We start from the raw sequence: 130,046 nt of genomic DNA on the forward strand, positions 1-130,046 counted from the left end.
ACCGTCAAATGTCAATTCTGTGACAATGTAACTTTAGGTAGTTGCCTAAACTAAACCATATTTACCACATACAAATACAGTATGAGTAATAAATGGAGAAACACAAACTAACAGTGATTGTTCAAAAATATTTATTATATTTATTTATATAATCCAGTATTTAGCAGAAAACACAAGTGTTTCCAAGAGCCATAGTAGCAGGTCATGTTGTGTGCAGAATTACAACAGCCTTGGTGGTAAAGCTCCCCCCCTTGCCCGCCTGAACTTGTGCCAACCCTAGTATCCTATCGCAGCACGGCTAGCATGGCTATTAGCTGCAGGGCAGGTGAAAAGAGGGTTTGGCACCCATTCCTGAGCCTGCTGCCTCAAGGGACGTGAGACATAAGGTTTAATTAGAGTGGATAGTCTTGGATTTTGGACGAGTAGAGGAAACTTTAATTGATGTCAAAAGTGTCTTACTTCGTGTCACCCACACTACACTGCTTTGATTTCAGTGGGAGGGAAAGTTGAGGGAGGTAGTGGGAGACTGTGCACAACCTCTGTCTGATTGCTTGGGTTTTATGTAAAGATAGAATCAGCTAGTTTGTACTCATGAGAGCTAAAAAGTCAACGTCTGACAGGTAAGAAGAGCAAGTGAGAAAACAGTAATCAAAACAAAGAAGAAGAAACGCGGCACTGACATTGACATGATCTTTTTCTAAATTCACACACCCTTCTGTGGCTGTTAGTGTTACCTGCTGTAATCAGCAGATGGGTGAGTATTGTGGCGTGACTTAATTTGAGTGACGAACATTGTTTTCATTTAGTTCCATTATCCTTCCGGCAATCATGGCAGCTTCCTAAACAGTATATTACTGATGTTTTTTCTTGGAGCCCTTGCTTAGCATAATTCAGTTTGTAAACAGGATTGTGGTTGATAATCATGCATTCAAACTAGCTTATTATAAGTAAAGCTTGCTTGTTGTCTCACATCCATTTTTATATTGGCAAATTGCTTATTGGCAAACAGAGAAAAAAAACTGATTGACATTTTCACTGTGTAAATTATTCAGTTTTGACATTGCTGGTTATACCTGCTGACTGCTATGGAAGGTAAATAAACACATGTGATGTCTCTTCTTAGCTCTGCGATCAAAACACTGCAGACATTTTTCATCCAAAGCTACCTGTAAAAGTCTTGTAAATAGGTAGATGTGAAGCTGTGATCTGTTTCTAAAAAAGTCTTATTGAGAACAAGCAGAAAAAGGACAGAGATATGATAGATTGGGTTTCTTCTGCAGACACAGTTTCCAACAGGGAGGGAATGACGACATCTTATCTCTCTGGTGAGGGCGTTTAAATATAGACTTCTGCTACTTTATCTGTTTCTGCAGCTTCTGTTCTCACACTTGCTTTTATGTTTTTATCCCCTCAACTTCAGCGTCAGTGGCATCAACTTTTTTGTCAATCTTTTCTATACGCCATCAACATTATAACTTCTGTTTACTGCAGCCATTAAGGCATTGACTTGAATATGAATTATTACTGAGCCCACGCACTTCAAAAAGACACAACACCCCGGCGAACTCTCTGCAGAAGCACAAGTATGGAAAAAAAAAGATTTTTCCTATTTCCCCATATTTCCTTCAGCCTTTCATTGGTGCAATATGGTGTAATCTAGCCTCCCTGACTGAGCAGTGGAATACACACCTCCGACTCTGCAGATATTTAATACAGGGCTGCTCTATACATTATAAATGGCCCTCTGCAATATACCATCCTTCTAAAATGAAGCCCCTGCGCAAATAGAGAAAATAGAAATGACCTGCCCTTGAAATACCACTGAGGTTTGGAAGTTCTATTCTGGTGCCTTTCCTTTCCGTACACAAATATGTGACATGAAAATGCGGGCAATCCTAACAGACTTAAATAAATGGATGACCCTGTTCTTAGGTCAAAGAGATCATCCTGCGCAGTAAGGAGCTCCAGAAAAAGCGACTTAAACGAAGACAACAGACACAAACTATCAATTTTTGATACATGGATTTTATGAGGGATTTGACTAGAGAAGTGCAAAGATCACAGATTTGATCAAATAATATCCAACATTGCTGTGGGCTGGTATGCTTCTTTGTGTCTGTGTGCGTGCATGCATGTGCATGTGTGAGGGAGACAAGCAGAGAGGGCAGAGTGCTGCTGAGAGTGACGAGATGCGATGAGACACAGTTTGAGTGAGTGCATACTAGCAGGAGGGAGAGAGAGGTAGAGTGTGTGAAAGTGGATGAGAGAGCGAGAGAACAAGAGAAGGAAGATGGACATAAATGGCTATGAGTTAGCATAACGTAGAATTTTTTTTTTTTTTTCTGTGGCAAATTGAGGCCACTAACGCAGCAGTTAGGCTGCTTTTCAGGTCACTCAAAAGCTGTGCTAAAAGGGTAGCTAGACCTAAATTCATTGTTAATTTGATGGAATGAAAGACACTGCAACCTACTAAAAAGGATCTGGGCATGTTGTAGTACATCAAGCAATTACAAGTTGTTTCATGTCATCTATATAGTAAAGCCACACTGAGGTTAATGTGATTAAACTGTTGGAAAAAACACTATTGATTTATCTTGATTTGATGATCCCTGGCTCCACACAGCTGGACCAGTTAATGGTGTGGCTTTCTTTAAAGTGCCTTATCTTATTATTATTTATGATACTCTGGTTACAGTTTGCCACAGTTTTTACTCTGAAAACATCTCCTCTATCCTCAATATTCTGAACTGGACCACTCAACTGTGAGTGGCCAGAGCTGGATAGGTGATTCATTTGAGTTTGTGGAGTAAGTGACCTTGTAAATATGGGACGGGAAGTCTGAGCTAAATCATCATCTCTGGAAGCTGGCTAGGATGCTCCAGTGGCCATAAGGCAGCCATTTGTCATTTTTTAAGCACTTGAAACACCCTGTATTTATCAAATTTGCAGAAAACTAATCTTTCACTAAATATGACATTTTTCATCTACCATTAAAACAGATGGTGGTTCTAGTTGTCAAAATTCTTAGTGCGCAGTAAAGAAAACCCTGCTTGATTCATGGCTCTTCAGGGAATGTTGGCTGGAGCTCTTTTAACCAATAAAATGATCCTTCTTGATGTTAAGCACTGAACAGGGACAGTCATAACAAGTCTCTCCACTTTCCTTCAGTTCCACCTGACACAGTGTGAAGCGGAAGCTGCTATTTCTTTAGTCTTGCACACATTACTTTGACATAGGCTACAACTTTGAGTCAAATGTCATGAACTACTGCTTGGAGGGTCTCTTATTGTATCCTCAATTTACAGCTACCCAATGAAAATGACTATAGGCCTATATGAGTTAAAACAATTATAAAGGAAATATCAGAAAGTGATCGATATGAAGTCTGGTAATACCATGTGTCAAAAAATAAACTATATATGACATCACAGCACCAACACTGCATATGTGTCTGTAGAAATGCAGTGGATTTTTAAAAGGACAATTTTGTGCCACAGAAGCTTTATAAGTCAAATTGAATTACTCTGTTGCTGAATGCTCTCCTTGTGATTTGCATGCACTGAGCTGTGCTACCCATGCAGTAATTGATTAACACGAAAACACGTTTGTGTCACTAATGTCAGCTGGCCCGTCACCACCCAAGACTGCTCATCTCCATTACGCATTGCTATACCTACATCAAAAATCATATTGCTGGAAAAACCGCGGAGGAGGAGATGCATCATTTCAGACAGACAACATCACAACATCATACACACACGTCGCCCACTGTTGTTTGTTTAACCACACAGACAAGCCGTCCTCTTATAAGAGTGCCCGTGAAATTTCCAGGAGATAGCCTATAGCTTGTCTTCTGAACCCAGCAAAGGCGCAGTGTAAATAATGACTCCAAACCAGATTTTTACAGCGTTTCAGTCAGCATGAGTCACCTTCCCACCCACTTTGGACGAAATATTCACTCCTGCCTGACATTTTTTACTTATTACATAAAAACCAAACTACATTTAGCGGGCGATATTTACAAATATGAACGAGGGAATCAACAGTTTTGGTCTCCGTGGAGACGTTTTACCTTCGGTGTAGAGCGCCTCTTTAATATTGGAGAAGACGACTTGGAGGATGTATCCGTGTATTGTCCGTAACTTCCCGAACTGGGCATCTGTTTTTCAAGACGTGTTGATAGAAAAGAGGAGAAAGACTGCTCTGTGGTAAACAGCAGCGGCGGCGTTTTCCGTTGAAAGCCGGTATTTGTCCTTTGACGCCTTATTTGTCCGGTGAGTTTGTGTGTCTCCTGCGGGGGGAGAAGCAAAAGCCCCGGTCCACGGCCCCGGTCTCCATTACCGAGCTCTATAATTCACCTCTGCGTTTAGAGGCGACAGACAGACACATAAACAGACAGACAGATATGTAGGTAGATGGAGAGGAAGGCTGCCTCTGTCTGTCAGGCTGTCAGGCGAGCCGGGCTAGATAGAAAAATACTGCTGCAACCAACCTACCAACAAACTCCACACACAGGGAGAGAGAGAAAGAGAGAGCGAGAGAGAGAGAGAGAGAGAGAGAGAGATGGCAAAGCAAAGGCTTCAATGTATTCAGGCTATCAGTCATTAATTGTTAGCTATTTTGTGTACTTGTCTTGAGATGATTTTAACCCACGTATTGCAAGTTGTCACATCATTATGCTTACTGTTGTTGTGTCACACATATCTGGATGCATTTTGTAAATCAATTACTCATAAATCAGTTAGAAGACTCTTGAAACTTGGATTAGTTGTATAAACCTCAGTAGTCTGCATTACTCTGATCCAGCATTCTGACTTTTGGTCCCAAGTAGCTCCAAAACCACTGGATCTTACATTTTCTCTACTTGTCATGAGGAGGAAACTGACCTTCATGTGTAAAATCATGAAGTAATCCTTTTAGTAAAAGTTGTAATAATGAGGCAAGTGCGTGCAAGCTTCTCAAATCAGTATGCACTCAAAATGCTTTACCACACAATAATAATGTGTCAAAAATGAATGTAGTCTTGTCTGTGATGTATAGCATGAGCAATTTCCAATTAGTCTCTGCTGAAATAGTTCAATACCATCTGAAAATGAGTGAACAATGGCTGCCAGGAAGTGTGGTAAAGGTACACCAAAAAATGGGTATACATGATACTGAAACAGTGGATCGAAGTTGTAAACACAGTGATACCCATCAAAGACAATGGGCCTAAACCCTTTAAAGGTGAGCATGTTATGTAAATGTTTTTCATTCTAGCTCACTTTTATCATCACTGCTTAGTCAACCGTAACTTTAATTCCTGTATATTCAATAAGGCATACAGTATAGTGAAATTCACTCAGAGAGAGAAAAATATATGTATTGAGTCCATTGTTTTTCCTGAAGGATGTACTGATCGTTGTCTCACATTAAGGGAATACGGCCAGCAGTGCTGAATACAGAATAACACTGTAGATCTGCCCATCTGTTCTTATCAGATTGCTCTTTCTGTGCAGGGAACGTAATACTTTTTGACACCCTCTGCTTTAGCGCTGTATGCAGTCTGCATGTCATGCCAATAACACACAGACCGAGATGAACTGAAAGAGAGTAAAAGATGGTGATATATGAATTGATTTCAGGACCATGGACAGCTCTCTGTGTGTCCTAACTAGGCCAGCTACTTTGCTCTTGTTCTCATTGTCACAGTTTTGAATCACGTCAGTCAATCTAAATTCAGCTCGGAACAGACTAAAGATATGCCGCAATCAGCGTCAATGTACTACAAAATGATTACATCCACAGACTATTAGGAAAACATACACCATGGCTTATAGATTGAAAAAGACAGGAAGACAGATGTGTGAAGTATGGTGAGACATCAAACGAGATTTAGTCAAGCTAATGCAGCTGGGGGACCACCGGGTTATTGCTTTATTATAGGCCTGTTTCCACCTGTCACATTTGATCGCTCTCGTCCCTGGGAGGTGAAGGCCAGGGAGAAAATACAAGTATTTCTCCAAAGGTCGACATTTACTTTGATGTACTATAAAGCTAGGGACACACAAGTACTCTCTCTCTCTCTCTCTCTATCTCACACACACACACACACAAATTGGAACTGAAACAAGCCATGTTTTTAATTCTCATTAGAAGTTGCAAATTTGATTTTCTGTGATCTTAGACTTACAGTATAGGCCCTGCAGTAAAATAAGATTTTAGAATGGCAAGAGAAGGCTGCTACCGGAGTATGTTGTGGATCTATTCCAACCCATTGCTCTCCTTCTCTCAATCAATTGCTACAGTACTGTAATCACTTTTCTCCAAAACAGGGCAGTGTTGTTGCTCATTGATCACTCTTCTATCAGACTTCCCTTCAAGTACTTTTGGGCAAAATCTTATGAACTGAACCTGTAATGAAGTGACAGTTCACTTGACACTGTCTCCAGGAGAGATGGAAGAACCCATGCATTTATGCGAATGTGCAAGAAGTGACTAGCTTTGTGACTTAGCATTTTACAGTTTTTTTTCTGGTATCTCTGTTGTTTTGAGCTATGCAGTCAGAGGATTGGCTGAAAGGTACTAAAGGAGACTGTCTGATTACAAAAGCTCCATGCATCTTAGCTTGCATTCTGATCATGTCTGCTGCAACATGAATCCTGCAGATAAGCGCAGCTCAAGTGCATTTGAATCAAAGCAGCTCTCTCCCTCACGTCTTTCAGCAGCATCTGTGGTGTATGAATGGGGAATCTAAGGGAGGATTACCTGCTTAATTAGAAGGGGAGGTGAATTTTGTATTTGTGTGTGTGTGTGCTGTGTACATATGGTTATATTCCTAATTAATCAAACACCTTAATAGGCATCTATTTTATCTTTCCCACAGCATTTGCTTTACAATATAATGATTAACTGTGGTGTCAATTACACCATATGACAACATATATTTCTTTAAAACAACAACTAAAAAACGTGTGTGTGTTTAAGCACATTTAGAACAAATCAGCCAAGAGCACATTTATATTCCACATCAGTGCTGAAGGTAAATATGCATTAATCTTCAATTCATTAATGGATTGCAATGGAGAGCAAAGAATGGCTGTGGCAGAGCAGTACTGTAAATCATGTGATGGTCCAGCTGATAGACAGATGGTCTCTCTCTACCTCTCCATCTCTCTCTCTCTCTCTCAGACACACATACACATACCACACACTCACAAAATTGAGGGTTTAAACTGCATGTCAGAATTAGTAGGGGCATTTCACAGAAAGGAAGGGACCTTTCACTCTCTTCCATGAATACTGGTATGACTGCGGCCTGGGCTAATTAAGGAAATAGTCCTGTTTATGCATAATGTGTGCACCTGATCATCAGCACCCCTGACAACATGGATTAATTGCATGTGGTGTAAAAGCAGGCTTGGCAGCTCATTAACTGTAGAAACAAACAGTGAAGGCCAGCCGTTGGAGCAATGCTACAGATTTAACTCCTGAGGTGAAACTGCACTACAAAGCTGCACAATTTACCTCACACCTTTTCTTAACAGGTTGAGGTCCACTCATTTCTTTTGCTGGACAGAGGAAACAAAGAATGGACCACTGGTAGCCTACAGTATGTATCATCCAAACACTACACAAGACAAGACCCTCTTTGATTTGGTATGTCTGGATTGCTATTAGTATGGGTTGGATATTTACCACAGAACAACAAACTGAATGAGGGCTGCAACCAGTTATTATTTTAATTATTGATTTATGTATTATAATCAATGAATTAAGATTTTCAATTTACTATCATATAAGACTAAAAAACCTAGAAAATACTCACATTTGAGAAGCTGGAAAGATTATCAAACTAGTTGTAGATTCACTTAATTTTGTTCAGTATGTTATATTAAATCACACATTTTCTCCCTTCTTATTATAATTAGACCAACACATGGGCATTTACTATTAGGGCTATTAAAATAATCAATTAACAAACTAGATATGAAGAAATAAACCAATGCAATACAGATTGATTCCACATACCTTCAGACCTTTGAACACAATCAGTTTAATTAAACACAAAAGCTCGCATATGGAGTATCTCTCAATAGGAATGCTGAGAACGTAAACAATGGTGCATCCGTCCACCTCTAAATTTGCCCTACCAGCCTGCACTCTGATTATGTTATGACCAACCACTTTCAAACATCTATCCCTGCCAAACACCTGTCCTCCTGTCAGATCACTCATTTCAACACAGTCACTGCTGAATGCCTAATAAAAGTCAACAGAAAGAGAGCACTGCCAATTTACAAGTCAAACATACATAAACACACATGCACACACACATGCACACACACACACACACACACACACACACAAATGCACCTGTCCGCCTCTGCTAAATGTTACCATCTGAATAAGCTGTCAGCTGGTGTCAGTTGCAAGGCTTTTTGCCTCGGTGGGTAATTGGATTTCAAATTTAGAGCTTCCCTTACTGTGGAGAGGACATAGTCAAATAATCAACGCACACTTGGACCAACTTGGAGTGACACCATCTTTGATTTATTTTATGAATGGTGAAGCTGAGAAATTATACTGAGGAAGATGTTGATGTCAGTGCTATGAATGCTATGGAATGCAAAACTATTTATGTTGAACGGTAACAAAAACAATTTCAACACCTTATCCGTTGATTGCACATTGAGTGCATTGTAAGGTATAATTTTCTACTGTAAAACATACCAGTTCAATTGCACCATCTTTATTCCATAATGACTCCACGTGGGATTCAGCTTACAATATAAAGCACATGAAAGACATCTAAATCACTCCCCTACTCCACTCTAACCAAACAGCCTTTGAGAAAATTTACATTAGAGTATTTCCCAGTGCATATAATAAGCACTCACTGCATGTAATAAGCACAATTTCACAGCATGTGTAAGGTGCAGGTCTCACAGTATGTGTGATTTCAGCCAAGTGGAATGTCATTGCTATATTGCCCTGTCTCTCTGCTAATTTGATGTATTATCACCTTCAGTGCTACAATTCTAAAATATGGAAAATTAGACTATTTTGGGTTGTGCAGCTCATACTTGATATTTGAAGCTAGGAAATATCCAGGATTGCATGTATGTGTGTGTTTAGTGTTACTTGAAGGATTATCTATATTTTGGCCGAGACCCGCCATAGCTGCAAATAAAAGTAACGCTGCAAACAAAAAGAAACGCTGCTGCAAACAAAAAGAAACGCTGCTGCAAATAAAAAGAAACGCTGCTGCATATAAAAGAAACGCTGCAAATAAAAAGACACACTGCAGCAAACAAAAAAAACGCTGCAAATAAAAACAAACGCCGCTGCAAATAAAAGAAACACCGCAGCAAACAAAAAAAAAAACACCGCAGCATATAATAAAAAAAAACGATGCAAATAAAAAAAGCCACAACGGAAGTGGATTACCGGGGACTGTTTTTGCCGAAACACCGGAAGAAGAATCAACAACAACAGGACCACATATCTACATACCAAACAACTATCATAAAGTCATACAATTACTGTTGAATTAAAAATGACGTTTGCATAGCCACGACTGTCAACACACCACGGCCAAATTAACTTGTGACCACTGTTATTGCAATGATAACACTTTAGCACCTTACAGGTCCAGCTTGTTGCACCTCTGAAAAACATTTCACGATTTGGTAAAGATGGTCGAGGAAAAGCACGCATTTGATGTTTTGGACACGTTTACGTCCGTGTGTTGTAATTCATGTTGGAGCAACATTGTGTAAAATAAAACAAACCAGTTAACGTGAAAACCAGTTGATTTGTAACACCGGCAACGTGAGGAACATCCTCAAAGCCACATAAACATTAGGGATGACTAACTGCAAACCAAACATCAATATGGTTTTCAGCATGCTTTAGGGTGACTTGTCTGTTTCAGCCAACAAGGGGATGAGGATCGGAACTGCAGACACTTAAAACACGCTGTTCCGCCTACGGGACGGGTCGGAGGTTGGGAGGTAGCCACAAGTCCTTCTGAATGTTTTAAACACCAACCCTTAAACATATATATTCATGCTGTACATTGTTAGAAAGCATAGGTTGCCCTGATTCATTCAAGACCACTCACGACTTATATTGGTTGCTCACAGCCGTAATAGTATTAGCGATTGGCTCGGCTAGCCACTCAGCTAAAGTAAAAACAGCTATAATCTCTACATACCTTCAAAGTCTTCCCTTTATCCACAACGATCATCTTATGACTCAGGACTTTCTGTACAGCTCGCCAAGTATCCATTCTTGTGAAATATGAAATCCGTTTCCATAACATCGAAATACTTTCCTCAATATGTCCATGAATTTAGTCCAACACGTAACGTAATAACACAAATAACAAACCATATACGGTCCCTTTTACGTCTTTTCCTGACCTACACGTACAAGCAACAACAACAACGACAGTAATAAGCTGCCGGAACTATGTAGCCGTCAGTTGTTTCCACTCTCGTTAGTGGTCTCCCCGTGTTAGCCGAAGCTAACAATACACCGGCATTCTCCAGTTCAACTTCAAACCTGGGGCTACATCGCCTGACCAAATAACACATTAAAAAGTACATGTAGCGACATTAAACACTACCATTTTCACTTACTTTCTAGTTCGTTTTCCAATTCGTAGTCCTGTTGTTGTTGTTTCTTCTTCCGGTGTTTCGGCAAAAACAGTCCCCGGTAATCCACTTCCGTTGTGGCTTATTTATTTGCATCGTTTTTTTTATTATATGCTGTGGTGTTTTTTTTTGTTTGCTGCGGTGTTTCTTTTATTTGCAGCGGCGTTTGTTTTGTTTGCTGCGGTGTTTCTTTTATTTGCAGCGGCGTTTGTTTTGTTTGCTGCGGTGTGTCTTTTTATTTGCAGCAGCGTTTCTTTTTATTTGCAGCAGCGTTTCTTTTTGTTTGCAGCGTTACTTTTATTTGCAGCTATGGCGGGTCTCGGCCACCGTACAAATATCATGTGCAGAGCCAAACACACACACAAACAATGGTCATGGTAGACTGTTTAGAAACCATCAGTAATAATAGTAAAATGTATACAAATTTGCCAGCCGTATCCTTTAATTTAGGTGTCACATCCTAGCTGTAGTTTCTGCTGTGTTTCAGTTCCTGTCTTATTTTCTCCTTGTGTGTGGTTATTTTTACTTCCCCACCTTAGTTGATTTACTCATGTGTTTCACCTGTGTCTTGTTTCATTCACATGTGTCCTGTTTGTAATCACCACTTGTGTATTTAGGTTTTGGTTTTTGGTTCAGTTGCTGTTCAATCCTCTGTGTTGGTTTGCATCTGTTAATTCTCATCCTGTTTGATTTGCACATGTTTAGGTTCTGGTTTATTTCTGCCTGTTTTAGTCTTATTTATTTTTGCCTGTACACTAGCCTTTATTAAAAAAACTATTTTCTCCAGTTTCGCTCAGCCCTGTTGCCTTCTCTGCCTTTGGGTCCACCTGCTCCACTTCCGATTCGTGACATTAGGTGTAGTCATAGTTTGACATGAGACAGAGGAGCAGAGCCATCAAAAAGCTATATTGCGTGTTTCACTGTATAAGTACAGTAAACCTAAGTTATAAGAATAGTAAGTCATATTTTATTTTCCTATTGCATGTTCATATTACCCGTTATAACCTCCACTATCAGAGAATTTTTTTGTTTTATCCTCTGAGGACCGATTGCCTCATGCAGTGCTGTAGCTGCTGATTCCCACGCATAAGAGCTGTGAAACATCTTTAGACTTTGGACTCAGGCTTGTAAGAATGAAATTAAAATAAACACAACAGACTGATGACCGGACATTTATCTTAATCTGCAGTCAATCAGTATGTGAGATTTCATGTTGAACTATATTGTTCCCTAGTTGTAGAAAAATAAAAAAAAACATCCATTACAAGGATACAAAGCTGTTTTTGCCTTCTTGGCCTTGAAAAAACAATAGAATTCTGTTTTGCAGGTTTCTGTACCTGCAAAAATAAACAGTGTGATTAATGACTGAATGAGGATGAGTGAAACCAGCATGAAGAGTATTTAAGAGAAGAAAGAAATCTCTTCATGGTCATCAGGTGATGAGTGCTGTGCCTTTGTAGAGAACTATTTAACCTCCTGTGCCAAAGTCGGAGCTGTTCAAACTGTGCAGCTCAAATTCACTGTTCAAATCTAGCCAGTCAAATGTTAGGCAATTTCTACAGCAAACGTGAAATACAATACAGTAGATGAATTCAACATTTGTTTTACAGATAGTTATATACTTGTCATTTTTCAAAACCCTTACTTATAGAATGGCTAAGCTTTTCAGAGCAGCACTCCCTGCTTTGTGCAGGACAGATCTGTGTTTTTACCAGGCTTTTTCCATGGGTCCTTGGAGTCAATGCCTACAAATGCAACTTGAACCCAATGATAGAATCTCAGGGGAATTCACAAACTGCTGGTAGAAACCATTGGCTGATGATGCCCAGTGGAGGCCTCTAGTCAGCAATCAGAACTGCATTGTACTGCATGTTTTTACATGTAAGTTATCCTTGTGCAATCAGATAAAAATGCTCTGGGAATCATTATATTAGATATTCAAAAATAACCCATGTGAGATTTGCTCTAGATATAATGGTAATGAAACAGTATATCATTATAATGAATTATTATTTGTGTCCTTTATCCCATACAGATTAAGAATTACATGAATTAATCCCATCAGCCTCTATAGATCAGCCACAGTAAGCCATTTCCCCTTTGAATCAGAACAAATAGAAACAAACAGCAGATCACTTGATAAATATAGTTTTATTACAGCAGGCGCTAAACCAATTTCACTGCAGCCAACATATAAATAGAAATTCCACACAATCTTTAACGCAGCCCATTTTGCTTGTGGAGATAACACTTTTCAATGCCCTCTTCTAGTTTTTACACATTGCACATTGCAAATTCATTTTCCATAATCATTTGTAAATCTATAAATTACTTTTCACACCTCCACAATTAGCAAATGTCCTTCTCCTTTGGAAATGAAACCATAGACGTGTTGTGCTGACAAGGACAATTATAATCCAATTCTGAACACAGTTCTAATAGCTTGTATTGTGAACCCCTTACGCTTTCACCTACTGCTCAGACATACAACCTACCTACAACATCCTCTGACCTTTGCTTCAGTCTGGCTGTAACAAGACGGCTCTGACACAAAAAACACAGATAATTGATCTGTGTGAGACTCCCAGAGGTTGCACCAATTATTTCCTGTGTAAAAGTCACGGAAGGGAAGAGTTTTGTTTTTAAATTTCTTCTCTTCCCTTGTATTCTCTTTTTTCTTCTGGAAATGTCATCAGAAGAAATGTCAAAAAAGTGCAGCCTCTCAGTCACCAAACCATGCTGGTTTATTTCTCCTTTATGGTTCTCAAGCTTTGAACCATCATCTGACTTACTACATCAACATCTGCCTAGTTACATGATTCACATGAAGGAGGGGTTGTTGCTGTTCAAGTTTTTTCAAAGCGCTGTGTGAAATGCAAGAAAGTGAGAGAGTCACTTTAAGGCAAGCAGAGTTTCAGAAACTCCCACTGCCAAAACCAAGATTTATATGTTCACAAAATCACAAATACATGTCTATTAACCTATTGCTTTTGTGCTATTTTATTATTATTTTTCTTCAGAAATGTTTGTACACATTTCTGTGACATGATAAATGTTAAAGACATGACATTTTTCCCATTGACTGTAGGTTGTGTACTGTGCTGCCCAAGTAATATGAACCCAATCAGCCTGATGGTGGCCTTATAACCTTGTAAGTTGCACAAACAAAATTAGTTTTTCCTGTATTCTATCCATCTATCTTTTCTGTATGAAATGGAATCTTATTAAATGTAATATTTTACAGTGACAAAATTCAAGTATGTGGGGGCTGTACAGTGAGTTAGTGTTTAGCACTGTTGCCTCAGCAGGAATCTCTCCATGTCTTTGTGTGTTTCCTTTAGTTGTTCTCCATGCATTGTGCACTGTTGAAGGAATTTCAGTGATCTGTGTATTGAAAGGTTGTGGCACTAATACAGACTTGTTGCAGAATCTGTAGCCAGTCTGATATATGAGTTATGAGTGAAGGCTTCTGAATGCAGCTCTCTTATTTTACATCACAGTCACTGAAGAGCCAGCTACATACATCACCAGTTTACTGTGTACACATGTAGATTTGGACACACACACAGACACTTTTCATTACATCATCAGGACCCTGAAGTGGCAGTAATTGGGAATAAAACTGTAGGGCACACCAACTCTGTACAGGCCAGAGATGTGTTGTGTTGTTCTCCAAACGGTTAGAGATTCAAATCCACCCTGACATGGAAATCTGACATATTGCCCTTTTCAAAGTTTTTGGTGATGCATGTAATTGAGGATTAAAGATATAGGGCACACCAACTCTATACAGGCCAGAGATGTCTCTGTGATGCACTAGGTTAAAGTGTTGTGTTGTTAACCAAAAGGTTGGTGGTTCCAGCCCACCTAGGGTCGTAGTGAGTAACATTTTCTACCATATACCCCTCTTTGAATTTTTCTGTTATGCATGTAAACAGGGATTCAAAATATATGGCACACCAACTCTATACAGTCCAAAAATGACTCCGTGGTGCAATGGGTCGGAGCGTTGTGTCGACCAAAAGGTTAGTGGTTCAACTACCACTACGGTACACACAGATTAGTGAAAAACAGCTCCATGGGGAGTTTTGTCAAGAAAACTGCACCAGGCATATCAGCAGACTGTTTTCAATGCAATACTCATGCCCATGGGAACCAGGACTTGATCCCCACAGCATGAGTGATATATCACCTTATGGACCCCACCAGGATAGAAAAACAAGAACAGACACACACACACACACACATAGCCTGACCATGCTCCATTTGAGTCTGTCTCTTCTGTTGCTTCTATTTAAAAACCAGAGCCTTGAGCCAGTGGCCAATGAAACACAGCCACAGATGGTTCCTTAATGCTAGCATGGACATTAAGAGATGGTGAAAAAATAAAATCAGCCAAATGAAAGCAGAAGCTGCTTTGCGACGAAGATAGAGACTGAGGGATTAGCATGACTGCTAAAATGTAAGACTAACAAAGCCTGAAGGCTTTTTTGTCCCTAATATAAAGAAAGTGACAAGAATGGTAACTTCTTTCACAATGGTGACAACTGATGTCATTGTTCGAAGATGGTGGCCAGGCAAATGTAGGATCAACTCCGATTTAAGGGAAGATTTTTGACTCACAGTAATGGCATATCTTACATTGAAGATCATGTGTAAAGAACATAAATATCTAGTGTCCAAGCAGGGAATTGTTATTTAGCTGTTTGTGGTCTGATTTAAAAAAAAAAAATATATATATATATATATATATATATATATATCTGGTCCAAACAGAGACTGACCTTCTCTGAAAATCAAATTTGAGATTTAAGAAACAACATCAAATACTCACAAAATTAAACCATTGAGAAGCCTAACTTAAAAATACTTTATTTAGAATAAGACCACACAATACTACAGGATGTGTATTTTGTGGAAATACTACATTCAAACACTTTGAAGTGTTAATGTACAGAAAAGCTACAGAACATTTAGGTGTTGATGACATGTATTTTCTATTTGTCTTCACTCCCCTTTTGCACTGTATGTCTTTTATCTTGTATGCCAGTGTTTATACCTAATAGCAATAATTCATCAACCACACTATAAACACAGGGTGGTTTCAATATGTGATTCTTTTTATGTCAACATTATATTTATTTATTTATTTATTGGCATGAACAACAGTCAGAAGATGCTGCCAGAGCTCAGCAACAATGGCATGACACCTATATCAGTGTTGACATAACATGCTGTTTACCATGTCACTGACATGCATGCATGACCTTGTATGTTTTGATATGCCATGATCAGCAATGTGCAATGACACACACACATGTTGTGCATTTGAGAACATTGAACTGACTCACACTCTCTCGCTGCAGGCGGTTACAGGTGATTCTAGGTTCGGTGGTCAAATTCCCATCACCGCTTGGCCACTGAACCCTGAAAAGGTGTAGATGTGAAAAATGTTGCTTAAGATAACAGTGTCTGCCAACTACATATAATGTATTGCTTATTTTGACCATAACTGCTACATGCCTTACCCTCACCTTTAAGTGTAGTTTAACATTTTTTATCAGTCTTTAATACAAAATGACCTCTTTGTGTTCCCACCGACTGTGGTCCATTGCTGTGCTGCAGTAGAAGCATAGTAACATCTTGAAGGAATTGCATTCTAAAAACACTGTAACTTTGTAACTCCTTTGTGTTTTGGTTGTAACTGGTAGTGGCGCTTTTTATGTTATGTTGTTTCTGAGAGAGAAAAAACACAAATTTACTGTAACATATGGAAGTCCTGTGAACTAGGAAGTAATATGAGAGGCCATGTTACTATAACAGGATAACGTCAAAGAGCTCCTGTGATCTGCTTGTTATTCCAAAGGAAATGAGACAATGAAAGACGGTTAATTTGATGACATTCATCAGTGATATGTAAGTTTGGTTAGATTGTTTAATTGATCATGTGTGATGTTTTGACCTTGTGTTTGATTATGTTCAGAGGTTTGTGCTTTTCTGTTTGTGCCAATGTGGTGTCCTTTAATGTTAGTGTAAAGCAGAAATATCGGCAAGCCTGTGATAAGTGCTTCTGAGTATATACAGGATGTGTATTTGCATGTATGTGTGTTTGTGAAGCTTCTTGTGTCTTTATCTTTCCATCTCTCCTCAGGCATCCTTTCCTTTGTTTTCACAAGCTTCTGAAGACTGCTGGTTCCCTTAGGGATTTTCAACTGTGCATCTAATGTATATGAGCCAAATCCAGTTACTGCTAAGTGGATAAGAGCGTTACGAGTCAAAATTCAAATTCTAAAGACACAAAGACTTCTATTGCTTCATGCTCTAACAACTTCTGTAGTTACACTTAAAATACTAAAGCCTGTGATAAAATGCATACTATGTTGCAGGGTTATGCTTGTTTCTGCTGTCTAATGTAAACAATGGATAATGCATATTCCTGTTATTTCATCATTTTTGTGAAACGGTGCTATTGTTATTTCAACCTTGCAGTTTTGGGCTGGACCAAATGTCTGTACAGTATGTTACTGACTGACTGACCCACTGAGTTTCACCATTGATTGTCGTCAGGGATCAAGCAGTAAGGCAATGAGGACACAGGAATATAAATTCAAAAGAATAAGGTTTTATTTACCCAAAAATGAAATCTTGCACAAAAACCAAGGCAAACTATAAAAGAGGTCAACAAAAGATAACTATACTCAATGTAGCAACAAAGAACAGAACAGACAGAAACGACATAAGGAAGCACATATATAGTGGCTCAGCCAAACCAAATAATACACAAGGGGAAACCAAAATGGACGCCAACTACAACTAAATACAAAGCAACCTAACTAAACCCAAATCCCCCCCATGGCACAGCAGGAAGTGGTCCAGCCTGATGAGCTTGGCCCAAGATTTAAGAGCGCTCCACCTCTTGGTCCACCAGGAAGAGACCTCCCACAACCACGGTAACTCAAAACAAAGAAATAAATGATTAATACAACAGAAAATGATACAGAACCCTACATTGCTTAAACGTGTGCATTCTGACAATGCAAGGTTCAAAGTAAATAAACAACTTCTAAATCAAACAAACTGTGTGGCATGAAATTGTGTAATTTTAATATTTTGGTGTGGCTGGCTGCAAATTAGAATAACCTGTGTTGAAAATCAAACTAAAGTGGAGAGTGAGTGGGCTAGATTTTACTATGTGTGGCTGTGGCCATCACACACACACACCCCTTCATGATTCTTCCTGGAACAGCGAGAGAGGTAGTCAGCTGTTAGGTTGTCCCTGCCTGGGATGTGTTGGATGCTGAAGCGGAACGGCTGCAGGGCAAGGTACCACTGTGTGAGCCTCCCATTGGTATCCTTCATCCTTTCCATCCACTGAAGTGCTCTATGATCAGTCTCCAGGGTGAATTCTCTACCCAGTGGGTAGTATCGGAAAGAGTCAAGGGCCCACTTGATTGCCAGTGCCATCTTCTCCACTGTTGAATAATGGACCTCCCTGGGGAACAGTTTCCTGCTGATGTAGGCCAGTGGTTCCCAACCTTTTTCTTGAGGGACCCATATTTTTACCATTGTAAACTTTGGTGACCCCCCCAGCAGTGGCATGGACCAATTAAGTAATGAACCTAACCTGCAGCTGCTAATATCTGCAGGATTCCTGTGTAAAATTAGTAATATATAAACTTCCAAACTGATTATTTTCTTATCATTATTAGCACAGTTTCATATATATGTGTGTGTTCTATGATGCTGAAAAGGATTGACATGATTATTTTCTTAGCTTACATGTTAATGAAATGCTTAGCAACATTAAATATGAGTCAAAACATATGTTGGATAAACTGCCTATTTTTAAATCCTATTATATTATATATATTATGTTATATCTGTTACACAATTAGAAATCAAAGGAACAGCATTATAAGAGGGAGGAAGCCATTTGCAAGCCTACTTAGTGAACTTAGGAGTGGCAGTTTTCTCAGTTACTGGCTCTTGTGCTGAGATCAGTGGCCATTCTCATTCTCATTTTTCTGTTTCCTATTATCATTAATTTTATTGTTGCACAAATCACACTCAATAATTTTCATAATTTTGAGTCTGCCCATATTTTGCGTGTATTCACTTAATCAATTAATGACTCTTCTTGGCTTTTTACTCGAGAAGCTCTTATTGCACTTACAGCAACGTAACGAGTTTACTTGCTGTGTCAATTCTCCACCGCTGTTTGTCTCTCTGCTGTGCTGCACACACAAGGAGGACTGCGCAGACTTGCAATCTCTTCTCCCTGACGCTTCCCATTCCTCCATCAGCTCTCTGTTTACGTTGCTAGCTAATGTATACTGCAGGAGGGATGTTCACATTACACACGCCCTTATCCTCGCGATAGATTTAACTTATTAAAACAGCCCATTATTACACCCTTAAATTCAAGAGGGCTTCGCCCCCCCGGTTAGTAATCACTGATGTAGGAAACCGGATGGCGGTCACCTGGTGGTCCTTGGAGGAGCACAGCCCCTAGATCCCTGTCAGAAGCATCTGTTTGGAGGATAAAATCTTATTCAAAATTTGGACTGTATAGAACAGGTTTCGTACTCAATGACTGTTGGGTGTCGTGGAAAGCTGCCATTGCCATTGTCTGTGAGTAGAGCTGCCCTGGCTGAGAATTGTGGTATAAAGTGGTGATAGAAACCCACTATGCCCAGGAAGGACCGAAGTTGCCACCCGCAGAGTCAATATGTGCTGCATTTGGACGTTATAATTGAGGATGTAAGCTTTTTATTTTTCTGATGTTTTAACATCACAAATGATAAACAACAGCATTGAACACCTCTTGCCACTCACATAGCTGTTATTTCAGCTTGGTATGGGACAGCTGCTCTGCAGGTGTGCTTGGTTTTACTATAACGACCTGTGGTAATTCGGCGGAGATGGGCCTCCTAACATTACACCTAAAATGCTTTCTTATATAATTTCCACTATAGTCACCACCCTGGAGAGAGGCAGAAAAAGGTGTATTGAGCCTCAAAGGAAACTCATGAATTTCATGGCAATCTTAAATGTAACCTGAATTAGTTTTCAAATTCAACCAAAATTAGCTATGAAAAAGTTCCCAGTTCCCTTTCCCAGTAGGTTTAGCAAAGCAAGCAACACTGTGAAGGCGAAATATCATCCATGCCACATTGCGTATGAAGCCGTTGAGTCCTCTGTGGAGTTTTAACCTGAAGGCGGGAACTTCTGTGATGAGGTAGGAGAGACATGGGGTAACCACATTGAAATCTTCCCTACCAGTGTGTATGTGGGTATGTACAGTAGGACGTGCCAGCCAACTTCACTATCTCCAGCGACAATATACAGCTTGATGTGCTGTACGAAGATGAGCTTTCCCTCGCTGCTTCAGAGACTTCTCAACAGAGAACGGCTTGATTCCACCGCATGCGCCACATTTGGCTCTGACACAGCCTCCGGAGCTGATTTCTGCCACTCTAGTGAATGATTTGGATCCCACCAGGTGCACCACAGCGTTTTAAAAAAACAAAAACACTCCATGCAGACTCTTGATCATATTTTACTAAAAAACATGATTAAAACAAACAAATAAAGAATCAATTTCTCTACATTGGCCACTGACCCACAGCAATCAAGGAAAATGACCAGGTAAACAAAATCAGGCCATTCCGTTGTGCTGCTACTGCAAAAATTATGTGTTGATTTGATTGGGTTAGCGTAATTACTGTATTAACAGTTCAACATCGTTTAAAAGGTGGATGGCTTTCCCAGAGTCGATACACTGCACTTCTGAAATGCTCCCAGTGGGGTAGTACACTGTGCAGAGAAACGGGCAAAACTGTGGTAATTTGGAGGTGCAGAAGATGAAGAGGAGCTTCCCAGGTCCTTGGTGCCAGTGATCTTCCAACAGACTGGCAGCACCACCCCAGCCTTGATTGACTTCTGCCACTGTGTGGCCAAGTGTCTATAAAGGGCTGTTCCTGCACCATAATATATCCTCAAATAGTGTAAATGAATCAGGAAGTAGCCTGTCATCTGCTCCCAAACTCAGCCTCTCTGACATCAATCAATCAATCTTTATTTACTGTATATAGAGCCAAATCACAACAAGTCATCTCAAGGCACTTTTCACATAGAGCAGGTCTAGACCATACTCTTAAATTTATTTCAAAGAGACCCAACATTCCCCCATGAGCAAGCACTTGGTGACAGCAGCAAGGAAAACCTCCCCTTTACAAAAGAAGAAACCTCAGGCTTTAGGTGGGTGGCCATCTGCCTTGATTGGTTGGGGTTGAGGGAGAAAGAGAGAGAGGGAAAGAAGAAGAAGAGGGAGAAAGGAGAAATAAAGAGGAGAGGGAGAGAGGAGAGAGAGGCACAGTGACAATCAATCAACATTGGATATATTAGGAGTGTTGACAGCAGTCGGACATCAGCACATCCACGAGTTCCTAGACGTCGACGCCCCTAGGCTACCTGTGAGACAAGAGAGCACAGAGAATTAATGGAAATGGATAGAGAGAGGCAGTAGGAGAGAGGAGCTCAGTGCATCATCCGAAGTCCATCTGCAATTTAAGCCAATAGCAGCATAAACTTGGGGCTGGACCAAGACAAGCCTGGCTGGCCCTAACTATAAGCTTTATCAAAGTTGTCTGCCTCCCGGATCGTATCAGTAAGATGGCTCACAGGAGAGGAGGACGCTGCAGTACCATGAATGCTCTGCAGAATAGCAACGAGAGAAACGTTTAGGCAGGCATGCAGAGCATTACAGTAGAATATCAAGTCGATATCCACACATCCCAGCTGGTGAGTCACCTACAGTCTCTAGGATATGAAAAAGAGATATTTCACTTGCTTCCAGAAAAGTTTCTTTCTCTGCCTGGATTTGGATTCTATGAACAATCAAGATTGGTTATCATCCCTGAGACTGACCACTTTCAACCCATCTCTGTCTCTGTTCCAGCACCATCATGTTGTGCATCTCTGGTAGTGCCAGCACCTGCTGAGACTGATGGCCTCTATGATTCCAGTGGTGCTTCTGGGCTTGTTGATGAGAAGATTTCAGTGTTGGGTGCAGGCCAGACAGCTGTTCTCCTCTCGTGGGAGAGAGGAGAGGATGCACGTCACATCATTGTGCCTGAGGTCTCTGCTCCCATGGAGAGACCTAGTGCATTTGACCATTGAGTTCTCTCACGCATTCTGGTCACCACAGATGGGGTTGGCCTATCAATCTTCTGGAACTCCATACTGTGTATTTGTCACTAAGACAGTTTTACAGTTAAGGTCGACTTTTGTATTCACCTACAGTGCCATCAGGGATTTAAACCTATCAAGAAAAAAATAATAATGTTCCCTAATATTGAAAACATATTTCTCAAAGGTCTCAAAGTCAATAGCAGAAAGAGCAACCATTCTATTTCAGCATTTCTGACATAAAAAAGAAAACCTGCTAAGCTCCAGTTCCATTAGTGCATAGAGCAAATCTAAGCTCTTTCGGCATTGACAACAGACAAAAAACAAAAAAAACCCATCAGCAACTTAAAATTAGATTGTGCATATTGTTCGTATAAATGTGTTGTCAGTGTAACCACAGAAAACGTGGCCACAGAAAACTCTTGTGTGTGCCATCCACCTGAATACCCTCTCTGCAAAAGCTTGAGAAGTTGACATATCCAATAAATCTAATGCAAATGGCTTCAAGGTGTGATAAAAAGTGTCCCTACTTTCAAGCCAAAACTCTATTCAGGACAGGAAGTCAAGCACAAATACAAAATAAAAAATATCTGTTTTTTCAAATAAAATACACCATGTTCACGGCGGATCATATTTCCCAGCACTATACCTTGAAAACGACAAGGCAGATCAACAGGTCAGCATGGTGGAATTCTGATCTGCTGCCTCACACCACATCCTGACATACAGCAACATGAGTGAGAAAAAGTGATTAAAATGCATGAGTTTTCAATCAGCCTTTCCTGACATGCCGCGAGCGACATCGCCCTGTCCTCGCTCTGTCTCTATCTGGACGAAATTTTGCGGCCGTGTCCCGCCCCTAAACACTGAAATGTACACGCTGCTAGGCAAGACTGGCTGCTTTGATGGGGATGGTACTGCTTCTGGTTCCTTTGGTTCTTTCCTATTCTCATTTCCATCATCTTCATACTGGTTGTCGTGTTGCGAGTTTGACTGAGTGTATTGGACCACACACCCCTCTCCGCTACATCAGCAAGGGTTTCACACAGAGTAGGGCTTACAAAGCAGGCAGCTGCTACAAGTGTTGAGAACTTTTCATTGGTTGAATCCAAGATGCAAGGAAAACGCTGGGTCATATTCCCTTTGATTTTCTGCCCAAGAGTGGCACGGCCTTAGTAGCTAGTGTTCTCTTCTAAGTCAGCAAGGTGGCCCAAAGAGGGCAGGCACCACCAGGGACATGATGTCACTCTGAGGAGTTTGTGTATATACTGTATATGGCAGCAGTAATTCATGCAATGACATCAGATTTGGTCACTAGCATGTGTTGCAGTCTTTTACAACAAGAAGGCCACACTTGTCCAATAGCCTTTATGTTGCAATGGAGGACTTGCAAATGTATCTATCATGTGGACGACAAGCTATAAGGTCTGTGCCACACATGGCATCCATTCCATTATGGTATCTAACAAGAGGAACACACTGTCCTTTTCTTGTTTATAGTGTTTTTATTTTCTCTTGCTTATATCTTACTTGTTTCCTTATTATATCATTTTTGCTGTTCTGATTTACTGCTGTAAGATCACAAAATTCCATGTTGTGGGATTAATAAATTATCTCATTTTATGAATTTATTATATTTTAGCTGTTTACAAATACAGTGGGGAAAAGAGATACAACACAAGAGCACACAGTACATTCCTGAATTCCAGTCTCATATTTATGCAATCATTGAATGTCATGTAAAGCTAATTTAAAAAAAGACTCACTACAGGTCATCAGTTTCAGGCTCAGAGTCACTTTTCAATCACAGGGGAATCTTCCAAAACCTCAGAGGTGGTTTCTTCTCCCTCTGGTGTGTTTAAATGCTGCTACCATATTACTCCCATTGTCTGTTATTACTGAAATGATATTCTCATTTGATATGCCCCACTCCTGCATACGTTTGTCCACACATGCTTTGATCAAGGGCCAACAATATGTGTTCTGGTTTATTTTGTTCTACACAAAAGTAGTATGCACTTAATGGCAGGAATTAAGTTGTCAGTCCTTTTTTGTCCACAAGTCAGTGCCAATAGACACCCTGCAGGCAACAGCCAATCTCTTTCTGCATTTTTGTATTTCACCCACCTACATTGTCTTTGTCTATCAGATTGCTTATTTTAGCTTTCTTTGGAACAGTCAGCTTCCCATCTACTGTCTCCATTATAACAACAAAGTCCCCATCTTCAGTTGTTGTGACTGATAATCCTGTGCACCCAATCCATTTAGCTATAGCCTTCCTTGGTCTGTTGTTCTTTAGAGTAACTTTTGTACTTTGAAGCACCTAGAAGAGCTGCTGCAATACTCCGCTGGGAGGCTTTTATTTTCTTATCACTCGGTGGCCCACTGTTGTTATCTGAGGTCTTCTGTATCTGTGACATGAATAAGATAATAAATATCAAGCTTATTTTTGTTGTAATAAGTACTACGTTTCTTAAAATGTGTTGGTCATTTTTTTATTTGCATCTCAGATTAATGTGTAGATATCTATGGCAGAAACACACCAGTAGCTCATGAAATAACAGGGAGCGTATCAATTTTCCCACAGTCCTATGTTCCCACAGCCTACAGTATGTTCCCTCAGTTTAATAAGACAGCGTCTTGTTTTTCTTGTCATTAAATGTGAAATGTGTCCATATGTCTGCTCTTCCCTTTCTCTCAGCTGTTGACATTGTGTTGCGTTTTTATGAGATGCAAAAAGCATGGCTGCTATTGCTGGATGCACCGTGTCACTGCCCGATTTCCGTAGCTGCCCGATTTGATGAGCCACCATCTTGTACAGTAACGCCACTTGGACAAACTTCATTCCGTCTCTACCCGAAAAGGACCTTATACTGCAGTTATAACATATAGTATATACAACAATAAAATTAAAAAGGAAAAGGAAAAAAGGACCTTCTTTGCACCAGAGCAATAGCAGGGACTCTAATTAATAATATTTAATAATTAATGTTACATTTTGTGTACATATTTCCTGTATTTCTATGATGGTTGTGACCTACGTCTTAGGTCACAGCTAGGGTATGGCAAAAATATATCAAAATTATTTCAGGCAGGATCACGATTCATGATCTTATGATTATTTTTTGTGTTAAAGATTTTTACAGTACAACCCATATTGTATGCATAAAAGCATGTGCCACTGAAATTCCATACATAAACTAGAGGAGGTGTGCAAAGCTGCATTAAAAAGTAGTGACAGTCTGTTTGCTTGTTTAAAATGGATATTGCACTAAAACGGTAAAAACTAACTAATTTCACAGCTGAAACCAAACAGTTGATGTTGTGTGGAGGCATTGATAGTGTCCCCAACAAAGCACACCAGAGCTGCCATCACACTACCTAGCACCATGACAGAAGTTAGTGCTACCAATTAGTGGGTGAGCTAACAGCTAAAAGGTGGTGTTTAACTGAAGCCCAGCTGTCAGATAAATATGATGTGCAGCAGGTGAGCTTCCTAGCAGGACACTAAAACTGCTATAGATTTCACCACCAAACTGGAGAAGTGGTGTTATCCATGAAGCCTCCTGTTTGCAAACTGGGCTGCGTCACGGAGCTGAACTGATACAATGTGGACTGTAGAAAGATGCTAATACTCTCTCTGTTAAAGCAGATCTTGGACAGGTTTTAATCATTCATAATCTAATATCGTCATATTGCACACAACTATTCACAGCCAAGACATTCATTCATTGTCATGTTAACCCAAGTTACATTAATGGACAACCTGATCAGTACGGAGTAAAACTCGACTCTACCTTTCCATGATGTGCATAATCAGGGTTTTACCCTGTCGCCTTGCATTGTTAAGATGACAGGAGATTTTTAAGCATCTAAGAATATCTTGAAACACTCATACAGTATGTGCATGATTAATTGTGCATGTGTGTGGTGAGTCCTAATGAATAATGTACTCTAAATTAAAGCAAGATTTTGGATAAGCACGAATAATACACAGTGATTTGACAGACATAGGATCGGAAATTCGCTCATGGGTTTCATAATGTTTCCTCCTTATGAGACACGTCTTCCTCACACCGTTCCTTGAGATGCAGGTGTGTGTATGTGTCATCTCTGATAATTAGCTTGTGATCATCTCTGGTAGTGTCTAATTAAGAGACAAAGATATTGATGACATGGTGTCTGTATTTAGCCCCTTGCTAACACAGGGACTCAATTATTCATGTCATTCTATCTGTTTTTTCTTCTCATTAGGTCAGCCTCAGTTCATCATTTGAAAATCACATACAGTGATTATATCTGAATTAAAGTGAAATTACGTACCCCATCATAAATCTGTGCAATCTGGTGATTGGATCAGAGAGAAATGGCATTCATCTAGACCCACAGTGGGTGTGTTATTACAAAACCTTTTTTGCCCTGTTTGACTATGACCAGATACGATGAACATGAATCACTTCCCTGACACGCCATTAGAATTCTGCTCACCTTTACTTAAACCAGAAAGCCCTCATACACGTTCATGATTTACCAGGTCTGTTAACAATATGTCTCTGTATTGCATTGTAATTTTTTTTTTTTTTTTTTTTTTTTACATTTTGATGGAGCAATGTCCCTGCACAAACCTTCTCTCTACTTGGGATTCAGAAATGGCAACCAAAACCCCAACTAACCATATTTTTAATATACTGTATATTCTATACCTAGAATAAGATCCAGATCTGGTGAGAGTGCTTTTAGTTTCTGGAAATAATTTTAGAATTGTATCCTCACTCAGAAGAAAACAAACAACTTTCTTAAATCTGGTTAGTTTATGTATGGGTTTGTGTGTATGTGGTTTATGTAGGGTGAACATGGGTGTTCTTTTTTGTCTATGAGTGGGTGGGTGCTCTTGCTATTGTTGTATTGCCTTACATTTTCTTAATGCAAGTAATAAAAATGATTTGCCTGTGCTTGCCCTATACCTGCTTTTCCTTTCTGTTTCCCCCTTTCACCTGTCTTGAGACAGATTGAATAAAAGATGAAAAAAGCAGCAGACATGTGATTGAAGTAAAATCTTAGGGCATCATTCATCCCTCCACACAGCACCGCAGCTGGCAGAGATGATTCAATACTCTCTGCAGTCTCTGCTGAGGGGTGTAATGATCAAACACACATTCGCTCGTGTGACATACTCTACTTAAACACGTTAAAGCTTATTAGCATATTGAAAGTTGTCTGCTTTCTGACATATACATGTGTTAATGCCTGGGACAGCACTTAACACTCTCTTTGAGCAGGCTTCACAGAAAGCAAGAGCCAGGCAACATTTATGTTCTGACGCTGTGTAGGCATGACACTGCTGCTCCTCTCTAGGATACTGTGCAACAACAGTACTACACTACGCTACCATCATTCAACGACATTCTCCTTTTGATGAGTGTGCATGGAAATCATATTCATTCAAATTTATTCAGACACACACTGCAAGACAAGCGCAATACACCCACTTCTCTCTCGCTCACACACACATACACACACACACACACGCACACAGAGTGTCTTTGCTTGCAGCCACATTTCTGTGTTAAACAACTTTCTGAGCTCTGCAGGCACACTCCCACACCTTTACAGAATGTGCAGACTTCACAATAAAATTGATGTCTGAACACCCCCATATACACACACACACACACTCTCACTCCCTCTCTCTCTAGCTCTCTCTCTGCCTCTCTTACTCACTCACATACACACTCCAACAGTCTCTCAATTACAGGTTTTGTGGCCATCCACCTGCCTAAACCTTGTGATCCACTAGGGGTTGCTATTGCTCATGTATTATACATCTTTACAATGTTTGTCCTAGATTTCCCTCACATAGCATCCTCCCTGTGATTTACCCAGCATCTGTCTGTGTACAGTTCTAATGGCCAAACAATTATATGAGTTTGATATTCCTTTAAAAATATTCAATATTTAAGCACTTTGTTACATAAGGCAAAGCATCCTGTTCCATGAAACAGGAACCATGTTTAGCTAAAATAACTGAGAGCCAGGCAGTCTTACACTGCTGGAAAAAAACAGGCTTCCATTTAAAAATGTCCTGTTATTGTTTGGGTAATCGTTATGAAGTGATGCATATACTGTACAGACAGAGAGGGTCATTCACAGTTACATCAGAGTTTGTGTGGGAAGGGTATTGAGTGCGAATGTGTGTGTTTGTTCACTTTTTAGAAGCTTGGGATCAACTGTTTCAAATTGCAATGAGAGCACTTATGTGTAACTGAGTAATGAAGTTTGCTCTATTCGTATAGCAAAGCCATACCAGTTTTTCAATTATCATTACTCACCCAAATGATGAAAATGAAATTATGTTAAAGCTAAGACCCTTCATTTGATAATGTATTTAATAACTTCACATTGAAACTATAAACTAAGTTATGAGCAATCAGAAAAATGTTCTCATAATAATTGATTTTAAATAGCTCTTTGATGGAAATCTGTGATTTTGGGTTATATAAATTAAACTGACTTGACAAGTAAAAAGTGATCCATGTCCAGAGGCATTATGTTGCACGGATAACGCATTTGGGACCAAAATACCCCCATCAAATTTTGAGTCTTGTCATTTTGGTGAACACCTATAAGTGATGGAAAGAGAGACTGACATTTTCATTTTTTTTATTATTCCAGCTTGGCTGCAGGGTACTGCTCCTGATGTGGTTGATTTGCAAGGCAATTTCACAGGAAGATTAATTTATATTTCACATTTTCCTTCAACTGAAATTGTTTGCGGAAGTGCTGAATTGTATTAGATGATTAAATTAAGTTCTGAATCATACATTTTACAACATCAAATTGTTAAACATGATCAAATAAATCAGTTGTTTTATCAGTTAGTTAACTTGAACATGTTTAGCATCAGGAGATCAGTGAGCTGACTGGCCTGATTGATCTTTCAGCTCTTCATATACACCACATCTTATCCTCAGTAATAGCACAGTGCACAGCAGGGCATTCTCCATTGATTGGGCCTGTGGTGAGGCTTTTAATAACATCTAAGATGGGGATGAAGTCAAACTCCATGCAAACACATATATCTCTCTTGAGACGCTGCTTAAAGGTTAAGCTCAAGGATTGCAGACATATACTAACACTAAACTGAAGCTAGTTTTTTAAACCATGAGCAGGTGTTTTGGTCTTGCAGCAAATTATAACATGATATGGTTCTTTCCCAGTCTGCCTCTATGTCCTTTCAACAGTCCACCAGATGCTCTTAGGCCGGAGTTAAAATTGACCTGAATCTGATTTGTTCGCTCAAATGTGACCCATATCTGATTTGTTTCTGACAATGTGAACAGCACAAGTCACGTTGAATCTGACATTTCCAAATCCAATTCAGGCCACTTTCAAATGTGGTACTGAATCTGATACATATCAGATTTTTTTTTGAATGCGACTGCAATCTGAACAGTAAGGTCTCATTTAATGTGACTTATGCTCCGCATAAAGACATCATTAAAGTAATAATTTTCTTTCTCCTCTTCCTCCTTTTTAACATCACTAACTCACAAATTTTCCGGCTGCCGCCACACACTGTTTTTGACATTGGACCATAAATGAGGCTACCAGTAACTGGTTGTTACTGTTGCTGTTGCCATGTTCGCTTCCATAAACACCGTTATGTGCATGACATCATTAATGATCAACTGAGCACTTCAGGAGGCCACATTTAAGTGTAATATGAACAGCCAAACCAAAAAAATCAGATTTGAGCTATAAATCGGAATTGAGCATTGACGCCTGCGGTGTGAACGTAGCCTTAGACATTTTACCTCCTGTCTGTTAAGTCTGGATATTGGATACTGTTGCTTGCTTCATTGACCCTCATAAGTGCAAAAGTGAACTGAAACTCAGAGCAACAGTTTGTGTATGTTGTTCCATGCAGCCTTAATATGCAGGCCTCTCTGCTTGACAGATGTACTGGTTCATGTTTATGTCAACAACAATTTATGTTTCTAGTCCTTATGGTAAAGGTTTGTAGGTTGATTGTGTAATGCTAAAGCTTATTTGCTGTGTCTGTACATTTTTACATTTATGTAATTCTGAGACAGGTTAATAAATGATGAGTTTATGTATGTTGGTTAATCATTAAGAGTCTTTTTGGATCCGTTGTATTGTTCAGATTTCCTCTATTCTGTTCTGTTTTGTTTTGTTCCATTTTGCTGTCCCTGCACACCATTATTAAATAGACATTGTTCAGTTCATTCTGGCTATTTTGTCCTGCATTTGGGTCCATCTCCTGCTACTCCCCTGACAGGAACATGATGTCAACTAATGATTTGGTGGATGAACAGTATGACTTTATTGTATGCAGACCAATCATTAATTGGATTACCTCTACAAAGCAGGGCCTGTCATTATTTTTAATTTATATAATAATATAAACATGCCTGTTTGAATGTTTGTCCCTGTGTTGACAGAAGGAAATTAGTCATATTTGCCAAAAATCTTTCAAGTCAGAGTTAGCCTAAGGACGAGTAGTATTTCCACGGATGGGTGCAGCTATGTGTGGGTACACCACATATCTCATCAATAAGATCTGAAAGCAACACAATCAAATGCGGAATTTCACATTTTTTCTTTGGTCTTAGACCTGCAGTTCCTACAGCAGATCAAAACCCAACCAATTAGGGTTTCTGTTTTTGCTACCTGCAGTTTGAATCAATGTGCTTACTTCCAGCACTGCATATCAAGTGCTTTCATTAGTTTTGCTGGAAATCTCTGCATGCCTGGAGCAAGTTTTCTCACATCTGGGAGCAAACATTTAGCTGTGAACACTGAATTGTCAGATTAACAGCCAACTGCTTGCCACTACAGTATATGCTTAATGTTATCATTAAACTAAAAGCACAAGTTCATGTGAAACACACAATTAACAAATTCAGTATTTAATAAAACTTGCAAAAATAAATAGTGTTTTCTTTGTAATGAGAATTCTCAGCCACATCACAATAAAGCATTGTGTTAAGAAAGAAAATTATACATTAAAGCTGCAAGCAGCAATGACTGGGCCCTTGCTACCTTGCCCTGCCTCAAAACACCAAAATTTGCCGTAATGCCACATCCGTCAGGTATAACCCGAGTTTTCATTTCCAATTTCTTGTAGCTATGTGTATATGACGCTGAGTAAATTTGAAGTCGGTCAGATTAAATCTTTAAATCGGAACAAATGGCAGCAAAATCAAAAAGTCGAATGGCTGAAATGGCTGACTTCCTGTTGGAGTTAACCCGAATAGCCGGCTTCGGTTGGTGATTAGAGCCGTTTGTGACAAGCTGATAGGGCTCTCCTATCTCGCACTGCATGTTTTATGGAGAACCTGGTGCTAAATCACTTGCAGACGACCTGATTCTGGATCAGGGTTTCGCAGCACCCTCGCTGTTATCTATTGAAGGTCAGCCCTTGTTCAAAGCTTTTGCGGCAGAGGGCGCGGGCTTCAGCAAGTAGCATCATCAAGTTCTTACATTTTATCTGAGTCAATTTCAGCAGTATCTGCCTGACTTAATAGGAGTAATTAGTCAAAGAATGATGTTTATTACTTCCTGTTGCCAGTAGGTGGAAATATCAGAATTTGCTGCATTGCCACACCCACCATCTATTACATAGGCAAAAGATTTTGATAACTTTTCATCTCCAAGGACTTTAGATGATACAGACATAATTTGAAGTCGGTGGGGTCAAATATCTAGGAAGAGTTCATTAAAGTAAGAGGGCTGAAAATGGCAAAAATATCACCACAATTGCATCTTTGAATCAAAATGGCTGACAACCTGTCCCCCCCCCCCAACTATTTTGTGCATGATACATTTGCATACCAAATTTCGTTCTCCTACATGAATCTGGAGAGAAGAAATTCACATTTTTTAAGGTGTCCCAGGGGGCGCCATAGAGCCATTTAGCCACGGCCATTTCTGGGACCCATAAGATATCAAATTTTTCACCAGATCTCACATGTGCAGTTTTCGTGCATATTTAGGCCAAAAATGCATTTGTTTTGGAAGAAACAATAGAGTTTTTCCTACAGATACAATAGGACCTGTGCTCGGGCCCTAATAAAATGTTATAATTTTAAGAATCCTGTTAAAAATTAAATACTTTCCTCATTATGCTTGTGTGCTTTGCTACTGTGCAGTTCTTGGTTGACTATAATAATTCTACAGCTGCTACTTAAATTTACTCTGTTTATGTGACACCCATTGCATCACTCCTTCTGAGGTTTCTGCTTGTCCAAATCAGTGTTGTATGTCATACAGATTGTAAAATCCTGGGGTTATATAAACTCGACTTGAAAATGAGAAAGAAACATTCTTTTTTAATAGGATTTTGTTTACTGTTAGAATTCTCTAAAAATGCCATAAAGTCACATTTATTTGTCATGTTTTTGTCTTTTATTATGTCTGATTTTCAGCAATGTCTGAATCTCGCTATCATAATGGGTATTTCTAAGTCTCACAATTAGTATTTTGTTATGACATATGTTCTGATGGTGTACAATCTCCTGTTACATACAACTAGACTTTTCCAATTGTGGTAGATCTGTGTTTCCTTCCTTGTCCACTGTCACATCCTACAGGTTAAAAAGACATCAGGTCTGTGGCCCTTCTCTGAACCACTGTCAGTAATTAAACTGGCCTACATCTCAGCATGAACCATACAACAGGGTGCTGGTGATAACATCTTCTCTATAGGAGGAGGCCTATAGCCATGCTGAGTCTTGGGTATGGAAGGCACAGCATGCTGTATATTGTATACTGTATACAGTGTTGTGTTATATAGTATATTTTAAGTTAATCCACATTTTGATTGTATCCGCGATCTTGTTCTTCCGGTCACTACCCAAAGCTCATGACCATAGGTGAGGGTAGGAACGAAGATCGACTGGTAAATCGAGAGATTCGCCTGAAGCTCTCTCTTCACCACGACTGATCTGTGCAGAGTCCGCATTACTGCAGACGCCACACAGGCAAAACTGGAAAGTAATTATTTGTTGCAAACATCATTGTTTAGTGATTTAAGATTCATGTGAAGGCAGATTGTCTAACAATTGCCATGCTGTGTTGAAATGCACTCTCTTTGTCAGGTGCAGCTCATGCTTTGAATGATCTCCATCATTGAACTACTCTTCCACTCTAAGTCTACACTTGACTTGTGCTTTATACAGAGTTTGGTAAAGTTGATATCAAAGTACATGAGCAAAGAGGTAAACAAAAGGAGCTTATGATGCTAAATGTTGTGGCACACATACTATAACTAACACATACTGCAATGATGCTGCAGCCTGAACGACACAGCCTTGCAACTCCTGGGGCTGCTTGACCCAAATTTAGAGCTCCATTTTGTGTAACGGGTGGAAGGCAGGCACACTGGGCTCAGTGAAAACAGGATTGGGCTGCACATGAGATAGTACACAGCTATATTTATTCAAAAGAGGTTATCTCCAGCAACCTCCAATCACCAGATGATCTGTTAAGAAGGCCAATGTGTTCTCTATGGAGTCCTCAAAGAGGGCAGAGTTACTTTGTTTCTAGAGATTAAAGTTTGTTTGAATATTTTCTTTATTTCATCATTCCAGAGGCATCTGTTTTACATGCTCTATGACAATGATGCAATGAAAACAAAGCAGGATGTCAAGATGGCTTATTCCCCAAACAAATGTAGACACATCCAACTGTATCTGCATCTATCTTAATCAAAAAGTTGTGAATTAGGACATAAAGTCATTTTTGGGAACCTGTATTTTTATAACATTCAAGACTACAGTTAACCCTCAACCCCCTACAAGCTCTAATCATCAATTTTCTTCAAGATTTGAGTGAAACTGGTGTACATACATAAAACAATTATATTATCTGAAACAACAAATTGGAAACAAATTTAATCTGTTTTTCTGAATTATCATCATAGCCCTGAGACAGCCTAGTGCAAGTAGTTAATGATATTAGGATAGATCTAGATGCCAATAAATCTTCAGTATTTGTACTCCTTGGTTTGAGAGCTTCTAGTGACACAGATGATCAGAAAAGTATTTTAAATAGTGATCACATTGTCCTCTTATCTTTCTGGCAGATAGTTCTTTGTTGCAATTTGATGATAACTTCTCCAAAACCCCAAAATAAACTGTGGGGTTACCAAGGATCAATTTTAAGGCCACTTCCTTTTAATCTATATATGTTACTCCTCAACGATGTCATCAGAAGACACAGCATCTCTTTTCATTGTTATGCCATGTCTCCTGATGACACACAACCAATTAATTATCTTTTTGAATGTAGTTTAGATATTAATATGTGGATGTTACAAAACTTTTTACAGCTCAAAATTAAAAAATTGTCATAAGTTGCAAAATTCAGAGAGAGAAACTAAATGAAATTCCCCTTGGACTTACCCTGAGCCAGCAAGCAAGAACTCTTGCTGTGGACTCAAAACTGAACTTCAAGGCCCATGTGGGATTTGTCTAGTCTGGGTATACCCATGCTCTCATTCCAGCGAGATTCTACTTTGCTCAGAAAGTTACTGTAGCATGGCCACCAAGACTAAATTACTACGGAGGTGCAGCAAGTTTGAAGCAGCAGTAGATTGTGTGCTAAATAAATTGGAAGACAAGTTCACTTTGAAAATAGAACAAAACATTGTGCTACATGATTTTTCCTTCATATAAAGGATGTGTTTGCACACGTCATTGTCTATCGTTGATAGCGTACAGAAGCATTTGATCGACATTCGTTGATCCCGCCTCAAATACGAGGAAATGAACGGCTCACCAGACCAACCTCACATGAGATTGAGGTAGGGTCTGGTGTTAGCCAGGCTAAGATTTGTCACTGAATTAGCTTTTTTATCACCTCAAACATATTTCTGAAGTGTGACACAGACAGACTAATGCATGCTTTTGAGCAGCAGTGCATAAATGGTCAAATAAGTTTAAAAACATAAAACAAAATAAAATAAGCAAACATTTAAAAGCTGTTTTAAAGAACGACAGAAGGGTGATGCTCATTCCAGCTGTATAACTGGAATGAACGGAGCATATTCATTGGACCAATTTTAATCCAACAGCTGTTAAATATTTGCAAGCATAGACGGAAAATATTATGTAAGCACCTCAAATTACAATTAGGCAAAATAAAGATTCATATAAATAGAATACACGCCTGCTTGGTGCAAACACAGAATGGTGTTTAAGACAGCACTAGTTCTGTCTTATTATTGGCTTGTCAGTCATCTGTGAAGCACTTTCAATTGCACTAACCTGTATGAAAGGTCTAAATACAGTTTGACTGATTGATTGATTGATTGATTGATTGATTGATTGATAGTGACAACAGCTGTGCTTTATGTCAAAGTATATTTACATTTAGACATACAAAAAAGCCACTGAAGAAAAGATAATAAATAATTGGATTGTGAAATAGATTTGCTGTAGCATAATTACATGTTCTCATCAAAGCATGTATTGCCTCCGCCCCAAATAAACTCTAGCCCTCCTTCTTCCTCTTCCTCCACCCTTCCTCTAAGGCTACACCTGTTGCATGGCATTTTCTTACAGCTCCAATGTTCTGCCTGAAAATAGACAGATTTCAAACAGCACAAGAAGAAGATCCTCCTTTGTTAGTTGGACACACAAGTGGAAAACAGCATTACAAGGTATGTTTAAATATTTGTTTCTCTTTGTTGCTCATTGTTAATTAAATTGTGTGTGTCAAATGTGTAGCTATAATGCTGAAATGAGTGGAGAACAGAGACTGTGGCAATTTTGGATTTCCCCAATAGTCGAGATAATCTGGTAGAAGTTTATTTTGGCCTCCAGGTGTGTACAGGAACATTGTGGAGGAGTATAGTCTGCCTCCAGGCCTGTGTTTTAAGTCCTGAGGGGGATGTTAATATTTGAAACAGTAGTACGGTGTCAAAATTAATTTGCAAATTGCTATCAGCAAGCATATGAACAGACTTCCAAGAACGTCAGCTCATTTTGACAGCTATTCAAAGCAATAAACTGTATTATCTTGAGATCAAGAGGAAAAGGGGAGTGAGAGGTGGTGGAAATGGATATTTACTCTAACCTGAACCCACCACATTACAAATATGTTTTTAGTTTTTCTCTTTACCTGACCTAAAGGCTTTCCAACTTTTCAAAATATCATTATCTAATTTTGGCAGTCTTTAGTTTTTCCATCTTTTTGTTGAGACTGGATCAACACAACAACCCAAAAACCACTGTATTTTCTATGGCTTCAAAGGTAGCTTGTGACACTAACTTTGCTTTGATACCAGTCTCAGCTTGCATGTCTGTGTGCAGGTATCAGATGATCCATTGTTCTGTGGATGAAATACAGCAAGCATGTTTTTTTCTTTTCTTTTTTTCACTGTTCTTTATGTGTTGTGATCTTTAAAAGTCCACTGATGAAAAAACAAACAGACAAATGTTATTTAAAGCACCACAAAATGTGTCAGAAATAATGTGGTAGAAAGGTGATACAAATGTTTTAGAGGCCTAACCATAAAATGGGACACAGAGCTGTTTTTGGATATTTAGAGAAAAGGCAATTGGACAAAGTAGGTCGAGGTGTTTGTCCAATGCATTAAAAGCCATTCATTTGATCCCGTCGGTCACATTTCCTACCTTCAGGCTTGTCAGCCTACACAAAAACAGTAGTTTCAGTGTCTTTCCTGTTCAGGAGTCTGTCTTCCATCAAGAAATCCCACCTGTTGGCCAATGACATTGACGTGTGTGTGTGTGTGTGCATGTAAAACATGTATCTGTTGTTTTTCTCTCTAGACTTTCAGGATATGTTGAGTCGTCAAGACTAAAGGTCATGACCCGTTAATGGCATCCTGAAGCCTGACTGAGGGTCAGCTGCCTCTGTCCTCCACAGAGATTCTTGTGCCTTTATTTGAGTACTTTTGTAATGAGCTGAACTGTCATTACACGTTTAGCTTAATGACAGTGTCACTTTTCTACATGAGCTTTCGCTGTTTTGTGCCCTTGAATTCATGCTTTTAAACTTAACAGATACATGTAATTTTCTTGGAAATAGTCTCCCTTTTTATTCTTATACACATGTGTGCAGCATGGAGTCTAAAGTATAGAGTATATAAAATATATACATTGATGATAATTAATTTAGATTTTAACAAATACAAAAAAAGAGAAAACAATAATATAAAAATCATGAATGCCTGTCCCTTGGATGAATATGACCTATTAAAATATTACAATGTTTGACCTTGCTCTTGATACAGTATATTAATCCAGGCTTTCTATTTTTTCATTTCCAGCAGAGTCATTTTTCCCACGTAAAAGCTTTTAATGTTTCCTAGAACGGAAGGCTTTAAAATCCTGAGCAAACACAGGCACAGAGAGACAGAGAGGTGTGTCACTAAGCCCATCAAATATATGAGCAGTGGTTTGAAAGTAGTTGTTTGAAAAAATGAAAAAAAAAACCCAGACCAAAACAAAACCATGTTTTAGATAACCATGAAAAATGCAAAACTAGAAATGCAACAAACACATGCAGTTGTTGAAATCTTTACGCCTTGTTGTCTTTTCCACCCACATTCCATCAATCATGCACTGGATTGGCTAGTATTTGTTCTTAGTTGGTTAGGTTTAGGCTTTTAAACAGTCTATGGTTTAGGCATGAGGAGTGAGATGGTTAGTGTTAGGGTTAAAATATCAGAGATATCTGGGTTGGGTGGGTCTTCAGATAATGCAGCTGGGAAAAAACAACAACACTTTCTTGTCATTCTGAGAACTGAACTTTAAATCGTTAAATTAAAAGACCCTTCAAACTACTGTGCTTTGTATGTTGCATGGCTTATTAAGAGTACATCCTATGTGTATGTGTGAGTGTGTGTGTTTACACAAAGGTAAACATGCACTTACAGACTGGGCTTTGCTGCTAATGTCCTTTTCAGGTCAGTTGCTTACACAGCTGCAGACTTGAGTACACACATACAACAACTCTCTTTCTCTCTCTCTCTCCCTCGGTCACTCACACACACACACACACAGACACACACACACACACACACACACACACACACACACACACACACACACACACACACACACACAGATTGTTTTGTTTTGACACTATTCATTTATAGATAATACATTCATCACACTATATTATGACCTAATGTTATCTAAAACAGGAGATCAAAACAGCCAAAATTATTTGCAACCACAACCATTAAAACCATCCATCAACACTGCCTGCAAACCACATGCCCCCCCCTTCCCATCAATTGTACACAATCAGCTCTGCATTGAGTTTATTTGTCATAAAGCAAAACAACAAACTGCTTTGCAAATTTCAAACCAATAAAACTGAAAAACAGTCCTTTTTTGTTGTCCATAAGTTGCATCTTTCTCAATTGTGTCCCTTAGTGGCAGAATGATGTATACCAACTGCACAAAAATAATTAATTAATAAAATAAATAAAATAATTGTATATTCTGGACTACTTTAGGAAAAGTCGCTTAAGGAAAGTCATTTAGGGTGTTTTTATTGCTTTCAAATATCACAGTGGGTTCATGTTGACCCTGAACAGTATGTAAGGCTTAACAATATTACTATTACTATTATTATTATTATTATTATTATTATTATTATTACTTTTGCTGACTTATATCCGAGAAGTTGGAGCAAATTCAAATTTAAAGCATCATCTTATCTAAGTAGGAAAATCATTCTGTAAAGACAGATGTGAAAACTTTGAAGTGTACTCATGTATGTGAACTCTGCATCACACAGCTCTGCCAGCCAGATGTTTTTCTGGTCTTGTGATAATAATACCCTACAAGGAGGCAGGTGAGGAGAGGGTCATAATGCTGTTAATGTTGAGTCCACATGCCATCTGGATCAATTTATCCTGCTAGTGGAAATGACTGCCTTCACCTGGCAGTGGGAGGAAACACTTATCATTAGTGCTTGTTTGGTTCAGGCTTGTTTTAGTGGATCATCCTATCCTTTTTAGGAGAGGCTGCTTTTGGACTTAAAGGATACGTCTTGTTCATTTCAGATGCTTTGAAGTCAAGGGATGATATGTGGATGCAAAACAGAGTGCTCTGAGTATATAAGCCTTGTCTTTTAGTGATTCTGTTCAGAGGGGAGAGGCTTTACATCTGTGCTTCTCAAATTACAATCTGTGTCTGTTGATAAAATACGATACCTAGTGGTGTAATATATATACTGCAAGTGAAAAGTGAGACCCATGTTAGGCACAAACTGTGAACCAGTTGAGAACCAATTTGCTTTTCTGCGGCTCGAGGTGGTTAGGGAGGCACGTCATTACATCACCGTATACGTCAATTACGTTGCTGATTTCCCATAAAGACTCGTATTTGTGCTGCTTGTCAGGATTGAGATGGCTGTTAGCCTTTGTTGTAAGCTAACGTTAGCCGGCAGAGCACAGCTAACTCACAACGCAAATGTGTATCATCAGTCAAATGTTCAAGGGATAATTCACTCCTTATCTATTCACCACAGCGGTCTTGTTTGTTGTGTTTGGTCTCAATAACCCCGCCCCCTGCCCTCTAACGTAAGCGGTTCTTTCTTCTAGTCCAGCAAAAAAACTGGTGCCACTCTGGGACCAGTTTTTCTGGCTGGGAGCCGCTTCTTTGTTGGTTGAAACAGGAAAACAGGAAAAATTAAGCCCTGGCCCAGAACCAGCACCGGAACTGCTTTGGTGGAAAAGGGACAGACTTGCTGGTGTTTAATATGGTTCAGTATGTAGGTCTATATTTTCACCATATTTTATACATATTGTTTCTGCACTTTAAAGACGGCATCTCAATTTCGTTGTGCTTTGTACAATGACAATAAAGACTTTCTATATTCTATATATAGTTTTTATAGTTTTAATGTTGATCACAGTAGAACCATTGTGTTTTTTCTGTCTCACTTTAAGCACTGTATGAAAATGATTACGCTTGTTTCACTTAACTTTCAGGATTAATGATTTCTTTGAACCCTTCTCTAGACATAGCCCCCACCCCCCAATAATGACACACACACTCACACTTGCATAGATACTTGATATTAGAGATTGCTCTTGGATCAGGTTTTTACACACAATGGACATGAAAAATAGCCATTTAAAAACTAATACTGTGAATAAGACTCAGTGTTATGGCTGCTGGTTCACAGTGACTTAATGATCAAGACTTAATTATTTTAATCCCCACGTGGCTCATGTGGCTATGTGACTGGCACAGATAACAAACTTTAAATGATAGGAATATTATAAGAATGATCAGGCTGGAGGACCAGTCGAATGTCTAACCATGCATATTATGAAAAATACATACTATACTATACTATAGACAGCTATGCTATAACAGATATTACAAGGCAAGGCAAGGCAGTTTTATTTATATAGCGCATTTCATACACAATGGCAACTCAATGTGCTTTACATAAAACAGAAAAACATGCAATTTGAGAAACATTAAAACATACAATTAACCCCCCATCCCCCCACCCCCACACTAATAATAAAAACATAGAAAGAGAGAAATAAAATGCTAGAATAGAGCATTAAATATAAGATTGCAGCATAAAATAATGATTTGCTTTAAAATCATTAAAAGGACATAGAGTGCAAATGAAAGATACAACTCAAATGACATCAGACAAACTTCCAAATCTCTAGCTCTGCTATTCCAAAACTGACAGGCTAGCCAGATCATTCAGTCTCCCCTCTGTTTTATATTGTTTTAACTTTGAAAAGGAAAATGACAGGTCCCATCATGGACAATAGCAGGCCAGAGCACTGAATGTACATATGACTGACCAGTGATCCACCGTTAAGCATCTTTGCAAATTGGGAGACTCTGTGTCCCTGGGAGCTCTGATGACAATGAACTGCTGCTAGTGCATACTGACATGCTAATGCTACTAGGACCGGGTGTAACAGGCATGTTCACCGGTGGGTGACTATCTTTTAAAAGGTCTTCAGATTTTGTTAGCATGGCAACCTTATCCTCCCACTATTTTTTCTCCTTTCTCCTCTGAAAACTGCTCTTGTGTTGTGAAGGCATCTTTGGCTCTGTGCTGTTTGCTGCACTTTTAGTGAGCCAGAAATTACGTTTCCTGGTCAAAAGCAAACAAGTGTCTAGTGATAAAATAGGTGCAACAATTCATAGGCTAATAAATTACTATAATAAATTCATTATAATAAATTGCTAAATATACATAAAATACTACAGACATCAGAACTTGTGATTACACTTCCGTATAAACTTGGAAATGTGATAACAACCATGACAGACACAAGCTAAGCTCCATTGGAGGTATACTGCTGTGGTTCCAGGCTCATTGTTTTAGTGACATTTCTACACAAAGTAATTGTGCATGCATTGAAACTGACTTCATCTTATATATTAATCGTATGTGTTTGAGTGGTGCTTGGCTGGGCTCCATCAGCCCTCGTTGTAGTGCCTGCATTGCCTGCATTGCCTGTATTTATACCACTGGGTTGGTGATTCAGACTGTTAAACCACCACTGTGTGGTGTGGCTTTCTGGTTAGCCAAAACATCTGCTACACTCACAACACCCCAAAGAAAGCGAGGGATCCAGGCACAGCAAAGACTTTGAGAAACCCAAGACAACTACTGTCAACACAGTTTTGCGTAAGCAGACACACCTCGACATAATTAGTATCAAAGCGGGTAAGAGAGACTGAAAACTGAAAGAATGTGATTGTCTGATCCAGGGAAATAAATTGTTTGGGAGCTCACAACTGAAATGGTAAAAAAAGAGAGGATGGGATACAGACAGAAAAGCAGACACAAAGATACTGAGACTGGGAGAGACACAGGAAAGGTGCACATACTGTACAGTATAAGCATTTCTCATGCTCAGTGTATCAGTAAAGGATTATCAACTTGGCCTAGTTGAAGTTCCACTTACTAAGTATTAAATCAGACAGATTAGCTCCGGTCAGAGGCCACCAGCTCCCAACAGCTGCTCCTGGACTGTTTACTGTAAGAAAAAAAAAGCAAGAGGGAGGACTTGAGGGTGAAAAAACGTGATCCAAAATAGCTGGGAAAAAAAGAAAAGAAAAAACTGAGTTCAGCAGCACGAAATAAGCAGAGGGTGAGAATAAACAAGAGGAGAGTGACAGTAGAAAATAATGAAACAAGACAAGAGACTTTTCGGGAAACTTGTAGAAAATTGAGGGGAAAAAAGGAAATAGCTGACATAAAAGAGCACTGAGAGATCAGTGTCAGAAAGGGTAAAGCAGTTAGAGGCAGTCAGGGAGAAATTATCCCAGGAGACACTGAGAAGACAGTTGATGAGACAGATACTGAGTTGGGGAGGGGAAAAGAAGGGCGGGATTGTTGACAAATTTACAGCCTTGTGGTGACTCACTGGTATTTTAATAAAACTCATATTACTCTTGTATATCTCTGGCTTTCCCAACAAAATGAACACTCCTGTTAACTCACATAACAACATATGTGAATCATGAATCTATCTGTCTCCTATTAGCCATTTTACTTTGTTTATCAGTGGATCCAATGAGAACCAAATTAAACTCTCAGTGTACTACTCTGCTACTTTCACCCTGGATTGGTCATGTGTGTGGTGGACGATAGAACGACGATAGAAGAAGCAAGATATCTTCTCTTTTCTGTTCTTTTCCCACACACACACCTGTTGTCCTCTGCTTCACCTGAAACAACATTGTCTGTGTGTCAGTCTATCTCTGACTCAGCTGCATACTTGGGTCTCCCTGTTTCCCATGGCCTGGCAGCAGGCGTTGTTTTCATATACCACTCTCCCAAAACACCATTGTGTCAACAGCTTTGCTTACACAAGCAAATAGAGTTGAGAGTTAATCATTAAATACTGTCTTGGTGTTGTCTTCTTGGGTGTCCTAATGACTACTTCAGTCCAATGTCTCAAAAGAAGCTGCACTGTGTATTGATATGAAAGTCCGGAAAGCTTATGGGATTATCACAGAAGAATGAGTCATTTCCTCATTTCCTAGCATTTAATTAAATAGTGTGTTTTGTGTGCTCCTGGTTACTTGAGATTAAATTGACCTTGACCTCTACAGTGCTCAGTATTTTCATGTTTTTTAATAATTTTAGCTACACCAACACAGTTATTAGGATGGCAGTGTTGGTCTGTTGGTCCAACACACTGCTCCAGCATGAAAGAGTATATTGACATAATCTGCCATGAATTTAGTATAGAAATCCAGGGTTCGTAGACAATGAATCCCAATTACTTTACCCTGACTTCATCTAGTGCTACCAATATATCATGAGCCTTTTACTCTTTAATAATCCTGGCCATTTATACAGGCTAATAGCATTGTGATATTCAATAGTTAACATGTACACATGCTAACTAAAGGCAGGTTAACATGGTAATGCACAATGAACTCCAACAATAGATACATATAGCTGAGGCTGATATAATACAATACAGTTCAGACTATTGTTCAAACTGTAATTATGAGCAGTCAAGTTTAGAAAAAATGCCTATGTTAGTGTGCTACAGTACGTTTAATTTCAAGATGAAAATGTTAGTAAGTTTGTATCAGATTTCCCCACGAACCACTCCAAAGATGTAACACAGCAAAAATAGCTAATTTAGGCTGCTGTATTTAAATGTTGGAGAGATAAGGCTAGCATTGGAGGTAACCATCTTGTTATCAGAGTGACATTGCTTTAATACAGCAATAGATTGACAATTTGAAGTAAAATGTGATAATACAGAGTTTGGCCTGACAAAGAAGATAATACTTAAGGTAAAGATAACAACATGGTTTTCATTTCAGAGCCACTCCTTCTACTCCACCACTGGCAAGAATCTAAGCATAATGGAGTTGTCTCTCCATTTTTCATTCATCTAACAGTTTCTTTTCTTTATTACATCCTCCCGGGGAAGCTAACAAGGAACTATACATTCAGTCTTGTCTCATTCTGAATCACTTGTTTGAAAGAGATAGAGAGAGAAAACTTCCCACATTTTTGTGCCTCAGCTTGCAGCTATCGTTTATCTGGCTTGTCTGCTGTTGCAAATTTAACACCTGCTTCCTACACTGGACCAGCACCCAGCAGTGGCCAGCTGAGGTTAAAGCCTCTCAGCACTGTGGTTCTCAGGAAAAATCAGGACAGAAAGGAAGGGGCCAACCAAAACATGTGGAACTGCTCAGTGGGCCTACCATGCAGCATGAGAGTTTCACATATGATAATAATCAATATTGCATTTAAATCCTTCAAAAAAAATTGTTAGCCAAAAGCTTGCCTGTATTCCACAGAGATGGAAATGCCTTTGATTTAATCTTAGAAAACTGTCTCTGGAGGAACAATTACTCTTTAGAAGCTGTGTGTATAGTTGTCAATGTCTTTATTGTAAACTGATGTAATATTACTAAGCCACACTCATCATACAGCTACCCACTTGAATGTCCATTCAAAGCCTAGAAACAGAATATGGAACAAATATACTTTGTTACATCTGGCTATGGCAAATATGTTTCCAGTTTTAGAAGTCTTTAATGTATCATTCCTCTCCTGCACAGTCCATTACTCTCAGCATCCAATCTACTAAACCCTCACAAAGATAGATTCAGGCTATATCCTAGATTGCAGCTGATTTATTGGCGACAAACATTGTTTTTCCAAAAGGGATTGAAGTTCATATTGTGGATTTGCTATAAACAGGATTTTTTGATATAATGACATGAGGACAGCATTATCTGCGATGTGGAGAGCATGAACAAGAGGATATCTGAGCTGCTGAGGATTATAATGAACCTTACTATACTGTACATACTAATTGTTGCCTGTAGGCAAGATGGTTTGCTCAGTCTTTATATCATTTTGTAAATTTTAAAGATGAAATAAACATTACATGGTGATTTTTTTTTATTTTTATGAATCATTAGGTGTTTTTAAAAATATCCATCCATGTTCTACAGTATACTGCTTATGCTCAAAAAAGTGGTGGTGGAGCTGGAGTTGACATTGTTCTAAAGGTGGAGTACATCCTGAACAGGTTGCTAATCACAGGGCTACACTTGCATGAGGAGAACAAACAAACTCCAAACAGGCCCCAGTCGGCTGATGGGTTTGAATCCAGAACCTTCTTGCTATGAGGTGACATTTTAACCACTGCATGACCATACCGCTAGTTTTTTTTTAACATTAGTTTTTAAATTATTTTTAGTTTTTTGTAAGAAGTAGTTTTTTTTAAAGTAATGAGTAAAAAAAGTGACAACTAGTTACACTGACAAAAGGATGTATTTGTATCCTAGCGAGACCTTCTTTCAGTATTAAAATGTGATGTCTCATTGCATAATCTCAGTGGGAACAAAGCTCTTAAAGTGGGACAGATGGAAAGCAATTTAAAGTGTTGGAGGCGTTTCTGTCCTGTCTTTTATTATTAGCCATAAAAAATAGAGCGTGATTTGTAGTGCTTGATAGCCTGATGGATTTACAATTTCAAGAAAGGAACATTTGGTAACATTTAATGTCACAATGCATCACTGAAGCCTGGCACTTCCATGAGATTATCTGGCACCTGAATGAACACACATTCATACACAGACACACAAGAACACACATGCACATAGTCGCAGTGACCCTGCTGGAATGTCCTTGAATTTACAGCCTTTCTTTAGAAGACACTCATTTTCTTTTTTCCACCACGCAGAGTGACATGCAACTCAAAACATGCCTTAAAGGTGTACTTCACACAAAAAACACATCTGTGGTGTAGACAGATGTCGACTTCTCTGTTGAAAGAATGTTTATACAACCTAATATCACACACACATCCCAAACTAGTGGCTTCTAATCTTGACAGGACTGGGATGGGCAGGAAATGATGTCACAGTCACAGCAGCAGATCTCCAGACGCTGATAAGGTTGCTCTCCCTGGGAAAGTGAAACAAGAAAGAGACAGATAACCCCCTTTGTCTTCATGTTCCCACTTTTCATCTTGTCCCATCAAGGCAGGAGTGATTACAGCCAAAAGCTATTCAGATATTCGCCACAGAGACAATGTGCTTCATAATAATGTCACTGAGACATGCTGAAAGTGTTTCGTGGTTTGATCCAAAAGCAGGATCGATTTTATCAATGCTGAGATAACTGTTCTCCCTTGGCGTTAAATTAAAACAACCTTAAATACATAAACTTAATTAATCTAGGCTTGGAGAACAAATGGAGTTAGGTAATTGATCGAAAAACTGATGCGGGGGGTAGAGTGCCAGGAGGAGAGTTGGTGTTTTGCCATTCTTTAATAACGATATTAGTGAGTACACTCACAATGAGTCATGCTTTATAGACTCCAAACAGACACAGAAAAAAAGTGGAGGCTGCTGTGTCTGTGTGCATGTGAGGTTATGTGGGTGAGTGTTGGTTTGAAGTAAATCACTGAAGGGGTCCTGTTCAGTCGCCTTAGGGGTCTCCCACTCACTAGGAAGGAATTAGACATGGAGGGAGGAAGGGAAGATGGAGCACTCGGGGTCTCATCCTGCTGTGTTTGCGTGCAAGTATGTGTGAATGTGTTTATGTCTACAGTATACTTAAGAAGCTGAAGTACATGTGCATGTTTATACGGCTGGTTAATGAATCTGTGTGGGCGTGTGCTCCAAACTTCCTGGCTTTGACAGTATCTTCAGAACTCTTGCTCTCTATCTGTGTGTACATTTCCCTGTCTAGTTTTGTCTGGTTCTCTGTGTGTGTAGCTATGCGTGTTTATGTCTGCATTTTAAGCGCTCCCTATCAAATCTCCACACTCACTGACTCACAGTGCATGTAGAAACCCCCTCCACTGTCTCTCTGTTGGTTTAGATGGACAGCCCATATGGTTTTCATGAAGGAGGGATCAAAACTGAGTGTCAGCCCGCTGTGGCCTGCTTTCATCCTGCCCGCCCCTCAGCTTCACCGTCACGTTTCTGGAACGGAGCCAGCCTGGACTGGTCTAGACCTTGACAATGACTATAACAAAAACAAAAGTAGATTACCTTTTTTCCTCATAAATCAGATGACACATCAGTAAAGCAATATTTTTGGTCATTCTTAGCTTACTGGAGCTCTATTGTATTGTCAAATATTCTGGCTGGCAAAGATCATTTTGAGGTAATCTAAAACAGTGATGCCTAATGTAAATTATACTAATAGCACAGGTATCCTAATCAAGTCACATTTTTAACAAGTTTCAATCATTATGGTTTCACTCATGAAATTTGGGCCCTCAGAAATTATTGTCCCATTTGCTTTGATGGCTGCCATGTTGGCATTGATTGGCAGCTGTGATTAACAGTTTGCTCACTGGCTGCTATTTCAGTAGCAGGTCTAGCTACTTCTAGTCACAGATATCACTATTAAATAGGATACTTGTTGAATTAATATGAGTTAGCATATTTGGCTAACACCTTTCAGTTTTCAGAGTTAAACAGACGAGACAAGAACACAAGCCTGCTGTTTCTCCAACCATTCACTTAACTCCTGCTTAAAACAACTGTCCACAACATGAGCTGCCTTTGCCAAGAAAATACAAGGAAGTGGAAGACAATAAAAGATTGAGAAAGAAAGAAAGAAAGAAAGAAAGAAAGAGGAGAGACAGGGAATGAAAGAGTGTACCACATCTCAAGAAAGTCACCTAGGCCTACATATTTTAGTGGTTTAGGGTGAAAGACAAATTAGCATGGCTTTCTTTCTGTGAAAGAAAAACATGCAAGGAATGTTCAGTGTCTGCAGAGTGGGAAACCACAGATACTTAGAGAGCTCTCGAGAGAGGTTTATATTTCATATTTCCAGTGGGAACTTCACCTGCTGAAAAGAGAGAAACTTTTGATTAAAAGAAATATATTCTAGCCTTTCTCCTCATGATGAAAATATCAATGGATTCATGTAATTTCTGGAATTTGAACGAACAAACAGACAGAGTTTGAGGCCAACTGTGACCTGCTTGTCTTACCACCTCACACGCACTCAGTCTCTGGCCTTTTGCCGACAGAAATAAACAATGGCCTGTCAATCTCTTCCTTCAAGGAATGTCTTGGTGATGCAGCAGGACTTGGATTTCAAACCATACATCTTAGAACTCCAGATGTAAACTGTAGTCCAAAGGGTGTAACACTACATTCCTCAAGCCTAATGTGGAGGTGTAGCAGCACTCTCCACATGCCTGCCTGCTTGGCTTGGACTTCAGCAGGGAAGCCCCTCTGCTGTCTCTCCCTTTCATATGAGTCAAAGACTGGGCAGTCTGCCGGAAGACAATTGCAGAAGAAAGGAAATGAGAAAGCCCGGAGCAGACAGTGGAAGTCTACGAGAGATAGGAGAGGGGAAAAAAACTGACTTAGTCCTCTAAAAGCGCCCAGTGATTAAAATAGAAAGAAAGGGGCCACAAACGAGGGACTGAAATTTGGCCACTCTCTGATGTTGGGCCAAAGGAGTATGCATGCATGTGTGTGTTTACATGCATGACAAAGTAGATTGGAGGTTTAGATCCATGCTTCACATAAAGTAACACATACATGTAGTGTATGACTTTTTTACACTTGTGTATCCCTCTCTGCCATATTGTGTCTGTGGGTGCACTTGTGTGTGTGATAAAGGCTGCTTGAATCGTGTGTGTGTATGTATGTGTGTGAGAGAGAAGAAACTCTGAAAAGCCTCGAGGGGGATTTCCTCTGAAAGGGAAAGCTTTTCTCCTCCCCCTCTCAGACAATCCTTCCCTCCTTCTCTCTCTCTCTCTTGCTCTCTCTCTCTCTCTCTCTCTCACCCTCAACTTGCTCTAAACACTCCGAGCCAGAGCCAGAGAAGCGAACGAGAAGTGAAAGAGGAGTTAGAGGATCAACAGGCAGCTTGAGAATTTTCTGTATTCTGTGCCACACACTGAGGAATGGACATGACTTTAGTCAATTTTCTGTCAAGGTGACTCACTGTCATGTGGATGTACTTCAACCGATGGCAGCTCCTCTGTTGTTGATGCACTAAACATGGCAAGTCTGTCAGCCCAGAGCCCAGGGAGGCTATCTGGAGAGGATAAACAGGACCAAAAATGAAAAAACATTCTGCCTGATAGAGGAAAATATTTCTGCAAAGATGGTAATGTAACATCTACTGAAACTTTTTTCTTTAATTCTTGTCTGTTGTTATTGGTTTGAGAGTTAAAGTGCTCCACTGACCCAGTAAGTGAGAGCATGAGCCTCTGGTTTGGACAAGCGACTTTGTTTGTCCATTGTTGCCAAGTTTACGCACTCAGAAAAACAAAAGGATAATGTATTTCATGTGCAGCTTTTTTCAGTTTCATGATGCTGTGCACAGTAATGACTCAGTCTTTTGTTCTCTTTTTTTAACTGAAACTTTATCTTTGTGACAGACAAAGCGAAAACAAAGTTGTTGTTACTACAGACTTCAAACCTTTTTGTCATCCTGAGCACAGTTGGTGGGACTGTTTCACATCAGCAGCCCACTGCATCTCAAGCTCTTTAAGTGTGTGCACACTGACAAAGAGAGAGTGACAGGGAGGAGAACACTGTCTTTTGTTTAGCTTCTTTAAGTCCTTTGATTAGGATTTAATTGATGCGGATGGCACACATACTTGAGTGAGTGGAGAGTGTTTTTGGGTGTGTAATTTATGACTACACATAATGGAATTATCGAGTTTTCCTAACTAAAAAGTTTAAACCAAAGATCTTTTACAGCAAGGGAAGACTAGTCTAAGCTGGTCACACCAGCAACTAATTAATGACAGTGATTCAAGATGGGAACATTTCAGAGTTGGGCGATGAGATTCTGTGTAGATGAGTTTCCTTTGGACGTTTTTGTTGTTGTGAAAATGGTAAAATAGATGCAGATTGTCTAGAAGTTGTATCTCCACAACATTCAGCTTTACCTTTCTTCTTTATATGGGTAGCTTGTCAGACCTGTAACATCTGTCCAAGCATGCCAGATAAATTATAGCTTTACAGGAGCAGGAAGGAAGAATGTTTAAAGAAGTCCAGATTTGGCTGCTTATCATAGCGACTGCTGTACTTTGTCCTCCTTTCCTATCCAATGCGGCACTTGTTTGACCAGGTTTTACAGGACCATCTGTTTGTTTTAGTTATGGCATGACTGATGTTGTCCTCCATGACCACCCTCCAACGTACAGTCATGAGCCTGCAGAGTCTAAATTATTAGATTACTGTACTGTGCATGACCAGGAGCTTCTATCTTGGGTAAACACTCAACAATAAAACTAAATCCAGACCTGTGGCTCTGCAAATTTGCATTTGGTTACTGTGTGACACGAGTCACTCATTCACCAGGAAGGTCAAGTATATTCTTTTTAAGGCCTAACTGTGTTTGTTTTTCATTCAGTGTACAGTAAACATGGCAGTCTGGTGCTACACTGATAGCATTTACAGTGTTAGTGTCCGTTGAAGTATTCAAAGTTGATTCAAAGTTAATGCAAATTATTAAAACCTGATTTGTCATTTTGCCAAAGTTCATGTCATTTGCAAAATTTACTGAGGGACTGAATGATAGATTTAACTTCAAGCAAAGCATATATTTTAAATGATGCTTTCCTTAATTTATAACAAAGAGGAGACAGATCTTTTTAAACCTGTATAAACCAATTTTTAGGTCACTTCAGGGAAGGAAGCAGTAAGCAAAACATTGACCAAACATATGACCTTATAAAGTTGATGTGACCTTTCCAACAGACACAGATAAAAATTAGCATTCATTTGACATCCTGTTTCTATTCACTTGTCAAATATAAGTTCAATATTCACTCTTCTTTAAATTTTATTTTGGATTCAAAATATCTTGACTTTTTTTTTCTAGCAGTTGCTCCATTTTGTTCAGTAGCCAGTTGCTGTCTTTTTCTTGTCCTCCATGGATTGTTAGCTGTAACAGAGCTTTTCCCCTTAAAATATTGCCTTTTTCTGCTGGAAACAACACTGATGAGAGTGGTAAGAGTGAAGAAAAACAGTAAAGTTTCTGGCAGAAAAAACAAAACAATAAAACTGAGAGGGACTGCAGAGTCGGGAGATAATGTTGAGTAGGTTCATCGCAACATATATGTTGCCATTTGGTCCATTGTTCATATAAAATATTGATTTTATAGCAGCTTTAAGTCTGGAGATAACTGACACAGACTCTCTCAGAATATTACTGTAAATAACTGCTCCGTATAGTCCCTCAAGTTTCAGGTCATTCAGATATCCATCCCAGCAACAATATGCATACATATACCATACCTTAATCTATTAACCACACCATGGACACGCTGAGTGAAAGCATCCAGATTTTGATTGGCTGACCTGGCTTCCCCTGGTCACAGCTGTGTCTGTCTTTTTTTCAAAAGCCATTAGACAGTCATCAGTAGCTCCCTCCCCTGCCAGCAACAAGTCATCACATCTATACAATACTGTTGTCTGTACTCCCTTTGGCAGACAAATGATACTTCCTACCCACTGCACCACTTGTTTCACCAAATTCCTACTAAAGCAAGGATGGGGGAAATCTGTACAATGCTGTACAGTAGGTATGATTTGTAGAGAAAATATGTATAATTGCAGACAATTGCCTTGTGCAATTGCATGAGCCAATTTACTTCTATTTTGCCTCAGTCAGCAAGTCATGGTTCTGAGAGTTGTCATGGAGCTGCAAACCATATTTTCAGCGTGTTTATTGTCTCTGTATCATAAAAGTGGGTCAAACTCAAGAGAGGTTCTGCAGCATATTTCAAAACAGAGCCAAGTACTCGGGGGGGAAACGTCTGTGCAGCTATAGGTTCTGCATGAGTCAGTTTTCAGGGTGCATTGCCTATAGAAAAACAGTTACTGCAACATTGTAATTTCCTTCTCACACTATGTTTGAAAGCTACTGCTGTTGTGGCCTCCTCTGGTAAGATAACAATGGTTTTATAGCTAGTTTAGTGGTCATGATAGATCATTCTGCAGCCACAAGAATACGTTGTGGCTTGCTTAAATTTGAAACCAGCTGAAAAACTTCAATCAAATCTGTGAAGCAGAGCATGGGGTGGCATCCTGCTTGACAAAAATACATTTACTGAGGGATTAACCCTTCCAATTTCATAGTAGGGTTTGATAATGGGTTAAAAACTCCCCCGATGCAACTTTCCAGCATCATCTAGCAGTCTTCTCTAACCCTGTTTTGAGTTGAGCATTTGTTTGGACTTACATAAAACATAGCCCAAGAATGGAGAGCAGCAGATGTCAGTACACTCCTTATAAACACACTCATATGCTGACAAATAAACAAATTCCTTGTATCAGGGCTTAATGGATTTCATGAGGCTTCACTTCACTCATTCATCAGCCATTTTGTGAAACAAATTGTGAAACTATGGGAACTCTTAAGGTGTGTTTGCAGATTTCAAAAACAAAATCTTTGGGATTTTGTTCCTGATAATTTGCCAGAATGAAAGAATTGCGAAACAAGCAGAGATCCAGTAGACTTTGTTTTGTCAGGTTACATGAGAGCAGTTCAATAATAAATCAGCTCTAAAACACTTTTAGGACTTTTCATCTTTTGGGATCACCTCCATTGATATTTTCTGTTTTTGCCTGAGCCCATTACAAACTCTGTGACTTATTACCTCATCAGGAACCTGTCTGATCCTGTGGTATAATTTGACCTGGTGTAAGAGGAAATGAGAGAACCAACCCTCTTATACCCTTATTCTGTGCATCCAGATCAGAGAAGTATGTAAGCATAGTTTCAGAGCTCTGTTTTTAAATGTTACATTTCATAACATGTGGTTACCAAGAAGAGAAGCCGTGACTCAGTGTTTTTGATTTCAAAAGAGACGACGGCACTGATTTATGTCAAATTCAGACTATTCTACTGACAGATATTTTCAGCAAGACTGTCAGCATCAGTGTTGCTTTGACTTCCAAGCTAAAGCTAAATGTTCACTATTCATTATTTACAGACTCAGGGTAAATTAATTAGTCACTTGTGAAATCAAATCTCAGCTCACCCACATACAAACTGACAAAATTTAAATTCTTGGATCTTGAGAGATATGAGGAAGAAGGCCAAGCCAGATATCCAACAAACTATCTATGTGGCCTCTTCCTTTACAAACATCTTAGTTTTTCATAACTACAAAATGAATGAATGAATAATAGGAACACTGCCAGATAAAGGGCTGTTAGCAACCTCACACTGTGTTTACTCCTGGCAGCAGTGACTTTAGAGAAATGATGTGGGAGTTTTGTCTTGTAGGCCCCTATTTATTGGTTGAAAAGGATTTAAGATGGCTTAGCTGAGTGAAGTGCCCCTCTGCTGAGTTTAACAAGAGTGGATCACACACAAAGACAACACTGTCTCATTGCCAACCAGGAGATACCGACTCTGCAGGGAGGAAGGAGTAGAGGAGGAAGGGGAGTTGCTGAGAGGTTACATGTTTATATGATTATGGCTATGACTCAGACTATGACTGTTATCGTGATTATGATTATGATTGCTCCAAGACTCAACATCTTGCTACTTCCTGGATTATGTGTGAGTTCAGTGATAGTAATGTACAATATTCAACACATTTATTGTACCTTTTTTTAAAACACAAAAGAAGACACAAAAAGACGAGATCTCCATAATGATATGATTCTATAAACATCTTGTATATTATTTCTTCTTCTATTGATTTTTTTATTTACCACTTTTGATAATGTGTCATATCCCATCAGTACTCTGTGTCCTGTCCACGCTGTGATATGTTGTAGACTTGCTGGTGTGTAATGTATGTTCTTTTTACATAGCTGCATGTCCAAACATGCAGAATCCAGGCAGTATTCAGCATTTACTGGCAGGTCTTACCTAAACTGTCACTTCTGCTTATGTTTTGCTTTTAGCCCGGAGGTGGGAGTGACAGTCCACTTCTTAATAGGATTTCAGAAAAATGTGATGACCAGTCAAGAAAGAGACATCAACACATCCTTTCAGCATGTCACATTACGAGCTGTCTATTTATGCTGAAGTTAATCTTTACAATCACACTGTGGTCAACTTACCTTCTCTAATCTTTTGACCCTTTGTAGTTGATGGGAAAGATACACACTGTGCATTACACACCTTGACAGTTTGTTTATACTGTAGCTCAAATCTGGGTTCTGACTTTTTTTGACCAAAGCCCGGGGCAATGTAGAGAAACGTATAATTACCTGCCTAATACTCAATGCTGCAGAAAGTCGAGGGGGCCTAAAGGGTAGACAAGACAAAGAGAGTGAGCAATTATAACAAATGTCTGTTGTCCACACCAGCATGTCAATTTGGGATGAACAATGATCCTTGTTGGAGACTGAAGCTCATTTAGAGCTAAATCACAGGCTACACTGGGCAACAGTGGGCAGAGAGGGAATCCCCCCCAGTCTTGAATGTGTAGAGGAGGCGGCTGTGGAATGTGGTCATTGGCTGGACACTGATCAAACCCCTCCATCCCTGCAGGCCAAGATAAAGGTTAAAGATTTAAGTCTGACTGAATGCTTTTCACTAGCCATTTGTGCGAGAAAACCACTGTGGAAAGAGAAGTAGCAAGTCTGCTTCTGTCAACAAAAGGAAACTAGATACTGCACAGTGATATACTGCACTGTAAAAAACTGTGTTATCAATAGATGTAGGGAACTGATTGTGTCTGGTTGCTCACTTGAGACTGAAGAAAATGCTGTTAGCCCTATGTTGTTATAGTGGGAGGAACTGTTAAAAATACAAAAGAGACAGACAAAACAGCAGAGACTTAAGACCAGCACCAGAGTTTAATGGGACAGAGCAGACTTACTTCCAAGCACATTTTGAATGGGAGTCACAGCTGGCTGGCCAACACTGCAGAAAACTAATTTGACTATAAAATAAAATCCAGAAGCATGAATATGTTTAGATGATACAATATGGCACTTTAATGGTGTCTCTATAAAACAGCTGCATTAAGGGAGGAAGGGGAGTGGTATTACATTTGTAGCAAACTACAACATCACCTCTAGAGGCCACTAAATCCTACATATTGGTCCTTTAGTTAGCACTGTACTGTGTGACTTAATAGATGTGATTCTGATATTCCCCATCCTTGATTTTAGTCAAAGGTTGAATTTCACTTTTTCCACCTTTTAACACTTCTGGGTGCCCAAACAGACCCATTATTGCCACTATGAACTGTGAAAACTATAATATCAGGAGAAACTTAAAGATTTTGAAAAATGTTAAGGCTATTGGAATACATAATGATTTACAAAATGCAGCATAGTCAGAGAAATCAAAATTATATTGACAAGAGAAGATAAAGTAACTGAGTATGATCTACGGGTCTACTATTCAACCCTCTTTCCCAGACATAATTTGTAGGGGCATGATATAAAGTATGTTTTTTTTTTCACCAATGGAAGATTCAGAATGCTTGCATGTTTTCCACTTTGTGCGTCACATGCATACTCTCTATTGTACAAAAGGTTGTGCTCCATGGTCCATATACCTCTTGATATGTACTTTATCAGATCCGAAACGGCTTGCTTATTGAACTGTGCAAGCACTCATCTAGCACATCTTTAAAGCTTACTTATGAGCACAGTATCAGTTTCCTATGATTATGATGTTATTATGATTTTTATTATGATTGTGAAATACTGAATAAGTTCAGATACCAAATCAATCTAGTTTTCTGGACAACTTTTTGGCTTTGTCTCAGAGGAAGCCATGCTGAACCTTTCACAGTTCAGGCCTGTTTGGCATGCTGTCTGGCAGTTTTTCAGATGTAATGAGATACAGAATATCTCACAACACTGGCAGTCACCCTCCCTACCCTCAGTACACTTGGCTGGCTAGCCAGTCTGAAATGAGTCCAACTGAACTATGCTTAGTAAATCTCGAGAGGGTCTCACTTATATGAATATCACTAGCCAAACCACCCACAGAGATGAGTTCCAGTCAGGGGGGAAATGCTTATGCTTTCAACCTCCTTTGATTTTAGAAGATCACAAGCATTTCTTTTGTCTTCGAAAAGAGGTTTGAAACCTTAATTCATATGAAGTGCAAATTAGTTTTTCAAGTAACGGCAACATTTTGTGAAGATTTCAGTTCCACCTATAGCAGTAAATGTTTGACTTTAATGATGCTCAAAAGTGTGGACACTCCTTAATAAATTTGATTTGATAAATCATCGAAATCTGTACATCCACGTGAATAACAGAGCACACACCAAACTGCACTTTCATTTTTATAAAAGTTACAGGCTGGAAAACTGAATTTTTCAGCCCACTATAGTAACTTCACAAAGCTCTGTTTTATTAGATATGACCTCAGGTTTACCGTAAGCTTTGAGAAATACAGTAGGACTCAAAGTTGAATGTTTGCAGTCAGCCTAAAACAGCTGTGATCCATTACCATTCAAGAGTCAGCCTCGAAGGTATTTTGTTCTCCATTTCCTAATCTATTGTGACAGATGTGCACAATCAGAAAAAGGAAGCATTCTTTTCTCCTTATGACATGCAGTGTCTACAAGAGATACAAAGACTCAGTGTAAGTGGTCAAATATTGATATTGATTTACTTCCAACATCCCCCATCAACTGTTGTTTATTAATAAAACTTATTTCACACGCACACACACACACATACACACACCCACAGAGGTACTTTTAAAGCTTGGCTAACTTTAAATGCAGAAGCTAAACTGGAACATGTAATGCTTTACTGAATAATCCAGTGAATCATGAATTACAGTTTAAACTTTATTACCTTTGTTATAAAGTTTGGGACCTTTGTTACCAGTGTTTCATGGCTGTCCAAAGTCCTCACAGGTCTCCCACAGTAATAGTCCCAGTGCTGATCAGTGTGAGGTCTTTGAAGCTGCTGCACTTGTGTTTACCATGGGCCAGCCTCTGGTCTTGGTTAGGCCATCAAGCTAAATGAGGAAGGGGCTAAAAACAGACTCCTTTGTGGGGCTGGGAGATTAACACAGCAGGGTACTGTGAACTGATTGTATGAATAGCATGCCTGCTGTGTCCAGCAGCTAAGACCTGCCCATATCCAAAATAAGAGTCAAGTCCTGAATTTCAACGGTCAGATTGTTATGCCTTTTCTTTTCATCATACAAGTGCTAAATGGAGAATAATCATGAAAGGAAGAAGTGTACACCTCTGTCACCAGACTTTGTTGTAAACACAGTAAACATTATTCCTCTTAAGAGTCAACATGTTGTCACTGTGAGCATGTCGGGATGCGAACACTAGCATTTACCTCAAACCGTATCTGTGTCTATGTGCAGCCTGGCCACGAGCATGATTCTAGAAGACTCTCATTTTTGTTCTTTGTTACTTTAACAAAGATATAAACTTTGACATTATTTTCTATACTTTCACAGATTATGTGGGACCAGGTCATTTCACTGTCACTGCCATATAGCAAAAGTACAGTATGTACTCTGCATGTCATTAGAATGCTTTGCTGTTTTATTAACCTTTGTTGACAATCCTCACATCTCAGTTTGCATGTGCTGTTTCACCAAGAATTCTTTAAAGATGGCCTCTTTTCATCTGAATGGCTTCCGTGTGTTTTCTTGGACTTCACTCGTGTCACAGCTGGAGCTAGTAGCTTATCAAAAGACTCCAAACACTCAGATGACTTCCAAAAGCACATCTTTTCATGCAGTAAACAGCACCAACAAGTGTGCCTCATGACAAAAAATGGTGTCATTTTCTTTAGGGGACCATATGTTGCTTTGTCTGTTCTCTTTTTCATGTCAGCTTGAATACGATCAGACACTGACCCTGGTCTGTTACAAATATACTAGTTTAAATGAAGTGTATCCTGGCCAGACATGAAACAAGTTGCACATACTCAGGCAGGACATAATCATCTCCAGACACAGTTCAAAACTGCTTTTGATTAATCTCACTCAAACATACCTCTCTTGATCCTCCACAGTTTTTTAGGTACCTCATAGTCTTATGTTGAGTTGATAGATTTTGGTCCTTTGCTGCAGGTTTTAATTTGTTGGAGGTAATAATGATGCAGGTAGGACCCATAAGAATTCTCTGATCCAAAAGTGCATTCATGCAGAAACAAATATCACTTTTTCTTTTTGTTTCTGACTGTAAAACAAAAAATGCTTTTGAAGGATACCAAACCAAGTCAGCCAGGGATAAAAGCAGGGGGCATGTGGTGTGATTCCATACTGTAATTTTTATTTTGCCTAAATCAAATATTTTATTGTTCATGAGCCTGGGTTCAAAGGTCGGCACATTCTAATCTGAAAAGAATGTGCAGCTCACACACCTACATTCCAGTTTTAAGACAATTTTTACAGAAGTCACAAAACAATAAAAAACAAATCTTTCTCAGAAGCAAAACATTTGCAATTAAGTAAACCTGAATTACCAACATGTGTAGGTTCTATTCAGTTTTTTTTTTTTTTTTTACATACTGTTGCACCAAATCACAACAAAGGATATCTTAAGGCATTCATTTATTTTCTTGGTGCTGGCATTCTTGAGATGGGTCCTGCACAAAACTTAATCCAGAGTCTCACAGTATATACAATATCCACCAGGTCTGCATAAACCTCATCTCACTGACCTCTGTTATATTTTATCCTCTAGAACCCAGAATCTCTGGACTCGTCCATCCAGAGTGCCCTCTCGGCCCTCTTCCCGCCTTTTGAGGCCACAGCGCCTGTCGTCCTCAGCCAGCTGTTTCGCACCATTGAGGAATGTTATCAAGGTGATGCATTGCAGTGCCTGCTGGACTTCCTCATCCCCTCCAAACACCTGCTGGAGAGTGTCCAACAGGCTGCTTGTGTGAGTATGAATATACTAATTACTTCTGATACTCACACTTGGTCCCTCTCACTCTTGCAGTTTACTGCATCTGCACACATCTTTTAAAATTCCAAAAGATGTGACAGTACAAACAGCAGTTCAGTCTGACACTATTTCTGTATTTCAACAAATGTACTGACATTTGTTATACAGCTAAATTTAACAGAAAAGGCTCTGCTGTGTAAGGGAGCTCTATAAAAACCACCCAGCATATTAACAGATTACTTACAAAGATTGCGATAAATTTGGGCTGTCAATTGATTAGACTATTTAAACTTGATTAATGGCATGACTGTCTTGAGTTAACTTGCGATTGATCATTATTAATCACACTTTTTTTTTGTTCTAAATGTACTTAAAAGTTATACTTTTTTCAAATGTTCAATACTCGTGTCCTCCCAACATGGGAGAGGACACATATGCTTGCTTTATGCAAATGTATGTTTATTATTATTGAAACAACCCAGAACAATGAAATACTGTACTGCATGCTCCAAAAATATGCTGAAAACATAACATGACAAACCATTTGCTGAACAAGCATACAGCCCTCCTCCCACTCGCCAGCTCTCTGTAGCAGCTGTATGCTTGGCCAGCAAGTGGTATTTAAGACTCGCTGTACTCCGGTTCAGGTAACTCCATTCACATCTACAATAAATGCAAATAACTTTGGTCTTTTTGATAGGACCATCTGGCAGGGCTTTGAAGCTGAATTTGCCATTAATGAGATGCTTTTCTTCATCCATTTCTGCTTGTAATCCAAAACATTACTCCTACATCACTTCCATATTTCCAAGCAAGCAGGTCAAGAGTCAAACACAATGTGTGTGCATCAAAAAATAATGCTGTTAAAATTAATTTGCGTTGATGCGTTATTAATGCATTAACTTTGAACGCCTTACTGTAAATATATATATGGATATGTAAACATACATGTAAATTTACCAAACTGCTGTAAATACATGAATACCATGTAAATATACATGGTATTGATAATATTTATAGTTAATAATACCAAAAGCCATAGTACATAAGAAAGAGAAGGCCGGGGTGGTAATAGTGAGAACTGTTAGATTAATAAAGAATACCTTGCATACTTGATGATACTTAATACTTGATTACTTGCTGTTGTATTATGCAACTATCCCTTACATTATATGACTAATATTTACATCAAATCAGGTTGAATTAATAAGCTTCTTGATTATTTGAACATTGAGATGGTGCATAGCTGTACAGTCATGCAAATGAGACAACTCAGCTTTTGTTTGTTTTAAAGTATACTGAAAGGAAGGCTATAAAACAACACAAAACTATACAGAACCAAAAAAAGGTGTATTACCATAATTACAGTAAATTAGAACAAAGCTATAGTCAAACTGTGTTCTTGTGTTTCCAGGCTGGATACTCTGATGTGGTTTTCCGCTGTGAGGGCTGGCCTTTATGTCTCCATGACAAAACCGTCATCCAGTTAGCACCAGTAAACCCTTTGTTGCTACGTCCTGGAGACTTCTATCTACAGGTGAAACCTTTTGGTGACCAAGCAGCTCGGATCGTCCTCAAAAGCCTTCTGGAAGAGGGATGTCGAGAAATGGAGGAGACCCCTGTCCCTGAGACTTCCTACCCCTGCATCTTTACTGAGGACTGGCTGCGGGACATCAATGAAGGACGTCATGGAACTCCTCTTTCACAATGCTTGCTTTGCACTGACCAAGGAGTAATCAAGTTGCCCTGGGCCAAAATAGCCATCCCAGAGTTTTTGGACAAGCCTAAGATCATGCCCACTTATCAGGAAACTCCTCCTGAGCCAAAGCAGAGCTCATCACCCTCCCATTACAACTCCTCCACCCTCCCGTTGGAATCAATGATTCTTCCCTCAAAAGACAGGATGTCAGCATCTTTGAGACCTGTGGACTGTTCATCCAAATTTGTCAGAGTGGAGAGTGAAAAACGAATCCCCAGAACATGCCCCAAACCTTTAATCAAACCTGTGGGTTGGGTTTCACCTAATACCTGGGACAGTCGTAACTATCCAGAGATCGAGGGTGATTATGTTGACCTGGTGGATATTGCTAAAGGGAAGGAGTTTGCGAGTAAATGTGACAGTATTCCAAACCCAGCCAAATCAGTTTTGTTCAAACCTGTCAGACCACCTCCACCTGTACCACTTGGGAATAGTGTTTTCTGTGGCAACACCCTTCAGTATGCAGACGAGCCTTGTACACCATGCAGCCAGAGAAAGCTGGGGCTTGAGCCCACTGATCAAGACTTGAAGTGCAGGTACAGAGACTCTTACGTGGCAGCACTGAGAAACCCAGTCCCCTTTGAGGGGGCAAGTGTGGACCTCCTGGCTGCCTTAGAAGAGGTGGAGGGGGAGTTAAGAACCAAGGGTACATTTGAAGCTCAAAGAGACAAACTTGGAAAATGTTGTAACCACTATAAAGAACCCATGACAAGTGATGAGCTCTGTCAATTCAGAAACTGCTGTGAACCAACACCAGGAACCTTTGCATCTCACTTCAAAGGCCTTCCTACAAGTTCTGGATCAGAGGACATTATGAAGGAATCACCTATGGTTTTCAAATCAACCCCTGGCTTGAGCTATAGTACTAAAGTTCAGACAAAACTCATTTCACATCAATTAGGGCATGATGCTAGTGGGCATCCAGTATCTGATGTATTTCTGGAGACCTGTGACAGTGACATGAGAGCACATCAGAAGGTGGATGTGATGAAACCATCAGGAAAGCACAAAGTTAAACCTAGGTCTCTGTCCACTGTGTCAGAGACTCCTAAAGGGAGTCCACTTCTCTATAAACTCAGTAACAGGAGCCACAGTGATATTTGCCCTGAAACAATTAGCAGCATAATGCAGTGTAAGAAAGCTGAACTGTTGGATCAGGTGACTCCAAAGATGGAAAGAAGGAAGTCCCCTAAAAAAGGTAAGCAGAGTCAGTAAGTAATAAGTCTTTCATTGTCTGTAGATTTCCTGTTAACTTCCACCCACACACACAAAGTTTGTACATTATTATTATTATTGCACACACAGCCATTTATCATGAGGTGTTTCTCAATGCTGGAAGGGTCATTGAACATTCATGCCAAACAGACTGATTGAATCTCGACCGTGACCTCGCGTGCTTGAGGGAATGTGCTCCACTGAGGGTCAAAGTTCATAAAGGCTCTTTAGAATGAAGGTTCACAGGTCAAAGATTGAGAATGATGTTCCTCAAGGGATTCTCCCTCTGCAGTCTGGGAACTTTGGCGGTATGGCTGCAGTCACGTCATTCATTACCAAGGGAGTGAACGGAAATAGCATGCTACACTCCAATGAAAGGGAGGTCCTGAACTCATCGAAGAGTAAAAAGAAAGAGCAGAGCATTCCTCTAATGTAGAAAGACAGCATAACATGCAAGAAAGGGGTTTCTGTGTCCCCTGCACCCACTGGCATGCACCCTCATGCTCTCAGAGGGGCATGCTGAGATCTTGACTGGAGACATGCTTCTCATGGACTATTAAAGTGGCAAAGAGAGAAAGCACAGGCGAGGCTTTGTTGGCTCAAAGAAGAGGCCAATTAGGATGTCTGAAATCAAAGCCAGGCTTAGTATCCAGGCCACTGCAGTGTTTTGTTATAGAGACCATGTCCAATGTTTAAAGGCTGTCTGTACACAGCTGTGTGGGGTAGGTCTATGTTGACAGAGAGCTATTAAGACTTATGGCTGTAGAACTGAAAAATGACTATTAGTATAAAAGGACAGAGGTTGTTGGACTGAATATAAAGTTGGTGGTTTATAGGAAACAGTCTGGTGGATTAAAAAAAATATGAGAAACAATGAGATTTTAATTCATAAGGCTTCTTTTGGTGGGAAAACTATTGTGTTTGTGTTTACTGACAGACTCCCACTTAAGCAGGAGTGAAACTCCCCTCACCACAGATGGACTGGACCCCAGTCTACAGAACTCAAAGATGGACCAACTATCTTCTCAACTTTCTTGTACCACTTCTGACACTCCTCAGTCTCCACAAGCCCATGAATCCAGATTGAAAAGCATCAGTGGTCTGCTTGAACTCGGCATCATTTGTTTACCAGGTACATGTCACTCATGAGACTGCCATCTGCAGTAAGTTATGAATAGGTCCTTAACATGATTCTATTTTATACCACAAAAATGTGTGCATTTGCCTCAAAGTAAAATATACTTACTTAACCTCAAGTACTCACCTGTACTCAGCAAGTCCCATGGGACATTTAGTTGTCTGACTCCTGACAAATCACTAGAAGTGTGAAGTGTTTTGGTTTAGTGTCCAACGACCAAACATCAAATGCAAATAATTATGTAACTTTCTCTCTTTTTTCTGACCTGCCTACCTCCAGGCAGCAGGGACAAGACAGGTAGGGCTGTGGTGGAAGTCCATGGTGACAGGAAGGAGTGGACGGCCCGTCTTGTATCAGCCCAGAATCTCTGCGAGTTACTGCTCTACCTACACTCCATACCCAGGTATTTGAAACACTACCTCGGGCAACTTTGTATTAAAAAATAACAAACACCTGTAAATTAGTCTGAATCATATTTGAAGCAGGGCATGACCTGTGTCCTGTGGTAAGCGGTGATCTCCTCAGTTTCTCAGTAGACGAAAGCTGTAGTTTTTGGCTGCAGTCCTAATATGTTGTGGCATGTATTAAAAAATATGGCCACATGATGGCAGTAGAACACAATTTTCAGAATGTATTACCTGTGGTCAATGAATGTTTTTACAGGACTCCAGACTGAGTAAGCCCTAATGACTCATCCTTTGAATAGTAACTCCTTTACAACTACTAAAAAAAAAGATTTTTTGCAGAATCACAACCTCATGAACTGAATTGTTTCCCTAATATGTAGTGCTTTAAAACCAGCTGGCATTAACATTGACCCGTTAATGCCAACTGACCCACTGCAAAAACGCTGTCATTCCTCATTCTCAGAGGTCTACTAGTTAACACACTTCAAATGTGATATTTGTTTACACTGGGTTTAATGGAGACTTTGAAGTTCAAACAGCTATTCTACCAGATAGTTTGGCCTTCCTCTGTCCCCCAGTAAAGAGCCATACCACAACAGTCTCTAGCCAGGCTGGCTGCCAACTGTCTGGTATGCAGTGCCTTGCTAGAATTAGCAGTCATGCCTGATGTAGGCTCACACAACAGTAACCCAAGAAGAGGCCATTAAGAGGGATGTGTGAAAGCGCTGAAGCGTGGAATTGTATGCATGAAAAAGAGGGTGTGATTGTGTGGATGTCAGAGAGAGAGATAAAATAATAAATAGAGATTTGAGTAGTGGAATAAGCAATGACTAAAAGCCTTTATCACTTAAAGACCATTGTGATGAAGTGAACATGTTCTAATGTGCTTTAACATGACTCAACATTTTGATAGGAAAGATGTTCGAGAGCTCGGTATGACTTTGGTCATCAATGCCAGGAAGAAGACTCCTTCGCCTCACCTCTACAAAGCTCTGCTCATGGCTCAGGTTAATACAGCAGACCTGCATGCACATGCTAGAGAGAACAATTAACTAGAGTCCTCACCTAAAGGCACACAGAGACACAAAACATACACACAAAGACGTCATCGGATGTTGATGCCAAAATGACATAATTCTTTAACTCCCAGATGAAGAAAGAGAGTGGATGCCAGAATTAGTCAGTGTCTCTTAATATGTGAAACACAAATACTGAATGACTCAAAAGTTAATTTCAAGTTTGCACAGGTTTCTGAATTGCTGGTAGTGAAGAAATGCACTAGGGGGAGCACTTTCATTTTCTAGCAAGTCACATATTTTCAGAAGAGAGAGGTATAAGTTAAGAGAATATCTGATGTTTTATAATTGCAAAATTGGTCTCATATTTAAATTCTCAGAGCAAATATCTATGTTGAATTGAATTACTTTAACTTATTGACTGCCTTCTACAGGAGCAAGCTCTTCATGCTGTCCACAGTGTTCTGATGCTGGTGGATAAAGAAATGTGTCCACGCCCGGAGAAACAGCCTGGGCTTCAAGTGAGAAATGAACACTCTGTCATTTTGTTCTTATTTCAAACAAAACATTCCTCTTCCTCTTTGTGATACCATTTCCTTTCCTTTTCTTTTCTTATTTATTTTTACAAGATGGACATGTTGACTTCTATGAAAGCCCTCAACAAGACAGTGGAAGCTTCCCAGCTGACCTCTGACCTGGGTGGGACCTTCTCTTACAGCCATACAGACTGGCTACAGTTCCATCAGGTACTGAATATTTATTCTGCATTTACAGAACCACTGCAGCTGTGTTATCACATCCCACAACCACTTTGGAGTTTCCAATAGATTCACAGGAGACTTCAACCCCACCCGCTGGGGATGACGTGTTATTCACTCACCCACCTGCTTTGGCCTTTGAACAGAGGAAGGGAATTTGGATTACACAATAAATTAGGGTTAGGGTCATGTAACATGAATCAGTGCACATCCCCTTAAGGGAACAGGCCCATTATGTGCTTCTCCTTATTTTTTGCATTCAGTTTGATAACCAAATGGAGTCTGATTCCAGTGATAAAACAGAAGTCATCCATTGATTAACTGGATAGTGATGCAAACAAAACATAACATTTTTTCTGCTATTGAAATTGTCCTCTGAATTTTTTTTGTTTTATTTTTTAGTTGCATTTTGTTTGTGAATTTCTGAATTATTTCATATCTCTTGCCCGCTAAAAAGTAAAACAAACAAGAAATGATTCTCAAATGATTGTTTGGTTTAACTGGCCATCACTCTTATGCAACCTGTAGATATTTTAAGGGGTAAAAATAAAATCAAACTAAATATATTTGGAAATGCTGATGTACACAGTGGAAACACTACTGAGGATAGCTTTCTTGCAGTAGTTCTGTGTCTATATTGTAAACAAGCTAAGATGAAAAATAAATTAAAACCAGGATGTCTAGTAGCTGTCAGGTCCATGACATCATTATCCAGTATCTCTGAAGTCTTTCCCATCATAGCAGCCCACAGCTAATAAACACAAATCTATAATCTGCTCTCCATTACAAAGTTCAAGGGTTCATTATGCATCACATTTGTGTTCACTTACACTATGAAATGATTGTATTTCAGAGACTGGTTTCTTTCATGACTGACCTGCAAGGAGCAGATAGTTTGTTGCAGAAGGCTATCAAGAAAGTGGATGACATTAAAAATCTAGACACTGCCCAGGTAAAATTTACAAGTTTATCCTGTGATGTTACATAATTAGAACACATTTTCGATGTGGTCATTAATGTTGAATTTGCTTGTGCTGTGGCTGCCACAGGAAGTGCAGCTATGCATTCATGACCAGAGAGCTTCAATGAAAGATGTTCTGGAGGACGCTCGACTGGTCACTCTACAAAGAGAAGGAGGGTCTGTACTGGCCAGGATGAAGAGAGAGGAGTTTAGATTTTCACAGTCGGAGGACTACAGGTATCAGATAATAACTAATGAATGAATCATGATTGCATTAAAGAAAACATCTACTTATCTAAGTAAATCTCCATTGTCTACCAACTACACTCGTCAATTGTTATATATTAAACTAAAAGCTTGTTTCTTAAGATATAACAACTTAATATCTTAAATAAAATGCCCAAATTGACAGATCTCGTCTCTATGTATGTATGTCATAGTCATAGTCATAGTCAAAATCCCACAATTGTGTTTAGATATTAATCAATTTGAGATTGACTTCATCTTGCATTTAATGTTTCAGTATCAGTGTTTGTCATCTCCCTACAGAGATGCTCTGGAGTCAGTTACAAGTCTGTATAATCAAGTCGAGGAGAAGCTGCACATGCTGGTGATGAGATCAAACGAGTCACTGCAGCACCTGGAGTTTGTCTTCAGGCTCAGAGAGATGGAGGCCAAAATCAGCACGGTACTACCAGTTCTGTCAGTCTGTATCAAAAGCCTTAATTATGTTTTGGATCATCTGAAATTCATTCATACGAAGTAATGTTTCGAGGGATCTGTAAGCTAATACTGTGCTCCTCATTTGCCAAGCTTTAAACCAAACATTCTACACTATATCTTGCAGGCTGGGAAATGGTTTAATACAGAAGGTGAACAGAGACTGAAGGACTCTTACACAACAGATGATACCCTGGGGTGCACGGAAAAGACTTTGCAGACGTTTGGTCTGTTTCTAACTCAGTCTAAGGTATTGCACAGATTTAACAGGGATTTAAGGATAAGAAACGTTACCCTTATTAGGTTGTTAAATGTGACTGAACAAAGTTAAACCAAGCAAATTCACCATGTGTGTTTTGCTTTACATGCCAACATTTTTCTCTTATTCTCCCAATGTTGAAAATATGTAAATCATTGCACTGATAACAGTAAATGTTTGATTAAGAACTTGCATCATTTATCACAGGAGAAACATCAGGGCGCCCTGACCCTAGTGACAGAAGCAGAGAGGATTCTGGGCAGTAACTCTAGTCCTGCAACAGATATTTTTCGGACTCTTGTCAGCACTTTCAAGTCCAATATGGACGACTTCATGTTGCGATCAGAACAGAGGTACAAAGAACTGGACGTTCTTGTGCATGTGTACCGCTTCTGTGATCAGGTTTGTGTTTTGTCATAGTTCCATGTTATTTTCTCCATTTCTAACTGAAGTTTCTTTCTTCCTTAACTCACTCTTTGTCTACATACATTCACTTTTCTTTCTCTGATTCCAGGCGTCTTCCATGGCCAAGGAATGCAGTCATTTTTTGGAGCAGGTCGAGCTTGGGTGTTACTCAGCTCAGGCCTGTCTAAGCACACTCCAGATGTATGAGGAAAGATTAGGTGGCGAATTCTCCACCACGCACTTCCAGGCTCTGAAAGCTAAAGCCTGTACCGTCAGATCGGGGGCCTCAGGGGTGATGGGTGTGTGGAATGCAGCCTGGGTCCAGTGCCAAGAAGTCAGGCAGTGTGTTGAGGAGATGCAGAAGAAGAACAAATGTAAGGATAAGACCCCGAACCAGCAGGCCACAGCTGTAAACACTCAAAGGGAGGCTGGAGGTATGATGAATAATGAAGAAAGAAGTGCAGTGGGGGAGGCTAACTCCCTGACCCAGCAGCCAACCTCTCATAAGGAAGTAGTGGATGTCTCGAAAAGTGCAAGTGAAAGTACCACTGTTTCATGCTTCGACCACCATTTAAAACCTGACTTCAAAGGGAGTGAGAAACGAGAATCCGAAGTGCTGCCATTACCTGAAGCACCAGTTAAAATTGGAAAAATTACTCAAACTTTTCCACAAAACAACAACTGTCCAAAAACAAAATGGAGGCCAAGGGAGCACCACAGTGAGGCAGATCTGAGGAGCACAGACTTAGTTGAAGGGGCTGATGATTTTCTATCACAAAAACCCTTAGGTCGGTCCTTAAGTGAAGGATCACATGCAAGCTCTCGTTTGACATTTGCCTCCGACTTTTCACCTTTGAATGAAAGACACAGACACTGTCAGAGCAAGACACAGCTACTTATACAAAATCAGCAGACCATCCAAAGTCCTCCCACTTCCCATGACCAGAGTTTACTCTTGACATGCAAGTCAAAAGGAGACAGTAATAAAGAAGAAGGTGGTTCCACTAAAGGATGCACTGTCTCCACCCAGAGCTCTAAAGATTTAAGGACCCCAGAGATATTACTCAGTCCAACAGAAAACAATGACACCAATGTTTTGTAAGTAATGCCCCTCCCTCATTTGTATCCTAAAACTTAGGTTCTGTGACTTATAGCTACTTATATTGTACCATTGTTCACCAGTTCAACAATAATGCCATAAAGGCAGATGCTTTGCTACCCAAAGATAAATTACATTAATCTGAGCATAAAGCTGAGCTCGCCTAGGTTTGGATTGAGCTTTAATAAAATTAATGCTTGCCAAACATTTCATTTCCTATGTGGAACAGAAAACTGCGGAGGATCATGGAGGAACTGCTGTCCACAGAAAGGGAATACGTGAAAGCTCTGGGTTATGTTCGAGAGCACTACTTCCCCGAGCTGGAGAGGGGCGATGTCCCTCAGGACCTCAGAGGCCAGAGGGGGATCATCTTTGGTAACTTAGAGAAACTCCAAGACTTCCACCGCCATCATTTCTTGAATGAGTTGGAGAGCTGCGTAAATGAACCCTTTAGAGTGGGACGCTGCTTCCTACGACATGTAGGTGTTATTTCTCACAGAGCACACAATTACTGAATATGATTTTTTGTGAAATAGTGATAAGGTTTAATTTTAACCATAATATTGGCAACCTCTAATTAACCTCAAATTGTAATTAGAGGTTCTGTAAATACTTTTTAGAGATTGTTGTTTTCATGGTATAACATGGTTTTGGCAGTTGTAAGAATGTGTAATTTCAAGTGGTATGGTTTCCTGTTTTGAACCAAAACTGCAATAATTCAACATGATCAATCAAACAAAGGCCTTCCAGATGTGTGCTGTCTTCAGCTTGAAAGGAATTCTGTTTTTTAATAGCTAAAGTGTTGATATCATTGAATTGTGAAGAATGTGCCAGCTCACACAGATGTGAAGGTACACTCAGTAGTCTGCTAATTCATTGGAATAGTGTGACACATGCACATGCGGCTTAACTAGTTAACTAATGATGATGTCTAATGGTGTTACTCCTTTTATTTTAGAGAGAGAGTTTAGCTCTGTACGCCCTGTACAGCAAGAACAAACCACAGTCTGACAGTCTTCTCATTAATCATGGACAGGCTTTCTTCAAGGTGAGAATCATTGTCAGTTACAATATCTTAATAATCTTCATTCTCTCATTTTTTCTCAACACCATATTATGAATTTTGTGAAACGAGAAGAAAGGGCATATTTTATTCTGGAGAATGCATTTTATGTTCTTGATATAGCAACAGTGGAGAAATAACAGGGAACACAGAGAGAGATTTTTGCTTTTAGATGTTTTACTACAAAAAGTGTATGAAACCCATGACCAAAATGGCAAACATTACCTTCTGAATGTCAATCGTCATTATGAGTGTGTTGGCTAGCAGCTCTTTGATGCTGTATTAATAGGCACAACAGTGCTTTGAGCTAAATGCTAATCTCAGGAGGCCAACACACTCATAATGACGATTGACATTCAGAAGGTAATGTTTGCCATTGTGGTCTAGCATGTGAGCATGATATCTGCACACAAAGTACTGTAACTGTCATCAGTTTTGCAGTTATTGATTCACAAATCTAACGCAGCTGGACAACTTGAAATTCGTATGGGTCAAGAGAGAAAGGGACTGATGCAATAACATTCATCCTGATGAGAACATGAAAGTCTGTACCACATTTCGCAAAATTTCATGGCAAACCTTCCAATAGAAAGTTTGGATAAAAGATGTGGACTAACCGACAGACATTATCATCCCCCAAGAATCCCTGCTAGTGAGGTTAATTACTCACTTAACATTAACCTGCATCTCCAACAGCAGTTTTAGCATAATCATGTGAGCTTTACTAGTACATTTCTACCACTGCTGCCAGTTCATTTGACTGCTTTGTCTCCTCTCCTCATGTACCAGCAACGGCAGTTGAAGCTAGGGGATAAAATGGACCTGTGGTCATACCTGCTGAAGCCCATACAGCGGATCAGCAAGTACAGCCTGCTGCTGCAGGACATGATGAGGGAGTGTGGTCCAGGACAAACCAGAGAGCTGGCAGAGATCAAGGCCGCCCTAGAGGTCATCCACTTCCAGCTCCGACATGGCAACAACCTGCTGGCCATGGATGCCATCCACCACTGTGATGTAATTGTTTTATGTGTGTCATTTTGTATAACAACATATCAATCAAGGTTTATAGAAAGATGATGTCTTGTATACAGTGTCTATGTATACAGGTGCACTGTATACATAGACACTGTATACAAGACATCATCTATGTATGTACTGTGACAAGACTGATCATCCTTTTTCCAGCATTGAGCAACAGCATTTGGACACTCTACTGTGATGAGGAAAGCAGAGTAGGGAAACGACTGGGCAAGATTTTATTAAAATACTTCAATAAAGCATGTCATGAAGGCATAGTGTTCTTAGGAACATTTATCATTGGTTTATGATGATTAATTTGGTATGGGATAAGATAAGGACAAGGAATGAAAGAGGATAGGGAATGGTGATGGTTTTATCATATTTTCCATGAAGTCCAGAGGGAGATGCTATGTGTGGAATGATGACCTGGAGCTTTGCTCTGTCTGGTCCTTTTTGCAACGGAAAAAATATTGAAGAAGTCTTTTGTGTTGACGTTTGCCTTAATCACACAAGCATTACTGTACATTAAATTGTTCCAAATGCGCTATTGTCAGCTTAGTTTAATTTTGTCAGTGATGTTTCACTATTTCTTCAGAGGCTGAATTTAGAAATCTATCAATTGTTTCTAGGTGCAAATATCAATTATGCAACATATGAACCTGCAAAAGGAACTGAACTTATATTTCCTCATTTTGTGTGCTGCAGGTTAATCTGAAAGAGCAGGGGCAACTCATACGTCAGGACGAATTCTTGGTTACATTCAGGAAGAAAAAATGTTTCCGACACATCTTCCTCTTCCAAGAACTCATCCTCTTTAGCAAGACGAGGAAGACGGATGTAGGAAATGACACGTATATCTACAAACAGTCATTCAAGGTAAATGTGCATACAGCAATATTGCAGGGCATGATGAGGGAGTGTGGTCCAGGACAAATAAGGGTTGACAAGATGAAAAATTCAAAAATGTCTTGATGGACACTGGGTTGCATCAATGGATGTGGCAAGTATTTTTCATAAAAATCTGATACACTGCCACCATGTTCCTTCTACAGTCACACCACTGTTGTTGAAGAAATGGTCAACAAGGTTCAGTGAACTTGGTTTTTCATGTTATTTCAGTTTAGAAAAAGGAACATCTGACAACAAGAACTAATTGAGAATTTGAGTGGTTTTAAGCAAGTGACATTGTTTGCCATAATCCTCTAATATATTGTCTCAAAATGGATTTAAAAAATACATTTTATACTTGGTTCACAAGAAAAGAACGTGTGCTTAACATTTTGCTTACGTACTGTCATTGACCAATTTATCATATACCAGTGAATTGTCTTGCTACCACTTCCCCTTTATAAGAATTGACACAAACCCACTACTATGGTGCAACAATATGTGTACATCAACTACAGAGAAAAATGTGCTTCCTGAAATTGGGCAAACTTACCCTTCAGTTGAACTTGAAAATGTCAAATAGCCCAGGACCATATGTCAAACATATAATATTTATTCATGGCTTATTAGAAAATGGTGAAATTATAGAACAAATGTTGCATTACTTTTATGTACGGAAGCGTATTGCTTTCACTTGAATAAAAAAAAAAATCTGTTTTTTCTGAGTAATTTATTCTCTCCTGTTTTTCTGACTAATCTTTTTTCCTGTTTTTCTGGCTATTTTTTCCCCTGTTTTTTGGAGTAATTTTTCCTGTATGGTATTAATAGTAATACCATCTATGTGACTTAAAGACAGGACAATCTCCCAGTGACTTAAACCCAGATCAAAGTAAAACTTGATTAAACATGCTTCCATTACATCAAGCTCTCAATAAAGAGTGAATGTATCCAATGATTTGAATGCCCTCTAAACTCAGAAAAAAAATTAGCCCGAAAAACAGAAAAGAAAAAAATTACTCAGAAAATCAGAAAAAAAATGTCCCCGAAAAACCAAGCATAAAAATAAATTACTTAGGAAAAAAATAAAATAAAATACAGGATTCTTTTTTTTTTTCAAGTGAATGCAATACGCTTCCCTATTTATGAACATGGAAAAGCATTTGTATAATTCTGAAACATTCAGCTACAGAATCACTTGTCAATTTTTCTTTTTTACTTGATATTTTACACATTGAAAATTAAACACCCACTTGAACATAAAACTGATGAGCACCAAGGACAAGCTTTGGATTTTTGACAAAAACTACTGTCTAAACTGTCTAAACTAAAACTGCTAGCCATGTTTAAAACTGCCATCTTACATGATTACTTTCTTTGTCTTTGTATTTAGACATCAGACATAGGCATGACCCAAAACAGTGGTGACAGTGGCCTGTGCTTTGAGATCTGGTTCAGAAAGAGGAAAACTCAAGACACATACACGATACAAGCAGTAAGTCGAGAGGTGAAGGAGGCCTGGACCAAGGACCTAGAGCGGATCCTCTGGGAGCAGGCAGTACACAACAGAGGTACCTTCAAGCACGTGCACACACACACACCCACACACACACACACCCACACACACACACACACACACACACACACACACACACACACACACACACACACACACACACATACACACCAAGCAAAAGAAATGATATTTCATGACATTTCTGATGTCAGTATGTTGTCCACTTGTCTATGCGTCAGTGTCATTTTTTCAATTTTTAAAGAAATGATTTCTATCATGTGTGTATTAGAGGTCCGTATGCAGGAGAGAGTGTTCATGGGTATTGGAAACAAGCCTTTCATGGATATCCAGCCCAGTGATGCAGCTATCAATGACAGAGCAGTCAATTATGTACTGATGGGAAGAGGTGAGCAGATACTACCAGTGAAACAGGTTTACCTTCTGTCACTCTTTGGTTTTTCCAAGTTTATTATGCTTCTATACTCATGCAGCTTATTCTTATCCTCTCTCCTCAGAAAACAAGGTCATATCCTCTGTGGGATCATGTGGGTCTCAGGACAGGCTTCCTGGGGCGCGACCAAAATCTGTTGGCTCTGGAAGCACTTCTTCTTCCTCCTCATCCTCTGGAAGGGGTTCCTTGTCCCATGTGGGATACCTGTGTGGGCCGAAGCGAACAGTGGTTGCAGGTGGTCTTGAGGGATATGTATCACCCCCTGGTGTTCTAGAAGAGGATGATCTGGACCATGAGAGCGGGAGTCAGAACTTGCTGTGTAAGTGTCAACTTTATCAATAAACTAATGGAAGTCATATGACCAGATTGATGCTTATGATTTATTAAGTTTATATGCAATAGGAGATAAAGTAGAAAAATACAATAGGGGAGAGGACTATTGAAACAGTTCTGGCACACATGTGCTGTGCTGTTTGGACATTTCCAAAAAGTCAGACTCAGGTTGGCTGGTGGATAAATTGGATCATTCCTCCATCAATCTATTTGTCATGTAAATAACGAAGTCTTCTCTTGTTGCAGTGGACAGCTCTGAGTCGTCAGGAGAGAGTGTAAGCGGCTTCAGCAGTTCCAGTCACAGCTACCACTCTGCTCTTGGAGGAGAGGGGGAGGACACCTCCTCGGTCTGTGCCTCCGTAATTACTGTAAGGGAGGCTCATCGAACTGATGTTTCTGCAGCTTTCCACAAACTAAATGCTCTGGCAGGATCCTCTGAGAAAATCCGACCACCAGTTGCACCCAAGCCCAAATTGCAAAACCAGACCAAGGATCTGCCCTCTGGCAAGGTGCAGCACAAAGCTTTTACCAAGTAATAGTTCATATGGTTAAATACACTCTAATTACAAACAAGCTTATTATTCAAGCAGAAAGTAAATCATATACAGATCCATTCATCACTCACTTATCCCTGATAATTATTATACTAAGGTGTCTGTTTATTTTTCTGCATGTTAGTTTCTGTTCATGTCAATATTCAGTGATATTTAATATTAGATTAATAATGTTTTTATACATTTTTCAGTTTCAGCACAGTAATGTTGGAAAATCCACTGAGGTTTGAACTGTGAGATATAGCACATGGTAAGTACCTTCTAGTATACCACCATTTAAAAAACTGATATTCAGTACTGTATGTGTTCTATAATCAGCAACTACTTATGTGTGATAATCTGCTTTTCTACAGATGTTGAGGTAACTCAAGAGGAGCTGATAATAGTCTGTTGGCGTTGGCATAAGAAACGGGGCTATTAGTAAATATTTTATACTAGCGATCACTGTAATCCATTACCACTCTATAAATATATTTGTTTTGATCTCACTTCTTAAACAATAGGTCAGAAAAATATCTTTAAATGTACTGTATTATGAACATGTTAATCACTTCTTAAATGCATACCTGTACTTTAAATCAGTCATAGCACATACAAATGATCTAGGGTACAATGTTTGAGTCTGTGTTTATTTGTTCATTAGACAATGTTAAACTGCACAGTAATTAAAGCATATAGCTAAATAAAGGCTATCTATCTATCTGTCTAAATAATCCTGGTGAGAAAAGTCTGTCCCCTTATCCTGCTCCCTGAAGAGTTTAATACAATCTTGAGAAGACAGTAAACAGTACTGTATATCTGAATTGTTTGTGTCCTAAATGCCTTTTGTACAGATTTATCAAAGTTAAACACAACATGTATCTCACTTATTTCCCATGAAAAAAGTCACAGTTCTTTCTTTCTTTCTATTTTTTTTTTATTTTTATTTTTTTACTAATTACAGTTTTGTAAACTAATTTTTTACTGCTATGAAGATATTGATCTGTGTAATGTGTATGGTTTTCTATTTGAAATACAGATGTTTTGCAGTGATGTTCTGTAAGTTGGCTTTTATCTCTGTTTTTATTTGCACCACAACATTTTTGTAATAAAATGAACTGACAGAACTGTGTTTAAACTCAAATACTGATGGCTAATTCCTGTCTTTATTTTGCATTTGCCCACTTCTATCTCATTAAATGAATGTAATTGAGCTATATATATATATTGATGACATGATGTTATAACATCATGTCATTTTCCTGTATTTCATTAAAGAGTCTATTTAAGAAAAAAAACACAAATTCGACAAAATGTTGAGAAACCCTTGCTTTTGCCAAAATTGTAGCTCTAAAAATGTTTGAATGTTTGCACTAAGTCACATTCTCATTTGGACATTTAGTCTAACAAGTAACAGTAGTGTTTTAGAGGGGATCTTATTCTCATTTGCTATAGCTCTCCTTGTCAAAGGCTGTGATCTCTTAATGCTCGCTTAATGTTGCAGTGTTTTAACATTGTATATATTTTTTACTAATTAACAGTTTTTTTAAAGCTAATTTGTTACTGGTATGAAAACTCTTTGAAATGCAGACTTGTTGCAGTGATGATCTGCAAGTTGGCTTTTATCTGTTTTTATTGGCATCACTACATTTTTTGTAATAAAATGAACTGACAGTACTGTGTCTAAACTCAAATACTGAGGACTAATTTGTATGTGTGTATGTATGTATTTCCATCACTGGCACAAAAAGTTGAGAAACTAATATAATAGAGAGATGTATTACAGATGCAATACATACTATAATACATAATACAATCTTTCTTGATTAAATTAATGTAAACAAAAACATTGAATCTATATTTTTGTACATTCAAGTCTATTCAAGGAAAATCAAACACCTTTGCCACAATAGTTACTCTAAAATTGTTGCATGTTTGAATAAAGTCACATATTTCATAAATCTACATGAAGACATTTACAGTGACTAGTAACAATAGTATTTTAGAGGAGGGTTAGGGTCTCACTCTCCCTCTGTCAAAGACCATGACTTCTGCTTAAACTTGAAATAAAATATACTTTGCTTACCTAATTTTGTGGAATTTCTTTGGTATCCATTGGCAAAACTAAACTGCAGTCATAATACTAGCAGGAATGTCAAAAACAACTTTGTGAAATGTTTTAATGTGGAGTCCAGACTTTTTTAAAAAAGAGAAAGCTATCCAAACTTTATCCTTGGTTACAATTAACTGTATGTCTTTTCTGGAGGGAACAATAGTCACTATCTGTGTATTTCTGCAATAATATGCCTTTATTTTTTATATATATTCTTTAATTTATTTTTCATAAGGCCACTCTTACAATTATTTTATAATAAATACTTTTGTATTTCCCAGTTTTCTCTGTCTTTCTTGTATTTTTCCTTTGCTCTTTTGCTCTTGTCTCACTGTTTCTTATGAATTATGAAAGTGAGTAAGAGTGACAGTAACTATAGACCAGCCAAGTCTTCTTTGGAAAACATATTCAGTCATTTCCCCTCTACAGGCTTGGACAGAGCTCTGGCTTTGGTTTAACTTCTGTTTATCACTGAATTAACTTGCCTGATGTCATGCTCAAATTGGAGCCAAGACTGTTTGTGGTTAATTCTAGTATGCTCAGAGTGCTTAAAACCATATGAAAGGGCTTCATCCCCTGTAACACAGTTACAATTGTACATTCATCATTGACTTTACTTTAGCATTTCTCTTGTGCATAATTAGTACTTGTTATGATAATTATGCAATAGTCTGCCCTTATCAGTCTGTAATGAATCACTGTAGGATATACAGTTTATAAGACCTTCATGATTGACTTTAGTTTAGCATTTCTGTTTTGTATAATTGATACTAGTTATCAAATTGGTGTTTGGACAGGTGTTGAATACGTTTTACTTCATGCACCAAAGATGAAACCACAAAGCTTTTGTTCACTTTAGAAGTTGTTTGTACAATTTGTTCTTTTGTGCTTTGGATTTCTATCCCCACTCATCATTTACCAAATATACATTTCCTTTGTAATGCAGCTGCTCTGATGTTGCCTAACTTGAGGCTTAAAGTGTAGTTTACTCAGGGTACAGTGGGTTACAGTATTATATTGTAGCTTACCTATATGAAAAATGTCATAAATGACAGATTTAAATTTCTATATATTTTTGCAATGAAAAGACCAAAACTAACAATGCATAAATCTGTTTTATAATACTTTCTGACATTGGTTCCTACTGAAGGCATACAGTAGCCTATACTATATTTGAAAACAGGTCACAAATACATTTATTAAAATGTATTCAATTCGTTTTTGAGGTTTTCGTGAGATTGACAATGGGGAAAACACAGAATATCACCATTATGTTGTTAAAAATGACAGCTACTGCAACCTAAAATAAACCTTTGCAATAGACTGTCAAATGCATCCTACTTCTCTTGTAATCACGCAACGGGTGAGTCTGACGGGCAGTCTATGATGAATCATTAGAGGATGAGTAAAGGCTTGTGGGTGTATGTGCTTGCATGCGGTATGGTTTTTTCCCCCCTTGTTTTTCTTCTTTTTTCGTGTGAGGGGAGGGTCGCGTCACGCCCTCCACCAGAGTGGCACGAGGAGGACTATAAATGAGACCGAGGTAACGGCGGAGATAAGTATTTTCTCTGCAGCTGAAAGTGACCTGAACACAAACTTTAAACGAACACAATCATGGCTCAAGGTAAGTTACTCTGATTCTTACCTACCCTAACTGTTTTAAAACTAACTAGTCATCAATTAGACTGGCTGTGGTTTTAAATAATGGGGACACTTTTTTTGTTAGAAATTTGACTGATAGGCTACTTTAAATTACATGAAGTAATTAAGTACTCAGACAAAGACATACTGATTTGTGTTTATTTATTGCACAAATCAGCTCTCTGTCGAACTTTGCTCTGATGCTCCCACCATTTCCTAATATGGGTTTGTGTGGACGATTAGACTTCAGCTTTTTAGCCACTGACCGAGAAGTGAATGTGGGAAACTTTGCTGTGGCCATGATGTCTGATAATAACAAAGGTGATAAATGTATCAAAGCCACATCTCTGGTCTCTGGTTTCAGTGTTGCAGGTTACTGTGTCATGCACACATTGATCAGAGAACTGAAGACTTGTGCATCCGAAATATGTTTCGCCCTCATCTTTGAGCATGATTGCTTCCCTGGGGGTTTTGACAGCTGAGAGCAGCTGAAGCCTCCAGTTAAGTACTGCTATCTTTATAGGGACATGCAGCCTACAAATAGTTTGCTTTAAGCCACAGTGAAAATACATCCAAACCTTCCTGAACAGAAATTTGTAAAACAGTTTGCCCAGAAGCAGTGGCAAAGGTTATCTTAGGTAAGCTTATCTGTCTGTGTTTATAAATGGTGTCACATACCAAAAATATCTGAGGATGACCCTCTGTAATAAAGCATGCAGTTGCTTGTTAAACAGACCACTTTGGATAACTGAACTGGTGTGTCTGAATCATAAAACAGACATTTATGGTTTTGCTGCATTGCTGTAGATTTTGAAGAATTTGCATGTAAATAAACCTGTCACCGGTTTTCCATCTGTTGGACAAGCATTCTATTGAAATTGAAACGCCTGTGTTGTAGTTCTGAGGTCAGCATGAGTGTAAGACTCAAAGACAGAAAGGTTCTTTTTCAGATGGGGGTTTGCACATTTATTTTTCCAGGATTAAAATAGTGTTTACTGTACCAGTTACTGCCCAGCTCACACCATCTAGATTATGCTTTAATTTCCCTGTTTGGTTTATTCTGGCCTCAGTGCTTCTCACAGCGACCGCCCTTTAATGGAGTTGGGTCATGGATGGTAGAGTTGGAGAGAGCGTGAGCGTGTACAGATCAAGGCTGAGGAAGTTCTGCCCATGCATTTCATGTTAGAACATTATGTAATGTGTGTAATGTGTAATGCTCCAGTTGTATAACTGTAATCAAGATAATTTTTTTTAACTTGGGCTTTACACCACACATGCATGCCATCTGCCACACCATTAATGCTTCACCTTAAACAACACAGGCTGTTTCACTGTGTTTTGGCTTTCTTTTAGATCCATTGCATATCCACAGTAAGATTCCCAGATCACACTAGAAAGTATAACACCTTAGGACCTCCATATGTTATTCATCTTTGTAATGGTTTTCACATTGTGTAAGCTGAGGATTCATTTTATTGGCCTCTGTAATGTTCTTTCTCTAAAAAAAAAAATGGTGAAAAAAATCTTACTTTCCTGGACACTAGTGAAATAGATCTTTCTCCAGATCATCAATAAACTGTTAAATAGTTTTTGTGCTCCATTGCAATCCTCATATTTATTTGATATTTGCACAGATCAAATATGTTAACTGACTGGAGAGAAGTCACAGGCACAGCTAAGCCCAAATAATCATCTGATTCAGTCTCCAGCTGCATCAGGAGAGGTAGCGTTGTCATATTTAAGGCATTTTCTCCAAATAGCTACACTAACATGCTTTCAATTAGGCACTGAACTATGGTCAAGATCAGTAAAACATCAGAGCCTGAGAAATACTGAGGAATGGTATCCCATTGACTTCATGTAAAACAGCAGGAAGTGTCTACAGCTTAGTCTTTGTGTACTCATGTCTTGCCCAGCCTTGACATTACCACCTCTCATGTTTGTTTCCAAGGGACACAAAGACTTAATATATGGGGAAAGGTTCCTGACACGTCATGGGTCATCTCAGGTAGTGGCTAAGCAGCAGGAGGACCATGGAAGCATTATACTGTATAGGAAGAACCTAACTTTCCCTGCACCAGGAAATCATAGGGTGGGATTTTCTTAGTCACAGTGTGCACCCTGGGGACAAGGAGCGGCTGTGTGTCTGCACACTTCACAGGGAGTTACTTCTGTCTGTGTTTACCTCTTGTTTAATCCATACAGAAAGCTCTGTGAAACAAAATGATCTTATAAGAAATGACTGTGTGTCCTGCTGTCCACAGAATCAATGTCCACACAGAAAGTGTAGACCTTAACAAATATTTAACTATATGTCTGTTTTTTAAAATAAACTCATGAAAGTAAAGTCATTATAAAAGTAAACTTGTTTTAACTGGCAAAAAAACTGTTCCTTTTTAGAAAATATACACAAACACATTCACAGCCGCAACCCAAAGAATTACAGACTGCAGTTAAAACCCCAAATTTCTTGTTTATTCACTACAAGTCTGACATAAAGAAGTTATTTGTGAAGGTTGAACCTCATAAATTCTATTTAATTTCCTTTGTCGTATACATAGCTATAGATTTTACAACTACCACTCCATTTAGATGTTGTGGCATTTTTAATGACTCCATAAACATTTACATTATTCTCCTATTAAGTTAAAGTGAGAACATACCTGACGATCTACAAAGAGGAGTATAGCATTGTGTGCAGCATAAAAATCAAAGTTGGTATCTTCCATTTGCAAAATAAAATAACACTGACTGTAAGCACAAATGTTTCTAGGGGTGTGGTATTAACTTAAACACTGAATACTTCTTTTAAGCTCTGGACATTGATCGCTGGAATCTGGAGTGTGAGTTCAACAACACCGACCATCGTACTGATCTTAACGGGGTAGACCGTCTAATCGTGAGGAGAGGCCAGCCATTCACAGTCCGCCTGTATCTCCGCTCAGGGAACTACCAACCAGGACTCAGCTCTCTTGACTGCATTGCAGAAACAGGTGATACATTTCATTTACCCCTTTACTTCTGCATCTTTCTTTATTACGCTTATCTGTGTATCTATTAGTAGTTGTTGTATTAAATGTAAATGTATACCTCTTGAGTCCTTTCAAATATTCAGGCATATGAACTTCATCAACACATACAGGACAAAACAATGAATGAACAAAAATTTGCAGTATTTCAAAAATGTGTGTAAGCATTGTGTATGAGCCCTGTTAGGAAGTCAAGGTCACATTGGAAACACCTAGTACAGTAACTGTGTGTTTCTGTTGGCGTTATTATGTTTTGCTACCTATTGTAATCTCAGAGATGAGAGACGGAAATTAGAGGCAATGTTAATGGAAAAGAAAAGGAAGTCATTTTCCTTTGTTCAGTTGTCAGTGATACTGCTACTGTTACATTGAGCTCACTTACAGTAGCTGCAGGATTTTTTCCACTTTTGTCCTTTTTCTAGGGATTATTGTTGAGAACAATGTACTGTATTCCCATGTATTTGCCCTCAGAATACCCTAGAAATACCTTGGCACCTATCTGTTTCTCCTCCTAAATTCATATTTGGATAAACCTCTCATGCTTGGTACTTGTTATCTCATGAGTCTGATACTACCCTTGTTGCTTGCCAAAAACTCCAACTGTTTAAACAGGAAGTGTTGCTTGCTAACAGGAAAGCATGTGTATAATCATAGATAACACATTTAACCATTAGGAGTCAAGTATATTTTAATGGATTTCAGTAGGGTCCTTTATCCCACCCAGTGAGATGAAAGTTATCACAAGTGATTTTAGGTTTATGTAACTTACCAGAACTCAAATCTGAACTCAAGGAGGTCACTTAGGGAGACTTGAGTCCCAATCAATTTGGGCCATATATAGGTGCTATTACACAGTTACACTGTCCATGTATGAGAAGAGATTACAGAAATATTTGAACTAAATTTAGGCAGCGTTGGGAAAATGAGTGAAAATGAGTTTCCATTCCAAAGGGGAAATTGTTTCACTTAAATTGCCTGGCTTCTTCCCAAATACAGTCCCAGGACTCTTACCATATTCAATGTTGCATGTAGGTCCTCGACCCTCTGAGCAGTATGGCACCAGAGCCTCCTTTGGTCTGTCTGCCAACATCGACACTTCCCGCTGGAGCGCTGCTATCACCAGTCCCCCTGGAGACACGGTGACTCTGTCCATCTGCTCTGCCCCTGATGCACCTATAGGCCGCTACACCCTGACCCTGGGTCGATCTGGGAGGATTGAGTTTATCCTGCTCTTTAACCCCTGGTGCCCACGTAAGTAAACAGACTATACGTCAAGCTGTCATGCAGTGGATCTTGTGTAGCGATCATAGCTTACAAAATGCTTTGATGAGGTTTCATGTCAGAGTTATTTATGACAGGGGCTATTCAGGACCCGTGGTGAGGAGATCACACAGGGGAATACTAGTTTAGTGCAGAAAATATTGATGGGAAATAGGGTTAGGGTTAAAGCTGCTATCATCAGCATTTCTATAATAACAATGAATCTCTGCAGTTCCCAATTTTCAGCAAAAGAGCTTTAAAAACCCACTGTAAGCCCTACTGGCAGCAAGTACAATATCTGGTGAACATAGTCAAGCATTTAGCAGTTAAAGAGTCAGATATTTCCTTCAAATGGGGGTGGAAACCAATAAAGAGAGGAAATTTGATTTAAATCCATCAGGCTTATCAGAAGAACAACATCAACTGAACTGAACAAGTTTAATCAGTTTACAGTGTCTTTATTTTGAGTCCAACACATGCATGTGGCCAAAAATAAATGAATGCAAGTTTAAGTAGAATTTTCACTGTTTACTATGAAAAAACTTGCAAGGTGAGAATATTTGTGATTTTGTGAGTTTCCAGGAAATTAACATGTGTAAACCAGTCGTGCTCCATTTCAGACATGAATTGGGACATTCATTGTATTGTTTGTGATGTCTCTTGGCAACAGGAGATGCAGTATATATGGACAACGAGGAGAGTTTGGCAGAGTATGTCTTGTCTCAGGATGGAATCATCTTTCGAGGCAGCTACAAACATCCCATACCTACTCCCTGGAACTTTGGCCAGGTACCAACACCAACACTGATGCTGTCACCCTCCCTTCATCATGCACATATATTCACCCTGGAGAGCCAAAATTATGTCAGAGTGGTGGAGGAGTCATGCTTGTTCTGATAACAGAGAAATAGGAAAGAAAAAGATAGGAAAGTCCTATCAGATGATTTATGGTGTGTTACATAAAAAAAAAACAATTTGACACTGAGATGAACTTAGATATTTATATGACTGACAGTAGATAGTCTTTGTTTGATAAAGTGAGGGAATGTTTTGATTATTAGCCTGGCATTACTAGAGCATGGTACGGCTGTGTTTTTGAACCTGTTTTTCAGCAGTAATACCTGCTTTTTTTTCTGTACAGTTTGAACATGGAATCCTTGATGTCTGTTTGAGGATTTTGGATATGAATCCTAAATGTCTGGCTAACCCAGGCAAAGACTGCTCAGGGAGAAGAAATCCTGTCTATGTCTCTAGAGTGCTTAGTGCTATGGTATGTCATTTATTTCTATTATTTCCATTTACTATTCTAATAAGAAATTGATACTTGTTGTTGCAATTTCATTTATTTGCATAACACAAAATGTTTAAATACCTTTTTACACTTCTCTCCTGTGCCTGGTAGGTGAATTGCAATGATGACAAAGGAGTGGTGCTGGGAAAATGGACAGATGGGTATGAAGGAGGTGTCAGTCCAATGTTCTGGAGGGGCAGCGTGGAGATTCTGCAGAACTGGGATGCACAAGCTTGTCAGCCTGTTCGCTACGGACAGTGCTGGGTGTTTGCTGCAGTGGCCTGCTCAAGTAAGATAGGATAGTGTAGAGCTTGGTAGCCTATCACAAGGAAACACACTGGATTAGTCTCAAACAGACAAAACATGATATATGTGACCAAACAGTTATGATTTTGCTCCTCCTCTGAGCATTACAATGCTGATGTAAGTTGTTTTTGTACTTTGTTAGTTTCCAGAGCACTTGGCATACCCTGCAGAGTCGTCACCAACTACCTGTCAGCCCACGACACCAACAGCAACCTGGTGATTGAACGCTACATTGATGAAAATGGACAACTCATTAAATCTGCAGAAATGATCTGGTCAGAACACCTATCAACTTTTATGTATTTAATTCTACATTAATCCTACATGTTCAGTAGATTTAGTTTAATATGTTCTGAAAAAGTGTGAAATGATATTCTTTACATAGAACATAAATACATATAATTAGATTCTTAATAAGAACATCCCCTTAATTAGATACTGATTACAGTTTGACCATGTAAACCTCACAGTAGAGATTTACACAGCAGAAGTGTATCTTTTACTTTATTGCAATCAAGCAGTTTATTGCATTTGCAGTGACATCAGTTTTAAGAGGTGTTTTCAAGTGCCCAAACAGAAAATGTATCAAATTGGGATTCAGCTGATGGTGTGTATTAATCTGTAGGAACTATCACTGCTGGGTGGAGAGCTGGATGGCAAGGCCTGACCTTAAATCTGATTTTAACGGCTGGCAGGCCAGTGACCCCACACCCCAGGAAAAAAGTGACGGTAAGAAACACCCAATTAAAGAACCTGTGATACCTTTTTTATTTATCAAGAGAGATGCTCATCAAGGTGTGTCTTCCTTCAGGAGTGTACTGCTGTGGCCCCATTCCACTAAAGGCCATCAAGGAGGGTGAGCTCATGTTCAAGTACGATGCCCCGTTTGTCTTTGCGGAGGTCAACGCTGACGTCATCACTTTCATGAAGAAAAAAGATGGCAGCACGTCAAATGTCACTACCTCTACATTGGTGGGCCAGAAGATCAGTACAAAGAGTGTCGGCCGTGACACCAGAGAGGACATCACCCATCTCTACAAGTACCCTGAAGGTAGACAACTGATGCTGATAATGACAATATGACACAAACCATTCTACAATTTTCGATTTGAGAGGAAAAGTTACTATTTTTCACAACAGTTGTCAGTGGGACATAAAGTTGGCCTTAATCACAATTAGTGTATGTTATTACAACACATCATAAACATGACAAACCTCCTCTGAATACCAACTGATCATACAAAGGTCACTTTCCATATAGATTCCTACATTCCATATCTGTATTTCTGTTACTCCTGATATACAGTATACAGTACATCAATTCAATTCTACATTGCCTATGTATAGGGAGGTCAGGTTTACACACAATTTGGTATACAGGTTATTTGTTACATTAAATTTATACAAGTTGGCTATTAGCATTAAAGCTGTCAAATTTGAGATTTCTGTCATTCAGTGTGTTATTTTGTTGCGTCCATGCTACTAGGTTCTGATGAAGAGCGGGAGGCTTTCAAGAAGGCTGACCACCAAAACAAGCTGCTCCACCAGCAGGAGAATCAAGGCCTACACATCACCATCAAAGTCTCAGCAGAGATGAAGAAAGGATGCGACTTTGATGTCTTTGCTGTGGTTACTAACAATACCCAAAGCGACAAGAAGTGCCGCCTGGCATTTGGATCCTGCGCTATAGCCTACAACGGGATTTTGGGAGGGAATTGTGGCTTTAAAGATCTGCTCAATGTTGAGCTCTCACCAGGAGCAGGTGAGCCAAGTCACTGTGTGGCTTTTGCATACATATATGTACACAGTTGGCAAGCTTGTATATATTGTATATTTTATTCCAGAGAGGCGGGTCCCACTAAGGCTGAACTACTCTAAGTATGGTAGCCTGCTGACTGGAGACAACTTAATCCGTCTGGCTGCTTTGTTACTTGACTACAGCACCAGGGAGGCAATACTGGCAGTGAGGAACATTGTACTGGATAATCCTGAAATCAAAGTCAGGGTGAGTGTAATAATCTGCAACAAGAGATCTACAGCAGACTTAAAAAACATGACAGCAGTATGTAAAATTCAGTAAGGATATCTTTTTGGTTGTCATTACTATGGAAGGACAAGTTGGTCACTAACAAAGTTCAAAGCCACAACCAAAAAAAACAAAAAAGATTTGATATGTTAAAACTTAGTCCAAAGAGTCAAGAAAAATAGTGTTAGGAGACAAGTATTCTTGAAGTCGACTGATGTTCTGAAAAGCTGTAGAAACTCTAATGTACTACTGTTACTATAACCTACAATGTTCATGTATTACTGCCTCATTTTAATATTGGAGAGCTGCAAGGGTATGTCAGTACAGGAATATTGGGACATCAGTTCCTCTTCCTATGTATTAAAAGAGCTTCACAAAAACAAAACTGTGCTACACCCAATGTAAGGCTTGCATCAGTTAACACCCAGAGGTGACTGTTCTCTGCAGATCCTGGGTGAACCAAAGGAGAATCGGAAACTCGCTGCAGAAATCACTCTACAAAATCCTCTGCCAGAGACACTGGAGAACTGCTGCTTCAGCATTGAGGGGGCCAACCTTACTGGGGGACACGTCATCTCTGAGAGGTAGTATGAGTGCTTCAGTATGCAACTTGTTGACCATTTCTTCACAAACACAGAACAATACAGACCAGTCATATATTCAGAAACTGTAACATAACTTCTTGTCTGTAGACGTAAACATGCATGCAGGAAGTATAATGTTCCAACCTACCCATCAGTTTATCGCTTATTATTTGTATTTGTAAGTCCCGACCTGTAGCAACACACCAGTTCAACAAGCCAACACATTCTGCTTCATTTAATGGAAATCTTTATTCCCCATTTAACTTTCCAACAGTGTTTTATTTGATTCATGATTTGTAGCTCTGGTCTTGGTACTGTGTCTAGATCTCTGATAGAATATGGTGCTGTTTAGTTGTGTCAGTAAAAAATACAGTACTGAGGTTTATACAGATGACTTGTCATTACTCAAAAATGATCTCTATGTGTTTATGTGTATAATTTGACCTCACTCAAAGAGTTCAGAGTAGCCATTTAATTACTACACTATTTCTGACTGTATGAATGGTGATGATTTGTCCCCATGCACTTTCACTTGTCTGCTGAGCAATTCAAACACTGCAGCGCCATCTCATTTTGTCTCCATAAATAGTCACAACTCTTATGAGTCCTGTGTTAGTGATAATTAATCCTTAAATATTTCTGTAATCACATGGCAGTTACGAAGCCCTAAGTAAACCATTGATATTTCAATGTTTACCCCACAGGCTGGACTCCACAGTGGGACCTGGGGAAGATGCCAAGGTGAAAATTTACTTCACTCCCAACCACTCTGGGCTGAGAAAGCTGGTGGTCAACTTTGAAAGCAACAAGTTGTGTCACGTTAAGGGCTACAGAAATGTCATCATTGGAAAATAGAGTTTATCAACCTTTACAGCCCATCATACAAGAGGAAGATAAAGCATGTTTTACATTTAAATTGATATTAGCTGAGATCTTTTTTAAAACCTTTTCTTGCATAGTGTTTAAAACAAAATACTTTTTCTGTCCATATACTTTACTAACTGTATATTGCTGATTGATACATCTTTTTTTTAAGAGCCATAAATATTTGAATGTGACCTGAGAACATTTGTACTCATTAAAACTTATCAAATCTGTGCATGCAAATGTTAAAAACCATATATGTACCATCTATTTTCTTATTATGATTACAAGATTAGTATTAAGTACTATGTACTATTTTATTTTTTATTTTATATTTTCCAGGTGCTATAATTAAAAGAACTGTTTAACATTTTTCAACCAGATAGACTGTCTTCACACAAACCTTGACTTTATTGGACATATGTTTTTAGTTTTTTTTTGCATTCCAACCAAACAAGCAGCCTGTAGCAAAGATGACAAAGCGTCTTGTGTGTTGTTTGTGAAGTTGTTTTACCTTGTACTTGATGGCAATGTTAACGTGAATATATTCATTGAATTAGCGCGCAGCCCAAAAAGCCTTATTTTGTCAGAATCAGAAGATAGAGTGTGTCTCCAAATAAAGCAAATATGTTGGATTTAGTTTTTTTTAAAACACACTGCCTGTAGTATGTAGCCAAAAAACATAAAGGATGACAGTAGTGACTAATCATTTTTATTGAAACCCTGAGCTAGTTTGCCTGGTGTTCTGTTCTTTTCCTCAACTTGGCCTCTACCCCAGACCTGTAGTTTCAGAGTTGGCCTGAAAGTTTATTTGAATTAAACAACAACAGAAATGCAAACAATAATCTGTAAAACAAACTATCAGCAAGTAACTTTGAGACCTTATTTAATAACTCCCTACAGTCATCTCTGTTCATCTCCTCTGGTGCATAGAGCCAAGCAATCTGAGGTTGGCCTGCAGCACTGTTAACCATGCAGATGTTTGGGGTTGCAGCCCTGCTTATAGACCTACCACACATGAGATACAAGGAATAATGGATTTAATTAAATTAAGACAACATAGGACACTAGCATTCTTTTCAGTGACTTAAGCTTTTAATTAGGTGAACTTTAAATGTGATACTGCTCCAGCTGGACCTAATTATGAAATAGTGCACCAAAGTCTTTTTTGCACACTGTGGAATTTATACTGCTGTTCTTATGACCTAAAAAAACATGACCAGTTTTCTGCTAAAAAATGTTTTTCCATGTGAGCATCCAGGTGTTAGTGCAGGTCTGATTTATTGCTGAGGTTAGAGGCAGCACTGCTCTCTGCTGGTCAGAAACTGCAATTACGTTAAGTTTTTGGAAAGCTACTGTAATTGTTTGTGGTGCACAGTAGCCGGCAGCAACACACAATCAAACAGCAGCTGTCAGCATGAACTTGAACAGGGTGAGTGGTGGAGGGAAGGGATTGTAATGTACATGTCAATCTAATGTTGGGACTGTATGGGTTACTTTAACTGAATTACCTCACTGTTAAAGAACAGTTTTATGCTTATCAATTTAGGGTAGGGATTCAGAAAATCTACATGTGTTAATTGTCAAAATGTGGTTTTACCCCACATAAATTCAGACAGAACAGGAGCTACAAACCAGATTAGTTTGTGCTGCTAGACCACAAGAAATTACTTGACCACAAAAGCCATTATAAAATGAAATATATCTGTTAAAATAAAACATATGTAATCATTTTTGATTTTTTTTCATTGTTTGGCTCTAGCTGACATCATGTACCATAGTATTATCAATCCTTTCACCTGACACGAGATATGCTCTGAGTCTTCAAAATGATTCAGTCTCACTTTTAAATGTCTGTAAATTCACTGAAACCTTCATTTTAATTAATTACAGAACAGAATCACAAAAACATTGGAAAGGAATCAAAGCTGCTTTACATGAATGTATTTAACAGAACAGATATCAAACATCAGCACTTCAAACAAACACAGTCAGAAGGAGAATGAGATGCAGCAATGACAAACTGTATAAAAATTAAAACAATAACTTATATTTGAATTGTAGCTGAGAAAATGACAAATACTACCTGTGTTTCTTGAGTCATTTGGTTAAGTAGCTCAGAATAAACTTTATTTTAGTCATAACAGTAAAATTCTACAGTGCCAGGATTGAATATACACAATAATTTACATATAGTATCATCTTGACATGATAACGGCATACATTTGTATTTTGACAAATATTCTAGTTGTGATTTAGAAAACTGAATACAGAGTTTCCCTTAAAAGTGTTAAAACAAGTAACATAAAGCACTTTGAAAAAGTTTTTATGATAAATGAAAGATGCATATTTTAGAAAGCATTTACATTGGAATACCGCAGCTTTTGGCATGTGTTTGGTAGAAGAGTAGAAATGAGGCATTTTTAAAGGACAGGGTCTGTTCTGCGTCAGAAGAGTTTATCAGTGCACTACAACTATGTACTGAAACTGTAAGGAAACGTTCTAGTTGCTCGGCAACTGAAGGAGACCTGCTTGGACAACATAAAAGTTATTCTTTGTTATTACAGCTAACTGTCACGTTAACATCAACTGAATGCAATAGGAAAAAGCACAGAGACAAATAACAAAGCAACAGAGAGAACCTAATCATAGGTACTGTCAATAAAATATTGCCCTTTATTGGCATTTCAACAACATTGGCATCCAAACAACAATAATAAAGATAGACAAACAAAACACAAAGGGTCCAATTACAACTGACGCCTCAACTCTGTGGTGATGACGGTTGTGTGTGTGTGTGTGTGTGTGTGTGTTGATGACACTCTAAAGCAGACAGCTCTCATTGCAGTCAGTGGTGCTGTCAGCTGATCTCCTCTTCAGTTCCCTGCCCTCTGTCTGGTGGTGAGGGTGAGGGTGGACTGTGTTCCTTTGTGACTGGTGCCCTGGTTCCTGGAGCTGTATGTCATCCGACTCTTGTCCGCGCTCCAGCTCCACCTGGAGGTAGGCCCGAACACGGTGCTGCTGCGCCATGGTGCCACTGAAGTCAATAACACGGCACTCATACGTGCCCTCGTCTGACGGTTTGACACTGGACAGACGTAGCTTGTGGGAGATATTGCTGCCAGCCACTTTCACCACCTAATGGGGACAAAAAGATGATCTGGTTTTTATCTCAAGCCATACTGGTCTGCGTATAATTACATTAATAGAAAACATAATTTAATGTCACAAGTTTTCTGAACTTATAATAAAAGTCAACCACTTTGATATATTGAATGTACTTTTTTCTAGGTGACAGTTGGTGCTAGATCAAACTCACACTAATTTTAGTGGCATCTTTGGACGTCTTCTCCAGGGGCACAACCTGCACAGGAATATGGATGAAGCGTTAGCAACAGAAGGCCGATCAATGCTGCATTTAAAAAAAAAACCCAACAACAATAAAACAGTAGATATGTTTGATGTTTTCAGCAGGTTTTCTTAATAAAGCATAAATTCCTTCCTTTCAGTTCTGTCAGCTACCAATTTCTTCAGCGTTTGAGCTTTATGTATCTTTATGAGCATGTGTATGCATGCTTATATGTGCATGTTTATATGAGCACACACTCGACAGTGCTAGGCACGTATGCCTCTGAGCAGAAGAGTGTGTGTGTGAATGTGTATTCAGAGGCACAGAGGTATTCTTTTGGGCATAGGTATGAATTATGCATGGAGCAGACAGAGATTTTGAAAATCTATTTCTTTCTCAGTGCCAATTATAGTGTCTAGAGGCACAACAGGGGAGCCTGAATTCCCCCCATGATAGGAGAGATTCAACCTGTTCCCCCAGTGCTGGCAAATGCTAATCAGCAATTATCCCTTCGTTTCCGTGCCAGAGGGTTTCTGCCGTGGCTAATATTGCATTTCCCTCAGCCTGGTGGTATACAGTAAGCTTTAAGTTGAGTTTGAGCAATTCAGTCCAAATAAAATGAACTGCAACCACTGATTAAGCTTGGGAGAAAAAAATGTAGGTTGTGAAAGTGTTAATTAAAATGATCCCATTTTCATTGGTATCAAGAATGAGAAAATATCCATCATAAATTCATCATAAATAAATGTTAGGATAGGCTGCTTTTTAGGGTCAATCATGAAGGAAAGCATCTCAGTGATGTACATAGCAAGCTCCATGAACATGGATGATGCATCAAGACTGAGAGTTGTTCATGATTCAGTTACACCCTTTATCACAGTGATACGGCCCTGCAGGTGTGTGTATGGGGTGTGTATGTGTTCTCTCTTTCTTTTCGTTGGTTCCCTCCTCTCCTGCCTAGCCACCCTCCGGTCCTGGCTCTTCCCACTCCTCCGGCTCCATCCCTGGTTCTTGATTGGTGCGGCTTCGTTCGGTGCACACCAATCCCTAGCCACCAATCTGAGTCTGAGCTTTCAAATACTCTGCAGGCCGTCAGTCAGGGCGGCTGGATCTTTGAGGCCAGTCCGCCTCGCTTTACTGCTGCGCTGTACTGTGTTTTGTTGCTCTGGGCCAGGTTTAGTTATACTGATACACACCGTCTGTAGTTATTTATTTGTGTTAGTTACACTAGGAGTAGGGGTGCTGCTCAAATTTGTGTATTTTTTGCATCAATTGTTACTAGAGAGTTTGGTAGGTTTTGTTTCTATTTTTCTGATATCACATTAGACAGATTTGTTAGCTCTGTTTTAGGAGTCCTCTTTTGGCTATATTCTTTTGTTTGTTTGAGCAGCATCAATCGGCCCTTCTTTTATTTCTGTAAACTCCCCTCTGCATAGTGTTCTGAGTAATCCTTGGTTAATAAATAATTTAGTTTTAAACCTTAACATCTGGTTTTTATGTTACATCTTTCACTTAACAAGCTGGGTTGTAACAACAGCCTGGGTAGTTTAAAACTTGCATATTGTTTTCTATGCAATACAGTGAACAACACACTTAAATTGCTGTTAAACTATGATTTAACAAACTGTATGCTGTTTTCTAGAAAACAAAGTACCAATACAGTACCATGGAAGTAAATATTACTACTCTTAATAGGACACCAATTGAAAGAGTATCCTCTTAAAAATACTTTGGATTCTGGGTAGATGACAAGCTGTACTTCAACATATTGAGGAAATGTCTTTAAAAGCACAACCTATATAAATAAGGTATGTGTTACCCAAAAATATAGAAAGCAAATTGTTCAGTCAACCTTTTTATCTGCTATTATGGACTATGGAGATGTAATTTATATGAACTCTTCTGCCTCTACTCTAAAATCTGTCGATGCAGTCATTACATCCTTAGGGTCACAGAAGGGCATTGCTATACTATTTGTATACACAGCTCTCCTTGGTAAACTTCCCGGGTACCTTACATGTTTTATTAACTATAGTTCAATTTCACATTGCACTATGTCCCAAGACTATTTGGTACTTGACAATCAATATGTGTTAGTACTGAGATTGGGAAATTGGCTTTTAAATGTTACACTACACTCCACACAAGTGGAACACCTGGAATACGGTTGTGAAATTAGATGAGCTTCTTTTTTTAATCCCTTTTAATCATTTAGAAGTGTCTTTTAGCTGACATAGGGCAGAATGAACACACTTAATTGAGCTTTATTTTTTATGTGTATATAATGCTTTTCACTGGCTTAATGCTTTTGTATTTTGTGTTTTATTGCTTTTATAGGTTGCTTTTATAGTTTCTTATATTTCATATTTGTATTGTAATCAGGGTGCCCTTCTAAAAGAGAGCTTCCTCTCAATGGCCTTAACAGTCTTAATAATGGTTTGAATGAATGAATAAATTATGGTTAACATCAGGCTCATACCATTTCTTTTTTTCTTTTACTTGGTGCACAATTTATTTGACATTTTATGCATGAACAAAAATGCCCATATGTTACCTTACATCATTATGTTTATCATTCGTTGCTTACATTATCAGTGATCTGTACAGGTTTTTCTTGCCAGTCTCTGTGGTCCTTGATGTACCACCACTGGATCTCAAGAGAGTAGGAGGGAGAGCCCGCCCCACGGAAGGAGCAGGCCATCTCGACATCCTCACCGCTGTGTGTCGTGATGTCGTGTGGCACCTCTGTAAAGAGAGCTGGAAGAGTAAAAAAAGGGAAATTAAAGAGTAGTTGAAACAAATGATGGGTTTAAGACATCCCAAGAATGACAGAACATGCATGATTAATTACATTATGTACTATATATCCTGTAATAAAGAAAGTTCTATAGCTTTAATTTCCATTTGTCTTTCTCCGTACATCTAAATTTCTCCAGATGCAAGAGTAGCAGTGCTTTCTACAGTTTGAATAATTGTATGTCTTTATTTTAGAAGTAGTGTAAAGTGAGCAGAATACAGTATAAACTGAAATGACAGGGTGTAGAGGACATTATGTATCTGCTGTTGATGCTACAGCAGCCTGAACTGAACATTATACAGATACACTAATTTGAAAGTGTCATTTCACTTCAATCCCACAAACATAAAACCAACCACCTCCACAGAGAACATAATTGTCTTTCTGGATTGGCTCTCAGCATATATGTGTGTGTGTGTGTGGATTGGTTGGGGTGAATTTGTAATCCTTCTGGTCTGTAGAAACTCAAGAAAATAGAGATGTCAACTGACCAAATGCTTTATTATCTGTCAACACACTTTCAGTTGACTTAAAACATATTGTTGAAATTCATTGTTAAACCATTTCTACTCAGTATGGCAGAGTGAGACCACCACTCCACAGTGTACCATCTGGTGATTGTGATAAAATAAAACAGAAAGAGACAAGACAAAAGAAAACACGACTCAGGTTGTTAATGAGTGATACTCTAATTAAGTTAAGGAGCACTTGAGGAACATCACAGGTCATTTTTGTCCACTCAGATGTGCAACTACATATAGACACTAAGTAGTCCTTGTCTTACCAGTTCTTTCTGTGCCAGAAAGTCCCACCCAGTTTTACAGTCTATCTACTAATATGTTGTGCTTGGTGGAAGAGAAAGTCTGAGTAAATATTTCATTGGTGTTTTCAGTGATATACCGTTTTGTGACCATTTAAGAAATATTACTGTAATAGGAGTTCTAAACAAATTATTTTATTTTGGTTGCACTATTGTAATTAATTGTATTTAAGATTAGTTAACCGTTTAGATTGTAATCATGTTCTTTTCTCTATCTGAAGTGCGTAAAGAGCATGTCTTCATTTAACCCTAACCCTAACCCTATGACCATGTTAATGCAAAGTAATTATAATTCAAGATTATGCTATTATGTTTTTCAAATAGACATAAAAGCAGCATCTGCTATACCAGCTTGTGTAAAATGTTCATGTTCCTTCAACTTCTCATTGATTTAAAAGTTCAGTTCACATTTTTTCTGCAACTCAACCGCTCTGCATCAACAGAGCCCATGACAATTCTCTAATTAGGACCAAATATACTGCCAAGCTTCCTCAATAATACACAGTACCTATTAGAGCCCAATTTATTGTATTCATTAGATGAATTTGTATTAAATCAAGTATTTGTTCTGATGATCTCTGCTGCAGCCTCATGCTCCCACTGGTTCATATTAGTACATTTAAAAAAGGCTTTACAGAGTAAAATTCTTCACACACACACAGAGAGAGAGAGGGAGAGAGAGAAATATGAAGGAGGGAGACTCCTACCAGAGAAAAACTTTACAAACAATCTACACTCTGGAGACAGCAGCTCTGTTACAAAACAGAAAAAAAGTCCTGGAGAGACAGTCTTTGATACATAAAGTGTTGTTAAGGTAAGCTGTGACTTATTTGCTTTATATATAGATAATATTCTACTATAATACATCTTTAGAGCAGGTTAGCAAAGAGAGAAATCATTCACCATATCTGCAATTGACATTCACTTGGCCTTGTGCAAAGCTGAACCGGGGATGAACAGGAAGATGGAAGGAAAAGCCTGACAATAGAGAAGTCACAGAGAGGGGCTTTGGTGCTGTTTCACTGACCGAGCACTCCAGAGTTGTGACCTTGATGCACCGCTGCTTGAGGCCAGGCAGTGGCCTCATTTATCAGGAGGAGACGTACTGTAGGGATGGAGCGGCGCAGAGGCCAACCAAGGGGAGGATGTGAAAAGAGAGGAAAAGAAAGAAAGGGAGATGGGCAGAGGTGAAGTGAGACGAGTGTGGTGAGAAGAAAGCTGTGAGAAAGATAGATGGAAAAGTGAAGAAAAGTGATAGGAAAGGCTGAGAGAAGCTGAAAAGCTGAGAACCACATACACTGTACAATGATAAGAAAGAAAAAAGACCTTTAGAAAGGATTGGTAATAAAGGGATAACATATGAAAAAGCAGATTTGACTTTGGTGATCTCTGACTTTTACTCTAGCGTCACCAGCACATTTTATTCATACGCACAGAGACAAAACCTTTGCCCTTTGATAAAATATAGCCAACCACAATCAGAACACTAAAACACCGGCAGCTGCTTAGATAATCAAAACTTCTCCCCAAAGGATTTCAGAATAGAAACATCATTACAACACTGCCATGACCTGCAGGCTGAGAGAATGTTATAAAATACAGCTTTTATTATTCAGAATGGAAAAAAACAACAAGCAGCTGCCCAACAAATTTAAACGTGACTCACTAGATTGCCTTGATGTGCGAGGAACAGATGACAAGAAGCACAAGTGCTGTCCAAACCTTCATCAGCGATAAATCCAATCTCCTCTTAAAATTAATTGCATAACATAATTGTGTTTAATTTCAAAATGTCATACAACATTATTTGTGTTATGAATTGCTCAAAGGCAGGGCCCTACAGGTCTGTGGGGGTATATTTGACCTCACTAGAAGAAAAGCCAGGGTACCATGTTGTTTGGGGGATCATGAATATGCATTACATTTCATGGCAATCCGTTTTGCAATATTTCAATCAGGACTATAGAGGCTGACATTGTCATCCCTCAAGCTACACCACTAGCATGACAAAAAAAAAAAAAAAGCAACATTATAAGCTTTATAAAGATCTATTGCACAATTATGTTCAGGTGTACCTCATAAACAGAAAAGTTATTGTATGTCTCATCTCGATACCCAACTTATTGCAAACGATTAGAAACAGCAATAACATGGTTCATATAGCCTGATAATATTGTATTATAGGACCCCTGGTGAATTCCTTTATATTGCACCCTCTTTTAACCATAACAGTGGACACACTGCACGCAATACTCAGGCTGTTGTTCTGCTGCTGCTATATTCACACAGTAAAATACAAAATCAACATATTTACTTTAGTATACATCCCTGACATCCTACTGAGACACTTATTGAAAGCTACAATCAAAGCTTTCAAAGACTTGTGTCTATTCTTACATTTTCAGCTAAGAAATAATGTGTCTTGATTATAAAGGAAAAAGTTCATATCTCCATACCTAGTATTCAAATTGTTGTATTGTTTTCCTGATCATTAAGGAGCATGCTTTTGTCATTAAGAAACATGAAGGTCCATTATGTATAAGCAGACATCACTTGATGGTGAAAAACAACACACAGTACACTGTAGCCACTAGAGAATACATCTTTCCTATATGTTCCCTGTCTTGCTCTCCTCTATTATTCAAATTATCCTGAAATTGAAAAATAAAAAAGGTGAGATACATTTCAGTCAAGCTCAGTCTACCTCCTCAGTCCTATTCCATCTGCATCTAACATTAAGATGCTGACAGACACAAGAGCATAGTACATATTTTCTTTCTTTTTCCTGAAGCTCATGTTAAGAAGCAGCTATCATGTAGAGTGTAGCAGTTCTCACGGACCTGTCAGCTACAAGTGGGTCATGAGGTGTGTTATACAATACACGGCCTGAAGCTATTACATATAAAAACACACAGCCTGGAGGTATGATAGTATGTAAGAACACAAAGCATAATGCTGTGATCAAAGTAAAAGCTATTAAAGGCTCTGATAACCTATTTTCTCAAACAGTTTCTCACGACAGCATGAGTGATGAAATGCTACAGGAATACATTATTGTCTGTAAAGTTTGGTTATTTCACAAGAATTTTTGTACCACATATGAATCATAATGACTGTTTGGATTGCCATGCAATTTGGTACACACATTCATGTTCCCCTAAGGAGTAATTCTAATAACTTTGGTGATATCCTTGTTTGTATGATGTGTCCTCGAGCTGTTATCGTGACCACGGCAAGAAGGATGAAGCATGAAAAGAAATAGCTTAATTGTTAACCACTATAGCAACTGACATTTGACATTGACATTTTTTTTGTACACTGACTTGCATTGTAGCCTGTGATTCAGTAGGAGTGAACATCGCACAGTCTACATACATCAAACTTGATGGCATACCCAAGTTTATTAGATCCACGTCACACAGTGTGGTTTGTAATAAACTTACAACACTGCTGAAATCCCTTGAAACCTTGCAGCTGATTATAAACAAATGAGAGTTTTTTAATGTGTTATTAAAGCTGGTGTAGAGGGTGACATAATGCATGCTACAAGGAGCTGGAGATAAAATACACAATTATTACAATGAGTGCATTTACTACATTACTTACTGTGCATTATTTACCTGTAGTCACAAGGCAATAGATACATTTTACTGCTTCCTAAGATGTCTTAATGAAACCAATAGAAACATTGACAGATAAGAGTGTTTAATTTTCAACCATTAAGCTGTCCAGATGTTCTAGTATACTTTATAAAGACAGATTAAAGTACAGGAAACAGAAGGACAAACAGTTAAATAGTTATATATAAGCAGACAAATAAATGTTTGATCAGTGTAATATTTTTTATTTCTGTATAGCCCTGTGTAAAGCAAAAGGAGATGAAAACCATTACATGCTTCTTCTCTGATTTCTAGCAATTGTGTAGCACTGTGGGATGCCTTTTCTGGGACAATTTCCTGTGTTCTAACAGTTTCTTAGATGCCACAGTAGACTGTAATCACAGCTGGCATTATGATTGTCTTTAATCTGATGATGCATGTCTCTCCTAATAGCAGGAAACTTTTTCAGGGTAACTAAGCAATCAAATCTGAATTGAGGAAGTCCAAGAGATTCCAAAATACCATCTGAGTCAATTATGTAGTTAAAGAATCCAGAAATCAACCTGTAATGTAACCAGACTTTGAGGGGCTCACAGTAACAGCAAACACAATGCAAGCATATTACACAATATACATTGCAAAGTAGACAATTATCTCCCGAGTATCACACAGTAAGTCTAAATCAATATTTGGGGACACAAAAGATAAATGTCTCTCAATCATTTGATTGTTACAATTCCTTTCACTCTGATGCCACAAAGAGGCAAGTTAATTTACCATGTCGACTCCAACAAAAGCCAAACAAAAGCAATGTTGAGAAATTATGAGGGTATAATACCTTTGTATCTTGAAACTGATTTCAGCAGTGTCTTTTATGGTTTCATGTCCACAGTTCTTCTATTTATAACAGTATTGACTTTATATTTCATAGAAAATTGTAAATGTGTTTTGAAGTGTGCTCTGATTGTAAAAAAAACAAACATTTTATTCATCTTTTTTAATCTTCTTCTATACATCCTATTATTCAAGACTGGCACTCCCTCTATGAGATGCCTGAGCGCAGAGAGTATGACAAAACCTATCACAATGGCTTATAATAATATGTTTTGAACATATGGTGCCAGAGCTAAAGCCTGGAATAGCAGAGGATGTCACTGTGCATAAAATATATGAGCAAAACAACAGAGGGTGGTATTTCAATCATCTGAGTTTTCTCAGTATGCAATGCAGGTGCTGCCACTTTTTTTTTAGTCCTCAGGATACAGTATCAACAGCTAGCAGCACAGCACAGAAGGCAGCATCTGTCACTTTGAACAAGCTGCATTCCTACAGACGAAAAATATGTGGAACACAGAGTCAAAGACAGAAAAACAAGACGTGTGCATATAAGGATTATATGGAAATGCATTTGTGAAAACACTGTCTTAATTGACTGAAATAGTGCTGAAATCATTAGCTTATAACTCAATTAGAGTTGACAGATAGGAAACTAATTTTGATTATTGATGGTTGTTGTCAGGAAGTAAAACATGAAATACTTTTTATATTGTCTTTAACCTGCAAATACCTTTTTAACTTCTTTTTTTGGACCACTTGGGAGCTGCAGGATCAATCTGTAAAACAATAGATATGGCAAACTTCTTAGCAACAATTGATTTTAAAGGCCCAGTGAGTGAAATCTAGCAATAAAGTTGAAAAGCAAGTTGGAAACTCCTTTCCCCAGTGTTGTGGGCTATTGTATATATGTATAGTGGATATCTGGCTTTAGCTGCTAAATGCTCTATTATGTTTACTAGCCACTTGCGAACCTTATCTTTCTGCTGTTTGGTGCCAGGCAGGTAACATGCAGTGTGTTTATCAAAGGTTTTTACTGAGAACAGCTGCTGATTGTGGTTATAAGTGTGGCAAGAGTATACCAACACTGTGAAGTAGTGGATGGGAAGACAAAAAAGCTTAAATAAGCTATAAAACTCCCTAGAGTTAAGAAGAACTACAGTTAGCTTATCTTTGTGTCTTTCACTATGACAATGTATTGTCAACCTAAAGTATTGATTATATGCACTTTAAAATAACCTTACATGCACTTCAAACAAATAAAAAGTCCCTTTCTACAACTTACAACCAAAGTAGACTATGAATGCTGGTGCTGGCGGAGAATTAATGAAGTTAGCTGAGTCTCCACAGCCATCTGAAACTATACTATGAAGTCAAAGTTAAGTCAAGGAGAGAGCTGCACGGGGAGTCCTCAAATACACTTGGGAGTCCAGAGTTACAGTTGGACTGGCTTATAGCTGCAAGGTAAATCCTGCACTTTCCCATTTCCCCAGCCAATAAGACCCCATTTCTGCAAACTCAAGATTTTTCTCAATTTTCCACTTCTTTTTTTTCTCTTGTTTAAATCCTTTCTTAGCTCTTTCTCTCTCTTGCCGTCTCTTTCCAGTTCAGTAACATCTCCCACAAATCTCCAGTTCGTGACAAAAAACATTACATTTTTTACTCTGCGCTCTCTGTTTTCTATTGCCCTTTTTATTCTTACTTTCTACCTATTAGTGGTCTCTTACACCCCTTTCATAAGCCTCTTCCGGACTCTCACCTTCCTTCCTCCTTTAATTCTGTTCACCTCCTTACTTTTCTTCTTCTCTCTGCCGACTCGCTGAGTGGGCAGTCTGTGACTGTTGGCTCTCTGGTGTCTGGTATAAAGAGGTGCTTCCAACACTCTCAGAGTAGCTCAATACATCTGGAGTCTTGCCCAGTGACTCTGGCAGGTCTTCAGCATCCTGGGAGACTTGCTGTGTGTGTGCCCCAAAGCTTGTTTTCAGCATGTGTGTAGCTGTATGTAGCATTTGAAACGCATTTTAGTAGATGTAATACATAACATTTTCCTTCCACAAATCAACCATAAAGGTGTTGGTGTGTGTTTCTGTCTCATGTTCTATATGAGCCTTAATGCACAAAGTGTCCTTACATAAGGAAGTAATGGATGAGGTGAAAGCGAAAAATGCCATGATGTGATGAATTGTCCTCCTAATTTGTCATTCTGCAACATTTAACATATATATGGTTTCTCTCTCACATACACAGACATACAGAAGCAAACACATAGACTAGTGTCTTCCAACCACACAACCAAAGCAAAGGGGATCACATCCCAATGGATAAAAGCACAAAGTAGGAACCTATCTCTAACAAATGCAGCAAGATAGAAATATACATTTATGGACAGATTACATTATGTGCTGGAGGCATTACAAAACTAAATTGCAAACTCTGACCTCAACTTTCTTTCTTTCATGATAGTAACAAATTGTTGTGATGCTCTTTGAATTCCTATGTTGATTTACAGATTGTTTAGGGGTTGCAGACATTGTTATTTCTACACACTGTGTATGTTTGATTAAATAGATATCTGTGCTTTGCAAGAACAAACTAACACACAGTACTAGCAATGGCCATTAGTCATCAAAAAGTTATGTAAATAACCAGAAGTCTTTCAGTTTGTAGAGCTCTTTCTAAGTGCATGAGTCCAAATAAGTATGAAGATAGCTTTTTTCTGAATATGTTATGCTTCTAGTAACACTGAAAAACCAGCAACCAGAAATTAGCTGAGTGCCCAAAGTTTCTTTAAAAAGGCCAATAATTGTGAGTGTTGATAAACAAAGTGAAAAAATGAGGGGCTGTGGTGGAGGATTCAAGAAACACCTGATACCATGTGGCCAGAGAGGAATTGACGAATGGACCAGGTGAAGGGAAGACAAAATTCAGTAAGGCTTTACATGACGCAAGTTCTGTAGCAGGCAGATGCGCAGACCTATTCAATTTTGTACATAGGGTACATCACAGAGGAACTAAATCTATCATTGCTGACCTCCACACTGGACTTAACGCATCTCGTTATCTGGGTGTTGACAGCGTGTTGAAAATCTGAGGGCTGGATACTTTGCAACAAGTCTGTGACCACTACAGTTCACAGAGGGGTGCAGCTTCACCAATTAATAAAAAGCGATAATCATCATTAAAAAATTAAAATTATTGGATAATAATATATTATGACAGGATTTTTAGAACCCTGTCCGTCAAAATGATGGACAGCATTAGGAAGTCTAACACCACTGCTTCAAACTTCCACAATTTTTTTTCCACATGCTTCTACAGCATGTACCTTACTCATGTTGTGCTTCTCACCTAAAGAGGAGGTAAGGGTGCATATCTTTGGGAATTTAATGATTTGATTATATTCAGATTGTTTGTATTCAGAAATGATTCTCAAATTCAAAGCCCATTCTTGACTTATTTAATAGAAAAGGGAACACTATTTTCAGTAGCACTGAGCTGGGTTATTAGGCAGGGAGGTACCAGACAATCATTTTTACATTATGAAAAGGGTTTCTTTTCTTGGCTTCACCAGGTGCCTATACTGCCAGTAATCGAACAGACAGTTGATGTGTTCTTTGTGGCCTCTTGGCGCACATATATTTAACAGAGCATACTGGTTATCATCATTTTACCCACCACGAACAATACTAAAGTCCACACTACACACCTTACAAAACCCACATTTATGTTTCCTAAAATGCCCTTTTCAGGAATGGGAAAATAGTCTCCCAAGTAATTCAATATTTACACAGATTTGTTTTTCTGGTGTTACTGATATCAGCAACCTTTAAACAGCTTAAGTAAACATCATGTTAATAGAGTCATTGTGTATTGTTAGTGCCTGTATTAAAAGATCTGTAAATCCTTTTATAGTAGTTTTCAATCATGAGCTTTGGCTTTTGTTGATGGAGATGCCCTTTAGTGTACATTTGGAGAACAGGCTGTGCCTTTAAAACACTTACCAGAACAGTTATCGATTTACATAAAGGTGTAAGTTCCTTACAGTTTTGCTGCTATGAATATGTTCATGTCACTCCATCACCTGATGCCTGAGCTGCTTCTATGCGTTTCTTTTTCCTCAAAGTTCTTCTTTTGAATTTGGTGAAAGAAGGGTTCTTTACTTTCTCCCTGTTTTTCTTTTTAACATTATACACTGCATCCTGCAATTCTTCCTCACTTCTGTCTCCTCTCTCCTAATTCCTTCACTCACTCTGAAAATCTATTTAAAGTCTTAAAAGTCTGCCTGAGCATGAAGCAGAACTTTTAACTTGTATGGTGTTAATTACAGTAATTGTGTAAAACAACAAACAATGGGAATGCATCAGCAGTCAAGCTATTTAAGCTAACAAGCTGTATTAACATTACTGTCATGTAAAGCAGCAGCACCAGATAAACTGGACGGTTAAAGCAACTTACCTTGTTGTATTTTGTCTAACAGATTATTATTTCATGCTGCACATCTCAGTTAATGCCATTTATGATGCTCTGAACTCTGATTCATTCTGTCCCATGAAAGCAGATCTAGTCTGCCTGCTACCGTCAGCACAGAAGGTTTGTTTGTTTTAACACCCGCAAAGCAGGAGTGGGTGGTGATTTGTTGGTCACTCTGTGTTAACATTAACAGCTGTCTCACACTAGGGCCAGTTGTTCCGTACCGTGCTGAAGCACGAATGTCCCCCCTCCCCTGTCCCCCGCTGGCCCTGCATACATTACCTCAAACCCAAGTGTACTCAAGCACGGTTGCCTCCGACACACACGTTGCGCAAAAACATATAGACAGTTTTGATAAAATAATACACAAAAAATAGTCGGATTGGGAATGTCTCCTCATTGCATTTAGTGTTTCTTGAAATGACCAGGGCTCAGCTAATGTTTCTTTTTAAAAATCATTGATTTCCTGGGATTCTCGGGAAAAGGGAATTAGCTTCTTTTCCCGGGATTTAAAATGTCTTATTTTCGGGAAAAAGATTAATCCCTAGTGAGCATGCGTGACCAAGTGTACCGTGCTCAAGCACACCTCTTCCAACCGTACTGGGCCAGGGAAGGGTACCGTACTCCAGCACGGTACACTTGCACTCACACTAGCCAAATAATCCGGACTTTAGGGGGCAAACGTGGTTGGGCACAATACGATTGCCTGGTGTGAGTGTGCCCTCATACAAGGATACAATGTTCAAATGGACAACAGAATGAGCACTCCAAGAAGCTATAAGGAAACCTGCAGAATGAAGCCAGTCTGAGTCACCAACAGCTGTAAAGTGAAGGACCTTCAGGATGGATTGTGTAAACATTATTTCAAAATTTGCGGGATGTGCAAACTGTGTTTAAGTATGTTTAGTCTGCACTACAGCCTTGTTTATAACTGTAAAAATAAAACAAAAGAGAAATATGGGAGATTTACGGGGAAAATTATGAAATGGGAGCATGTCAGGAGTCAGGTGAAAATATGATAGAAACCTAAGATAGGAGAGTTGACAGGTCTGCTCTGGAGGCTTTAAAATCTGTACAGCAATACATACAAAAACATCCTCTATCCTTAGACCCCCGAAGCAGACAAGTGGAGAAAAGTGGAGAGTATGCAGTTTTTATACTGGAAAAAGTTAACTGCATACATTCTGAGGCATGTCCTCTGCCTGTATGAATAATGTTATTTACTGTCCAACATCACTAGCTAAAATAGAAGTTGATCTGTGTGTTTTAAAGAAAGAGAACACTACTACACTACAGAGCTGGCCAACTAACTCAGTAGTTTTGCAGCAGAAACGACTTGTTTGTTACTGCTGCACAAAGCTCCACCTTGCTATTTTCTCTGGATGATGGCATATACACTTTTTTAACACAAAAACATAGAAAAATACTCTAATCTAGCAAAGCTAATTATTATTAAACCAGACTCTAGAAAGGGCTTGTCACAAGTTTTGCAGCCACCGTAGGTTCTCCTACACGTTTGGAAGGGGAGGGCGAAGGGTTTTCAGTTTGTTGTAATCAGCAAGCTCACAATTGACCTATGGCTAAGTGCCACTCTCAAACACCATGAGCCAATCACAGTGCGTATAGCCATTCCCATACACTCGGACATTCTAAAAAGGTTGTCATAATTCTCATATTCTGAGCCAAAAACCTCAACTTCAGTGGCACTTTGATGTCAACAATGTTGTCTGAGATGGTGATGGCAACGAGATGCAGTTTATCACGTTTTCACTGGGACCTGTAAATTTTGGCTTGTAACTGAAGCTTTTTATCAACCTTCTCAACAATAAAATGATTAATATATCCTTCCAATGGGTAGTTTAGACCCTTTTGGTGACTTCTAGATGATATCTGAACTTTCTGTCTCCAAAAATCATCAATGGCCTCCTGCGAAATGTCTCCTACTGTGACACCTGCCATAGCGCCGGTCACTGAATGTTGATTGTTTGTGAGTGGAGGGGGGCGTGGCTTAGCCATAGATCAATTAGATGCTGCAAAATGTTACACACTGGTCCTTTAACTGTAGGGTGTGGGCATTGAACACCATTTGGCTGTTACAGTGTGCACTCCTGGTTGATTTCTGCCTCTTTCGTTTCTTTATTAAAGCCGCCTCAAATCAACATAAATTACAACACATACAATCATTAGGTCTTGATACAATTCCACTGAAAGATGATTAGATGATAATTAATTACTGCCCAGGCCTAATCTGCAGTTAGAGGATCCTCAAAATTAACATGCAAAGGAGAAAATGTATTCATCTTATAAGACTATAAATGCACTCTAAAACAAGCACAAACACACACAAATGCTGTTATGGCAGATTCACTCTCAGAGCTCTAGTCATACAGCCCAAATCATTAGCACCATCAAACCATGCAGAGCCCTGACAAGTGCCCCGCCCTCCTGCTTCTCGTGTCTTTTTTCCTCCACCTCTCAGCTTTATCGATCTGACAGTTGGCAGATTGCCTCTCAGTTTTCTATGCTGGCGCCCTCTTCAACCTGCCTGTGAAACATGACTTGTTGACAAACAGAATGTCTCCTAGCCGGCGTCAGACCCTGACAAGCCTGCTCAGCACACATCCAACTGTTTCCTGACTTAAATCACAGCAGCGTCGCCAGAAATCAATCCCATAACCTTGGTAGAATGCTAAATCAACACAAAAGCTGACTCCACTGGTAAATTATCATGCCCGCCAACCGGCAGAGAAAAGAGTGAAAACAGGTACTCCTGAAGTGAATATTGACTTCCAGGGAAATCTGAAGCACATTGGGTTGTCTTATTTATAATGCTGTATAGCTTGCAAAGAATGAGTTTGCTTGGCTTGGCCTTTTCTATGTATAGATTTTCATAAAGACGGTACTGTCAGAGCCGTCTTCCAGCAGAAGCAGGGGACCCTTGTTTGAAGATGCAAGTACAGTACATGCATTTTTAAAATGGTCCTCCTTGGCATTTTTCAATATATTGCTCTTGGAGCAATGATAGGAGTGAGGCCATGAGAACACAGAGGCAGCTGCTTACTATCCACCAAAGACTCATTAAAAATGAAACAAGGAAAAAATATGAAAGAGAGCTATGCAGTGGAGGATTTAAATATAAACAAATATATATAAAAACAAATCAATGTGCACCCCAAAAGAGACCACTCTTAAATAATTTCTCACTTTAGGTCCCAGGCAAAATGAGAGGGATAAATCCCGCCTGAGTGCCAATGTGAGGTCAATCCATCGATCTTCTCTTCCTCTCTGCCTCTCCCTCCCTGCAATACTTGGAGCTTGAGCTGTTTGAGGATGACTAAATTACAGAGGGCTTATTAGCATGGACGAGAAGCAAGTGTGACATCCGTATCTTTGCTTGTCCATGTGTGTGTGTGGTTGTGTGTATAAGTAAGAGAGCGAAACACAGAGAGAGAAAAGCTTGCAGTGTAAGCTTGTCACCAACCCTGCAAGCTTCTCTTTTTTTGTCAAACCTTTCAAAGATAAGTCTGACTATTTTTCATGCTGTCAACAAATCCCATGCAAAAACCAGAACCAACGATGTGTCAGAGAGTACTTTCATTAAGTCAATTTGTTTCTGCTACAGACAAAAATCTTTAAAACTGGGTCAAGAATATTTTTTAAAAAGGGCTTGGTAATTTTCAAGCAGGTAGTTCTCGTCTGAAAAGTGAATCCGGCGCAGAAATGTCTTAAACCTGCATTCTCTCTAATGGCCACAAGTCTATGAGAAAATGATCCCACTTCTCATTTTCCTGAGATTATGAGTTTCAAGTCATCTTCAATACAACATGATGTTCATTTTTTAAATTATTACTGACGTAACTAAGTAAGTTCAGTTCTTTAAAATTAATTGCAATATTTTGGTGGCCTAAAAACGTCTTATTCAGTGTTTGGTTGTACTAAAAGGCCCTCTAGCATTAGCATTATCATAGTTATCACAATCATAAACTGTAAATACATGGTGCTAACCAAACTAGCAGCTAGTGTTAAGTTCAGCCCCACACTCTCATCCAAAAATGGTCAATTCTGGCTCCAAAAATCCAAGATCAAGGCTTCAAAATGGGAGTCCACAAATCATCTGTATCTAAGTCCATGGGTGACGTCATGGTGCCTTTTTTTGACAGTCTGTAGTAATTGTCTTAAACTGCTGGGCAGGATAGTTTCTAGGGTTTTAGACACTATGTGGACCTGACTTACAATAAACTAGTGCCCATTTTAATGAAAGAACATGTCAACCAGTGGTAGTATGTTTCAGTTAGAGCTGCAATGTCTCTTAATCGGTTAGTTGATTGACTGAAAATTCGTCAGCAATAACGAAATGTGAAAAATCATTGAATTGGAAAGTGGAAGAATGAGCTGTATCTAGGTTTGGTTACACAGGCAGTATTGGATTAATTATTTTACCATTGTCATTTTTTTCTCTCACTTACTGAGAATGGACATTCTAAAAGAGTTTATGTTGGCACATACTGTACTTTACAGTCATATAAAAGGTAGTGAAAGAACAAGGGACAGTATAATTTAAACACTGGTTTCTGGGAGTGTTGTGGAAATCCTTCACTGAGTTAAATGCAAACATTTTTCTTCTGAAAGGTGCCACCTTATGGGGACACCTAACATCAGGATCATTAACTCAAAGCTGCCATTTCCATCACATCTGCAGGGCACTAAAGAGAAGAAATGATTCACTGAGAAGTAAAACAAGACAGACGCTGTAAATACCAAGACATAAAAATCCAGCTATCGTAACTTCTACCAAGGTGAATGTAAATAGCCCGTGAACAGGATCCGTCTGGGAAGAGGTATTTCACTAATTTGATGAATGGCTTTAATAATCAGAGATGTCCCACAGGAACGGTGGATGAAACAACAAGAAGCTCTTGTAATAAAAGAGACCTACTGCAGATATTTATCTTGATCTTAAAAAGCTTTAATCCGGCATGCAGATAACTTAATGAGACTTAATTTTTGCTTTGGTTAGTGAATGTGGGAAAAACCTTCAAATGTCACAGCTTTTTGCACTGGTTTCACACAATTCCAATTTCTATACAGCAGTTACTAGTGACAACCTATAACCAAATGTGGGAAATAACAGTGATAAAAATAAGCAGTCTGGGAATTTGCCAGAAAGTCAATAATGTTGTATTCAGTTCAGAATCAGTGGTAGGGCAAACTGACAGCAGTCTCCTTAGGGAAATAACTGCTCACTGTGAGACCTTCAGCCTTCATTCAAGGTGGAGGGTAAAATAATGAAATAAGAAAGGAGCCGGTAATCAGGCAAGCAGCTGTCTGCCTGTTGCTGACGATACTCCAGGCCTGTGAAGTGAATTTTTCATAGCCCTTGAGACACACAAACCTCAGAGGATATTTCTGCATTTCCACTCAGTGTGCGGCAACATGAAGTAGCATGTGTCGTTGACAGCACTTACTGGGTGTTACGTTTTCAATATGTTGCCCTTGAGAACTTTTGAGTGATGGTGTGTATGTTTTCGTGAAAAATGGGACAGTTAAGCGCAGAACAAGGTGTTCAGAGCTATCTGCTTTGCATGATGTGATCTTAAGAACTCGGCTGAAGCAATACTGTAAGTGGGGTTGTAATGTAAATGTACTGTACTTACTTATATAGCGCTTTTCTAGTCCTTTGACCACTCACAGTGCTTTTACACTACAAGTTACAGTCATCCATTCACACACTGATGGCAATGCTGATCAATACTACAACCTTCAAATGTATCTCTGTGTATGGAGGTTGTAAATCTCATGTCCGATGTGACATTCCCACACCAGTTATATGGCTGTTACTCATGCAGCTCTTCTAAGACTTTCCAAATTTTGTCAAAACGAACGGATCAAATTCTGATACTGAAACCACTCTTTCGGGGGCGGGGATGATCAAAACATATGCATTTGTATCCCGTAATTCAGGGTGCGCACAAGAGTGTGCTGCATGTCTGTTAGGCCATCACATACAAGCGCCCCTGGTTACTCTCACTGCCAGTAGGGGGAAACAAAAGTCCTACACCCCAGCTTTAAATGAAAGTTGATACTTGATCAACCAATTTGATCCAGATGTTGACCATGAAAAAAAATCCAAATTGAAAGTAAACTCTTTCTCTAAAAAAAACATCTCCAGACATACGTAGTGTCTGGAAAATCTTATTTTATTCCTAATGATTTCACAGAAAAAAATATTTTATACTTTTTCCAACTATGGGTCATAACAGTAATAACTAGGTCACACCAGAGATCACTGCATCATCATAGGAAGCAGCTGTCCGTTTAAGCTGCAACATGTAAAGCTTTACTCCTGTCTCCAGTATCCTCTTGAGGTGAGCACAGTTTCAACCATCCTTTCACTCTCCAGCTCTCTCCTACTGAGCCTCCGCCAGCTCCCTCCACTGTGACAGCATGACTGTACAATCTGTTGCCCCCCCTTGCACAGTCAGAGGCCCATTTAAATTGAAAGCCAATGCAAACTGCCTGGGCTGGCTGTCCTCATTAAGAGGACACCAAGCAGAGGACTGGCAGAGGATTCCAGACACTTTGGAAGCCTAATGAATTGGTACACGCCCCCACACTGTGAAAGTAGTACGCTCAAGATGGATAACAGGATGAATGCTACCAAACATCACTAACATTGAAATTTCTTGCGTTGGAAATGAAGGGTTCAGAATTGATTATGAAACCATGTGTGGGGTCCTCATCATCACTTTGTGTTCCTTGCCATCTACAAGGACAAAAACTCACATAAGAACACACATGCACTAGACCCGCGGGAGTTTGAGATAGGTGAGAGGTGAAGTTACTCTGACACATGTGGCACACAATCAGGTGAAGGCAGCAGTGATCCACCTAACCTGGTCATTTGTCTTGATACAGAAAGTATAATTTTGAGTTGTAGGTGATTCCATTTATGCTTCAGCTGAAGTGGATTTTGGGGTGCAGGGGCTGACCGGGCCCCAGCCAAATGCACTTATCTGAAACAAATGAGTCAGGGCTGAATATAACAAGAATTCTCCAGAACAGTGCATCCCGCATCTTTGCTCTACATGAAGGCTTAGCTCCCCCGTTCTTGCTTGGGCAATTTATCAAAGAGTCCGATTAAAAAGAGAGAAAGAAAACCCTCAGTACTCTTTTTTCTGGCACTGGAGCCATTGTTGTTCAAAAGTGAAAATATAAGGCTTTTATTTTGTTCATGATTATTTTCTGAATTTGGTTTTGAAAACCTGAACAGCCCCTTTTCAGAGGAGTTTTCATCCCTTGTAAAGACTCACACACCCTGAGGCATTTCTTCTTTATGGCCAGTTTGAGACAGTTGGAAAGAGAACACAACAATTATAGCCAATTTTAATTAACTCCCTCTGGGGAAATGCTACTAATTGATTTTCTAACCAGTCCAAGACAGTCAATCCATTTGGAGGTGCCGCACACCAGACTCACTCTAGTGATCGAGCTAAAGCTAACTGGCTAAACAGAAAGGACTCAGGGGATAGTCAGTGAGACACAGTGATGAAGTGGTTATAATACACTTTAATGAGATAACAATAAATCTATGTTTGGAGCTGTTAGAGAGGTAAAATTACACAAAGGTAAAAAGGCCAATTATGTCCCAAAAAGCTAACACTAATATTAAAATACAGAATTATTTCAGCAATTCATCAAAAAAATAAAATACAATTTAAGGATTTATTCTCCTGCATGAAACTGTGGCTTCAATCACTGTGTGCTAATATACTGTACTATAGGTACTAAAATGCAAACTAATCAGAGCTAAGAAATCAGAGTCACAGAGCAACCCAACAAGACAAGGAAAGGCAACGCAGCTTTACTTATATAGTGCATTTCATACCCAGGGGCAACTCAATGTGCTTTACATAAAAACAAACATTTAATAGTAAAAATTGGAAGCATAAAAGCATACAATTAAAATAAATACATAAAAAAACCAAATTATAGTCAAAATTGGAAACATTAAAACATACAAGACTAAACTAGACTAGACTAAAATAGAGCTTAAAATATGAGAGTGCAGACCCCTAAACAAAGCCTTAAATAACCGTAAACTCTCATTGTTATTTGTTTCAACAAGAGCTATCTAGCTGTGAATATGAAATATGATAAAGGTACTACAGTACAGTCAGAGGGCATCCAAAGCTATCACCCACCTCTATAAAAAGCATATGGCACAGCACAGATCCCCTTTCTCATTTAGGTGCCCACAGGAGCAGTAATTTGTCTTAAGAACATTGAAAGCACATACCCTTGTGCTTTTTTTGTTTTGATGGTTCACCTTTACTTGTATTATCTTACAAGTTGCCATTTTATGCTCATAACTTCAGCCACATAAACTATATGGTGTTTTAAATTAAAGACATACTATGCAGGATTTGTCTGTAGGTATTTGTTGGTCCCCCAAACTTGGCCCCTCCCCCCAGCTCTACCAGCGAGAGAGAGAGAGAGAGAGAGAGAGAGAGAGAGAGAGAGAGAGAGAGAGAGAGAGAGAGAGAGAGAGAGAGAGAGAGAGAGAGAGAGAGAGAGAGAGAGAGAGAGAGAGATCAGCAGTGGTCGATTGAACTAGAGAGTGAATGACGAGAGGGAGCAGCGCAGGAGAAAACAAAGCTGTGAATCAGAAAAATCTTTTCACCCACACCTCCACACAACTCTGTGGGAAGGTGCCACATTGCCGGATTTTGTGTGAATGCTCACGCTGTCGCCTGTCTGCTCTGTGTGTGTAGCTCAGCCTAAGAGTGTGTGATATTGGGGGCCCTGCGTGCATCCCGGGCGCTATGGCTGGGTCCTGCTCATTTTAACATACGATCGTGGTTATGTGTTGTATGTGTGTGTGTATATATATATATGTATATGTATGTATATATATATATATATATATACACACACATTATTTTCATATTTATTTTCATGCTTTACTCTTGTCTTAGTTCTGTGTTTTCTCTCTCCGCAAAGGACTTACTGTTTGTTTCCCCTCTTGTTTCAGTCCTGTTCAAGTGTTGTTCTCCCCGCTGTCCTGTTTGTATGTTTTGTTGGAGAACACTTGTATTGCACCATAAAATTCAATAATAAAAAAAAAGAATGTGCGATATGATAATCTTGAATTGTTAAAATATGTCCATGATCTGTCTTTACAGAGAGATTGTTAGTGTTGTGCTACAGTCCAGTACAGTTCAGTTCCTTAATGGACACTGACGATGGACACAGACAGTCTGCTGGCAGGAGGCTACCAACATGGTGAGCACCTCAAGTTGTACCACATGTCAAATTTGCTGGTGAAATCTACAGCAGTATCAGTGTCCTGCTAGTCCTGTTCAATCAAGCAGATGCATAAACCTGCAGCTCTTTATACACCCATGACACAGAGACAGAGAGCAGAGTGGAGCAGAGGAGCAGAGGAGAAAGACAGAGACAGCGATGTAACCTGGTCTCTACGCTACAACACCTGACTTCACACCCTGCATGCTTTTATCAGCATGCCCCAAAATGTCCCAAACACAGCAAAATAATAAGAGAATACAGGCAGAGTGCATGATTTCTGCAGATAAATACACCGCCACACACTTCTAGTGGGTCATAAATGATGATTGACAGGGACAATTCTTGTACGAGTCTATACATTGTTTTTTAGGAAAATCCTGCACAGTGTACCTTTAAGTATAAAAGCTAGATTTTGACTCCAATTGGCTGCTGGAGTGCTGGGTCAAAGAGTGTTTATGCCAGGAAATGTTAGTGGTTTAAATGACTGATGCAGCAGGGTTACCAGTTATCTCGGTGTCTGTGAGCTAAGCACTCTCATATAATTCAGTGTTCAGGTGTGATCTTATGTGTACTGCATGTATGCACAGTTGGGTCTGAAAGTGTTCATTTGTTCATAAAGTTGATAATATTGACTTTAAAATCTTCTTTGAAGCAGAACAAACAGGAAAAAAAGCATATTTTTATATCAGGTACACAAAGAGCTATTTCTATCCTCAGAGACCCAGCTGTAACTGTCATAATCCTTATAAGATGCAACAATCATATATATTGGAGACCTTAGATATTTGTCTAGCTCACCTCATTAAAGTTGATATTAGTCTATCCCCTGATATTATATCCTAAGGTTTTTATACTTGGATCATTTTAGAGAATGTCTCCAGAAATATGTACACGCAACATTCCTGAAGACATAATGACAACCAGGCTCTGGAAGTTCCCGTTTGCAGGCTGAAGCAGCTTTAATAGGCTACACAGCAAAATGGGTTATGCAGACATTATAATTAATCAATTTGAATCCAGGATATGAATGTGGGATGTGAACTCCGGCTCTTAATAAGTTAAAAAGTTATTTCTCTATTTAGAGAAGATTAAAAAGCTTCATCAGCTTGGACTATTCAACCACTTCCATGCGGACTCATTCAAACATAATAAAAGTGCGATAATCACACGTTTAATTAAGTCTAATCAACCAACCATTAGGTATCTTAACTAATCACAGACAGCAATAAAGCTGACAAAAATAGTCATATCAATCATAACAAAAAAAAGGAAAAGAAAATCGTCCTCAGAACAATGTTCACTGAACCCCACCCAGTAACCCCCATCAAGAGGGAATATAATATTAATATGATATTGTGCCATAAAAAAAACTACCGACTAGACTACAAACAGGAGAATAAAAACTTACCATTTCCAGAGATGTGATTGTCCACCTCACTGTGTCCGACGTTGAGAGCTGCGTTGAGTTGAATGTAAAGTCCCGCGTAATGTAAAATCCCTATTATCACTCCAAAGGCTCCCATTGCTTCAGCCGGTGTTTCAAGCAGAAGTGTGAAATTGTCACATTAGTTGGAGAGCATCGATGAAATATCCCCACCGGCACTGAGTGGCCCTTACAGACATAAAGCTGGGGCAGGAGGGTAAGAGACGCTGCTGCTCCACTCGCCTCTGCGGGAGGAGATGATGCGGCCAGCGGAGGCGGAAGGAGAAGCAGCGGGGAGACAGGTGCAGCGGCTCACACCGGGAGTCAATTAAGCGGAGGGATCTCACAGAGACGTTAGTGCCCGTTTTGAATCCTGTTAACTCAATCCGGTATCTGCTTATATTAGTGACATTAAACATATAGATTGTAAGACATGTTTTTTGTTGAAAGCTGTGTTTTTATGTATAAACTAATAACTTTTACAATATAATATAGTTTTTACACAATTGAGCTAGGTTATAGGCAAAACAGCAGCAGGTATGAAGATTACGTTTTGGAAGAAAAGACGAATAGTTTGACTTTTAGAGACAATATTTTGGGAGATATATTTTGTTTGTTTAAAGGTGCATTGTGTAGAATTTAGTGGCATCTAGTGGATGGAATAAAATATCCACAGGTATTTAGTGTATAATCACCTGAAAATAAAAATCTTGTTTTCAAACCTTAAAATGAGCCCTGCAGCCACCTTAGATTCTCCTGCACACTGGGTGGTTGACTAGAAAGGTAGTTCTCTTATTTCAACCTCCAAAACTGGATATTTTTAGTGAGGTGTTGGGACATTGGGCTCTTTTTCTGATTTAAACTGGGTATTTTAACCCAAACCATGATCTTTTCATAACCCTAACCAATTGGGGTTTTTTTTGCCTAAACTTAACCAGACCAAGCAACACTCTAGTGGACCTTCGCCCAACTTACTTATATAAATTTGAAGAACTTACTTTTTCAGTGGTTCGGTTTCTCTCCACTTGTTGCTGGGTAGAAAATGGAGACTTTCCCACAATTTTCTCCTTCTTCTTCTATTTGGCATCCAACTTGTCCACGCATTAGCGCCACCTTCTGCTCCGGAATGGTTAACGACACTTCCTGGCGACATTTGAATGTATTCCATTTCCGGTAGAGAGTAAACTCAATTACATTGAGTTTGTTTTTTTAATTCAATCAATTTCAATCAACATGAAAGAAACTAGTACATTCAGCATTCTCTATGAACAACTGAAGTCTACTTGACTAAATCATGTTCACAAGCAGAATATAAATTAATTGTGTTGCATTTACTAACTTTATTTTTGTAAATTCAAAGACCTGATAGTTCCTTTTTTCAGTGCAGCATTGGCAGCATTAAATAATGCATGAAAAGCTTAAAATGCAATGAACGTTAAAATGTAGAGTTTGCATTTCAACCTCAACCAGACCTCAACCGCAACCGCAACTTCACCACTAGATATCACTAAATCCTACACATTGCACCTTTAAGCAGTACACAATTGTTGGAAAGGCTCACAGATTTGTTGTTCACTTAGATACAGCAAATCATGATTAAAGCAGATGTGGGTTTAGCAATTACCAGCAGTCCTGATCCTGTACAGTCACCAAAATCCAGACTTTTTATGTCAAGAGTTCTAAAGAGTGGCCGCCTTTAACCAGTATTCTTTTATTCAGTTTGACAGCCAGAAGAGTTACATTACAGGTGAAGGACAATGGTCTCACACTGAGGCATTCAGACAAGGAGTGGACTATTGTCCTTGGCGCTGGTATTCTGTTAAAGTGTTTTAACTTTTTGAAGTTAAAAACACTGTAGACTATTCATACTGATGAAAATGATCATTCTGTGTCTCTTGTTTGGTAACAAAGTAAAATGCACAATGAGAATATTATGATGAAAAATGCCACTGTATATTTTTTTTTATTGAGAAGTACATCACATTTAGTATGGTGCCTGCATACACATTTGTTTCTGCTCAAGTGTGTAATTAATTATTATCAAAGGCAAGAAAACCATTTATCCTGCTGACTTTGATCCATCTGTGCAAGAGCCTGACATGTGGAGCTCACAGCATGCATTTCAACATTTCATCAACATTTTTTTATATTACAGCTTAAACACATTTAAACTGTTATTTTGATTACCTAGGTTCATATATTTGTAGTAGAATCATGTGGGGCTATATAATCAATTTGTTTGCTCCAGCTTTAATGAGGTATTTATTTCCAAGGCACCTGCTGTCTTATGTTGGTATCAGCAATACAGGAAAATGATTTGTTTGGGGTTTAGACATTTGGGACAGCCACAGCTACAAGCTTGCTCCCTCCACATATGTAAAGGTAGCACAATTTTAGGAGCTCAAAAATCAGTTCACATGTACAAAAGACAATCATTTAACCTTATAAGATTTTGAGAAACTTTTTGAGAAAATTGTGTGCTTGGTCCAGAAGAGGCTCATACAGCTGTATATTTTCCCTCTTGGCTGACACTGCTGTCTGTTCTCCTCTTAGGGGTGTCAACCAGGAGAACTGAGGGTGAAATTGAAGCTGATGTATGCAGACGTAAGCCCCCTAAGATGGACACAACACCTGCCTGTAGTTCTGAGCTCAGCACCTCCCTGGCGCTAACTGCCTCAGACAGCCCCAGACAGAGATGAGGTGCATATATATATATATATATATATATATATATATATATATACATGTATCTACATGTATATACAGATATATATAAGTGTGTGTGTGTCTGTGTGTCTGTGTGTGTGTGTTAGAGATGATAGTTATACAGCACAGGGCCCATTAAATGTAAAATGAAGGGAGCGAACTGGGAGTGTGACACAACCAGGGAGTGGATTTCAAAGCCGACAGCTTCCACAGAAGCTTCATGACATCCATTATTTATTGAGTTCTCTTTGACACATTCAGCTACTTCTTTTACCTGCTGCTTTCATTCCACAGAACTGAGAAGTGCATTTCTCTTTCTGAGCAAATTGATGCAATCAACAGAGGATGTAGTGGACAATAGCTGTTCTCAATATAATAATAAATCAAATACTGCTGGGTTATATATTAGGTATAAGTTCAGGTTATTTTGTATTGGCTAATCTGTGGGGTCTTCCAGAGTCTCATGGGGCCCCATTGACTGATTTCCATTATTATTATATTCCCCAGAAACACATAAGAACAAGAATAACAAATATAATTACTATTTTCCCATGTACTTCTGAACTTAATCTTTGAAATGTTCATTATTTTTATTATTCTCCTGGCATTCTGGGGCTCTTATCATACAAATTAAGTAGACAAAAGGCTGATTTCCAAAACTTCATTTCATCTTCATTTACCTAGGCTTGATTATCTCAGCTGACGTCACACATCGTCAAATCTCCAAATCTCCAAATCTTACAATTGGGGATTTTAATTTTTTTTAGTAAAATTGAAGGATTAAGTGTTTCTTTGCGGATTAAGAACATTCTCCTTAATTTTAAGATAACTGAACCATTAACAATAGAAACTGTAAAATATACATTGTAACATAACAGCAGTGTCTTTAGATTTTTTTTTTTTTTTGGTTGCTATAACAAGGACTGTGCGAACTTGTAAAGCACCTGCTAACCTTTGGGCTTTCTGTGAACTTCATATTTTAATATTAACCAATCTTTACAAAACCACCTGTCCTGTCTTAATTTCTTCTGTTTTTTACTACTGGAAAAACAAGTCTTCCTCAACTCCTCCATTTTACATATTAGAATCAGGGTGCATAACTAAAAAATGCCCTCAGTGGTCCCATCTAATGCTAAAATTCACCTCTGCCCATTAACCCTTATCTTTCTGAACTCTGCTATTTGGTATTCTGAAAAGCTTTGGGAAATGGCATTGTGTGTGGCAAATGGCCTCTCTACTACTTTTTCTAGTGCTCTGTTTACCACATCAAATAACAATATATCTTTTGGCTCTTGAGTGCACAGAGATCTCAGCCTCTACAGCACCTCATGAATATTAAACCGAGCTTCAAGCTTTGGAAGCCATATAACCACAACTTTTATGCACAAGGTGAGGGCTTAAAATGCAGGCACAGCTGCTGGCATGCTCAATCATTTCTATGTTTCCAGGCTGTTTTGGATCCTTTACATGATCCATAGGGATTTAACTCCAAAGGCATGTAAGTCCTAAGACGTTTCCCCTTCTCTCACTCTCTTTGCAATGCCAAAGCTTTTTAGCATGTAGATAGTTCAGGTATCGCCTCCAAAAGCAAGGCTATTTTGTGAGTCAAATGTTGGTAAATGTTGCCATAGCCTGGTGAAGACGTGCAGGGATTACACTTGGAGAAAAGTGTCCCTCTTGAGGGTCAAGTGGAAGAGAAAGTTAATGTTAGCAGGGCAAGACTATATTCTAACTTCTTCATAAGACCAAGCACAAAACTCTTTAGTTAAATCACTGCTCATTAAATGTACAAATCACAAATACTGCACATGGAAGAAGATACACATTCATTTTGATGTCATTTAAATAAGGCTTTCTTGTTCTAATTCCTCTCCTGATGGAATACTTTATTATGCAACTACAGTATATACTTTAAAACAGACCTTCAAGAGCAAAGAACATTTATACAGTGATTTAAAAAAAAATGAAATTCAGCTTGTCGAATGTGTTTGGTTGAAAAATTATCCCTCATTTACACCTGTCAAACCACCAGACTGGAAACTGTCAAATTCATCTTTTGTGTCCAACTGATGCGATGTCATTTACCCACACGAGACCCTTTAGGAACATTACACCATGACACTAGTTCTCAATAGGAGGAAAGTGTTTTCACACTCCACAGCATTCATCACTTTCCAGTCAGGCATATCGTTGGCCAGCCTCTCTCCTCTGTCTCTACCTGTCATCTCACTGACCATTCAGGAAAAATTATATGATGGCAAAAACCTCAGCACCATTTCCTGGTTCACTGGATACGACTTTGCGCTCCAGTAAATCTTTGCTGTTCATTTCTGGTACAATTTTAACTGGCTGCCGCTGAGAAGCGAAGATGTCAACTAGCAGGTGCAGCACATGAACCTACTTTCCGTTAACTGCCTTCCTCCTGAGGGTAATGTTGACAGAAGATGCTTGACAGAAACATGCAATGAATAACGATAGATCAGGTTGTGGTGGTGGTGATGAGTGAAGTCTGCATCAAATGTAGATGAAATTATGCTGAATATCCAGGGAAATTCAAATTAATAGAGTTTTCCCAGGAACATTTTGTTAGACAGTGGAGGATAAATAAATGAGTCGTTATTTATGTAATTATTAAGACTTTTGTTTGATTTACATAGGAAAATTGAAAATAATGTAAGGTTTCCCTCTACGTGATTATTGCTCTTAAAGCAAATGGCTCAGCAGTTAATAGCTTTATGATCACTTACTATAAATGTCACCTCTGTAGACTCACAGTGCTTTCTTGTCTACAGGGAGCTGGACAAGCAAGATCTATTATGGCTATTTAACAGTGCAGTGTTAATACTCCCTTATTAGAGCAAGCTTTTTGTACAGGAGGTGATGCAATCTTCTGTGCTCTCACTCTCAGCAGCCCTTGGCATTTCAACACAGTGGGCGCAGATTGCACTCAACTGCTTTTTAATCTTCCACCAATTTTCATCAGTACTGCAGGCTTGGTTGCTCTCAAGTCCACTTCAGCTTCCCACTGGCCAGCTAAGTGACCAACTCTCAGACTAGCCAAACAGTAGCAACATTGAGTAGAGATGTAGTCCCGTATGTGGAGCAAAGTAATCATTTGGCATTACCATAAACATTTATTAACTAATCTTATAAACTCTGATTAAACCTGAGAATGATTGCAGCCATTGTAGCAGACTCGCTCCTGCTAAAAAACTGTAGTCATACACTGATCACACTTAAATAACATGTTAAACTAGCAGCAAACTGAACCATGACTAAGATTAGATAGTACTGTGTGCAAAATTAGGCTACTATAGGGTATCTTTTTCCAACTGTTTCTGGTATGCCACTGGCTGTGGCTTCATAATTACCATACAGAAATAGACCGATTGATGGATGGATGGATGGATGGATGGATGGATGGATGGATGGATTGATTGATTGATTGATTGATTGATTGATTGACAGGTGAATTTAAATTGACCAATATTATCTCAGTAGCTCAATAGTTTACAGTTGCCTGTGACCATGCCATTACAGAATAGTACAACAATTTACTGCAGCAAATTCTTTTTAAGTCTGTTTTTGGAGAACCTAATTAAAACCATTGTCTTAAAAAAAAGAAACCTTCTTATGAAAGATTATTTAGTTTGTTTGTTTGTTTTGGCAACAGTGGGCTGCTAGTTTGTCTTTGTACATATTCAATGAAGTATGTCCTCATTTCAAGCAATTCTGGGAGCTCTGTTGTCACTTTTACTTATTATATACCTTCAAATATTACTACAACTTTTTTGGCCTGCCTGACTATCTCAATGCATTTGCTGTATGGAGTGTATTACAAACTAGTCCATATTCCACACTCTGTGGTTTAAATCATGTCAAAATTTGCTCCTGCAGATCATTCACATTCAGTCTCCCTTCTTATGTGTATCCCCAACAGCACTCACTATGAGAGAACTGGGTGAAATCAGCCCAGGTACTACAGCCACAAAACCTTTTGTTACCATAACATATTATTAAGATGATTTCACTTGTTTAATCTGTAACTTTAAAACATGTACCTTGCCCCAGGAAAAAAACAAAAACATACAGTAATATTGATCACAAGAGTAAAGATAGAACTCTATTTACACACGGCTTGCTAAAAATACGGGTTCCATAATTTGTAAGATGATGGGATATCCAGATTGTGAAGGATCCTGCAGAATGCTTGTTCTCTGATGAGACTCATCCCATGTTCATCAGTATTCCCAAAGAGAGAGCTTACGATTCAGGGTGCATTGTGCAAAGTCAATCAATTTTGCATTCGCTTGTGTGTGCAGCCACTTAATTCCATCACTATACCCTGTTGTCATGACAACACCATTATACATTGCAGTTGCTTTCAAAAGGAAAGAAGAGGTTCAACACTGAGTGTTCACAGATGCTGAAATGCGCTGGGCACAGAAACTGACAGCAAGTGTGGATAATGTCAGTGTTTTCAGTATTGTTTGTCATACCTTAAATGTTCATGAAAACATTCTCCTGTGTTTTCAGCAGCTGCATTGATGGAATGCTTATGTAATGAATCTGTATAAACTAAAAATATACTTCAGATATTTACAAAAAAAACAAATATTTGAATAACACAATCAGAGCTTCAGAAAGAGAAGAAGGCTTTTTGATACTGAAGTGTAAACACACACACAGTCGCGCGCACGCACACACACACACACACACACACACACACACACACACACACACGTAGGGACAAGCTTCAGCTCCACTAGACTGGCTCAGCGTTAGTCTTCTAACAGATGGGTTTTTATTACAGTTTCATGTGCAGCAGTGCCAAGCTCACCCAATAAACTGGCATGTGCTCCAAACCGCCCTTCTGGCAAATTCATGTGTCTTATGAACAACAAGGGCTCTGGTGTAGTGTGCCAAGCTGTAAAAATCAGCTCAGAAGCAGGACAGAGAAGCTATCAGTATGGTTCCAACTTTATAGTGATGATAAAACGCAGAACAGGCACAGAGGTTGTTGACAGCCAAGCTGTTTTGTTCCAAGTCTGAAAGTCGATGGTTTTGTGTCTTTGCCCAGAAACTTTAGTGTCTGAAGCGCTTAGCTGACAATGTCTACCCATTTCAGCCATTTCATGTCTAAAAAACAAGTTTGTTGTAGAGGTTTTGTCTTGAGTCATTGACCTAGAATTTTACATAAGTAACACTTGTGGTAAAGCAACATTATTGCTCATATAATGTTAAGTGAGTGAGTGAGTGAGTGAGTGAGTGAGTGAGTGAGTGAGTGAGTGAGTGAGTGAGTGAGTGAGTGAGTTAGTTAGCATCAGTGCATGCCTGTGTCATAGTTTATGTTATCTGTGTACTTATCTTATGTACTTCATTGACCTCATAAGGAAAGTTTACACTGTCTGAATGTGCTGACCATGTTAAGGATTCTTTCCATAGCCTTGACTCTATATGACCCTCTCAGTATATGCACCTCTTATCATGAATAAACTATAATAAAAATAAGGAAGGGGTAAATTCAGTGCTGAAACATCGGTATAGGGATGTAGGGATGAGTTTAAGGAGGCTATAAAAAATTAATTGTATACTTTAGAATATTTGAAGAGACTGTATTCCACATATTGCTCTGCTTCCTAATACATTTATTGGGTTGAACTCAAGTGGTTTAATGTACTTTATTTTTACAATCATAATAATTGAAGATTATCTTTTTGAATATACAGGTAAAATTTCATTGTTTTCCATTTTTGGAATGATGGATTATATAGTATGTTTATCTTTTTGATTTTGGATGCCGGTCAAACTCTACATATTATCACTCTTTATATAGCCCAATCCACCCTAATGATCCAACATGTGGAGTAATCACTGTTTTGGAATGAATTTAGCAAATGGTCAGTTCTCATACTGTGCATGGTAAGAGCAGCAGACAGTGTATAGAGGTGAGGGGATTTCTGTTGGACAGCACCACATTGAGGATACTTTGGAAAGTGTTTGAGCTTATGTGTTGATGTTCTGTTTTAATGAGTGCATATTTGAATCCCAGCTCCCAGTCACTGCCTGTTGTCAGACTGGCAGAAAGTAACCCCACATGGGGCAGTACGTCTGGACACCGCCCCTGACAGGAGCATGACAGTTGGCATTTCTGTGGTCCTGTAATTGCTCCTTTAGAGGTACTGTGGGAATCAGCTCTGCTCTCCAGGATGAAAGTAACATACTGCTGAGTGCATTTATGGAAAAGCTTATGCTTCATTCATACTGAGCAAGAAATCATACACATGCAGGAATATATATATGCCTTGGGGAGTTATGAATTATTCATTGTGAGATGCAAGATTCGTTGGACACCCAGCTCATTTCAAATATACATTTATCATAAAAGACATATAAACTTTGAAGTGATTTTTGGCAGAGCAAGAATTCTCCAATGACAAAGACAATCTTGTTCATTTGTCATTTACTTCATTGTTTACCTCTTCCATGGGCAGCTGCAAAAATGTAGCTAAGAACTAATAAAGCTTGCTGTAATTAAAGTTTTGAGACTATTATTGGTACTTTGGCATTCCAAAGATGTTATTTGTTATTTATTCTCCAACTTTAATTTGAAATAAAATGCCATGTTCTGAATCTTAACACGAAAGCCTCAAAAAGAAAATGTTGTGCTGCAATAAATAAGTGGAGAACGAACTAAAATTATCAAAGTTTTGTGGGCCATTGAGGGCTAAAACAAAGAAAGCGCTGAAATGATGAGAGGCTGGTTTTCGGCTGTCGTCATAGTGTCAGAGCATAATGAAAATAAATGGTGCAATATGTGCTAAGTGGAACCACTGGGACTAGAAAGAAGGAGAACAGTGAGCAGGCAGTAAAACCTCATCATAATTCATTCAGTAAAACTGTTTTGTTGACATTTCAATAACTTAACACTAGAGGGAAAAGAAACAGTGCTTTATGGTTTATAATCTCTCTTTGTTTTCATTTGTTGGTATATAATTAATATTAATGACGTGACCCAGAGAGGTAGTTAACTTAAAAGTATTAAATTCATTAAGAGAACTTTCAAAAGACTCTCGTTGTGGATGTCTCAGTATAAAGCAAACTTTACCCACAGGAACCTATTAGGCTTAGACTGAAAGGCTTGCTCTCACCATTTCTGACATGGACTCTGTTTTCTTATCATCCTCCATCATATTAATTGATTCTGACCGAACCTTTGTTAATTGCTTCCCAGTAAGCCTGTATAACGCAGTGAGATGAAATATCATGCATGCTAATAAATAATCAGATGTTTTGAGTTTAAAACAAACAAATCACACAATGAGACTCATTATTAAGTAGTCTCATCGCCTTGAAAAAGCACAGCTTATGAATTTCAATTTATTAACACTTGGGATAGTACACCTCCTTATAGAAAATAATAGTTTTAATGGACTTAAAAACTGCCTTTATGTGATTTATCACTTTGTTTAGACTTTACTATTTTTTTACGAGGAGAGAAAACAGAGGTTAATTTGAATTTCACATTATATTACATTAAATTATCATTAAAGTCAGTTAATTCTGATCTTTCAAAAGGAAAATTGAGAAGAGAAATTGAAAGCTGTGAACACTTTGCACCATGGCAGGGATGAACTTCTTGGTGTTTAAATCCACACCAGATTTGACACAGTGAATGTTTTTCCCATATTTGTTTTCTACAATAAACTCTAAAGCATATACAGAGCTAACTAAGAAAGGACTTTGCAACATGCATGCACTAATTAGACCTTAACAATTAGCTTGTTAACACAAGAGATTCAGCTAGGAGAAATTCAGAGATACAGAATGACGTTTCACTGTTAAAAACATCCAAGATTCCAAATGAAATAAGAATACGAGATAAACATTCACAAGTCTAGTTGCAATATCTATTGAGATATCAAATTTTCTTCTGAATAAATGATACTGTTTGGTACATTGTATCAGTAAAACCATTGTAACCATGAACATATTAAGTAAGACCCAGAGTCTATATCCATGCTAGCGGCTCTGTGAAGCTGTGTTTCAGCACAGTGGTTCTTTGAGCTATCTTACCGTGCCACTATGTTCACAATGACAAGTATGTTATATGCAGATAAAATGTTTGCCATGCTGACTGTCTTAGTTAAGCACTAAACGTATAGCACGTATAGCTGAGGTTGATCGAAATGTAATTATTTGAGCAGATATTTGGTCATAAACCAAATGACTGTACACCTTAGACTTTTTACCTGATGATGGTGTCAATAAAAAGTCAGAAGGTCACCAAAAGGATTATAATCTATCATGAGGGTGACATCAATGCGGGTACCAAAAATATCAATCTATCTCATGGTTGTGTCATTAAAAAACACCAATATGAACCTTATGGTGGCAATAGAGAGAAAATCAGGGGATCTGCAAAATCAGTTGGATTTATATTCTGGATGCCATGTCTTTACCATGAAGCAGTTGCAGACATATTCTTGATCTGGTGTTTGGTCGACAAACCAATGTACAGAAAGACAATGCCATCCCTACAACCAGACCACTAGCTTGGCTTAAAGATAAAAATAAAAATGTGCAAAATGTGAATTAAAGTGAATTAATTCAAGATAAAAATACATGCAACAGCAGCAGCACCACTATCTGTTGTGAGATAGGATGATTTGCATGGGTAATATTCACACGATTATGTTTCAAAAATGTTCTCATATTGATGTTAACATGTTAATAGGATTCTATATTTGCAGCTGTATCAGTACATGCATATGTAGATGTGCACTAAAAGAACAACTGTGCAGGATGCCAAAAGTCTGTATAATCCCATGATAATACTTTATGGCTCAGCAGTATACCTGTTTTCCTGCTGAAGCAAATCCTTTTTTGCTTGAATGATTCAATCTTGTTTTTTCTGTCTTCATGTACTTAATTTATTCATTTTATGCAAGAATCTTACAGCCCATGAGTTATGGACACCTTCTAACACTGTTTACATTGAAAATGTGCTATATAGGTAGCCATAAAAATGCCAGCGCTCTGACAACACTATTTGTGCAGATGAGCGTTGAAAGGTAAAACAGAGGTGATCATTTCAGGGAGCCTGCTGCTCTGCTGACATTCTGATTAGCTTCAGCTTCAAGGTATGTAATGACCTGTCACTGCTGTTAATCCATTGCACACAGTAGTCAGGGCACCCTCCTCTTCCTCCCTGACCCCGAAAAGACCTCTGTTTAGATTAAACATAGTATCATGGAAAAAAGTGGACGTCATTGGTGATATAATGGGCTATAATGATCACCCTCATATATTTAAAACAAAACATCCAGCATTTTTTACTAGCTGAACCGAATCTTTTTTCTGTTAAAGGTGGTTTGATGATTATGTAATGTGAATGCTTGTAGTATGTAAATATGCAAATCCTTCATCTTTAAATAACAAAATATTTATATGCAAATCCTTCAACCTTAAATAACATATCATTCTTTCTGGATTAAGATCTCTTTGCTTAAATTTAATTTTCCACATTAATATCATTTTTCTTATTTAATATTTGTATAATTTCCGATCCTGGTTTTTGTAGTCTCATGAGATGCTATGAACAGTCAAAACTTGATGGTCTAGATCCTAATCTGATAATCTTATTATTTGAATCTGTCACCTATGAACATCTAAACCCTTAAGGTTGTTTTCCTTCAGTGTAGATTATTCTAAATTAATTAATTAAGGGAAGGAACAAGTTCAAATTCTACACAGCAAAGATATAAAGTAGGATAAAATTGAATTCCTCTCAAAAGACCTAGCTAAAAATTGATGTGGTGGCATTTCCTGGGTTTAAATAAGGACACTTGTGGAGTGTAAGGGGACACTAGTGGGGTGTAAGGTCTGGAGTGGGAACGAGGTTGAGACAAATGGATGGGGACAGCAGTGAATTCAGCAATCTGACAGCCTGGGGGAAAATGTTGTTGCACAGCTTTGTAGTATGTGCATAGATGCTTGTAAACCTCCTGCCAGATGACAGAGGTCCAAAAAGCAAATGTGAGGGGTAGGAGGGGTCTTCCTCAATGCTGGAATCAAACTTTATACTGTGCTTTAAAATTCAAATTAAAAAAACATGTTACCATTGGCTGCAACATACGGCCCAATATATTAAATGAAGAATCTAGTTTGTTTTTAGTATATACAATAATGTTACACAGTAGATGAAAAACAAATTTTCAAAAAGTGCCATGAGAAAAATTTGTCATGCATGTGATTATATAACACCACACAACCACAAAGTACAGTATGGGCCGCTGGATGGGCAAATGTGTGTAAAACAGCTGTGGGAAAAATCTGTCTGGTGAAAGTTCAAAAGAATCAGACATCACTTTAAGTGGTTTCCGCAAGGGAACACCAGAGCACTGTGGTGAAAGTGAAGAGAGAGGCCAGAGGAAGAAGGGAAGGCACTGTGGCAGATTTCGAGATAGTGCTGCAGAATAGAGATTGATGAGGTCGGAGTAAGAGAGGTGGGCATGGTTGAGAGAGGAAAGCAGATGCAGAGACAATGGTAACAAATGGAGGAGAAGCGCAAACATTGACAAACACACGAAATAGAGAGGGAATCTATCAAACTGTGGGGCTCATTGAAGGATGCATCCCAACTGAGGAGAGTGTTTTTTTAAAGGGTGTATAAACCGCAGAGAAACCAGGATATGGTGCAATGCTGAGAGAATGTCAATGTATCTGTATCTGTGTATGTATTTGTAATGACTGTAATACTTCAGTCCATTTACTGATAAGCCATAAGATACAATGCTGGTGTAGCCAAAAACATAATGTTAGAATAATATCCGAGCTGGAATATGTTTTAGTTTTTTTATTTATTTAAATATACTGGAAATTATGTTTTTTAAATTGGTTTTGGCCATCTTTCTATGAGTTATGATTATAATCTACTTACAATTACACATAGGGACTCAAGTCACATATGGTGTCAGCTCAGCAGCAGTTAAACTTTGGCATCGAAGCACTAAAAACATTTCAACTGAAAAATAAGAACAATTACAAGCCTATATTTTATTTTTTGCATAGTATCAGATAATCCTTATAGTTCCCTTAAATAACCCCAAATCCTTCCCATATTCTCTCCATTGCTGTGTGAGGACAGGGAGCCATAACACAATATATAGTATTTGAGGTGAAGACCAGAGCCCATGAACAAAGTCTAATGTTTCATAAATCACGGGGGGGGGGGGGGGGCAACACTGCAGTGAGGTCAGGCAAGGTTGAGCTTCACCAGTCTTCAGCCACTGTGACACTGAACAGGTTTGCTCATAAAAGTGTAAAAGCTCTACATTTCCTCCTCTATCACAGACCTCTTGTGTATTCCCCACATGAGTTTTACAATGATATTTTACACCTTTCAAAAAAACTTGGAATACACAGACAGTAAAAATAGTGATTATAAGCATCAATCAAATGACAAGGGGTATTAAAATGGTTCTAGTGCAATACTGATGACACATTTCTCAGACCTATGAAGTAGAAAAATGGCAAGAGAGAGGGAATAAGCCAAAATGCTATAGGATGACTTCTTGCGTTTATTACTCATCTGCAATGAGTCATTACAGGACAAACTGCACTGACACTTTTTAGATTAAATGATGACTGACCATCATCTTTATTCATCATTCATCACTATTTGAAATCGGCACAGTCTGCTTCTCTCGAGAGCAGTGACATGTTATTTAGTTATATCCCTTGAAATGACAATAGCTAATTTACATTCATTTATAATGCATTATAATTGAGTTGATCCCATTTTGCCAATCCGTGAGTTCAAATTAGGTCTTATTGTTTCTTATTGTGAGCAGATTTTTGACAATAAACATGAGGTTTACAGAGATATACACACTGTGTCCTGTGAGGACTAAGAGCATCTGTTTGTGATCCTTTTACAAAATGGATTTGCACAATTTTGCCTTACTGCCATCAAAGGAACAGCCTGCAGACTAAGACTTACCAGAAAAAAAATGGATAGATAAGCAGTGAATGAAATAGGTCCATAGTCTCAACTATCGTAGCAATGTTAACATAGTGATAATATACCAGAATTTGACAGGGAGGAGAAAAGGAACACGTCAGGGCATAATTAAAAAATGAAGAGTTTGTCTATCCGTGACACAGAATACAATTCTGAGATGTTTCAAAAGCCTTAATCACTTGGTTGCTATGAGGAGCACATTCCTGCACAGTCGTGACCATGAACAACGCGGATTAGGGACTGAGGATCACAGTGTGATGCCTAAATTGGAATACAGTGTTTCTGTCTGCATACCAAACTGAAAATTCTGGCCTGAGCTTTGGTGAATTCTTTCACATAAAGACTTCAATCACAGGTTGACCTGTAGTCATTGTAGCAGCTGTTAATGTCAGAATGTCAGTGTTAACAAGAGCAGCCACCAGGACTTAATACCTTTTAAAGACTTAAATACAAACAATATTAGACTTTAGCCCCAGAGAAACTAAGCCTTCATTCTTCCTCAGCAAAAATCTATTTTTATATGAAGGAATGTTATATTGTGTGTTATTAATTGTCATGAAAAATGTCTTCATTGTTTCTCTGTCTTTCAATTATATCAAAATGCTATCTAGATTGTGATCAGCATGAGCCAGCTGGATTTAGTTTATTGTCATTATCTGATAGTTCATCCTCTCACTTTAGAGTATAATTATTACTGCTGCTGATGCTGCAGAGAGCTGTCCTAATCACCAAAACACTGACTGTTGTCATATCAGACAATGAAAAGGTGAAAAACTGTGCACAAATATGAGCAGCAAAAAGGGAACTATATGGGTTCTTTTTGATAATTCTCTAGTCAGCACAGGTGATTTGTTTGCCACATATATATATATAACAAGTCAAAACTGTAACATGTGGAAGTTGTGATAATGATAAGCAGTGTTTATTATTTCCTTCTTGGCAAAACCATTGCACTTTAAGATTGATGCCACATGACACCATAAGGAGGTGCATTATTTTTTTGCACATCAACCACAAATTCTGAATGTTACATTCAAATATTCCAGTCCACTTAAAATGTTTGCTCAGTGTATATTTATGGCTCAATCTTTAAAGATTAAATTGCACAACTTGTGGATAACAACCAGGCCTATTTGTATGCAAGTGCAAATCCACAGCAGGAGTTACCTGGTGTGGACCCAGCAGAGCTGAAAATCTCTCACATGCAGTCTGCAAACCATCAGCAGTCCTCTGATCTGCTCATTTGAGATAAAAGAAGTCAAGCCAGCTCTCCAGGGCATTAAAGAGCACTAACACCTTCCACCTCTCAATTCCCCACCATGTAATTCCTGTCAGTGCATCTTAGAAAATATCACAGGAATAGGCCAAATATATTAAAGCAACTCAAATGAACATAATCTCTG

The 130,046-nt window shown here is 38.8% G+C and overlaps 3 protein-coding genes across 3 annotated transcripts; 2 read left to right on the plus strand and 1 right to left on the minus strand.

The window, feature by feature from the left end:
• Positions 1-48,931: 48,931 nt before the first annotated feature.
• LOC128355238 (uncharacterized) lies at positions 48,932-74,458 on the plus strand. The gene is made up of 23 exons (XM_053315487.1): positions 48,932-48,956; positions 58,459-58,656; positions 60,077-61,619; positions 62,574-62,768; positions 63,054-63,177; positions 64,095-64,188; positions 64,632-64,718; positions 64,827-64,943; positions 65,809-65,907; positions 66,005-66,153; positions 66,466-66,604; positions 66,764-66,886; positions 67,103-67,297; positions 67,410-68,398; positions 68,629-68,878; positions 69,358-69,447; positions 70,252-70,476; positions 71,188-71,358; positions 72,761-72,938; positions 73,173-73,289; positions 73,399-73,653; positions 73,914-74,199; positions 74,413-74,458. The coding sequence occupies exons 1-23, from the start codon at positions 48,954-48,956 to the stop codon at positions 74,456-74,458; spliced, it is 5,673 nt and encodes a 1,890-aa protein (XP_053171462.1). The 5' UTR covers positions 48,932-48,953.
• Positions 74,459-77,845: 3,387 nt separating this feature from the next.
• Positions 77,846-87,835, plus strand: tgm2b (transglutaminase 2b). Its single transcript, XM_053315451.1, has 13 exons — positions 77,846-77,937; positions 80,768-80,947; positions 82,016-82,234; positions 82,914-83,032; positions 83,385-83,513; positions 83,646-83,823; positions 83,983-84,115; positions 84,466-84,569; positions 84,652-84,891; positions 85,327-85,602; positions 85,685-85,845; positions 86,314-86,450; positions 87,155-87,835. Exons 1-13 carry the CDS (start codon positions 77,928-77,930, stop codon positions 87,303-87,305), a joined length of 2,037 nt encoding a protein of 678 aa, XP_053171426.1. The 5' UTR covers positions 77,846-77,927; the 3' UTR covers positions 87,306-87,835.
• A 2,302-nt stretch (positions 87,836-90,137) lies between these two features.
• Positions 90,138-114,012, minus strand: vstm2l (V-set and transmembrane domain containing 2 like). Its single transcript, XM_053316347.1, has 4 exons — positions 113,898-114,012; positions 93,251-93,420; positions 90,634-90,678; positions 90,138-90,452 (listed from the first exon to the last, which is right to left on the minus strand). Exons 1-4 carry the CDS (start codon positions 114,010-114,012, stop codon positions 90,138-90,140), a joined length of 645 nt encoding a protein of 214 aa, XP_053172322.1.
• Positions 114,013-130,046: the final 16,034 nt, after the last annotated feature.

Source organism: Scomber japonicus, chromosome 3 (assembly GCF_027409825.1).
Source record: "Scomber japonicus isolate fScoJap1 chromosome 3, fScoJap1.pri, whole genome shotgun sequence".
Taxonomy (NCBI): Eukaryota; Metazoa; Chordata; class Actinopteri; order Scombriformes; family Scombridae; genus Scomber; species Scomber japonicus.

What these genes read in the sequence shown, in the direction of transcription:
- tgm2b (XM_053315451.1), top strand. An exon ending in TGCTGCAGTGGCCTGCTCAA is followed by an intron (nt 83,824 to 83,982) that starts GTAAGATAGGAT and finishes GTACTTTGTTAG; the next exon opens with TTTCCAGAGCACTTGGCATA. An exon ending in TGAGCTCTCACCAGGAGCAG is followed by an intron (nt 85,603 to 85,684) that starts GTGAGCCAAGTC and finishes ATTTTATTCCAG; the next exon opens with AGAGGCGGGTCCCACTAAGG.
- LOC128355238 (XM_053315487.1), top strand. An exon ending in GCAGGCAGTACACAACAGAG is followed by an intron (nt 72,939 to 73,172) that starts GTACCTTCAAGC and finishes TGTGTGTATTAG; the next exon opens with AGGTCCGTATGCAGGAGAGA. An exon ending in CAGCACAAAGCTTTTACCAA is followed by an intron (nt 74,200 to 74,412) that starts GTAATAGTTCAT and finishes TACATTTTTCAG; the next exon opens with TTTCAGCACAGTAATGTTGG.
- vstm2l (XM_053316347.1), bottom strand. Translation starts at nt 114,012, where the DNA reads ATGGGAGCCTTTGGAGTGATAATAGGGATTTTACATTACGCGGGACTT. An exon ending in CAATCACATCTCTGGAAATG is followed by an intron (nt 93,421 to 113,897) that starts GTAAGTTTTTAT and finishes TTACTCTTCCAG; the next exon opens with CTCTCTTTACAGAGGTGCCA. An exon ending in AAGATGCCACTAAAATTAGT is followed by an intron (nt 90,453 to 90,633) that starts GTGAGTTTGATC and finishes TGTCCCCATTAG; the next exon opens with GTGGTGAAAGTGGCTGGCAG.